The 113,103-nt window shown below is 42.6% G+C and overlaps 13 protein-coding genes across 14 annotated transcripts; 6 read left to right on the top strand and 7 right to left on the bottom strand.

The window, feature by feature from the left end:
• Nucleotides 1–4,198: 4,198 nt before the first annotated feature.
• On the bottom strand, nt 4,199–19,399 carry trpm6 (transient receptor potential cation channel, subfamily M, member 6). Of its 2 annotated transcripts, XM_070904822.1 has the most exons (41): nt 19,378–19,399; nt 19,162–19,241; nt 18,876–18,914; nt 18,053–18,242; nt 17,538–17,751; nt 16,957–17,081; nt 16,670–16,841; nt 16,391–16,565; nt 16,104–16,227; nt 15,946–16,018; nt 15,591–15,691; nt 15,345–15,478; nt 14,647–14,701; nt 14,318–14,452; nt 14,050–14,175; nt 13,505–13,776; nt 13,059–13,287; nt 12,619–12,771; nt 12,327–12,482; nt 12,027–12,155; nt 11,578–11,829; nt 11,307–11,481; nt 10,797–10,911; nt 10,521–10,717; nt 10,266–10,398; nt 9,341–9,779; nt 8,833–9,153; nt 8,478–8,748; nt 8,062–8,171; nt 7,831–7,921; nt 7,552–7,598; nt 7,369–7,433; nt 7,257–7,282; nt 7,096–7,146; nt 6,884–6,949; nt 6,449–6,747; nt 6,220–6,302; nt 5,938–6,143; nt 5,800–5,851; nt 5,585–5,697; nt 4,199–4,815 (listed from the first exon to the last, which is right to left on the bottom strand). In XM_070904822.1, the coding sequence occupies exons 1-41, from the start codon at nt 19,393–19,395 to the stop codon at nt 4,721–4,723; spliced, it is 5,907 nt and encodes a 1,968-aa protein (XP_070760923.1). In that variant the 5' UTR covers nt 19,396–19,399; the 3' UTR covers nt 4,199–4,720. The 2 variants fall into 2 exon arrangements, with proteins under 2 accessions (XP_070760923.1, XP_070760922.1); XM_070904821.1 differs by having other exon boundaries at nt 8,074–8,171; nt 8,478–9,153; nt 12,327–12,477; ... (1 more) ...; nt 14,647–14,694; nt 15,344–15,478.
• Nucleotides 19,400–22,114: 2,715 nt separating this feature from the next.
• LOC139283812 (uncharacterized) lies at nt 22,115–22,934 on the bottom strand. Its single transcript, XM_070903854.1, has 2 exons — nt 22,539–22,934; nt 22,115–22,282 (listed from the first exon to the last, which is right to left on the bottom strand). The coding sequence occupies exons 1-2, from the start codon at nt 22,932–22,934 to the stop codon at nt 22,115–22,117; spliced, it is 564 nt and encodes a 187-aa protein (XP_070759955.1).
• Nucleotides 22,935–24,052: 1,118 nt separating this feature from the next.
• carnmt1 (carnosine N-methyltransferase 1) lies at nt 24,053–28,489 on the bottom strand. Its single transcript, XM_070904750.1, has 8 exons — nt 28,353–28,489; nt 27,667–27,862; nt 26,983–27,149; nt 26,621–26,761; nt 26,145–26,323; nt 25,408–25,521; nt 25,007–25,110; nt 24,053–24,907 (listed from the first exon to the last, which is right to left on the bottom strand). Exons 1-8 carry the CDS (start codon nt 28,487–28,489, stop codon nt 24,713–24,715), a joined length of 1,233 nt encoding a protein of 410 aa, XP_070760851.1. The 3' UTR covers nt 24,053–24,712.
• Nucleotides 28,490–29,704: 1,215 nt separating this feature from the next.
• LOC139284068 (serpin A3-5-like) lies at nt 29,705–31,371 on the bottom strand. The gene is made up of 5 exons (XM_070904224.1): nt 30,738–31,371; nt 30,560–30,630; nt 30,242–30,435; nt 29,988–30,135; nt 29,705–29,899 (listed from the first exon to the last, which is right to left on the bottom strand). The coding sequence occupies exons 1-5, from the start codon at nt 31,369–31,371 to the stop codon at nt 29,705–29,707; spliced, it is 1,242 nt and encodes a 413-aa protein (XP_070760325.1).
• A 1,261-nt stretch (nt 31,372–32,632) lies between these two features.
• Nucleotides 32,633–33,801, bottom strand: LOC139284070 (dual specificity protein phosphatase 26-like). Its single transcript, XM_070904226.1, has 3 exons — nt 33,623–33,801; nt 32,932–33,143; nt 32,633–32,839 (listed from the first exon to the last, which is right to left on the bottom strand). The coding sequence occupies exons 1-3, from the start codon at nt 33,799–33,801 to the stop codon at nt 32,646–32,648; spliced, it is 585 nt and encodes a 194-aa protein (XP_070760327.1). The 3' UTR covers nt 32,633–32,645.
• Nucleotides 33,802–34,317: 516 nt separating this feature from the next.
• On the bottom strand, nt 34,318–38,563 carry bag4 (BCL2 associated athanogene 4). Its single transcript, XM_070904225.1, has 5 exons — nt 38,443–38,563; nt 37,734–37,853; nt 37,298–37,528; nt 36,808–37,077; nt 34,318–36,439 (listed from the first exon to the last, which is right to left on the bottom strand). The coding sequence occupies exons 1-5, from the start codon at nt 38,533–38,535 to the stop codon at nt 35,975–35,977; spliced, it is 1,179 nt and encodes a 392-aa protein (XP_070760326.1). The 5' UTR covers nt 38,536–38,563; the 3' UTR covers nt 34,318–35,974.
• A 681-nt stretch (nt 38,564–39,244) lies between these two features.
• On the top strand, nt 39,245–41,876 carry lsm1 (LSM1, U6 small nuclear RNA associated). The gene is made up of 4 exons (XM_070904228.1): nt 39,245–39,385; nt 39,534–39,602; nt 39,777–39,892; nt 41,293–41,876. Exons 1-4 carry the CDS (start codon nt 39,340–39,342, stop codon nt 41,461–41,463), a joined length of 402 nt encoding a protein of 133 aa, XP_070760329.1. The 5' UTR covers nt 39,245–39,339; the 3' UTR covers nt 41,464–41,876.
• A 1,868-nt stretch (nt 41,877–43,744) lies between these two features.
• On the top strand, nt 43,745–66,247 carry grk5l (G protein-coupled receptor kinase 5 like). Its single transcript, XM_070904384.1, has 16 exons — nt 43,745–44,134; nt 58,199–58,294; nt 58,387–58,499; nt 61,443–61,520; nt 61,931–62,028; nt 62,241–62,333; nt 63,727–63,790; nt 63,893–64,033; nt 64,142–64,332; nt 64,464–64,501; nt 64,667–64,756; nt 64,849–65,057; nt 65,149–65,286; nt 65,528–65,665; nt 65,796–65,927; nt 66,029–66,247. The coding sequence occupies exons 1-16, from the start codon at nt 44,083–44,085 to the stop codon at nt 66,110–66,112; spliced, it is 1,755 nt and encodes a 584-aa protein (XP_070760485.1). The 5' UTR covers nt 43,745–44,082; the 3' UTR covers nt 66,113–66,247.
• Nucleotides 66,248–71,523: 5,276 nt separating this feature from the next.
• star (steroidogenic acute regulatory protein) lies at nt 71,524–73,408 on the top strand. The gene is made up of 7 exons (XM_070904385.1): nt 71,524–71,587; nt 71,833–71,940; nt 72,133–72,263; nt 72,454–72,612; nt 72,753–72,937; nt 73,096–73,189; nt 73,289–73,408. Exons 1-7 carry the CDS (start codon nt 71,524–71,526, stop codon nt 73,406–73,408), a joined length of 861 nt encoding a protein of 286 aa, XP_070760486.1.
• A 4,006-nt stretch (nt 73,409–77,414) lies between these two features.
• Nucleotides 77,415–82,127, top strand: elmod3 (ELMO/CED-12 domain containing 3). Its single transcript, XM_070904949.1, has 12 exons — nt 77,415–77,541; nt 78,329–78,400; nt 78,484–78,558; nt 78,646–78,715; nt 79,053–79,115; nt 79,223–79,311; nt 79,730–79,853; nt 79,985–80,107; nt 80,372–80,502; nt 80,844–80,920; nt 81,041–81,168; nt 81,877–82,127. The coding sequence occupies exons 1-12, from the start codon at nt 77,440–77,442 to the stop codon at nt 82,125–82,127; spliced, it is 1,305 nt and encodes a 434-aa protein (XP_070761050.1). The 5' UTR covers nt 77,415–77,439.
• Nucleotides 82,128–90,749: 8,622 nt separating this feature from the next.
• aebp1b (AE binding protein 1b) lies at nt 90,750–102,859 on the top strand. The gene is made up of 22 exons (XM_070903641.1): nt 90,750–90,999; nt 92,151–92,324; nt 92,419–92,481; nt 93,359–93,727; nt 94,795–94,869; nt 95,411–95,476; nt 95,776–95,859; nt 97,045–97,116; nt 97,215–97,324; nt 97,696–97,835; nt 97,913–97,997; nt 98,098–98,242; nt 98,339–98,427; nt 98,776–98,899; nt 99,211–99,407; nt 99,570–99,746; nt 99,989–100,152; nt 100,323–100,729; nt 100,896–101,035; nt 101,476–101,575; nt 101,696–101,862; nt 101,953–102,859. The coding sequence occupies exons 1-22, from the start codon at nt 90,750–90,752 to the stop codon at nt 102,340–102,342; spliced, it is 3,588 nt and encodes a 1,195-aa protein (XP_070759742.1). The 3' UTR covers nt 102,343–102,859.
• pold2 (polymerase (DNA directed), delta 2, regulatory subunit) lies at nt 102,619–105,672 on the bottom strand. The gene is made up of 10 exons (XM_070903642.1): nt 105,447–105,672; nt 105,225–105,346; nt 105,000–105,123; nt 104,768–104,882; nt 104,490–104,688; nt 104,276–104,356; nt 103,804–103,961; nt 103,586–103,713; nt 103,389–103,490; nt 102,619–103,249 (listed from the first exon to the last, which is right to left on the bottom strand). Exons 1-10 carry the CDS (start codon nt 105,670–105,672, stop codon nt 103,089–103,091), a joined length of 1,416 nt encoding a protein of 471 aa, XP_070759743.1. The 3' UTR covers nt 102,619–103,088.
• Nucleotides 105,673–106,255: 583 nt separating this feature from the next.
• nono (non-POU domain containing, octamer-binding) lies at nt 106,256–107,827 on the top strand. Its single transcript, XM_070904393.1, has one exon. The coding sequence runs from the start codon at nt 106,356–106,358 to the stop codon at nt 107,673–107,675; it is 1,320 nt and encodes a 439-aa protein (XP_070760494.1). The 5' UTR covers nt 106,256–106,355; the 3' UTR covers nt 107,676–107,827.
• Nucleotides 107,828–113,103: the final 5,276 nt, after the last annotated feature.

The raw sequence follows: 113,103 nt of genomic DNA on the forward strand, positions 1-113,103 counted from the left end.
GAAATTGTTGACGTTGAAGAAGCTGGATGGGGGAGGGAACTGTGGATTTAGAGAAGCTATTGTAGATATTCTTCTAGTGCAGAGCGGATTCCAGTATTACTTCTTGTTCTGTTAAAATAAGTTAGTCCTAATTTAAATATACAGTACAGCAGTCCACCGTGGCTGACTTTACCTTGTCTATGTGTTTTTATTTTATTTGATAGTTTCTTGTGTACAGAATTTGTAAAGTTGAGACTTGTAAAAGAATATTGGGTAAAACCGGGAGTGGATTCGGGTTTTGTTGATATATAGAAGCCTTGTCTGGATTTTGTTCATATGTAAAGAAGGTACTGCATCCTTCTGATGAGAACTTATAGAAATGTAAAGAGAGCATATGAAGGATTTAAAAAGAAAATAATGGCTACTACTTTTCAAGGTGAAGATATATACATAAATATTCTATTTTGCAAGTAAAAGAATCTGGCAGATTTGCCGTCCTATCAATCATTTTCTTCTCGCTGCAATAATTACGTCCAACAAAAGCTGGACTGCTTTCGAACAATCAACCAGAAACAACCAATCAGAAACTAGGACCTCACAATAAACCCCACCTCTTTCCAAATTCCCTTCCCCCTGCCCCTTATTTCTTATGTATTAGGGCCTTGACATGAGATTTCAGCAGACTGAAGTGGATAGAAATCCCAATAAAGAAGTGAATACAAAAAAAAATCAAGACAAACTTGAATTTAACTCACAACTTGCCAATCTTCGAAAAACCTGTGCTGTATGCCCTCTTCCCTCCCATCACTATTTGCACAATCCAGTCCGTGGATGTCAATCACTCCAGGCTGTGAATATGAAGGACCCTTTTCTCTAAAGAGCAATAACTTTCACACTGCCTTTCTGATCTTACTCCTCTCCTTTCCTCCTCTTCCTACTTTCAGCTGTTCAAAACAGGGTAGCAGTTTTAACTAGAATGCACTATATTTGACTCTTGATCATTAATTATGTGTAACATCATCATCTCTATGGATGGCACTCATTCCACCACAGACTCTGCAGTGTTTTTAATGCGACACAATATGATCTGGGGTTACGACATTACATTGACAATTCAGACGGAAAGCTGTGATAGACAATCACATTTTTGCTTTTTGTTAGTTGTTACATAATTATTAGCACTTACAGATTGTCATTTTGTGTTTTATTGTGTTTTGTGCTTTTTTCTACATTAATGTTATGTTGATTAGCATTTGGCCACTGTGTTTTACTGGGCATGTATACCATCTGACCATGTTGCTGAAATCTTTTGGAAGTTACCACTGTCTTGTGTGGTGAAGGAACAATTAAAAAAAAAATTCATTGAGGACACACGTTATGGGTTAAGTTCTGCAGTCAGCCACTTGATGTAATATGCACATTACTTTTGTAAAGACATATATGATGACAAATCTCCAACTAAAGAGCTTCCTTTGAAATTTACCAAAATAAGTGACCCACTATAAAATAATAGCACAAAATGAATCAGCTGATGGTACTTTTACAGTTTGTTACTTAAATATTTGTTTGACAAAGTGTCAATTTTGCTGAGTGGAACTCTTTGATCTGAGACAGCACTTTTACCTCAACTTTGTTATTATTATGATCTAGTGTTATTCATGCACTAAAGGTGGAGGTCTGTGTTAGGTTGCTTGTTGTTTGCAAATGTTCATTTCACAGTGGCCAAATCTTCAACTTGCTGTAAGCGTGGACACAGACTAGTTGTGCATTCATTAACATTAAAAACACTGGAACCATTAGCCTTTTCACTCATACATATACATATTCTCCACATGGGGAACAAAACAATGTCCACAGCATGGGGAACAAACATCGATGTTAAACACGATTTGCTCACATGCATCTTTTCCACGCTGCGTCTCAGTGATCCACTCACAGGATCTTTCCTTCGACCCCTGACCCGACCCCAGATCAGAGGCCAGTGACTCTGAAGACAATCACTTGCTCATTAAGGCTTGATGCACTACACAGCATCTCTCAGGGAGCAGCTCTTTTTCTGACTTTGCATTAAAAGAGGGTTAAATATTTTTGCAAATTTACAAAAATTTAATGATAAAAGAATAACTTTTTAGGATAAAAAAAATGACATACGCCGCCAACGTATGCTGGCAATGGAATCTGCCCAGACAAGGCTTTGATAAGTGTGTGTCTGTGTGTATGTGTGTATAGAGCATGAATTCACTGTCCAAATCTCTTTAGAACCCAGACTATATGACGAGCATTGTTACGTAGCACATGAAGAAAAACAAAAAAAATATATACTGTATGTCAGTGTGCTCTTGTCACCACTGTACACTCATGTTTACTGCTTATTTTGCTGCTCTCGGGACAGTGAAGGAAGTCCACTAGTAAGCTGTGAATCAAGCGCCATCACAACACCCCTGGGACAGTGAATTCCAACTCTGAATATGAAGTTTTTGTGTGTGATGTTTTTATTTTCCCTTGTTAGACTGTGAATCAGAGGGGTGGGATGGGGTTATGAGAGGGGATGTGCTGGCAAGAACGAGTGGCAACACAACACTGTAAGTAAGATACTGTAGCAATAAGAACTGGAGGCATTTACTACTGTCATGTTTGCATTGTAAGATTATTTTTTATTTTATTACTATTTACTATTATTATTGTTCTTATTATGACTACTATTCTTCTATTACTATTAGCCTATTGTTGTTCTGTTCTATTTGCATGACGTTTCATTGCAATGAAACCTTTGGGGCTTATTTGTGTTTTCTCTTCTCATGATATTGTGAGTTTTGTGGGAGGGGTTATTGGCAGGGTGGGCGATGGGTTTAGGGCAAATTCCATGTCAATTCAGTCAGTTCAAAGCAACTTTTTTCACAAGCTGAAATAATTTTTAAATAAAATGCTCTTATTTATACACAACCAATTTAAAATTTGTTGTTCGATTTGAATATTTTTTTTTCTCAACCTTTGAATGTGTGAGTTGGTATAACCAGTCAGTGAACAGCCCTTTCTGAACTGGCCTTATTGAACCGGATCAGAGACCCTTAACCTGCAGCGGGAGGGAACGATGTGGGGAGGGTAATCTATTCTGAATGTTATGGAGTAGCCTGTTCAGTATGAGGGGCTGAACACATCATGCGCCTTTACCACTCCATCAACACAGACCGCCATCGCAGAGCGCACAATAATACTAGTCGTCATTCTACATGACAGCTTGGACAGATTGCGCGGACATTTTTAATACACTTGGTTTGAAATGCATTTCCTACACTTAGTCAAATACACTCCACCCCAAACCTCCTCCTCCCTTCCCTGAGAAAACCTGTGTGTGTGTGTGTGTGTGTGTATGTGAGAGAGAGAGACAGAGAAACAGAGAGAATGAGATGATGTTTGCTCTACCAATGCTTTGTAAACTTTCTTGATGCATTACACATGCGTGCAATTGGAGTAGCGTTGACAATTGTTAATTTATTGTTTAGAATGTCTTTGCATCCCAGCAAGAGCAAATAAAACAAAATGTAGCAATCTGTAACCGAAACCTAAAAGGTGCTTGGGCTACAGAACCTCTTCTACACAGGACTAACAAAACAAAACAAAAAATACAATAAAATGAGACTTTCTTTTTTTTTTTGTTTTCAAAGTGCCATAGCTAGTGAGGAGAGGAAGGATTGGCAGAGTGGGGCATAGATGCTTTACTGTATGAGTTTACTTGAGAAACCAATCAATAAAGGGGAACTCCAAGGAAAATGCGTATTTGATTACACTGACAAATCGTTTTTACATTTTACGCTTTTTTCATTTGGTGAGAGGGGACTCTGCTGGACTCTGAACTCTGACTCTGCTGTACATCTATGAGCTCTGCTGTAGATTTTTTATTTTCACATGAGAATGAAAGAGTGTGCGCGTGTGTGTGCATGCATTCATTTGCATTCAAGAGAGCCACAAACACTCACATTTTGATGGATCAAAATGGGTTGAAGTTCAGAGCTATGCAGGGCCCTTACTGAGTCCTCCTTTGAGATGTATATACAATGTGAAGGTCTGAAGTGATTTTTGTTAAATTCTATATTTTATCGCTTTTGTAGACATTTTGTTGTGGGAAGAAAAAAATAATAAAAGAAATTTTATGGGTGCATTTCTGCCTCGTTTTTCTGTCTCACACATACACATTGTTAGATTTTTTTATTTTAGCCAAACATGGAACAATTTTATCATTGGTACATTAATCCATAATGTATAAATGTGTGTAAATGTTAATTACAACAGTGATTGTCATTGTCTCAGAATCAAAACATAGATACGTAAGTACAAAAAAATAGTAATTTAGACTTTGGTGAAGCAGTATGTTATTACTGTATTTCCTATTATGATTTATGTGATACAGCTTAACGATATCAACCCTTTTTTATAAGAATAATCTGCAACACTCCCTTGCTCCTAACAGTGTTTACTTAATATATTGAAAAATATATTAGCATTCTTTGTACAAATTACAGTAATCAATGCTCTAGAGTCCAGTCACAGACTGCTCATGATAATAAATCAGTCTTCTATCTTCATGTTTCCACTGCCAAGAAATCAATGCTGACGCAGGATACCAAGACAGTATTTTGTGAGAGCATATGTGTGAGAGTGTGTGCGCTCAGGCACACATGTGTTGTTACACGTGTTGGTAAAAGTGCATGTGTCTTTTTTTCCCTACTTCCTGGGTCAAAGGTTATATCTCGCTTTCACCGTCCTCCTGTTCTTCTTTCCCCGACGTCGGCTCTTCCTCGCTGCTGTTCTCGCGGCTGTCCGAATACTTCCTTAAATCTGAACAACAGAAACATCAGTTAGCGACATGTCGCTCCAATAACACAGTCATTACCACAAGAAAGAGAATACTGACAGGCCTGGGAGGAAGTCCACACATCCGGCATGAATAATTTGGTTTGATTTGTTGAAGAAATCTTGGAGAGGACACAAGAAGAGGAAGAGGAAACACAACGCACCTTTGAAATATCAAAACAACTGTGTCTGAATGTTTGTGTTTGTGTGTTTGTTTGCCGGGCTTGTTTGTTTTTGAGCACAGTTTCTTTCCGAGCAGTTATCCTCTAGATGCCGGTATCGTGCCTACCCAGAGACGTTAATTAATAGCTAATCAAAGCTAATGTCTCAGCAGCACATTGCCAGCACAAAGACATGATTAATACGTAATCAAAGGCCGTTGAGCACAACGCACAAAGCAGGGCCCACCCCCATGCCTCAAACACTACTGTTGTTATAGAAATAAACGAACACTCGCGGCTTAATTAGCTGGCTGTTGGTGTGTGTTGTCTTCATTTGAAGTTGTTGGGGATTTATCTCAGAGCCAACGTTGGCCTCCTGAGTGACGACACAGAGGTGACATACGCATACATGCATAAACACACATGCACCAGAAAAAAAAACTAAATAATGACAAAAAAAGCCTATGTATACGCTAAGGAATGCAAATCACATGTTGGTTTAGACAAAAAACTGCATTCTTCAAGTATTTTAACAATGTTAACATGCACACATTCTCTCACACACACACACAGCAATACTCAACATTTCTGACCTGCTAGGCCCAGTCTGCGGCAGCAGGCACTGCAAGAGTGTTTTTCCAGGAAACCGTTGATGGCAGCGGCTCCAAGGTTATCAGGACCAAAAAGCATCTCACCCCTGTTACCACTGCAACAGGGTCAGAAAAAGGTTTTTGATCTGTTTTACTAATCTAACCTACTAATCTCTGTGAGACCATTTGAAGTTCCAAAATCAGTACCAGTACTGTACCTTTGTTCGTCTGCCATAATGACTGTTGGATCTGTCAGTGCCTCTCCCACTCCTGTCAAGAAAAGATCACATAAATAAAGAAAGAAAGACACGTAGGTAGATACAAACTCAACAACTCATGTGTGTAAAATAATCTACCTTGTATATCGAGCACCACAAGCTCTCTGCCTGAGTACTCATATGTCCAGTGGGAGAACGCTAGCAGCATTTCTTCCAGTGAGCAGCAGGGGGTGATCTCTTCTCCTGTGTTGTTGTTGTACTTCCTGAAGTTGCCAGGCATGTTCCTCTCGATAGTCAGCCACTGGCCATTCGAATGCCAGAGGACTAGCGATACATCTAGAAACCTGGTGGAGAGAAGAGACAATTAGCAACATGCACAGACACACACAGACAAATATTCAAGAGAAAACACACACACACCTTGGTGAATGGTGCATATCATCAGGTTTGACCTGGTTGAACGCTTGCATCATCTTCTGGGCTGCTCTCTGCTGCTGTATCTCCTTCAGGGATGTTAAAGCTCAATTGTGAATATATAACTAAATAGGTGCAATTTTGCTAATTGGCCATGTCATCGGCTCCTAGAAATGTCATCAACAACTATTCAGTGCCTCCCTGCCTATGTGCACTTTACAGTTGGTACACTTACCCTTAAACAAAGCTGCAGTGCCGTGCTACCATGGAAGTACCTCTGCCAGGCACGAACCACCTCTGGCCTGAAGGCTTTGACCACGTATACCAGACCAGGTCTGAGCACGTCCTGTTCTGCCCAGGTACAAAGCACCCTGCAGCCTCGCCGAAGACCCCCATCCAGAGAGCCCTCTTCACTGTAGAGGGGTTGCAGCATGGCAGACAGGCCTCGTGATGACCAGGAGGAGACTGTGCTGGATTCAGAGTCAGCATCAGAGGGCACTTCCTCTAGAGAGTAGATGCTTACGTCTTCACCTCCTGCAGAAAATGAGGAAATCAGTAAATGATGTGCATGGAAAGAGATGGAGAGAAATTCAAGAGATACAATTTGAAAAGTAAAACAACAGTAATAAACATGAAATAAGGTGACCGTGACACCAAACCCAAAAGTTACCCAGAATGGAAACGGGAGTGAAGGGAATGGTGTGAGCCAGTCTCATCAGATTGTTTCTCTCCATAGCTGTTAACACACAAACACAACATGGGAGCTAAAATACAAGTATTATAACTGCACAATGATGATTACAGGTGAAAAAAGCTTTTAGGATCAACCAAAAATGTTGATAACCACAATTAATCAAACTTTTCTGCATATGATCATAATACCTGAATAGTGTGGATACAAATTGTCAGTAGACGGGAATGAGGAGCTCTTTGCTGCAGCAAGCAAAACAAAGGGACATTTAAAAAACAAAACAAAAAAGTGAATCACAATAATGAATAAATTATAAACATATTTTAGAGGAAAACTGTATTTTCAGAAATACCTTCATGGGCAATCCCACTCTGTAAACTACAACACAAAAAATGAATTATTACAATTTTCAAGGGTGTAAAATTCATTGATATTATGAGGGGCCGAAAGAAAGGCAGACTTACGAAGACCAGCGGCTCGTGGATCTGGCCCAGCTGTTCCATGCTGAATGAGTGGGGCTCCACACATCCTGAAGGCCCATGCAAAGATAATCAGACCAATACATATTATACACTCAATATATCTCATATATCCTCAATATTTACACAATTTCTACAGTGTATTGCCCCGATTTGCTACAGATTTACCTGATGGGATAAAACCTGCTTCTGCAACAAATCCACTGGTTCAAAATCTGAAACAATAATATTTTCAATATTCAAATCTTTCAAACAAAACTTACACTGTAAGTAACTTATACATTGCACATTTTATTAGGTTACTGTTTCTTGTCTTGTTCTTTATACACTGGGAGTCCAACAGGCTCTTTATCATCATTCTCCTTCAGGTTAAATGGGATGACATATGTTTACAGTATTTCTAATTACAAATATGTGCTTAATTTAAATAGGACTGTAGGTCCTTACTGAGCTGACTGAGGCTGGTTGAAGCCGACCAACATGTAGGTTCTCCTCTCAATCTCCGGCACCTTCTCCAGCAGGCGTCAGACAAATGGGACTGCATGGTTAGGCAAAGAGTCACAGAAAATAAAACAAAACAATTAGCAGGATTTCAATTTTATGAGTCATGCAATATTCAGTGCATTACTGAACCATCCTGGAGAAAGTTAAATTAGCACAAATAAAGTACATCTCAACAGATCGCATTACAGGAGTTGGACTGCTCTCTTTTATCTTCACTGTCTTCCTGTTCTGGCTTTGGCCTCCGCTGTCTAAGACTTGAGTGAAGTCAGAGGACTTGGACCATTCTGCAGACACAAAAACACACATCATCTGTTAGTAAGTGTGGCTGCATGATAACAAACAAGTAAATTCAGAAAACAAAAGTAGACATAAAAGATGCCCAGATTTGTCTTAATTAGGATATAGTTTTTTTTTTTATGCAGGGACATGGAGAAGGAATGCTGTTCTGAATAATCCATGTCTTAGACTGGCATTCACTGTACGTTTAACATGAAGATTTATGAGCTAATCCATATTCTTTTGTTTTAAACCATCAACTTGTACTGGGTAATTATGTTTTCTAACCCCTGCATTACAAACTACAACAATACCTCTGCTCCTGCTGCATTGTAGCGATGTGACATCCCTTAAACTCCTCCCATCTGACAAACTCTCTTTGTTCATTGGTTCGTTAAGAGAAGGAAATGATCCCCTCATTGGACTGAGAGGTGCCCCAGAGAAAGTCATATTCTCCACGCTGGATGACAGAGACCTGCAGTAGCCGTAGGGACTGTCTCTGGATAGACACGCCCACCTGGGGGATTTCGCAGGTCTTCCCCATTGGCTGGAAGGTCTGGACCGAGAACTTGGTTGGCTATCATCCTGAGAAAAGGCAGGATTTACCAAACCCTCAGAGATGTCTCGAGGGTCGGACAGAAGGACTGCATTGCTAGAGGCTCTGGATACTTCTACGTTAGACGGCTGTTCCTGTACTCTATCCTCCTCTTGCTCCTCCTCTTCTTCCTCCTCTTCCATGGACGTTTCCTCCTGACTGGGATACAGGTATGGGTCACCTGTCCAGAGTTTATGATGAGGTGACTCCAAGCCTCTGGGAGAAAGAGGAGACCCACAGCGGGACGGTCCACAGGACTGACAGGGTGTCTGATCTCTGAAACCACTGAGATGAACTCCGCCTCCATAAAAGTGAGAGAGAGAAGCGTGGGTCGCAGGTCTAGAAACTGCCAGCCAATTCTCACTGGGATGGTCAACAGTAACAGACTGTGAATCCTAGGAGAAAAAAATATACGTTAAACAAACTAAAAAAAACTGTAGAAGTCATTAGTTATTATGTGGTAGTTTTATTGTTATAAAGCAGAGAAGGCTGCTTGGCTCCCTTTCCTCACTTTGTTTCACTTCCTACAAGTCCTTCAGCTATTATTATGAAATGACAGCATTAAAATAAAACAGTAAGTACCTCCTTTCGTCCTTCCTCTCCCTCCTCAGTGTGTCCTTGTCTTCCTCCCCTGCCCCCCCTGGCTCCGACATGGCACTCCTGTGATGCCAGTCTACTCGCCACCACAGTATAGCCCTTCAGCAAAGAAGGCGGCGTACTTTTACACGACTTGGCCATCATTCGCCGCATATTAACTACATCGCAGTCTGCTCCAATTCTGCGCGGGAGGGTCCAGCTGTGAGGGAGGATGTGCCGGGACGCTGTGATGGGTCGGCACTGAGCCAGACGTGCCTCCTCCTGATGTAAGCTGTCCGAAGCAGAGAGCAGGGTGAGGGTGTCCACGGCCCGTGCCGAAAGGTCCTGGAGTTGACCCAGCTGACAATCCAACTCTGACAGGCTGTCCTGAATGAAGCAGACCTTCTCTGAGACCTCCCCAACCATCAAGCACATCTCCTCAGCTCTAGTGGAACAAAAATAATAATAGCTGTGATCTCAAGACTGACACATCAACTTCAATACCTCATTATCTACTAGGGAAAATATGATGACAGAAGGAGCCGTTGTGGGTGTTAGAGTAGGAAGAATGTATTGGTTTTGGCATTGGACACAGATGTTTGACCTCCCATTTACTATAGAAACTATAACCAGTTTACTACACCACACCAAGAGCAACTTGTGCAGGGCAACAGAGAACATTTTATATATCTTTAGTTTTAGAGCCCCCAGTACTTCACTGTTTATGTAAGCATTTGAAATGTCTACAACACTGACATCATCCTGGACCCAAGTGAAATAAATCTAAAAGGCCAGTAAGTACCTAGCAATTGTGATTTAGCAGGAGAGGGAACAGGCCCTGGTGAAGTAGGAACACAAACTGAGAAGCATCCCTTCAATTCCACATCCTACTCTCCTGGTTTATACAAAGCAATTAGAAAGTCAATCCAACCTCTCAGCTGTGGCTCTGATCCTGTTAATCTGACTGCTGTGGAGACCTTCACTCTTCTCATGGAAGTAGGCCTGCACACATTTCTCCTCAAACTCATGGAGCTTCTTACGATCCTCATGGCCCAGGTAGAGCTCTGGAAAAGACAAAAGAAATGACTTTATTACTAGACACATGCTGTGAACAGACTTGCAAGACGTGGACAGATAACTGTTGAAATAATTTTCCATCCACACACATACACACTGCGGTACTCACTAAGTCCAGAGCCTCTCTCCTCCAGCTCAGCATCTCCACTACATCTCCTGTAGATGGCTCTCAAACCTAGAGTCATGTGGCTGAGGAGTATGAGGGGCGGAGGCAGCCATGGCCTGTCCTGATAGGTCATTATGTAGCGATATCGGTTGTACTTCCACAGCTTATTGGATGTTGATGCCATGTCAAAGTAGATGTTGCTGTTATTGAGAGGACAACATCCACTATAAATAAAAGTTGTACTGTAAAAAGTTTATTTACAAATTATTTTAGGCTTACTTGAAAAATGCAATGAGAATGTTGACCATGATGATATACTGGAAGAACATATAGACAGCCTGGAGGAATGCCGTGAGAAAAGAGGCAGGAGGACATTGATGACCGTCATCACATGCTGTTAACACACAAACACACACAGACCTTACACGAGTGGCAATCAATATCTTGTATATAATACACTGTAAAATGCCATGGGTCTTTTACATCTTGCAAATATGAGTTATAAGAACTCATTTGTTTATGTCACAAATACACAAATACTATACAAAGGTGAGCATCAAGTGAGCTGACTGACTTTACTCCAATTCCATGATTCACTTTGCTTTAACAAAGTGTTACATCACCTGACCTGTATGTGAGTCTTCTCATGTGGCAAGTTGACCTTGCTGCAATCTGACCTCTGACCTTAAGCACCTCCACTAAGAAACACCAAAGTCATCAAGGTTAAATTCTACTGCTTTAACTCAACGCTAGTTAATGAGTATCTAATATTTCAATTGAACCACTAACGATCTATCTCTGTTGCGTAGACCTCTCCATAGATCATCCAGTAGGGCTGGAAGACTACGTCTCGAGCTAGGCTCCAGGACGGCTCTTCATCTGGCGACAGGATGGCCTTCCTTGACACCCCGAAGCTCAGCAGCACTATTGCCATCATCACCACTATGAAGAACATGTTACTGGTCTGAGCAGACACAGAGAGAGGAGAGAGGGGTGACTAGAAAAAAAATGCTTCTCAACTTTCTTCCTTTCCAACAAGTAGTGTAAAGTCTCTACCCACCATCTTGGTGATCATGGTGAGGTAAGGCCCTGCATGCTGATTGACAGCCAGCAGATCCATCACCCTGACGAACCAGAAGATGATGTCCAGACAGTAACTGATGCGTCCTGCCATCCGGTAGGGATTAGCATGCCAACGCAGTGCCAGTCCGGCCAGGAAGAGGAGGATGGCTATGAAATCTGATACGTTCCAGTACTCTGAGAACCAAATCTTCAGCTTCTGGCTCAGCTTCCTCGGCTCGGACATTAGTACCTAATTAAGAGGTATATATTTGGATATTTTTTGTTATGTAGCATTAAGCTGTATCTTCAATATGACACTTTTTTAGTAATGCTTTCTGTAGAAAATGTATTACAAATGCATACATCAATGCACATAAATAGTTCAATAATTACAAAGGAGAGAAGTGAAATAAAGAAGAGAAGACGTCTCTCTACTGGCTCTCTCACCTCTCTGGTTTTCTCAACTGCAGTGGACAAGATGTACGCTATGACAAGCCACTCCTGAACACTGGGTTGATCCCCCATCTTGACCAGGACAACGTAGGAGAATAACATAAGAAAGGCCAAGTAGGACATCTTAAGTGGAAACAGAGAGAGGAAAAATATGGAGAGACATGGAGAGATGAACATCCATTGAATACCACACATGCTGCATCAAAGACAAGGAGGTACTCTCATCTCATGGGTTTTCAGAAAGAGAAATATTTCACATGTATCCACAAGTATAACAACATGCATAACACCTACTGTGTGAAACCAGAACTTGACAACAGGAGCTGTGTAGAATTCATAGATTCTTGTGATCCAGGACAGACACTGCACAGTCATAGAGGACACAGTTTCTGACACAGGACCAAGAGATTTGTCAGGAGAAGAAGGACCTCGCTCTGCATCCTGACTGGCCTATGAGAGGAGAGTAGAGCAGGATAGAAGAAGAGAATAGAAGACAAGTCAAGATAAGAGAAGTACGATATTAAGGCTATTAAGATTTCAATTCCAGTTTGAAAACAGTGCTGGAAGTTCACTACTGGCACTTTACCGTGTGATCAATTCCCTCATGGGCTGGTACTGACTTCACAGAGTCCAGTCCAAACAGCATTGCCTCATGGGACTGTGGTACATGACACATTTCAGCTTTGCTTTTAAACTCCAGTAGCAAGATAGCAGGGGGCAGAAGAAGGCTTAAAATTATCTGAAAGAAAGTGTGTCATGTAAGCTTGTACAACTATCCAGAAACATCAGGAAACCATACCTTCAAACATAAGCTTAATTAAGCAAAATGTCTTAAATTAACATTGAATCAAATGACTTGCACTGTGAAAGGGACACTAGGAGTGCTGAACCCACTGATAATGCTGTTCATTATGTTTATATATTCATTTGTCTTTTTATAGCGACACAAATGCATCATACACTAAGAGAAGAAAATCTATGTTACAACACATACAATCACAGACTTTACAAGTTTACAATGTTTACTTTCAGAAAGGAGTTTTTTCTCATGTTGAGCGGACCAGTCCAGAGATCTGTGAGGAGGGTCTGAGTGCAGGAGTGTGAGACGAATGGTCTATGACATGAGGAGACAGCCATCTGCAGACAGGTGAAGTGGCTCCATGCCTCCATCTCTGAAGTCAACAGCTTCATGGCCATCTGCTCGTTCTGACGAAATGCACAGTCTAACACGTCCACCGCCAGCTGACCGAACTCACTAAGACGCAGAGGCAGAGACTTGCATTCATATCAAGGTTTTCATAGAAACAATTGCATAGTAAGTCCATAATAATTCAAAATGTATATTTATAAACCAAACAAAAACCCACCAAAAAAATCAAAACACAGGGCCAAGTACAAACCTTTCTTAGGCTGCAATTGTCCCCATATGTTGACTAATGTCAACACACACAGAGTAACACATATACACTCACAGCGAGAATGTCTTGAATCTCTCTGCAATGTTGTCGTCCATACTACTCTGCCGTGCCTCAGAGGCCATGGACCTGTACAGCTTACAGGCCACCGTGGCCCGTGCCAGTGCTTCCTCGCCATGCTGCCATAGGAACAGTGCCATCGGCTGACGCTGATGAAGCACGGCCCACACGAACAGGTCGTTGAAGTTAAAAGGAACCAGCAGCAGAGGATCACCAAGGCCAGGGCTCAACGTGATCTCTCGACTGCTCCCGGGTGACACATCTTGCTCCTAGAGGGAAAAGTTAGAGGCGTGGACAAAAGAATCGACAACGGGATGGAAATAAAGAAGGAGAGATGCCACAAGGAAAAAAGAAAGTGAAAAAGGGGAGAAAAAAGGGCAAAAAAGACAATCGATACGTAGAATAACAAATAACAGTTTACAATGTAAAAATAAAATGCTTGTGCAAGGTTATTTTAAAGATGTTAGGGTTGCCTTAGAGATTACAGGACTAGCAATTTTTTGTCAGAATGCAATCCATACTGAATGAAATCCCCCACCAACCTTGGGTTTGTAGGGCTGAGCAGTTCTAAAGAAATGCAGGTCCTGGAGACTCCTGCTCCTCTTAGAGGTTGGTATTAATCCCCGCCTCTGTTTAGACAAGGAGGTGGCACTGTCCCGTCTACCCTCCTATACACACCAAAACAACGATGAGGAGAGTACATTATTTGTAAGAACGGTCAAGCCTAATTACGATGATAAACAAAAGGAAATAACTAAGTCAAAATGTTTTTTCTAGGACAAAAAAAGGGTTAAAAAATTCAATGCTAACTTTGTCCTGCAGGCGGCTGTAAGCAGCTCTGAAGTGTTTGCGTGTGTAGGTGCTGCGGTACGCTCCTCCTATGAGGTACTCTATCACCAGGCCCATGTCAATGAGAGAAAGACGGTAACCTATGGGAAGAGAAGTCTACTCACACACAGACACACACACACACAGATAAAGTAAATACACATACAGATATAGATGTAGATATGGCTGCTACAGTAAATAAAAAATATCAATATCCTGTGTAAAAGCCAATAATGTCTGAGTTAACAGTGTTGTCTGTAGTGTAATTTAATATTTATAAGATTATAGGTGTTCTCGTCCTCCCTAATCACCTGTTTTGCATCTTCAACAAGGTGATGGAGGAAACAGTTCGTCTGGCCCTGTGGTTGTGGAGAGAAATTTGGATTATTATTCAGAGAGAATAGACGAGTAAACAAAAAATGCCAACAACCAAATCAGATAAAAAATACATCTACTGGTTACTTTTTAACACAGTTGCATATTGCATATACAGTAGCTGCTCTGGGATCCTTAACTTGTTTCTTAGGGGGACTTATTATCCCAGAGTTATGAATAAGTAAACAGGCTTTAATACACAAAAGATAAAGAAAGGCAGTGTGGAGAAAGCCAAGTGTGAGTGTACTGATGACAAAGAGTCTTGTGATCTCAAAAGCATCCTAAAACAACAACTGGGAAAATAGTCTGAATGCAATTGACCAGGAAACACAAGAGTTTATTCTGCAAAACACTTACAGTGCATTATTGTGATTTCAATCAAAGCCACTGTTTTGGAATTTGTGCTTCTGTTTGTGTAGCAAAGTGCAAGCCAAGGGGAATCAAAGGAGGAAATAGTACAACAACACAAACAAAAGTACTGAGGGATAAAGTATTTTCTAAAAATATATCTTAATAATAGTCTTTTTTATTTATTTCAGTTGTAGTTGTATTTCTATTTTTGACCAATGAGACAAGTAAATAACAATAAGAGTGTTACACACACATCAGAAGTAGACTTAAATATATAATAACCGTGTTATAGAGCTCCTCCAGGCGATCCACAGTGAGGAAGCGGCTCATAGTCATGCCGTTGTCAATCAGCAGTTTGACAAAACTGACCCGGTCCATCACCAGAGCATCAAGCATGGCCTGCTCCAAGGAACCCACCTACATGCAGCTCACAATTATTATGATTAGACAACTATGAAGATTTTGGGAATGAATATTCCTCGTGTGCATTAGCGGCATATAATTACACTACAGCTTGAAGCAGCCTCACCTGCCAATGCTGTCCGTACACCAGGACATCTTTCTGTGCAATGTCAGCCCTGTCCCAAGCTAGAGCCATACTCAGCTGCTCTGCAGGACTGGCCTTGGTGCCTGTTCATCATACAGAACAAAAAAACGTTCCAAGACTACAACACACCTATGACATTTTGACTTGTCATAGCAGGAAAAGTCCAGGTCTAACATTAATGATTGTTGTTTCATTCAAGTGCACCAGTAAGTCTTGCCTGTGAGTCAATCAATCAATGAGGTTATCAATTAAACCTGTGGTTTTCCTGCTATGACATGTCAAAATGTGTGCAGTGAAAAATGTCTATTGCCACAACCAAGAGCAGAAAAATAAGTACCCTTGAGAGTAGTTGTCAAAATTGCCGCATCAGGTGCCATTTGGTCCTCTGACTCTGAGTCAAAGATGGTTATCTGTTGTTCAAAGACATATTGAAGTAGTGTGAGTGGTCCGTATGTTGATTACAACATACACATTCCCAAACGGTATTTTACTTACAGACTGTCTGTGATCCATACACTGGAGGAGGAGATTGTAGAGCTGAGAGGCTTCTGCTCTCTCTACTCCAAACACATCTCCAATCCTGACAAGGAAGTTCTCTTTAATGTCAGCATCCAACTGCCTAACAAACATAGTGAACATGTAAGTGTGACGTGTCTGCTCATTAAACAGTTGCTACATAAGGCATAAGAACACTATCAAACTAAACATGTAGTTTCATTTTACACAATTATGTAGATCCATTGGACCTACAACTCTCGACCCACTAAGGTAAGCATGCATACCTGTCAATAGCAGTCTGCTTGTGTAAGAAGGCGAGCAGGTCAGCAGCCCTGCCCGATCCCTCAAACACAAACACTGGCACAGGGGGCACATTGCTAACATAGTCCAACACTGTGGACACAATGGCAGGGCCTCCCTCTACCACCACACACACCACAGGCACTCCTTGGTTCAGTCCTTCAGTCAAGAAGGGGGGAGAGGGGGATACAACATGAGTTACATCAAACCCCTCTGCTTTTCTCACTTCCTGTATGTATTGCACAAACACACACACGACTCACGAGGGTGTATCTTCTGTAGCTGGATGTGTTTCTCCAGCCTCCTCCTGAGGCCTTGCTGGCAGCCATGTTTTCCCAGCGTTCCATCATCCACCAACAGAAAGTGGGAGTGGAAACCATTAAGACAGGCCCTCTTGCTCAAAGGGTTCCCCAGGGGCTGGTAGGGCCTGAACACCTGAACCACGATGAGTGAAAGTCACATCAATAGCAAACAATACACTTGGAAATGTTAGAAATATTTACACATATTCGGCATAAAACTGATTTAATGATGCAATTTTAGTATTCACATCTCTGCCTATAAGGTCCGTGTTGTTGTCGATGACTCCCCATGGTGTGATGCCGACTGTGTTTCTCTTCCTCAGGTCGTGGCCCCCAAATGTTTTCACTGCCTCGCCCACATACTTAGACACACCTAGAGAGTATGTAAAGAGCAGCTGAATGCACAATATATACAATTCAGCAGTATAAATAAATAATTCAGCGGACTAAAGGCAGGCATCAAACACACTGCATAACAATCAAATGAGTCTTTGTGCAACTGCAAACAAATGGACATAGCACTCCACTACGCCCCACAGATTAAACCCAGGGAAGAATAAATGGGCTGAAATCCTTACAAATGAACAGACCTACTTAACTTGAAATGAACAGGAGGTACTTTCACAACAGCATGATGTACAGAAATTGCTATTCAAAATTGAACCTTCTGGTAACTGAATGTCATACAGTCTCATCGTGCCTTCAAACTGCTGTGCTGGTGACGCAAGTGTATATCAAGATCCAGTGATGTTCAAGACTAATAAGAAATATTGATCCACACACACACACACACACACACACATGCAGATCTTCCATTTGTAACACCGACCTGTATTGATGCCATCAGTGAGTATCCATGCACCTGTGCTGAGGGCAGCAGTGATCAGCCCCTTACTGAAGGCCTGCTTGACTTTAGGGGGCAGGGTGAAGTTTTCTGAGCCTCCCTGGACAGTCAGCAGTAGTTTTGGTCTCTCCATCTGCCACTCTCTCAGCATCAGCTGGAGCAGCACCTCTGGCTTCGAGTCCACAGCCACACGAACATACTGGACAGGTAACACATGGAACTGTTAGGGGCTGAGAGACTCTTTGTGCTTTTCTCAGGTACTGCTAGTGTGACTGTTTTGTTACTGCCGTTTGAAGTAGATACTATCTTAAATCATAGCAAACCAAAGCTTGTTTATACCACCATCAAAAGCCAAATCCCTGCCTTGTTCACTCCCGGTCAAACATTTACCTTTATTTTTGGAATAATCAGTTGTAGAAAATGGGAGTTGTCAGAATTTGGTGTGATAGTTGAGCAACAACCAGAAACACATATACTGTACAGTTAGTAGACTCACAGACCTTGGCCCGGCAGACGCGTGTGGCAGTGTCCTGAAAGTCTATGGTCCCATAGGCATTGGTGGGACTGGCTTTGGTGTGTAGCTCTATGGACCAGTCTTCTTCCATGTCCTGTCCAGGACCAGAATAGAGGGATACAGGGGGAAGGGACTCTTGCCACCAGTGCTCCCCCATCAGGCGGCCACAACAACATCTGGCCAATGCAAAGATAATGTAATTGAGCATAAAAGGTGGAGGGAGGTGGCAGAAATTCAGAGTAACTGCCCGAGCACCCCAAAATCAAGGTAGGGTTGTTGAGTATAATTCACAGGCACCTGACAGGCCTCCACTTGGCCTATTTAAATGAGGCTACTACAATTCCTCCCCTTTTCCTGTCTCCCTCCCTTCCTCTTCACCTACCTTTGTCCTTGGGTCTACATCTCTATGTTTGGTTGTGTTTATCATTTCACAGGCCACAAAATTCACACATATCTCTCATTCATTCATACATCTCCTGCACTGTTGATACCAATAACCTCCATACCTTAAGTTTATGTCTTTTTTTATATAGGATAGCAACAATATAAAAGACCATGGCAATATTACTTTCCTTTGTGGTTTGTGACACATTAAATAATGAGTTAATTTCAAGTATGCAATGGCATTAAACCAAGCGAGACATGAGAATAACATAGAGAGAGCAAAAAGGGGAAATAGTGAAAGAAAGGGTGTGGGAAAAAGTAAAACAAAAATCCACACAATAAAAGACGGGTTTCATTGGAATAGGGGTTGGGGAATATGAGGGGAATATAAAGACAAACATAAACACACAATTCATAAATTATACCTGATCAAGTTTTGGCATACTTGACATACTGGAGTACATCTGTAAGAAACAGGAAATAACACATTATCAAAGAATCCACAGTCTCTATTCCTGGAAGGAAGGGCTGGGTGCCAAATAGTTGTGCTCTCAGAAAAATGTTGTTTCCAACCACTGCTGTTAATGCTAAACTGTGTACTAACAAACAACATGTACTACAAACCATCCTGTATTTCTTCTGAGAATCATAAAAACGTGTACTTTAAACACTTTTTTAGTAGCTCATCAATGCAATCAGATTCCAATTTACCTGTGTAGGTCCCGAGAGGAAGGGATAAACTTCACACAATCTCTCTTGAAGAAGGTTTCCTCAATCCAAGACTTTCGTGACTGGCATAAAAAGAGAAACTATTTACTTACAGTAAACAGATCCTGGAGCAGCAAAGCACTATATTTTCAACTGTACTGTCAAACTCATCCTCCAGCAAGAAAACACACTATTCCTGAAAGAAATCTAATCAGTGACCTTCTCAGTGAAGCTCATTGCAGTGCCGGCAGCAGCCTACGTGCTGAACCCACGGGGAACTAAGTGTAGGTCCCTCCCCGTCATAGAAACCTGAACTAGACTCTGACGGGATGTGAGATGTAACAGTCAACCTCTCATTCAGCTTCACGGCAGTCTTTTCTTCATGCTTCCCCTGGTCTGTCAAGGTCTGGCCTGCTCCTGTGCTCCGTTTCCCAGACAAATTTAACAATGGCCTCACTGAGCAGAGAATCGTGGGTAGGAAACATACACACATCCCCTTCCTGAGATTAGTGCACATGGCTGGAAGCTGCTGTGCTCCCTCCCTGGGTCAGACAGTGTAAATACTAAACAGGGTTATGAAGTGTAGCTGATGTAGCTCACAGTGTTTATACAATAAATAAACCTCTTTATACACAATAAACCTCACTAGTTCACCATGTGCTGCAGCAGCAACTTTAGAATTGCCACATGACTAACAACGAAACTGAAATGAACTAAAGCACTATTTTAATATCCTCTGCTCTGTATGGGGGATGTATACATATATTCATGGAGTTAGTTATGCAGATGTATGGCAAAAAAGTGGGTGCTCATATTCTTCCATAATTTGAGAGGTTGGCAAACATGTGAGGCAGTTCTGCATGAGACATCCCTTATTATCATCCATGGCAATTATTAAGACACTGACACTAACTATTGCAACAACATCATTAATCTCAATTTCCATCACGATTTTCACAAGAAACGCAATGTAACTTCTGTTGACTGTCCTGTCAACTTCACAGCACTAACATTGTTTTTTATATCTAAAACATAAAATATTTCCCCTGAAAACCTGTGGGAGTTGAAGTTTAAAGTTTCACAAACTATGAATACAGATTCAAAGTAGATGCATCCTAGCTTAATTTATACTCAGCTAGTAACGATGTTATGTTAGCTATGTAGTTAAGTCGCGTTAGTTAGTTAACGCTAAAATAAGGTCAGCATGAAGTCAGTAACGCCATTATCTCCAATTTAAGACCTTACGCTGTATAAATAATATGCTATTTGTCTTAAGTATATGGAGACGAGACTTTAATTCAAAGCCGAGTAAACTGGTTTTACTAACCGACATGACATTTAGCTAGGTTAACGTACATGTTTACGTTAGCTAACGTTGAAATCATCGAAACTTTGCTAACATTAGCTATTTGCTAACGACAGCTAATAAGTAGTGATAAATAAATAGCGTCATATGCTGTAATAGTCATAAATAACTGAGGTATTTCTTCACAGCCAATGGAAACAAGCTGGCCTTCAGTAGATATACGTATTAGTTAGACATAACTTACCATGGCGGTACACTTCAGTTAAAAACGTGTAACATGTATGAATCTGCATGTATCTTGAGTCAAAGCCCACCACTTCATCACTTCATTATTCCCCTGACAGGGGCCGACTGCCCTTTTATCAGCCGTCGGTCCAAAGGGCAGCGAGAGCCTTTCCAAGCAGCCTTGAGGAGTTCATGACCTCCTCCTTCAAACACATTCAGAACTGTTTCACCTCCTCATCTGTCAACAAATGGTGGAGGTGCTATTGTGTCCCCCACCCTGGTCCTAGTCCACAGGGAGGGAGATGTGGGAATGTTAATTGGCGAGAGTAAGCATGATAAAAATTGATATTCAATTAACTTGTCTTTTTCTCAGCAGCTGAGGGTCACAGCACCTGCAAATACACGGCAAATATGTAGTACCTGAGAGAAGCAGGGCTTTTAAGGCATTGAGAACTCCTGATCAACAGCTGGACCACATACATGTGCACATGCTGCACAGCAGAATATATTCAATCCAAGGACACATTTAAACATCTGACCTTCTGATTCATTCAGTTTTTCTGTTGATCAAATGGCACCTGAATACATTGAAAAAATAAAACTAAATCATTTTAAGTTACACAAAAATAAAATCACACAGGGGTATAGAAAACGGTTCTATTGACAATGAAAACAAGTGGCTTTGACAATCAGCTCAGATTGGCACTGAAGTGTATCAGTAACATGTAATAAAAGTTATAATACATCATACACTAGAGCCTTTAATAAGGTGTTTTAAAAGGTATAATTCCCATCAACATATACAGCTCATAAAATCTATAAACAACTTTGGGTTGAGTTAAACCAAACAACACGCTCTAAAAGATATTGTAGTGATTATAATATGACCTGCTTTATGTAGACTCAGCTTTTCACACCTAATTTCTTTGACATTATATAGTCATAAAATACTAAATTTGCACGTTAGAGATTCTGCACATAACAAAAAGCATCACTCACTGTTGTACACCAGAATGTGTGAAATAATTTTAACACAAAGCTGTTTTAAATACAGATATTCTTTTAAAAATAAAACTATCTACAATATGAGGATGGATGGGCAACCCATCAAAGAGGCTTACTAAAATGTCACCACACTTTTGGTCTCCACTGTAAGAACAGTATTGTTGCAGTGCATATCTCATTGTTGCTCGTCACTGAGATCTTACACCAGCACAAGGCTCACTTACTACAGCCTATATCACTCTGACAGGGCTACCATAGCAGTCTGCAACATCAGGTTGTTGCATCTCACCTGGATGCATTTCAAGCAACTCTAATATGCTTTAGATGTGTTTTGTCTGCTGAAAAGCATTACATTTTCTTTATCGCATTTGCCTGCTGTTGTCAGGACCGAGTAGAACAGCATCGCTGCATCCATCGCCTTCAGCTTTCCATGGCATCAGAAGAAGAGTCTTTGACTTTTGACTTGTCTTTCGTTTGGGAACGGCCATTGGCATCTAATAGCAGTGAGAGGTCAAGTTCAGGTAAGGGGACCCTCCAGTACTGGAAGGAGTTGTAAGCGCACTCTTCAGTGTTGGTGTTTTCATCAGCCTGAGAGTGATGAGAAAGAGAGGAGTAGTGAGGTCAGAAGAAATGTCCAAAAGCAGCTAATGGTAACATTTTAGACTGGTTGTCAAAGTTGAACCAAATCTGTGCAAAATCAGAGCCATATTTCACCGCTGAGAGATACAGAAAGCTCTACAGTGGGTAAAGGATGGCACCTAGTGGACATTTACTGCCATTACACCGATTCACTTTCTCTGAACAACGGAAATTACCGCTTTCTGCCATATTGTGATTAACTTACTTTATCATTAGCTTTAGGAAGAACAGTCTCTGAACCCGCGCAGTCCTCTCGAGGTCGTTTCTTGGAGCTCGTGGGTGTGCTGGAGCTGCGACGGTCCTGGAAACTTCCAGAAGGCTGCACCGTCAAAACATCTGCTGCATGCTTCCTACTGTCGCAGTGTGTGGCCTTGCGATAAAGAGCTGTTGCTGCTGCTTCTTCTTCTTGTTGTTCTGGGTCCTCGAAGTAGTACGGCCTCTTTCTGGAGCGATCGCCCAATAAAGCCAGCAGGGACGGCGGGCTCACACCCCCGGCCGGAGCCATGCTGCCCAGCTGCATGTCAACACTGCAGAGTGAGCGGTAGCATCTTTTGGAGGGAGAGTCGTGCAGCAGGGTGTCCTCGGCACGTCTCTTCGCCATGAATGTCAGCTCCGTCGGCGCGCTGGTGTACAGCAGTAAACCAAAAAAAAAAAAAAAACCACGTGGTACTTTCACACGGACACTAGCTGCGTTTCACCGTTAAGCGTGGATGTGTTCAGGTTCAGTCGCAAAACATTCAGCACCGGTAGTAAAATCACTAAAGGCAGTCCGAGTAACCAATCAGAGGAGAGCACCGCTGTCTATCCCCGCCCAGAGCCTCCACGCTTCCTGTGGCGGGTACGTTCATGTTGATCCGTGCTTTTACCTGCTGCTTCACCCAGATCAGATTACAGTAATCAGGGTTTTAGCCAGGATTTTAGAAATACTGAGGTCATTAGTCCAATTCCTCCCAGTGAAGCCCACCTTCAGAAAATGTCTATCTATAATGTTAATGATTCGGATTTTTGAATGATTAACTGTTTAACTATTGTTTCTGTAAATGTGATTCCTCCAACATGAATGTTATCTAAATGTTGTTTCAAAGCCTTCCCCATGCTGCCAGGAATACATTTCTGGTGGGGAAAATTTAAAAACACTGGAATTAGCCTATAAACTGTGGATGTATGGTACACCTGGTATACCTTTTACAAAACTGAACTTTGCCTACAACATTAAACATTTCATTTAAGTTAACATTCATGCATCATCCAGTAAATAATAACCCACAATGAAACTTAAGCATTTAAACAACTTCGGTTGTCATGCAATTATTCACATCGTATTTAATCTATAATTATATATTTTTCTAACTTAGATGTTTTTCACTGCAAACAAAAAGAAAAAGCACAGGCGTAATTAATGACATTAATAATGACTACTTAGTTTTGTGACTTTTGTTAATATTATTAGTTCAACCTGTGCTTTTCTTGCTGAGACAAGGTCAAAATGTCTGCAGTGAAATATATCCTTTACGCTTTAGTATAAACGAAGGTGTATGTCTTCTCTTTATCTACTAATTGATAAGCAAGCCTGATGAAGTACACACAAAACACATTTGCCTTTTCAGTACTGCTGAAAAATGCTGAAATAAATGAAAACACTTGCGTTTCAGTGCGGTCATGTCAAACTTGAAATTGTAAAACTCTGGAGATTCAGATTTCTTTAAATGTTTGGCTTTATTCCAAAGTGTGATTAGAAACCAGAAAAGTGGATGAAAGTCATCTCAAACTTTAAACAACTTATTCCTGAAAAGCTGAAACATGTTTTGATTACATTTTCAGTGTCGACTGATGATTTATGCGAATGGGTAGACATAGTTATTGGCACCATATTTGAAAAAAATAAATAGATTTCAAAAGCAAATGTTAACATCACACTGTCCTATCACTCACTCACTCACTCACACACACACACACTCTCTCTCTCTCTCTCTCTCAGGCAGTTAAAGTCAATGGAGATGATAATTAGTAAGACCGCAGTTAAAAGTAATCTTCATGGCTTGTAGCTGACCCACAAACCACTAAAACAAAATAGCAACTGACTCATCTCAAACCCACAGGTATCAAGAGATGTAGAGTATCTAGATCTTTTTCAGGTGTTATGCATAACTTAGTACTGCAGTATTTCATATTACATTCTACAATTTGAGCCATATTCAGGTGCTAAGCCCGTCCCACAAAAAAACAAAACAGAGCCTGCGAAGATGGGCACATTTCTCCATGAGATGCATCATAAAAAAATATGTACGACAAAAAAGAAAATGTATGTCCACTGATTCCATTTTCTTTTTCGTTTTGGCAGTCTAATCTTTGTTTAGTCCTCTAACTTCTCTGTTTTTGTCACGTCAGGCTGTCGGTTTCCTCTCGCCGTGGTGACTTAGCGGCAGGTGGAGAACTCTGTTGTTGGTCGTCGTCTTGACCGTTAAAGTACAGGTCTGCGGGTTTTCGTGCCACAAAGAAAACACAGTCATATATGTATCTCAACATAGAGCGGTCGTTCTCTGTGTAGGTGGTCTGAACTGACTCTTTCTCCACCTGCAGGAGAAATACAAATACTGTTTTACTACTGGAACAAGATTTCTGAAGACAAATGTGATGTGAAGCCGTGAACACAAATCATAGTCTGTGGCTTACCTCTATGTGGAAGCCAAAGTTAACGATCGCTGTCCTAATGTCTTCATAGCTAAGTTCAACCGAGAACTCATTGGCCATGTTCTCAAAGTGGTACAGCAGTGGACCTGAAGACACATTGAAGGTTTAACTTTGAAATAAGTTTACTGAGACCCGAAAAGATATAACTGTTTAACTGTCTTTAGGCTCAGCAGATCTGGGTCACTTAAAGAATCACCAAGAGTATGTTAGGGTGGAATTCTTCTTTTAATATTTTTTTATTTATTGCTGTGACAAATATCATTTCTCTAGTACTTGGGGGTCTACGGTGGTGTGTTTGTCTTTTATGTTATCTACTCATGGAAAGCATTTTGTTTGGCAGTAGAGTTTAAATAAATAAATGTCTTTAATAAAAGCAGACTCACCCAGGTTGATCCACACTCCACCAGGCTTCAGAATCTTCCAGATAGTCTCCACATACTCAATGACATTATGGGCTGTGTCAATAAAGAAGCAGGTAGCTACACAGTCCCAGGAATCTGACCAAAACAGAAAATATATTATCATATGATCCCTTCTAATTAATATTACTAAAGGTGCACAATTCACCAATGATCAATTATTCGTCATATGTGCTTTTTAGAGAAAATGTAATGATATAAATGAAAATCAGCTGTATTTGAATACAGTATATGACCTGTAACCCATTGTTGAAGCCTGGAGTAAGGACTCTGACATGCATTTGTATTGGTGAGCTATTATATATTAATTATAGTTTATGTCATCAATCAGAGAAATTATGTAAAATGTGTCTCCTTAATAACATAATCTCAGAGGGTTTCCGTGATTATTGCAGCCTGAAATGGCTACATTTGCAGGGGCTTTGATAAAAAATTGCATAACATTTTTTCGTTGTTATTTTGTGATGTGGCTATGTTTAAAATCTGCAACACCGCTGGAACAAGTACAATTATTTTGTGGAGCTTGCTGAGGGTAACATACAGTATGGGATTAAGCTCTGCATTTTAAATTTAAAAAAAAGGGGGGGAAAAATGTTAATTCTCTCAGTTGGCACATTTCTCTTCCAGGAGTTATGCAATTTGACTGCAAATTATTTCAGGGACACTATCAAAGGTGAAAGATCCACACAGCTTTTACTGACCTGAGTCACTGTAGACTTCCACAAAGTCCCCTGCTACCATGGAGAAGTCTGAACTTAGTGGTAAGCTCTGGGGGTTGACATCAGGGAATGTGATCGGTCGTGTTTGGTCGGAGGATTTCTTGTTGTTGCTAAACTGGTGGATCCAGGGGTACAGGGTCAGAGAGTTCACCTTTTCACACCTGAATGGAGCAGTCCAAATTTATGAGAACAAGTGGATGGATGGGAGTGGTATTCAGCAGAGTATGAGGTCAGAATTGTACAACTGAATACTGAATACGAATGATGTGTTCTGATTTTATTTGTGATCATTTGCACTGAGACATACTTGGATAGAAATACTAAAATAGAATTAAGACTGATAAACAGTTCCACCTCAAGCAAGCAGCGATATCCTGCATGCAGGTATGCATAGGAGGGTGAAAGTCCCTAAGTGTTGTGTAAGGCAGCTGGAGTGTTAGTGTCAGTCTGTGCTGTACCTATTGAGAACAAAGTTTGAAGAGAAGAGCATGAAGAAGCTCCATTCGTTGCCCTGGCAAATATAACCCAGCCGAGCGATCTCCCAGGCTAGACGGCCAAGCCCAGCACCCGGAACCAGCACGCTCACCTTAGACACATCACTGACATAATAAAATGTACAAAATGCACATATCACATGGAAAACATGGAGTAAGTCACATTATCACAATTATTGCAAGGTGTTCTGATACCATAGCACACGGAAAAGGTGTTTGCTTGTATCATTTAGTATCCACATTATGTCATTGTTTTCTTGGCATGCATGCAGGTGTCTGTGTGGTAGTGTGTGTGTGTGTGTGTGAGTGAGCACAATGTTTCCTACTATTGGTCACTTGGGAAGAGTCTTTGGATCTCTTGGATGATGGGCAGGTAGCAGGTGTCCCTCTCGGCCCGGCCCACCTCGCTCCAGTCTCTGACAAACTGTTTTATGGTGGACTTGAGCTTGTCCATGTCAAACGTAGTGGATGGGCGCGCCTTCCGCGGGTCTTCCTGGAAGTTGAATGAAAACATGACATCTTCACCTAAATTTCTGTTGACATTCCGACCCATGAGTGCTCAGTAGTCATTACTACATCATTACATGAGTACTCAGTACTCGTGGGTCAGACCACACCCACATACTAACATAGTATTTGGCATCCGTTGAGAACAACCATTAACAGTCATCCGCGACTTATGTGGGCCAGGGACGTAAAGTGGGGCTCAAACAGCCCCTTCCCTACTTCCTTCCCCCCCTGCTACCAGCAGCCTTGCTCAGACCACACCCATCTTCGGACTCACGATCCCGTTGACAAAATCTGTCCACAGACAGACGTATAAACACCTGGCAAAGTACTAAAAACCTCTCCTGTGGTAGTTCCCGCTACAGTATGTGTCTCCAGGACCACATTTTGCCATGATGACACACATACTCACAAGGTGAAAACAACACCAGCTGTCACGGCTGGTAGAAATGTATATGTATGCAGTCTTGAATCTGTTGGAACTAGTGTGAGTCAAGCCTTACCCTCTCGCCGTACTCAATGTTCTCAAACATGTGGAGGCTGTTGTGAATGATGGCCTGCAGCAACTCCTGGTTGTGGTCCGCACACTGGCTGATCTGGGCCAGGTTGGACAAAACATGTGGCAGCAAATTCTGGTGGTGCTGTGGTAGGCTCCGAAACTGACGCTCAGCACGCTTGACCTGTTCCTCGACATGGACCCTGACAAGAAGAGACACAAGTGAGAGTAATGGCACACACTTTTTCATGTCAGGTTTCCCCAGGGATGACACAAGTTACTCATCCGAGGAGCAATTTGTGGGTCTAACACTGGTCCATATGGTCCCTGTATTATTTACCCTCTTTATTGTCTTCCAGTGAGATTGCTACATCACTTAATTCCTCTCTTAGGTGTTAACTTGTGAGAAGTGTTGAGAGGGAGAAAGGGTGGATCATGGAGTACAAGTGGTGCGGTGACATGAGTGGAGCTAGAGTCAGAAAATTAGCAAATAAATGCCACAGGAAACTGGTTAAATACAAGCTGACTCAACTGTGGGAAACACTAAGAGATGCTCGAATGAAGATGGATTATCTAAGTTTTCCCTCCAAACCGAGTTATCTATCCATTTGTCGTTATTTGCTAGCAACATCGTCTATTGACACAAACTGCCGTTGCCGGACTCGTGCTTTATTTTAAGCATTGATGTTGTACCTGTAAAATCTAAAAGCATCGATTATTCTCCAGAAATGTTGTCTTTCCAGTCTGGCCTCCTCCTCGGGGCTGTATTTTATTCGCTCTTTGTTAAAATAGGGTCCTCCTTGCGCTCCCTCTCCTGCTGTTTCGGCCATGTCTGAAACAAATTTACAGCCGTCCAATCAAAACACGACAAATGTCTTCTTCGTGAGATTTATTAATTCCAGCAGACCAGACTCCACGAGGGGTATTGCTGCCACCCACAGTCGGATGATCAGACTGCAGTTAGCTGCTTTGATAGCAGACAATTAAATACATGAACAAAATAAGACAATCTACTCACAGCAGATTATTAGGGAGAGATAGAGAGAGATTTTATGAGAAGTTATGGCAGCTGTGTTACCAATACAGCGTTAGCGCTACACCCATTATAAACTAATGTGTCACAGCCATAATCATAACAACCTGAGCAGCCGTGGCTACAGTCACAATCACAGCGACAGCCACAGCCAAAGCTGTAGTCATAATCACAGCTGCTGTATGCAGACACTGCTGAGCTGGCCACAGCTGACGGCGAGCCCACTGGCGCTGTGGCCACAACCAGCGGCGGTCTACTGCACAATGCATAATACTATATCATAACACAGCTCAGCCTTTCTCTGTGGGTCAGAAGGAATGCGAAACGGTAAAGCTGCGTAGATTATTCTAATCACTAGGACAATCAGTTCAAGCAAATAAAGAGACACCCTTGACACTTAACTGTACTGTACCATTTTTGAATAGTTTCACAATCCAGCTGCACAGATATTGAGTCAGTGCCGTCAAACGTAAAGTCTTACTGAGTTGGTGTTCATCCTGTACTGAAATATGTGGATACTGGATGCCACCTGGGATTAAGTTCTGGCATTCCTCCAACAAAGGCTGAATGTAATATGTACACTGTTGTAATATATAATATGCAGTATTTGTAGTTATTGGGCTAAAACATACAAAACTGCCATGCCTTTTCAATCTTTCCCAATACAATAGCCATTGTAAAAAGTACATTAGTGCCCATCTTCTGATTGGTACAGAAAACTTACAGACAGGAGAGGATTAAAAATGCTCCATAGTCCCCGAATTTATTGTATTTGTTATAAAATATTATCTCTGTTATAGGGAATACCAAATGCTAATGAAAATACCTGTTGGTAATGTTTTGTCCCTGTATCTTTTTACCTTCAAAAACTAATATAAAAACAAACTTGTCAACATTTTAAAAGTGTTTGCTACACAATCGAAAAGCAAGAGACCACAGGACAAATGTTTCTCTGAGTATTTTATATGCGATGCAACAGCTGTGCTTCAGTAAACACAAAGTGTTTATTCCATCAGATGTTTGGGTTGATAATCTTGCCCATGAAGAGGACTTTTTCTGTGCTGCGTTCAGTGATGACGACCATGAATGGACGATTGAACTTCAAAACAGGGACGTAGCGAAGGGACATGAGCGTGATGCCAATGCCAGTAGCAGCTGCAGCGGTGGCTCCGGCCTCATCAACATCCAGGGTAGCTTGGTGCACAACCTACAGTACAATGGAGGCAGGATGAGATGAAAGGTGGATGGAATATAGGGAAGGAAATATGCTCACAAAATATGCTCTCTGTCCTTACCTCTGAGACTACCAGTTTCTGCCCCTCTGAAATGCCACTCAAATCTGCACGGTCGCCAAACATGTCTGTCATTCCCATTTCAGTCAACACATCAGTCAGCGAGTAGGAAGTCTTGATGGAGAACTTTGGAATATATACGTCATATGTCCTAAAAGAAATTTGGAAATAGACAAACATGCACCAGTTCACCATCTGACAGTAATGACTGATCTGACAGGACAAAGAATTTAAAGATGATTTAAGATCCTCCCAACCTGGACTTCATCCACTTCAGCCATTTGGTGACATGGCCCGGGCAAATGACATTCTCCAGTGTTGCCATCTCATCAGGCAACAACAGCAGCATGGAATAGGAGCTGTTGAAGGGGAGGTGGAGGACTGATGTGTTAATGCCCTGGTCGTAGTAAGTATCAAATGTATCCTCCATATTCATCATCTGGACTGGAACCTTGAAAATGAGAATTTAAACATTTAATCCGTTAATTGGGAAAGACACACAGTATGAAGGAGGCACAATGATGCATAATTATTGTAACTCAAATCCATTCTGAATGAATGAAGCAACTTTGAACCTTGGTGTTCTCATCCACCATGAACACGTCCTCCTTGGTGAGCTTAGGGTCAAATGGAGTGGCCCACTTTCCTGTTTGACGGGGATGAGCAGAAAATAAAACGCAATTTATGGTTGATACATAAAACTTAAAGGTGCAACAGACAATAAACCAGATCTCATCTCATGTAACCTTTTACCTTTGTAGTAGATGTAGCTGATGAGATACATGACTGTGCCTGGATCCAGGCTCTCGACCAGCTTGTCTATCTTCCCGTTGGTCTTCTCCTCCACATACTTATTGATGGTATTGGCGCTGTCTGTTTCTTTGGTGAAGTCAACATTGAACCCATCTGCAAAGTAGGACTGCTTCAAGGTCTCCAGGAACTCAGGCCGGGGCTTGAAGCGGTTGTCCACGAAGACAGCGGTCCCTTCACTGGTGTCTTCATTAGAGGTCTTGTTTGCCTTTTCGAGGAGCATCTGAAAGGCCTGGTCCACATCTGTCTGTGTCAGAAGGGAGTTGTTGAAACCCAGACCGCTGAAAAGCTGGTGGTGGGTCTCCCCCCGTGCTCCTACGGACAAGGCAGCCAAGGCAACAGACACACTAACAGGGGAGAAGAAGATATTCTTGCCCTCTGAGTTTGCATGGGCTGCTAACTTCCTGTACAGGCGGTAGGCGAACTCTTTGTTTGCTGAAGTCACCAGTGAGACGCTGTTGGCGCTGCTGTCGAGTGCAGTGTCTTGGTCTGTCGTATGATGACCTGCATGGTGATGGCCTCTCCCCACGCAGATCACTGCTGAGATGATCCAGATACCCAGTGCTGCGCGCATCATTGTGAACTAAGACAAAAGTTCAAAAGTGCAGCATTGTTTATTTGGGTTACACAGTGTTTGCTCATGCAGAGATGTGAACATGTTGTTTTAAAGGCCCTGAAAGCCTATTTTCTCAACCATCTTCTTACTATGAGTGGTGGGCTCCTACGTGAACACACTATTTTCTGCCACTGCAGGAACAGTTTTGGTTATTTTGCATACAGATTTCTGCATTTGTGCTCTTCTCACTGGTTTGAAGTGGGCAGGGCTGACTTAGAGAAGGTGATGTCACATATGTCTGTGCACCAATCAGGGTTTAGCAACATTTGGATCAGAATCTGAGGACAGTTGGTGGGCTGTTTGGTTACTGTCAATCACATCTAAATCCACACCCATGCAGGCCTCATGAAGCAAATTAGCTGAATTTTTGAGTGTTAAACTCATAAGATGTTTTTTCTATTTGATTGTTGCATTTTCAGTCATGAATATTTAATGTTATACAGAGGTGCCTGAAATTACAACAATATTCATTGAACCTCCGAGGAGGATACAAAAGAGTAAAACTAGTCATTTCTAACACTTGTAACACAGATTTGCCATTGTACAGAGTCACTTCTCAAACTCAAGATGTCAAACATTGTTTTTAACTGTTGGCAGAGTAGTTAAACTTGTATATGAACACTCATATTGCTCAACAATCTATCTGAGCTCTCTAAATCTTTTTAACCACTTACCTACTCACAGTATGTCTCATCCACCACTGACAGCAAAGCACAGGCTGAACAGAGGGAAATGTCCCCTTATAAGATCAGAGCAACTGAACTTTGGCTTTGTTTATTCTCTATCTCAACCTTTTATTTGCTCAGCCCCTGCATTTGTTCAGTGTAATGATTACTGTCTAACCATCAAACTGAGACTGTCTGCACAGGATAAATGCAAAAGCCACACTGCCATTGTTTTACTTCAGCAGCATGTATGAAAACACGTTAGTGATGATAAGTGTCTCTAGCCCATACTCCGTATCATACAGCAGGAATCCAATTCATGTTTTTGTATGTAAGGAGCATCAATGTGTAAATGGACTGCCAGACATTCACCAAAAGCTGCACCAGATTCATATTCTTTAATGTAAAACATTCAAATCCATTTAACATGTAGCAAATGAACAGAATACGAAATAGTTTTACCTTAATGACCATTAAAACATGATCCAGGACAGGATCAGTCCCTTTTCAAAAACAATATCGTAAAACATAGTTTTACAACAGTGGATCAGTAAGGCTTTCAGGCAAGGGTCAGTGTGGGCCAAAGAGCTGGCCATCCAGTTTGATGAGCTGTCGGAGGAAACCTCGATTAGGGATGACGCCCCGGTTATCTTTCACAACACAAATAGCCTCCACGAGGGTCAGGTTCTGCTTCAGCATCAGGTAAGCCAGCACCAGGGTGGCAGAGCGGCTCACTCCTACATGGCAATGCACCAATACTTTGCCTGAGAAGCAGAGAAACATTACATCGCAACATTAATTTGCAGCAAATGTAATTGCCTTTAAGCGAGTTATCACTTTCCACCCCTCCTCTCACCTCCTCTGCTGAGAGCCCTGTGGATAAAGTCTGCTGCTGCCTGGAAGTTGACGCTCATGTCAAAGCCACAGGAGTCATGAGCCTCTATGCCCATATAGGTGATCTTCATGCCCTCATAGATGTCTGGCTGTCCTCTGCGTTTGCTGTGAGCTGCGTTCAGGATGTGAGTGACTCGATGCTTGGATAGATCAGCCCGGTTCTCGGCACTGTGTCTGAAAAACACAACACTCTGTAGTCACTGACGGTGTCTGAAAATAGGTGGAATATACAGTAAAATGTTTTAAAAGGCGTTTCCTGGTGAACCATTTGCAGGAAACATATTTCATAGTGATGGGATTGACAATTAGTAGGCAATTTCAGCCACGTGAGTTAGAACTTAAGAAACCTGAGTCTTGCTTTCATGCCTAGCCATCAGTGGAAACTCTCACATAGCAGAGCTGTATTTTACGCAAGTTCCCAATGTGGAATGCAACTTGTGGGATCTTAAGTTGCTGCATTTAAATCTGATTTATGGTCAGTTCCTCTTTCACATGTGGACTAAATCCAATTTTAGAATTGGGTAATATCTGTAAAAAAGAAAAAAAAAAGAAAAAAGGGGACTCAGTCCACTCTCGCAGTCACAACATAAGAATGTTTGAGAATAACATACACAGGAAAGTTATAAGGTTTTTACTTAAGGAGAGTTACTTACTGGTCACCAATGTAAAGCCTTGGCCACACTTCATCTGCATGGCTGATGATGGCTTTGCCGGTAAACAAGAGTCTTTCCAACTCAAACACTGCTAAACCAGGTGAGCTCAGGTCAATTTCCACTTTCCGAGGAGGGGGTTTATCATTCCAGGACGCAGGGAGTTTGGATGTATAGGACATGGCCTTCTCTGTACGGGGGTTCAGGCAAGACTTCTGAGGCAGCTTTCCTAACTTATGAGGTAACTTCTAGTCCCTTAAAAGTAGACGGCACAAAAAGTCAAAAAAGGTAGCTGCAGTTTGTAGTTAGTTTACCAAAAAATGTTAAAAAACATGATTCCGTAGCAAGCTGTCTGGAACTGCCGTGTCAAACTGGGCAGAATGAATGAGTCGCCAGTTTCTTCACCTCAGATTTACTCTCCACCGAGTGTCCAAAGTGTTGTCAGGCCATATGACCCTCGAATTAAATCTAGCCTGTGTGCCTCAAGCCTTCAGGGGCCAGTGTTATGCTTTTGCATCAAAATAGCTGTCTATTTAAAGATCTGAATGCTGGCTGGTGGATATAGGGAGTGTGGACTTGTGCAGCAGGTTGCACTTTACAAAAAAAACAAAACAAGCAATATTTCATTCTTGAATTTTTATAAACAGGTGTTTCTACTTCTTTTCAAGAATAAAATGTGCTTATTTATCTGTATCCATATAGAGCTAAACGTTTCACCTTATCTAAACCTGCGCTGTTGACTGCATTTGTATTTGAATACAATATAAATAATAAACAATATAAAACAGTGAGAGAAAATAAAATCATTTGATCACAGGTTGAAAAATATACTGACATTTAATTATTTCTCTGCTATTTTCTCACTTGTAATAATTCCAATATGTATCAGGCAAAGATTCCCATCTTGTGTTGGAAACATGCATTACATCTGAAACTGTACAGTTGTGCTCCATCTAAACAGAAACCAGCACAGGAAAATGAACACATATAAAGGATGTTTTTTTTTTGTTTCCATGCAAAGCTTGTGATCTCATTTTTATTTTTATTTTTTTCTAATCATATAAAACCATCTCCTGAAATATGGCACTCTTTTTTTTCTAAATCAATACATCAAGAATGATTGAAAAAAAAAAAAAAGACTTGCTCTACACAAGAAAATGGATTGTGGATCTGGATTTGATATAACAAGGATTTTAGTGCTAGAGAAAACAGGAACACAGTCCAAATTCAACCAACACTTGATCCAAGTGCTGTGACCAACATTGTCCTTAAGCACAAAACATTGCTGAAATGTTGAAGTACATCCTTTACCCTTTACAGCTGATTGAACACTTCATCCAGAAAATACAATTCACTCGCTAAGTCATATTTTTTTTGTGTTCAAAAAGCAATAGAAAGAACATAATTGAACAGCTTTTCAAGTAATTCTTAAACTTTCCTGCTTGTCCGTTACAACACTAGTTCCTAGAGTGAAATACATGGCATTCATATGTAGGTCTGATTCTAGGTCCACATTAGGAAGCAATTTCATCCAAAAGATGGAATAATGGGGACAGAAATCTTTAGGGGACACTAATCTGCTACTTTCTAAGCCCAATTATGAGCTCGGAGATGTTGTGACTGTACTGAGTGCTTGTCTGACATTACAGTGCATGCGGGGCTGGGAGCACAATTGAGAAAGGAAAGCACTGCACCTATTCCAGCAGAGACATGGAGAGGTAAGTGACTATGGGCAACTAAATGTATGGCCTCTATCGGGGAGGGGAGATCCATATCATGATCATGCAAAATGGACTGTGAAATGTAATAATAGACAGCTAACAGAGTGCACGTGTTGTTAGATGTAGGATCAGACTAAAACCCACCCACAATCCTGAGGGACAGCATGACGATAATCTGAATGTGCATCACAGGTTAGAGACCACTAACGGTTGTTATGTGGCACTAAATCAATTCGTCTTCCAGTGACTCTGCCCTGCATTATGCTGGCAAAGGCATGACATAAAAGATGAGCTGAGCAAAAGTGTCAGGCTGTGTAGCCAGCACAGTCACTCACTGAGGCTGAAAGTCACTTATGATATGTACAACCATCAGTCTGCACTTCTAATACCACCATATTACTTATACCAGCATAATTAGGCTTCAAAAGGTTGATTCCATGTACCAGTAATTGCTCTATCTTGTTCTTGGGTCTGTGCCACTTCCTTCAGGCATTTTATATCATGTTGGTAGAAAACAGCCTAAAGATAACACAGCTCCGAGGAACAAGACTAGACCCTCATTGTGTCCATGGAAGATCTGGAAGAAGAAGAACAGCAAGACTTAGTGACCCACAAACCAATAAATAAGTCCGGTTCAGAAGGCTTTCTTCTCCAGCTGGTCCAGAATGGCCTGGATCCTCTGTACGGCCTCCTTCCGGGCTTGCCGGACGTTCTCCTGTCCCTGAGTCTCCACAGAGTCCAGCTCCAGCAGCTCTTTGGTCAGCAGTTCCTCCAGACACCGATAACTCTTGTCCGTCTTTCTGCCAACAAACTCATCAACATCTTCCTGAAGCAGTAGCACTCTGGCCATGACCTGTTGGACCTTAGCTAGGCCAGGGTTGTGGCTCAGGGGATGAGGTCCAGCCTGGCCTGGAGCTGGAGCTTGGACCGGGGCCGAGGGTGGAGGCTCACCTTGTGAAGGATTAGGCTCACCTCTCCCGGTTTTGTTGTACATCTGGGGAGGTGAGCTTATTTCGGCAGGCTTTCCATTGGGGGGGTTCAGGGATGGGGTTGGCCTGGGTTTAGGTCCCACTTGTGGGGCACGTTGGTGCTGTTGGTCCTCCATTAACACAAAACAAAAGATTGTATTTAAGATATTTGATAATCCTCAAATTTGACATTTTGGTTTTTGCAATCTAATTCTCCAAATCTGATTTCATGAAGCCACATTGTCCATAAAGGTGCTCTTGTAGGATAGAAGATATTAATCCAGATTTCTGTAATGTAATCCTTATTCTTATAGCATTGCCCCCAAAACAAGTTTGCATCTTGTCTGAAACTTATCCATGCCATTTTCTTACTTTTAATACTTTGTGTGTTTATTTCTGTCTTATATCAGCCTCTCCTTCCATTTACCTCACTTAATTAACAATACCAAAGCATCTTTTGGAAAATGAAAACCAGATTGAAATAGCTGCAGATTCATACCTTTGGTTGGTATGGTGGTGGAGCACCAGTTCCAGTCCCTGGCCATGCTGGAGGATGCGGAGGACGGACAGGATTTCCGTAGTGGTTTTGAGGAGGCTGCTGGCCTGGCTGCCATTGCTGCTGTGAGGGGGCATATGCACCAGAGTGCACCCACGCTTCAGCCTGGGAGCTTGGGTGGAGAGGCTGGCCAGTGGGGTATGGGGGGTTTGGAGGCATTGCATGACCACCTTCACTGTAGTGAGGGTACGGACCAGGGGGATATCCAGGACCCTGAGAGCAGAGGCAGGGCAGATATATGCAGTATTCCCAATCATCTTCACTTTCTATTGGGTGTGTAGGTAATTTTGGTTCAGAGAAAAAGACAAAGCAAATGATTTTTACAACTAATAGCACTCTGCGTGGTGAACCACAGTCAGAGACAATCAACTGTTACATCTGGCAACAACCATTTCCAACATTTGACCATGGCATGTGTGTTAACTGAACTCACCCCTTGACAGTGTGGACCTTGATAGTGATGATGTTGGTGCTGAGAGTGCGGCTGTCCAGACGGCCCGCTGCTCTGCTCTGCCGGACAGCCCTGGTTAGGATAAGGACCTGAAGTTGGTCTCTGAGGGTCAGCACAGTAGAAAGGGTTGGATGGGTGGAAACCACTTGTTGAATATTGATTCTGCGCTGGGCTGTAGACACCATGGCCATTTGGATAACCTCCAGGCATCATCTATACAGAAAGCACAAGAGGGGAGATTACTTACTATTAAGCATATATATCACAGTGATGTAAGCGTTTCGACACAGTGGCTGACTGTTAGAAAATGTGAGGGAAAGGTGAGAGCACTTAAGAGACTTAAGATAATGAGTAGATTTACTCCTACTGTACACCCTCAGATTTAGAGCACCATGTTATGTTGCATAATGAGCTGTACCTGTGGATTGTACTGTGGCTGAACATCTGATCCCGAGGGATAGGTATTTGCATAGTGTCCCGTGGAATGAGACTGGGGATACCAGTAGTGTGAAGGGTAGCCTGGATACTGAGGGGCGTCCTGTGAACACAGAATATCACATAGGAGAGTTATTTAAGAAGGAAATCTCTGCCCTTAAGTACCAGGATTGGTAACTGTTACTATTTATAATCTAAGCTGTCCTTGGTACAAGCTAACAAAGGACACTGTAAACCACATGCATTCTACATCACTGCCTATCCCAGAAAACACAATGACTGAGAAAATAGTGGCAGTTATGGCATTAATTGTTTGCTGAACCAGTTTTGCCCGAAGTAGACATGCTGTGCAGTTAGCTTAACCGAATACGGACCACGATGAATGTTTGAGGAAAGATACGTTGTTGCTAAAGCATGTACGTTTTGACACAACTGTAATACTATTAGCAGCGCTATCACGCCGAGATAACCGTGACAAACTCGGGCAACAGCTGAACTAGCAGTATAGCGGTAACTATTACGTAACACTTGCTAGCTCCGTTAGTCGTCCAGCTAGCATGAACAGAGCTCCGCAGGCTAGCGGGGTAACAATGTTTTTCTGTACAAACTCAGGTCGTTTTTTGATAATTAAAGACTCTCAAAGGCAGCAGACAACCCCTGGGGATGCGTCTACGCTGTGTCCAGTCACTTACCATTGTGTTATTCCAGTTCTCGTGATTATTTTCCGAGTTGCAAGTCGAGGGCCAGCCAGATTTCAGATTTGACTGCATTTGATGATGATGCATCAGCTAAGCGCGTTGCCCGGCAGCCGATCTGTCATCTGCCATTGCAAAAATAATAAACCAAGCCTTTAACAAGCCAGTAGTTGCTTATCTGAATTGTCCGTTGCTCCAAACTGCTAACAACAATGTAGCCGTTTTCCTACAGAAGTAGAGATCGCCTGATTGGAATCAGGAAATGATTGAATGACGCCGAGCTCGGGCAATCCTGTCCTGTGTCTTTAAGGACGGGCACCAGTAAAACTACAGAGGTCTCACTCCGCCGCTATTTTCTGACACCACGATCGTCATTACGGGGTGAAGGACGCTTGGATCTGCTTACTTTACCTTATGCTCACACTGCATAGAGATGAGAGATTATGCGGAAGGTCTACTGTTTGGATGAAAAATTTAATTTAATTTGGATAATGTTATGGCTGCACAAGTGTTGAGTTGTTCCGACTCTGTCAATGTCGCTTTGTATAAACGATCTGTGGTGTCACATGAGCGTCAGTAGACGCATTTAGCCAATAGGAAAAAGGTGATAAAAAATATAAATTGTTTTTCAATATTAACTTACATTTTAATCTTCAGAAACGATTCGTCTTTTGTGTTGCATTTATTTCAAGATGGGTTTTTAACTTTCCTAAAAAGTGAATGAACGGAAATGTAATTGTAATGCAGCGCTGAAAGGGTTAAACGTCTACAGGAAGTTTATCCCGGGCGTGTATAAAGACGCTTCCTGTGCTCTTCTTAAAAGAAACATATTTTGAAACATTCATGGCTTGACGTCAAATAAAGATACACGAAGCAAATAAACAGCAGCCCAAGATGAACTACGTACCAGGGACGGCAAGCCTCATTGACGACATCGACAGTAAGTTGGAGAGGAGGATCCACTCCCCTCGTAGATAGAGATGGTGTCGTAGAAAAACGGCTTCAAGATGTGGCATCGTGTTTGACACAAACTGGATCATATGCAACCGTTTGATATTAAACCTGCCTGTGTTGGTTGTGTCCTGCAGAGAAGCACCTGGTGCTGCTCCGAGATGGCAGAACACTGATCGGTTACCTCAGAAGCATTGATCAGTTTGGTATAACCCATTTACTTATCTCCCACTTGTTTTTACTCACATAGGGTTCAAAGCACAAGCTAATGTGTAATGACTGCATATGACAAATGGTCATACCGTTCCCACCGTCTGATGTTTTTATTGTATATAATACTGCACATTATCTCTCTAACCTGTTTCTCTTGTCCTCCCCAGCCAATTTAGTTTTTCATCAGACAGTTGAGCGCATCCATGTGGGGAAAAAATTTGGTGACATCCCCAGAGGAATATTCATTGTGAGAGGAGAGAATGTAGTGCTGCTTGGAGAGATAGTAAGTGGGAAGGTCCTCATTTTATTTGTGTGTGTGTGTGTGTGTGTGTGTGTGTGTGTGTGTTGGGATGATACATGTAGCTGAAATGATACACATTCAGATTCAACAACAGTAGATCAGTAGACAGTGAGTAACTGCTACACATTACGTTAATTTCATAGTAATGAGTCCCTGAGTGAAGGTTCACATAACCTTTTAGCCAAGGGTGCAAACACATTTAAAAGATGAGATTATTTATTTGTTTATTCTACACTTTTATTGCCTGTTCTACATATTTTAATGCTGCCAGGTTGTCAGCAAATGGGTGGACATTCCGCTTATGCTTATTTTTTTAGAACAGTGAGTTACTAGGTTACAAACAAAGTAAATGAGAACACAACAGATCTTCTGCTTTCTAATAAATCCTCCTACATGGCGGGTGAAAGCTGTCTGGAGCTCACAGAGCTATAAACTCTGAAAATGTATTGATCCGTCTGCCATTTTGATGCACTGTAAAATAAACAAAACAAAAACCCAGTCTAAGATCTAAAAACTGCAGATGTAACTTCTGCTCAGCCACTGAAATGGGCTCTTCTTCACAACATTAAAGAAGAGTAACTGAAACATTCATTATATTAGATTTCTGTCACCATCACGTGTCTTTAATGTATGAGATCGTGAAAACAGACACCTTATACACTTTACATAGGACCGTGCACACAGCACAAACATAACCCATGAACACAGACTCCATGTCTCACTCTATAAATATGACAGGAGGACAGCCTCTACAGCTGCCGGAGATGTACAGTAATCAAAGAAGAATGGATTTATAGAAGTTATGGTCGTCATACCACGTGATGATGTAATGACAGACTCGAGGCATCAGTACATCATTGTCAATCTCAGTGCTCCGGATGATGTTAAGATCTTTTGTGGTGGGAGAGGTTTGTGGTAGCCTGATAATTACACTGAGCTGCCATTTCAGTTTCATTTCATTATTAATTTATTACTCATCATTAATTTACGTCTGTTATTTCAGTCTGCACACAGGCTAGGTTTGTGGTGCCGTTTCAGACACATCCAGTGAGATATTAGATGAACAGGACAATATTTGCAATGCTGTGTTTGCACATGTATGTGTAAATGTTTTTTATAAGCTTTAATCTGAAGTTGTCATGGGAGGAAAGAGTGAACAGTTTTCTGCTTAAACAGGCTAGAAGCTTGAGTCGCTGCTAATGCCATTACTGTATCAAACAATGATACTAAATAAGGCTGATCAACAGTAAAGCACAAAACGGCTCATTGGAGCTCAGTGGGTGTACCACACACATTCAAGTTTGATTGAGCTGTGTATTAATATACATAATATTTGATATGTTTGTTACAAGCCAGTGACTGATGAAATGTTGTCTCTGTAGGATGTGGATAAGCCCTGCGACACACTCCTGCAGCAGGTCTCCATTGAAGAGATTCTGGAGGAGCAACGGTTGCAGCAGCAAGCCAAACAGGAGACGGAGAAAGTCAAAATGCAGGTCCTGAAGGACCGAGGCCTTTCTGTCCCCAAAGCTGATAACTTGGACGAATACTAATGCCGCCTTGATTCCAAGAGCCTCTTTCTCAGTTTATACATGACTGAGATGTTTTACGTTGAATTTGAGTTTGAGAGAGCATGAGAGTGTTTTGTTTTTTTTTGTTTTTTTTTTATGGGTACAAGGCTGCATCATGCTGGGCCTATATACTGTAGTGTACTGTGTGAAGTTAATTTGGAGGGGGAAAAAAATGTGATAGCTGCTCTCAGTTTTGCAAATCATGACAGCAAAATGGAAAACTCGCGTGTTATGTTCAAGATCACTCTGTTGGCAATTTAGCAATTATTTGACAGCAGCACTTTGTATTTTGTCACTGATATGGTCAGTCTTTTTTTTTATTTGGAGATATGTGGGCCTGCTATTGACAAAAAAACTACTTGCTATGCTCCATTAAAGAGTTTAGTTTTTCATTATGGAAGGTGTGCTTGTGTCATCACACTATCTGACCGCGTTGATTCTGTTTTACTTGCTCTGCTGTGTTTAATGCATTAAAATGCTGAAATATTTTTGGCCCCATAGCAGCAGCCAGTGCCCTTCTGGTCCTGTGTGATGGCGCCACAATCCCAACATGCAGACCACGTCGCACGCCTGCAATGTGACATCAAACGTGAGACTCGTGCATTTGTTATGCCATCTGTGATGAAAGGGCACGAGTGGGTAATTCAGTTTAAGCAGGCGGTATATCCGTGCATCGGGTTACGTTGTGTCCTGTTTATGAAGATAAGAGCGCGTCCGGAGAAATCGATCCTATCTGCCCTCATCGGTCAATGATAAGCTTGTTCATCATTTGGACTGATGCAGTGAGTTAATACAAAACAGCCGCTCGGCGGGCACCCTGTGTCCGCCTCAGTGCGCCCCTTCAGCCGGCTGCAGCAGGCCGGCTGGGTGGTATGAACTCTTCAACGAGTTAGCGTGGTACCACGTGAAATAGCCGAGATTCAATGTATGTTTTTTTTTTTTTTTTTTTACTGTGAAGACTGTACAGCAGTCTGCATGAGGGGGGAAAAAAATCGTTTCCAGAAAGATGTCAAGTTGTATGCAGTTATAAAAGTACGAATTCCGGTCAAATTTCAAAATAAAACTCTTCAAGGCCACAAAATCCATTGAAATAGTTACAGGGGCCCAAATGGATCAGGAGGGTAAACGTTGAGCAGGGGTTCTACATACGTACCTACATTGTTGGGGCTATACAAAAGAGGGCACAAGTAAAGTCTTTAGGGTTTCTAAAGGGGAATAAGATTTGGCTCAACAGTATTGAGTAAACTGGCCAAAGGTTCCTTCCCATACAAATGTAGCACAGCCACAATGAACATCTTTTGGGGGATAGTTTCATTCATTACATAACTATTGTCATGGAGATATTAGCTATAGGTTACCTGGCAGTGATGGAAGATATGAGCCTCCAACTCAAATATAAAAATGGTCACGTCAGATGACGGCGTTTAGACACTCGCTGGGATCTCAGGGTTTGGATTGAAGATGAGATTGAGATGTGAACCTCTGGACCTGAATATGGCCCTGACGCACATGTTGTAGAAATGAAAACTTGCAGCCATACGGACCAATTTACTTTGCAATCATGGGTCATGGCATCGTCTGTAAGTCTCATCAGTGTGCAGAGACACTAGAACTAGTGAGGTGTCCCCACCTGTGCCGGTTCCACTGTGACATGCTTCTGTGAAAATGGCCAATAAAATGCAGCTCATCATGTAGAAATTCTGCCACCAGAGGGCGACTTTACCTTTTCCCCCCCCACTCCATATCCACTACCACAGTAAGTGGCTAATGTTACCCTCATTTGTGTCATTGCAGTGGAGACAAAGTGAAGTTTCAACCAAGAGAAAGAAGAAAACGTTTGCGTGGCTTTACAGCGCGTATTTCAGCAGACATGCTTTTGTATCCTGTAACACAAAGTGTGACACCTGTGACCTCCCTCACTCCCTCTGCTCTGGCTGTCATTGGGTGGATCCAGGCTGGGAGTTTGCGCCACGGGGGGGCCACTGCCAGAGACAAACAAGTGGCGCCGGTAATGTGATTTTATTTTGCTGACAAATTAGCTTCACTTCTGGTGGAGTTGTGTCTGTCTCTGGCTTGACGCAGCTGTGACACGGAGGCCCAGCCCATTTTGATTACGCACCAACTGGGGAGGGGGGAGGGGGGGGGCGCGCTGATGTCCTCTCTGGTGCGCTCAACCAACCCCGGCTGTTGTAATGTAAAGCTGGTAGTATCCTGGTGTGCCGCTGTAAAGAATCCGCTAGAAGGACCCGGTTTGCACACATCGGTGCCCCCAACTTGGAAGAGTTTCTGCGTCGGAGAGATTCCGCAGCCACATTACGCATGGAATGGTTTTGGGGGGATTGGAGTAGAAATGCAGCGCCGCACTTCCAGCCCACAACAAGAACCATGCCCAGCTTACATTGCAAGCGAATCTGTGACATCCTGTTTTATCCCCTACGACTTTGATATGAGAGAAATTTGCTCGGACGCCGACGAGGAGTGAAGAAGACACACACACACACACACACACACACACAGAGAGAGAGAGAACAGAAGCCGAAGGACGCTGTTTTCGCTGCAGACGCTCGTGTACCGAAATTTGCATTTAGGATTTTTTTTTTGATGGAGCTGGAGAACATAGTAGCCAACACTGTACTGCTAAAAGCGAGAGAGGGTAAGTTGACACATACAGGAGTTAAGTGCAGAGAGTGAGCAGGCCTGGCTCTGTCACATTTTGCGCTCAATATGCAGAAAAGGTGGGAAATAATCGTAATGATGACGGCACTAGGTAGCCTGCGGACTGTACGGCTCAGTACGGCAGGTAAATCCTACAGATGCAACACAAAAGGAGTCTTGTGCAATATTACAGGCAGCATGAACACATGTCATTGGGAACGACTCATGTGGTGATCAATTTGAACCTAAAATCAATCTCGCGGATCATTTGATCCTCAGCGATTTTGACAGATCATACGCGCTTTCCCACATAGCCTGTATGTAGAGAGATGGGGGGGGGGGGGGGGGGGGGGTCTGCCTCCCTCCCACATCCGCTTTCGCTGTCTGTGCAAATGAATGCGCTCTTTCGCAACAGTATACATGCTGAGGCGCACAGTGAAACAGGGAATAACTCTTGTTCACAGAGGGGATAACTGAGTGTAGGCTGGCTGGCATTTGAACGGTGATCTGATGACGTGACTGGTGTTGAAATCTCTGTATGGGGCCTGCAGAGAGAGAGAGAGAGAGAGAGAGAGAGAGAGAGACTGACTGACTGGTTATCAACGTCCAGTGTCTGAGAAGGCCAGATGCAGTTTGACTACAAAGGTGCATAGTGTCATTAGTGGCTCTTCTTTTGAGGAAGACAGGGGCGTAGAGGCAGGAGGAAGGCCTGCAGGTAAACATCATGCAGTCTGACGCCATGCTTGTTTCTCTTAAAGTCTTCTGGAGGTCCCTGAACCTGATTTAGGAACCAGTGGGTTAAAAAAAACCCCCACCAGCATCATACATCCTTGGAGCTCTGTATTTGTGTCATACTTCTATTTATTCCATTTATTCCGAATAAATGATGTAATCTTTTTTCTAAGTAACTCAGTTCTGTGGTCTGTCTGACACACTCTTACAAGTGCACACACAAGTTTGGTTGCAGGCAGCACGTGGTTTCATGTGGCAACAGTCTCTGTGGAGTTGCGGGGTGACGCAGGAGAAGACTGTGCGCTTCTGGCAGCTCCTTCCATTTATCTCACAATGATGACATACTTAAAGGGGAGGGGGGGGGGGGGGTTACTCTGCGGTGAGGGCGGAGAGAGTTCCATGGGAATTAATGGAATAATAAAGTGAAACAGGGAGCTGACATGCTGTCACAACCCTCACGAAGGATGCTTTGGCCTGCGGGTCAATCTGGACGCTTGTTTTATGGGAGCAGAGCGCGGCTGGGCTGGGTGAATTAAGCTTCATGAATTAATAAGAGCCGCTAATGACCCATGACAGATCTTGCTTGTCGCAGCTGCTCCGTTGGTGCTCATCCAGTCCCTGCCCTGTTTGTGTGTGGGAGAGAAAAGGCCTTTCACAAATTTCACATTAAGGGATGAGATGGTCCTTTGAGTTAATAGCTGAGGCACGACTTTCTCGGCAGCTCGGTCAATGGCCCTACAGATGCAGCCATGTGAGAGGAGATCAACAGCTGAGTTAAGATGCGTTTCGCTGCACACTCTTAAACATGTCGCAGGTTGTCGTGAGTGTCCTTTTTAACTGCCTGAATCGTCACAGGTTTTGTCTTGCGTGGCCCGGCGCCAAAGACCGTGCAGATCCCTGTGAGCTGGTGCCAACTCTCCTGCTTCTGGCTCAAACGTATGGCAGAGTACAGTACGCACGGGGGCTCATCTGAGGTCACGTACCAGCAACAGTGAGAGAATGTGAATGGAGGGAATAAAGAGTGCTTATTCCTGTTTGTTTATGCGAGTGCGTCTGAGGCCAAGAGGCAGGGCATCCTCTGTCCAAACGCTCCCAGGGACGCACAGCAGGAAGGCCCAGTTTACACTTGCACTCTTTGCCGCGTTTCATGCCAGCATCCTCGCACCTCCAAAAATCAGTAAAACGAGAGCGAGTGGCAGTGAAGCGTAGAAATAAAAAGCTATTGATATATCTCCGGGCCAGGAGCGGCAAAACAGGCCCTGTGCCAACCTCACATTGCTCTTTGGCTCTTCTGTGTCAGTGATGGCTGATCTGGCAGTACTGGTCTAGGTTTGACTGCCAAGAGAAAACTAGTTTACGAGAACACCTAGATATGGGATGTCAGCAGATTAGATTAGATGCGGTAGAACTTTTGATGTTCATCACAGAGTGGAAAAACTCTTGTTTTATTTCCATTGACAAAAGAAACGCCTCTGATCATATTGAACCATATCCGACCGATATCTTACATAAAGCCAAATGGTATTATACACTATCTGTCAGATGCAGCCCATAAGCTATTTAATCAAATTGATCGTTACATAACAAACTGAGTGGGCTACTGCCATCCGAGCTCCATCTTCCTGTGGAGCTGCTCTCCGGTCTCTGCGGAAGATACTTTATGGATGATGAGTATGCGGTGAAATGAAATACCCCGATCTCCAGCGCGGCCATCTGAGTATCATCTGACAGCCACAGTGCTGTTAGCCATGTCCAATCAGCAGGAAACGCTGGTGTGCTGATCTTAAAAAATCTGCTGTCTGTATGATCTTTGTCAGCTGAGGATGCTGGATGGGGGGAGGGGGGGGGGGGCAGTCACACAGCAGATCAAAAAGAAGTTCTACAAAGTTGTTCAAGCCTGACATGGCTGTTTGTTTCAGTGACTTTCTGTTTGGCTTTGCCTTTTTTAGTGTTAGCTGACATATAGGTAGACTGAGTGAGCAGGTTTAATACCAGGGTCCACTGTACATATTTATGTGTGTGTTACCAGATGAGGGGTGTGGGGGTGAATTCCTTTGTTTAAATGTAACCTGAAGCCAGCCACTCTGACGAGAGCAACATCAGTGCAGTAGACCCTGAGCTTATTGTGTGTGTGTGCGCCTCTGTCTGCCTCCCCATTCACAACTCTTGCTGGCAGTAGTCGCAGATTCCAAGCCAGGCGAGCGAACGTCATTGGCTGTCAAAGTGAATGAGAGTAAGGGGGAAAAACTGCATTGCTGCATCCAGATGCCTTTCTTGAATTGCGGTAACAGAGCCTGGGTATTTAGTTTGGGCTACTCCACTGAATTCCACTCGCTCCGATGCCTGCTGGCGTTCACATTCGGCCTGTCGTGTTTTTGTAACTTCTGTTACATTTGGTGTAAAATTCATAACAGTGAAGTGCTTCATACAGTACAACCAGTATGTTAAAAATGATACATACATTGATATCTCCGTGGTGAAATGATCTGAGCAATGAAGGATTAGTTTATTTCCATGCAGGTAACTAGTGTGAAACATGATGATGATGATGATGATGGGAACATGGCAGCTGTTCTCTCCCTTTGTTTCACCTTTTTCTTCTCCCTCATCATTTTCACAGACAAAAGATTTACATAATGTAACTAGATTGAGAACCAGACTTGTTGAAAGAATGATTTTGGAAGACTGTTAAGACTGCAATCCTTTACAGTGATTCATCTTTTTCAGCCTGTCGAGGAATCTCTTTAATGAATTAAGGACCTTGTTTGACAGCCTGTACATGTAGCCCTATGCTGTAGATGACAATTACAGTATTAGTAATTTAGAGCTGCAACAATTAGTCATTTAATCAATTAATTGTTCAGAAGAGAATTCATCTTCTACTGTTCTGATCGTTGTTTAATTGTTTCCATCATTTTTTAATACTATTATAATATTTTATATTGTAAACTAAATCTCTTTGGGTTTTGGACTGTTGGTTGGACAAAACAAGACATTTGAAGACATCACCTTGGACTCTGAGAAACTTGGATGGGTGTTTTTTGTTTTTTTTTTACTATTTTTTGACATTTCATAGACTTAACAGTTAATTGAGAAAATAATTGTCAGATTAATAACAATGAAAATAATTGTTCCTTGCAGCTCTAATATAATTACAGTTCTCAAGTCATTTAATGGGCCTACTGGTGGTCAAAATCTAAATTTGGTAATACCATGCAGTTATCTGATGTCGGCCTAGAATTATATGGCTTTTAATAAATGTTGGACTCGTTTATGTGCTAAATTACGAATGGGAGAATCCATAGAGAAAAGCCTTACATGATTAGCACCTAAATGTGGCGGTATCCAGTCATTTGGGATCCTCCAAAGTGCAATAGGATTGTCAGAGGCCCAGATTCAGGATGCAACAAGCCCTGATTTGATACTGTTGTGTTTGAAACCAATCATTTTGTGTTTTATTGCCCCATTGCACTCTCAAGAGGGTGTTTTGATTAGTACAAACACTTGAGGCCAACTGATCAGTGACTACAAGAAGCTATGTGTGATACAAGATGTGATAACAGGCATGAGGTATGCATGTCTGTACAAACAATTTGTGTGGGCTTAGTGTCTTCATGCTCCTGCTGCAGAGGGGGGTTGGGGGGGGGGGGGGTTGTTGCCTCATCGTGTGATGCCACAGCAAGTCTCAGCAAGCCAGGGGAGCTAGTAAAATTCTAGTAAAATGAGATGATTAACCTGTTCGAATCTGCAACCGCACAACACAGGTCTTTGTTCCATCTGATCCTCCACATGTCAGCTAATGGTAATGTCAGCATGAATAATATACAGTAGACTCACGCACACACACACACACACACACACACACAAACGAGAACACTTGCCAGGAGTGGTCCTCCCTCAGGGCCCCTCTGAAAGGACGGGGCCATGACATAATGCCTTTCGACTTTTATTTGGTAGAGAGCTTTAATGGAGGGGAGAGTAAAAGGGAAACCAGACTGTTCCTCTTTGGGCTCTTTTGACAGGAAAGAAGCAAGAGATAGGAAAAGAAAAACTGTGAAGAAAGTCGCAAATAGCTGCAGGGCTGTTCGGAACTTATTCTTACACATCACATATTTATCACTTCTCTCAGAGGTGATTCACTTTGATTGTTAAAGCGGTAGATGTGTTTTTTTTTCATGTTTCCACTTCCCAGCATGCATGCTTCAGGAGCCGATGGAGGCCAGCACCTTGCATGGCAGCTCAGTCGCCATCGGTGTGTGACTGTGTAAGCGAATGGGTGAATGAGTCTTAGCTGTAAAGCGCTTTGGGAACTGTTAATGTTAAAAAAATGCTATATAAGTGAGATGATTTCCCATTTACCCCCAAGATACTGTGTTTACTGCCAGTCAGGGATACCGGTAATACTGTAAAGTCAGTGACCCAAAGTTGTTGGGTTACGTCCACCTCTTTGGTCCAGACTGAAATATTTCAACTAGTAGATGGATTCCCTTGAAATTCAGTACATTCATGGTCCCCATAGGATGAAGCTGAAGCTATCCTCTAGCGCCACCAGCAGGTTCACGTTTGTGGTTTTAAGTGAAATGTCCCGACAACTCTTGCCACGAACTTTGGTTCAGACAATTGTGGCACACACATTTGAGATTTTTCATTTCATTTTTCAGTTCATCAACTTTTATCAAAAGTAGTGTTTAGAGTAAACCAACAAATGTAAGCATGCTAAGAAGCTAAACTAAGACTCTAAACACCAGCATGTTAGCATTATCATTGTGGGTATGTTAGGCTCCTGATGTTGGCGAGTACAGCCTCACAGAGCTGCTATCATGGCTGTAGAGTCTTCGTCGTCTTTGTCGACACATTTAGGGCCGGTATATACATTCATATATTGTGTGTGTGTGTGTGTGTGTTTGTGTGTGTGTATATATTACAAGCACAGTTTGTGATAGAGTGAAAGTGTTATGGATTGTACATTTTATTTTGGTGGTTTACCATTTGGATGTTTCTAAATGGAAATATTCCAGCAAACTAAACTGGCAAACGAAAGAATACCCCAATTGTTTGTTATTCATGCAGGTAACTGTACAAGGTAATTATTTCATGCTGAGATATTTTCAGCACAGATTCAGTTGGAATTGAAACTTTTTAGGTTTATTGCGTGAATACTTCAGAATCAAAGGGCAAGGGTTTTTTCTTGGTTCCCCATCCTCTACCTGCAGTTATCCATGGAGAAATAAACCAAAGAAGAAGCACAGATACCCATTTCTCGATCGACAACGCGCCACAAGGCTCGCTGTGTTTTGAGTAGGAGTGTGACTCATTTTTTCTTGAGTGGAAAAAATTCAGCTCTCTGGCTCTTACTATCTCTATTGTTATTGCTGCCTCTGCCCACACATACAGTATACATAACTCAGCTGGATGCAACAAGTTCACGCCTGTTCTCCGGGGGTTGTCGAGTGGAATTCTGGGAAATATAGGAGATAATTATCTAAAGTAGAAGTAGACAAGGTGGGCTTAGGGAAAGTGGATGCAGAAAAAAAATGTGAATTTGAACCGCTCATCACTGAAGTACTCCAGGAATGCACTGAGCAGCCAAGCTGATGATATCTTTTTTTCCCCTTGTCAGACATACAGGTGACTACTTATGTAGCATTTTATTATGTTTCGATGCACGATATGGGCTGAGATGTGCTTCCTGTGCTATGCATTGCTGCCATGTCTCTTTAATGGAACATCCAATGAATATTTGATGTGCATTAATCGGGGAATAATCAATAGCATATCTCAAGAAGCTTCCTCCCTAATGTCTCCTACTGTATGAGGAACTAAATGCTAGGCTATGCACTTTTTCAACATATCCATGCAAACCTCCTCTGCACATACACAACATGGTCAGACATTATCAGGGGTTGAAGTGCAGAAAAATAGAGGAGTTCATGACATCTAATACCGTAAAAACTTTCTTGAGGCTTGCTGCGAGTTTTCAACGGTCTCTCAGCCGTTCATCTCAACAGACTCTCCAGTACCTTTTTTTTTTTCTCCTTTCTTTCGAGGGATGTTGCCATAACAGGGACAAAAGAACATGGAATGTCAACATAAGAGCAAGACGTGGAACAAACATCTTCATGAAGAGAGTGTGTTTGTTTGGGGACTAAAAGGAAATGGAGAGCAGCTAGAGAGAATAGACACAGCTTGAGAAGGGAAATGTAATCACTTTAAACCTATCTGCAGGATGGGTTTTTGTGCTGTGTGTGTGTGTGTGTGTGTGTGTGTGTGTGTTTGTGTGCGTGCGGACACACACCCATGTTCAATAATATCTATCCGCATACAGTGCACCGTGCGTTCCATCAGTTTGATAAGTTGGAGCTCTTGTTTTCATTGGAAGCACTTTCCTCGATGTTTGCGCACTTGTGATGTAACTGAGTTTCACTCTGAGTGAGAAGAAATGAAATCGTCCCTCACAGAGATTTAGGATTACATTGCCATAATGTTCGCCCTATGAAAACATTTATGGAGGTGAACAAACACACAGAGACCGCGTCAGAGTGTAGGAGCGTCCTGTTATGGCCAGCTTCATGTGGACTATGCTCTGTCCTCCTGGATCTTTATGGATGAGCAAACAGCATGTATCACCCAGCTTGCCTTGTGCTGTGTGTGTGTGTGTGTGTGTGTGTGGGGTTCTTTGATCGGACAGCCTGGCGTGTTATATAATTTCAGTCTATTGAATGCTTTCCCTCCCCTCACATTCCATATTTTATATATTTATAGAACAGGAAACGTGTGGCACATGACTTTTCCCAGACAGGAAATGTACCCTGCCTGGCCTACCCTGGCCTCGCATGCAAGTTTTCACACTTGAGTATCTTCCTGCACATGGTTGTTCACTTGTGAACACACTCACACACGTACACACTGACAGACACAGTTACACCAGCGACAACTGTCACAGCTCACCAGCTCTGAGGTCATGGACCGGTTTGACCACCTCGGTTTGTATTAACACATTGCTGCTGCCCTTGGGCTGGTTGCTATTTATAGTAGTAATGTTTACAAGGACATAAAGACAGGAAAAATAGTCACACTTGTGTATTTATTCTTAAAGCTTTGTGCAAATGTAGCACGTTACACACTGAATTCACGTCTAAATCAATCTTAAACGCATGAACATTAGCTTTCATGCTAAATAAATTGTCAAGGTCAAGTTAGATTCAGGTGTTGTTGTCAACGCAGCGCACTTGGTGTGTTGGGACACAGCTGTGCGCTAGCATCGATACTGCTGATAAGATCTCTCTTTTATTGTCTATGACTGATTTTGAGTTTATGACCCCTCATTAAGTGGTTTAACATGTGACCGCCCTCAGCAGCCAAAAGAATAGTCGAGTGTTGCCAGGTAAAAGGTGTACGTCACCGATGTTTGCTTTGAGCGCGTTAGCAGATGTTGCAGCCGGAGCATCCCGTTATTATTGCGATAATGAGGACTACGTGGACAGAGAGGCTTGTTCAGGATGGCAATAAGGCGGCTGGACAGAGGGACCGACATGACATCATGGTGGAACAGGGCGACAAAGAGCTTCTTCCTGCCATAGTCCTCCCCTTCTGCTCAGGTCTGGGCAGCGTTTCCCTCTGCTTCCTGTGGCACACAGGCCACACACACAAACACACACTTGCTACAGTTAAACTAAACCTGAGGGCTAACCCTAAAATGTCCTCCTTTCAATAACATGTTTTTCACTTGTAGAGATAAAAGTGGAGGATAATGCCACTACTAAATGAGACATCTAAATTTGCGATAGGGTTGAATCAATTCAAAGTGTTAACAAAAACTTAGGATTGGCTGGATTGTATTAGCTTGGACGGGTATATCTAATAAGCCTGTAAAATATATTATATGTTAGTGTTTAGTTAATTATCTTCCATCTTTATTTACCCATGCATCCCTGCTCAAACTGTATACATAGTAACATGCAAACATTTGCTCGTGACTTGCTGCACAACCCCCACAATCTGGCAAGGTGTGATTTATTTCCAAGCAACTCCATCTCTGTCTTTGTTTTGCAAGAGCTGATATCTTATATCTAGTAGTTGTTTGTCTCGATGTTTCTTCCGATAAAGTAAAACCGTGTGCTGTTATGATTTGCTCTGAAGAGAAGGAGGAAGAGGATGTTTTACAGTGCCAATGCAAACTTCTCTGCTTTGCTTGACAATATGCTTGTTGTGTATTTGTCCCTCATGTTTTGCATATGCAAGAACACCAGCCCCTTACCTGCAGCCCTGATGCAAATGAATTCCAATTGAACAGTTGGACGTTGTGGGAGAGAAGGAAGAGGGAGAACAAAGGCGCTTGTTTCATCGTCTGGTGCTGGTTGGCTTCACTGTGTCGGTACCTCGCTGACCACCGCGGTATGACTCAACCGCGAGGCCGACATTTAACAGATCAGTTAAAAGGAGGGAATGTGAGAAAGAGCGAGAGTTGGACAATCAGAAAGGGATAATCAGTTGTTTGTGAACAAATTTTAGGTTGGTGCAGGAAGGCGATGTGTGTCGCAGAAATCTATCGAAATCTCACTTTTCTGCACAGTGTAGGTGTAGACAATAGCACATATTCACAGCACTCTTCTCTGCCAGAGCTCTCACATCACATTCTGCTGCAGATGTTGTTGTTACATATATGCCAGATGCACAGCGCGAGCTTCAGGATGTGGTTTCAGCTGGTTGTCCACAGCAGATCTGACTGCACGTCTGTAGTGACAGTGTAAGTGGAGGTGTTTGAAACCTCAGAGACGTGTATGTGAGCTACAAACTGGTTAATGGCTTTGATTCTTTTGTGTGTCAGCACTCTGTGAACATAACCTCACAGCTAAGCAGGGACGTTTTTTGAATGTGTGGACGGATGGGGACTGCAGAAACTGCCCGAGTCGGTTAAATTGAGCATGAGGACATTACTAGAGAGAGGTCACAGTAGAAACACTGAGCGCGCACACACATCCACACACAGATGTTTGGGATGCCGGTAACCCCCTGGTGCCGCGCCAGACGGATGTCGTTCCCTCTCTGACCTTATTTTTGCTTCACTTGATATTCCTTGATGATGTCAGAGCTGCTAAGCAGAAACATAAATAAAGGGCGGCGACCACACTGCCCTCATGGAACAAATTAGACCGACAAGTTCCTGTGTGCAGCGTACCCACGGCGCAGTGCATATTTCTACTCATGTGTAAGTGACAGACCATGAGAGAGTGAGAACTGAAGGAAGAAATAACGGAGCGAGGGTTTATAGACGACATTTACGAGCATATTCATACTTTTAATAGCCCAGTTTTGTTAAACAGGAACCCAGAGTTTGTAATCTGGATATAAAACACGTGTAAGCAGAGGTTTTTTCCTGCAGCTTCATACCAACATTTTAAAGTCTCTTCGCTTCCTTTTATGTTGATATTTACAATCCTTTTGTAACACCCCCCCCCTCCCAGACCAAGTTTGTTGTAGAATATTTCCCCTTCAGCGAGCAGATATATAACAGCTGACGGACACCAACAGTAAAACCCAGAATTTGAACTCATTTGAACTGATTAAGGGTTGTGTTTGTTTTAAGACCGCAGACATCAGGGATGTGAAAAGACACTGACGCCAGACAGAAAATTACTTGTTACATCCAGATGGATGAGTCTCTTGTATCGAGAGGAATAATTTACGCACAATATTTGCATGTTTGTGGGAGCAGTTGGGAGTGTTTGCGTATGGATGTTCAGGTTTGCAATCAATCGGGACTCTGGTGTTACTCATATATCTTCCTGGAATAAGTCCAAAAGGAGTTTGTTACAGCTGGACAAATGAAATATGTTTTCATCTCCTCTAACTTTCCCACACCCTAACTCTTTTTTTCACACTGTGAAAGGATGACATTTAAGGTTTTATTTGCCATGATAAATATGTTATATTTGGAAAAATGAGGCCCTTTAATTGAGACCATCTTCACTGACTGGTTGCAATAGAGAAATCCGAGGTGTTGTGACATGAATAAATATGTTTCTGCAACACAAACATTTGTTTTTTCATTCTGCAGTTTCTCTAATCTTTGCTTTTTTTCAGTGAATTACTGCATACTTTCATCACCCCTATATGTGCAACCTGTCACAAGAGGCCATAAGTAGACATCACTTTGTTTCAGTGGTCAAAAAGCTAAAAAGGAAGGAAACCACTGATCTATAGAAATGTTCTGCTCTTTATCATAAAGCTGTAAACTTGCGACCTTAGCCAACCCTGAAACAAAGGGCGGTTGATGGGCCTGAAGCAGAGAATGAGGTCAGTCATTGGCCTGCAGTCGTGATGCTGTAGAGGTGATGGTGACAGAAAATCTGAAAAGAAAAAAAGATGCTGGATTACAGGAAAAGGAGAAAGAGCGGAAGGTGATTGCAGGAGAGACGAGTTACAAAAAGCAAGATGGGGGTGAAGAGGGAGAGAAAATGAAAAATAAATAGGTTTGGAGAGCAGTGAGAAGGAAAGAAAAAGGAGGAACTACATTATTTGTGGTTGTCTCAGCATTGTGTAGACGTTGAATGCCTGGGTGGAGCGCCGATGTTTGGCACAATTATTTGACATGCTGTTGACCCTTCACAGGAAATCTATGTCATTTGGTGGACACTTTTATCCACAAACGCCTTACAGTAGCATTCATTTATAGCATGGTGGCCCCCGTGGGGAATGACCTTCTCTGCTCACTGTACTGTTGTGCTTTTTGGCAGGCGTCATGTTTTTATTAAAAGAAAAGAGATTAAAATATTGGACCACACAGCAACACAGCAGAGTGCGCTGACGTTTTGTTGTGGAGCACAACTTTACATATTAACTGTTTTCAGAGAACAACTGGTGCTTCAATAAGGAAGTGTGCCTATGTTGATGAGGAGCAGGTGCTGGGAGTTAATGATTCTCTTAGGGGATATTTTGACTTGAGTTATTAATACATTCATGCTTTGTGTTTGTCCGTGGTGATAGGGCTACCATTCTGTGTCTGTCAGCTGTGGTGACGCAGGGTCCTTTATCTAAAAACATACCGGACGTTATAATAAGGGTTCCTACAAGCCTTACAACCCCTTTTTTGTGGATCAAAAGTGTGTCTGCTCTAATGTAATCTGCAATCGTTAGAAATGACAAGTTTACTGCCCACAGTAGTAACCTAGCATTACTTCCAAAGCCACAGAGCACACTAGCTGCATTAACTACAATATTATGTAAGTTTACTTAGGTTTTTTTTTTTTAGAGAAAGTCCCATTCAGGACTGGCACACCCACCGTGTGGGAGCCAAGCAGGTCCTGGATGATACTATATCAGAGGTTATGCTCACGTTAGCGCCTCTTTCTTTACCTTACTCCAGCGACTCCAACCAAACTCATTAGCTGAGAGGGGTTAGGTTTGCCAGGCTCATAGGTTGGGTTAGGGCTCATTTGTCTCTTGTAAAAGTGAATGTTTGAAAATACAAACAATAAAGCAGAAATCTGTTCTCTGTTTCTTGTCCAAGTATGTTTTTCTATAGTTAGCATCCGAACAGAGTTATGTTAGAACAAAATAACATTTTAATTCCATTTTTATTCATAATGCTGTACTATACCCGAGACCAGAGCGATGTTGCTCCTTGTAGAGGACATTTACGGCATTTATATGTAGCTTTCATCTCAGTATTTTACCATGATGTCATGTACAGTATGAAGCCATCAAGTGCATATTTAAGGCCCTTTTACATGTTTTACATTTTGAGTATTTAAATCTGCCTCCGTTGTCATTGTAAATTTTCTAGGTGCCTTGCTAGTATAGAAAGCTTTGCAGACGTACTGACAGTAACTGGGCGTTGGGGCTTAGTGCATGGTCAGTTGTCTCAGGTGTTGGCAAGGTCCGTGTTGAGAAAAATACAACAGCCAAAAATCTGTTGAAAACAAATGAATATTGTATGTATTTTTCAACATATGCCAAATGGAAATAGACCCAAGAACAAAACTTAGATTCAGGCTCATGAGACTGTTGCACAGTCATCATATTCGAAATGGTTACAATCCACCTGTTGGCCACAAGTTGGCTGATGGTCAGTGTTCTTTTTTAATGAAAATACGGCACCTCAATTCATCATTCATGAGAACAATAACTGTGATGCAGCAGTGTCACCACAACAATGATATCATAATGAGTAATAAAGGAGGCCTGTGTGATGTCTAATGTCACACCAAGACATGCAGATTTGAGTCTTCACATTGTTAAGTGTAATTAAAATTTCTTGAATTTAAGTCTAAGTGAGTGTGTCATATAATATCACAAAGGCAACACTGTGTATTTGATGTTAACAGATCATTTTCAGACAGCGGAGGAGGGAAGGATGCGGCAGTAATGCCGGGGGATTGATGGGAAAACTGCTAAAGCTTTCACTCAGAGGCTCCAGCATGACGTAGTGCCTCTCGCATTCCTGGGTTATTACTTAAAGATGTCTGCTTGTCATGGCTTCTCCTGCTCTCCTGCTCTCAATGTTGCCTCTCACATCGGGCGAGCCACTCGCAGCCAATTTCCACTGCACAGAGTGGTTAAAGGAAATCCCTGTCAGTTCATTTGAGCAGTCTTCGCATATTAAGAAAAAAATAAAACTGAGATGAACATGACGTAAGGCACGGCAAGCTGGAATGGATGGAAAACAGTGAAATAAGCTCTCGCAGTTGTGTTTAATCCCACCCGGTGGACAGTATTTAGAGAGGAAAAGGCAGAGGGGATTTTAACATGATTTATACAGGAAATGTGGAGGCAGCCAAATGTGAAAGGCAAGTTTAAGGCAAGATAAATTGGATTAATGTGACTTCACAGTTAAGTTTCCTTTAACAATCTAGTTACGTTGCTGCAGGAAGCTGATGCATGATTATTCAGAGAGGTGGAATCCAGTCTGGCAAAGTCCCGGGTTCTGATGGGAACTGAGCATGTCAGAGTAGGCTTTCTGTCTGTGTACACATACACACACACACACACACACACACACACACACACACACACACACACACACACACACACACACAGTCTGTTCCACTTTCAGAAAGTGAGGAAGAAAGTCAGTAGAGAGAGGAGAGATTTACGGAGGAAGTGAGACGTAATCTATGAATTATATATACACACTGAGACTATGATTTCATTCAGGGAAGAGCCCCCCCCCCCCACACACACACACACACACACACCACCACCACCACCCCCCACTCCTTTTAGCCATTAGGCCTTCATTTGCTCCTCACTGATGAAAATAAACTTTGACAAGTTCATGAAGTTCTTTCATTATAACATTTTCACCTCTTCGTTTTCTCTGTTGCCACAGGTGGAGGAGGGAAGAGGAAGGGGAGGAGCAAAAAATGGAAAGAGATCCTTCGCTTCCCCCATATAAGCCAGTGCACTGAGCTGGGAAACAGCATCGGTACGTGTTTGTGTGCTCACCTGTTTGTCTATTGGTGTTTCAAAAGACTGTGTTTTAAAGTGTGTGTGTGTGTGTGCGTTTTGTTTCTGCAGATAGGGACTATGTCAGCATCTGTGAGAAACAGCCTATCGGACGGCTTCTCTTCCGTCTTTACTGTGAGACCAGATTTAAACTGCAACGATGCATCCAGCTACTGGACGCAATGGTACACACACAAACACACACACACACACACACACACACACACACAGTATGTGCCACATTGAGTGGGCGGCTTTTAACCAGACGTTTGTCATTAGGAATCCTGGAATATCCCCAGAAAAATGAACAATCAACTCCCTCTTTCCCGTTAATAATTACCATCAAAGTGTCTGTGAACAAAGAATATAACTCCTAATAGACCGTTGCTAGGAATGGCAGGCCTGTGAAGCTTTGGATTTCCCCAGTTGCTGAACAGTGTTCATGGGCCTCTAATAAGAGAGATACTTGGTATCTGAAGGAGGGAGGTGTGTGGTGTCTTTTTTTAACCTGTCCAATACCAAAAATAAAGTGCAAGGAAGGAGCAAAAGTGCAAGGAATGGATTAAACAGTATGTTTATTTGCTCTAACGCATGTCTGGCGAACTAGCTTATTACCCAGAGAAGTAAACAGCGTTATTTCCAAAAGTATTGGTCATGTTAATGGTGTAGAGTGACAGTAGTGGCTCCGCCCTGCTTTTTATTTGGTATGGGTATGTTTCGACTTCATCAACTCCAGCCAAACTTGCATTAGATAGTGATACAATTGCCACAGCTCATGGATAATCCTCATCCTCAAATCCCTTTCCCTTCAGAGTAAAAGTGAAGCATACTGTTAACATTAACGATTAATATTAAACAGTCGTCGTCGGCTAGAAAATGACAAGCCTGGTTTAGTGTGCTTCAGGGTGAAATGGAGTAGTAAAACACATCCCCAATTAATAAACTGCCTTATGTACCATTCTGTAATGGGAAGCCTGACTGATAGGAACAGTAACGGGCGAGGGGCTGGGCGAACGGTCAACTCCTTCGATGTTCCCAGGTGTGACTATGTTAAAAATAGCGGGAAAAGCAGCACTCTTTCCTGGATGAATGCAGGTCTAGAAAACACACTCCACTTTGTCATTGCATTCACTTTCATTACAGCGTGGCCTGAAAGTACGCCGGTGCTGGGTCATGCAGCCAGAGGAGACAATTAAACTGAGTAGTGATTATTCAACCAGCCAGATCCCCCCTCGACCCGGCTTGTTGCCCCCCCCCCCCTCCAATCTCCCTTCTCTGCGTCTAGACGGAATACCTCCCACATGACACATTTAAGTCTTTATCTATGCCCAGAATATCTTTGCGGGCATGTGACAGAACAGAAAGGACAGCATTGTTTCCCACACCACCCTTTCCAATCCCAACACCCACATCCCCCCCCACCCCTTCTCTGCCCCCTTCAACCACCCAGCCTAAAAGTGTGTGTGTGTGTGTGTGTGTGTGTGTGTGTGTGTGTGTGTGTTGGATCCCCTCTGCTTCCAAAAGGCTAAAGGGGTGCCTCTTTTTCCCTTTGGCTGACCCCCCAGCAGCAAAGGGTGGGATTCAGACAGCTCATTTACTCTGTGTGTGTGTGTGTGTGTGTGTGTGTGTGTGTGTGTGTGTGTGTGTGTGAGTGTAATTTCTCTGGAGCCTCTGATAACAAAGCATCAGTTAATCAACACTTGGCAGCAATCACAAATCGCTCTTTCCCCTCTCTCTCTATGTCTTTCAGTCATACTCCTATATATTTACATATGTATTTACAGTATTTATCTATTGCTTCTTTGGCTTTGTTCTGAAGTGTCAGTGACGCTGTAGCTTTTTAAAGCCAGTTTTTCCTGAAGCTCCAGGCTTATGTGTGTGTGTGTGTGTGTACTGTATAGATATGTGACTGTGTGTGTGTGTGTGTGTGTGTGTGTTTTGTAGTGGAAAGCTGGTGACGCTGGTGTGACACACTGTGACACTCCAGGACCTCAAGGAATCCCGCCGTGTTTACTGTGTGGTTGCCAGGCAACACAGGACCATGTTGGAAAAAAGCCACTGATAGAAAGAGTAGGACCAGCGTGCAGCACAGGCGCCATGTTGCCCCCCCCCCCCCACCTTTTTTTTGAGAAGTTAAAAGTGCTGGCTACGAAATGCGTCAGAGCGCTTTTCACGTCGTTGCCTCGGCGAGATGTCCAATATGTCCAGCGTGTAGCGGCCAAACCTGTCAGTGTCAACGGCTTCGTATGTTCAAACACGGAGCCAAGAGCCGCATATGTTTATGTGGGAGTGACAGCGACACACAGAGATACAGAGAGAGAGAGGTGTGTGTCCTCGTCACCACTGAACAGCAGCTACTCCATCACACACATTAAACCACAAGTTAAGCATTTTTTTTCTCATCAAAGGCAGAGAGAGAATGTGACAGAAGTTTGGCTTTTTTTTCACACTCCGAAAGCAGGGAGAGACGGAAGAAAAAAGTTTAGGATTCAGTTTTAGTCCCTCTGGTCTAAGACCAGATCCTAAATCATTATCAGTTTTTTATTTTTAAGTAACGTGTCCTTCATCTCAGCCGACTTTCTCTGGTTGGATGAGAATAAAACACATTTTTTCTGTTTCAGTGTTTCTTTTGTTTTTTCTGTGCTTCACTCAATTTAACCCATTTTTTTAATTTGTGGCTCTTTACATAAAACTGACCATGAATTGTAAGTGATTACAAGAAGTTCAGAGGTCAAACAGTCCATTGGGGGAGGGGTCTTCCTTATGAATTGTAGACCTAAAAAGATAAAGTGTCATTGTAGGGGAGGATAAACACCAGCCAGAGAGATATTTCACAACCTGGCAACCCAAAAGTTCTTAATGTCTTAGATGATCTATAAAGCATTAGTAAATTATTTATTAACCATTAATAAGTCCTCTATTTATAACTTATAAAATCTTTATAATGGGTGACATATTAGAAAGTGGCACCCACAAATGAATAATGTCTTTACTACTACAAGAATACATGTGGGTCTTTATGCACATGCATAGATTAAGTCCATTCAGTGTTTTCATTTCATCTGTTGATATTGATAAAACTCTCGGCTCAGGTTATTGTTAATGATGTGATTCATTTTGTTGTTTAGGAGGACTATGAGGTGACACCTGATGAAAAAAGAAAAAGCAGAGGGGACCAGATCATCAAGACTTTTCTCTCAAAACAAGTAAGTGTCTTTATCTGACACGCTTATCAACCACTGAACCTTTTCTAATTCACATTTTGTTGTAAAAGTGAATTTAATATCCTTTTACAGTGATTGATGATTCAAACCTGTGGAAAACAAAACCTAAGCAGACAATAATGTTGAGTTACAGCTGAATGAAAGCCTCCTTAACACTCACAAGGGTGCTTACAGGGGTGTAGTAATTCAACGTACTCATTAAATGTATAAAATAAAAATAACAAGGTCACGTTTGCACAGTGTTTACGTACATAATGCACTGATACTGTGCCGGGCTCTACGAGGGGTTTATATGTTTCTCCTTAGTCTGATGCAGTGTGTGTAATAAAAAGTAATGCATTTGTGTTTGTGTGCGTGTATGTCACTGTGTGTGTTTACATGTGTTGATGTAGTCACCTCAGCGTGTAGACATAGCGGAGGTTTTTGCAGACCAGTGCAGAGAGAACCTCGAGCTCAGTCCATGTAAGGAGATCTTCAGCAACTGCCGCATGTGAGTCGCCACTCTGTCCTTATTCCCTCTCACCTGTCCGCTGGACTCTCACCTGTTTTCTCTCTGCCTTGACTCTCTATTTTTTTTTTTTTTTTACCTCGTGTTACGTTTGGAACAATCAGCACAGATATCGCGAACTGAATTCTAGCTTGCACCGTGTTCTCGGTTGTAACTGTGCTGACTGAGCCCTGCTGTGTTGTGTGTCGGACCAGGGCCGTCCATGACTACCTGAGTGGAGCGCCGTTCTCCGACTACCAGAACAGCATGTACTTTGACCGGTTCCTGCAATGGAAGGTGCTGGAGAGGTACGCAAATAGGTTGTTTTCAGCAGAGAGGCATATTAGTCAAGGCAATTAGTCAATTAACAAGGATTTTCCCATATAATTGAAACCACGTTAAGTGTTCTAACCTTGTGTGAATTTTTCAGTGTGATAAAGCATTTTACATCCCCTCTTCTTTTCAGTCCAACACAAATACAGTCAAATACAAATGAAGAGGGTTATAATACTTTATTAGGTACACCTGGACTTTCTAATGCAATTAAATACAACAGCTCTGCCATAAATTCTACCTTTTACAATGTTTATTATTGAGGTCATAGTTAAAGGTGGTGTTATGCTGGACTACATTATATTGAGAGGTGTTTCTAATGTTTTGTCCTCCCTGTTTAAATACATGTGGGGGCCAGAATATTAGAAACACCTCTCAATATAATGCTGTCCATTACAATACCGTCACTAATTATGCAAAAAAATCTACAAAAACAGAACATTACAGGGGTCATAGACTTTATTACAGAACAGTTGCATTGGTTTGCATTAGATTGTACAGGTGTACCTAATAATGTGGCCACCGAGTGCAATTGCCTTTAACAATGAGTTCCTCTGATATTTATTTCTCTATTTGGTGAGGTGGCTTTTAAGCTCAAACAGAAAATAGGTTACCCATAGTCAGTTCACACCATCTTGCAACCTGTCATACACTAGATTACCTTTTAACCACTGATGGAAGAAGTATTCAGGTACTTTACTTAAGTAAAAGTAGCAGTACAACAGTGTAAAAATACTCCATTACAAGTAAAAGTCCTGCATTCCAAATTATTTAAATAAAAGTACATAAATGATCCATCAGAAAGTATTCGTTGAATGTTGGGTAGTTTAATCAATATTAATGCATCATATCTTATAAGGTGATCATATGTTTTGTAATCAGCAAAGTAAATAGTAACTAAAACTGTCAAATAAATGTAGTGGAGTAAAAAGTACAATATTTTCCTCTGAAATGTAGTGAAGTAGAAATGAGAATAAGTGTACTTGATGTAAAACACATGTAATAACTCTGTCAGACGTAATTTTCCACATTATGATACCAGTTTGAAGAACAAAAGAAATTGGCAGGTGAAAAAATTTAACTTGGACAGAATGGCACTGCAGAGACACTTCAGTGAGTATGATCACTCTAGACAGGAGAAGATTGTATGCAGAGTGCATATCAAAGGCAGTTAGAAGTAAACAGCAGGCTTTCAGAGCAGCCTTGATTGTATCCGTGTCTGGAAAGTGAAATTGCGTCCAAGAGGCCCCACCCTCTGCACAGGAAACAGACTCAGGATGGTATTGAGTTCCGCAGATAATATCTCTGTCCTGATCGATACTATATGAGCGTCTATTAATGGATTTTGCTGTGTCTGTGTTCTGTCAGACAACCAATAACGAAAGACACGTTCAGGCAGTACCGAGTGCTGGGGAAGGGGGGATTCGGAGAGGTAGGAGATACGATGATAGTGATAAATAAAAAAATAAATGATGATGATGCTGATTTGAATAACAGTAATATGTGAGAGGCCATTTTGTTTTTTTCGTCTCAGGTGTGTGCCTGCCAGGTTAGAGCTACAGGGAAGATGTACGCCTGCAAGAAGCTGGAGAAGAAGAGGATAAAGAAGAGGAAAGGAGAGTCCATGGCTCTCAACGAGAAGCAGATTTTAGAGAAAGTCAACAGCAGATTTGTTGTGAGTAAACCCAAAAGAAGAGTATTTGCAGCACGGTGCGCTTGATGTTCCTCTGTTCCTTTGACTGAGCACTTTTACACCATTTAACATGTTCTTCTCTTCTTCCAGGTGAGCTTAGCGTACGCATACGAGACCAAAGACGCTCTGTGTCTGGTGCTGACCATCATGAACGGTGGAGACCTGAAGTTTCACATCTACAACATGGGCACGCCGGGCTTCGAGAAGGACAGGGTCCAGTTTTACTCTGCTCAAATCTGCTGCGGACTCGAGCATTTGCACAGGGAATCCATCGTCTACAGGTAACACTCTCAAAAGCATTTTGAGATGTAGTCCAGTTAAATGATCAAGTGTGAATCAATACATTTGTCCTTTAACACATTGTTGAATGTTGTTTTTTTAACAACACACTCACGTACTGTGTTATTTGTAGGGATTTGAAACCCGAGAATATCCTATTAGATGACAATGGTGAGTTTTGACACTCCATCATCTTAGATTTCTAGTTATTGCATTGCACAGCATGTTTGTTTTACTGCTGATATGCAAATTCAAACTGCATTAACGCTTCATAATCCACTGAACTTTGAATAAATTCAATGTATCACACTCATGCTCACCACTGTTATGCTGCAGGACACATCCGTGTTTCTGACCTGGGGCTGGCCATCAAAGTGCCTGAAGGAGAACTCATCAGAGGCAGGGTGGGGACTGTGGGCTACATGGGTGAGAAACACTGTAATCAACATTTCCATGAGTAAATTTACCTGAGTAATTACCAACTTTCAACCAAACGACCTGTTTCCCTTTCCCTCTAGCTCCGGAGGTGATAAACAATGAAAAGTACGCCATGAGTCCTGATTGGTGGGGGCTGGGCTGCCTCGTTTACGAGATGACCGCCGGGCGATCGCCCTTCCGTGCCCGCAAAGAACGAGTGAAACGGGAGGAGGTGGAGAGGAGGGTGCAGGAGGAAGAGGAGGAGTACAACGACAAGTTCACAGAGGACACCAAGGCCATCTGTAGAATGGTGAGCATCGATGGGGGAAAAAATGTCTGCGTGGAGTGACGGATGAATTGTTGAATAATATGATGATTCATCTCTGCTGCTGCTCGCCCAGCTGCTGACCAAAGACCCTAAGCAGAGGCTGGGGTGCCTGGCGGACGGAGAAGCGGGCGTCAAGGCCCACTCGTTCTTTAAAAACATCAACTTCAAGAGGCTGGAGGCTGGAATAGTGGAGCCTCCCTTTGTGCCTGATGTGAGTAATGTATACTACAGTACACACTGCATGCTTAAATCAGTCCCACTGCCAAAACATATTCTGAAACTCTCTTGGTAAAGACCTTTTGTTTTAATCCTTGGCCACTACAGAAGAAATATGTCTTTTCAAGATCAGCAAGTAAAATTCCATGATTATAAATGATCTGTTAAGATAAACTTGTCTCCTGCTTTTTCCTCTCTGAACCTCATCTTTTCTCGTGGTCATTGCCCTCTCCCAGCCTCGGGCAGTCTACTGTAAGGATGTTTTGGACATAGAGCAGTTCTCCACAGTCAAGGGAGTAAATTTGGACCAAACCGACAATGACTTCTACTCCAAATTTGCTACAGGCTGTGTTTCCATCCCATGGCAGAATGAGGTAAGTGTGTACACTTAACATGACATTTTTAAATGCTCGGTGCAGTTTGTGTAACTGCTGGAAGACCTCACCAAAGTTCACCAAATCTTTTCTCCTCTCCTCTCTTCTCCTCTCCTCTCCTCTCGTTCAGATGATAGAAACTGAGTGTTTCAGAGATCTGAATGTGTTTGGGCCTCAAGGGACAAGACCTCCAGATCTGGACTGGAATCAGCCGCCAGAGCCGCCCAGACGCAGCCTGCTGGACAGGATCTTCAGGAGACATGTAAGTGAACACACACACACACTCATGAACCCACACACACACACTGATAAATGCATACAAATACTCACATCTATTTCTCTCTCTCTTTCTCTCTGCTGCAGCACCCAGAGGTGTCTATTTCCCACAGCCGTGTGCAGTCTTCCAGTGTAAACTCTGTGGACTCCATGTCCAACTCTGCCCCCTAGTGGCACAGTGACAGTGTGGGAGCCACACACACACACAAAGGGAAGGAGCTCCGAGGGGCTTCCCCGCTGCTGATTGGTCCACAGCCGGGGCCTGAGCAGCCGGAGACAGCCTGTCTAAAAGCCTAGATGGTCAGCCCATGGGGAGGGTATGGGTGGGTTGGGGTGGGGGGCGACCAGGCCCTGAGACCCCGGGCATTAGTAGTGGGATGGTCAATGTTGCAGAGACGTTTGGAAATATTTGGACAAACTTTACTTACCCTCAGGACTGTTGGACTTGGAGAACAGAGCCACTGACGTTGATGAAAGCAGAAAAGGATAGAAAACAAGCTAATATTCAGGGGATCCACTGTATAATAAAGACCACCACAGGGAATAGAAGATGGGGTCTTGGTGAATTTTTTTTGTTTTTCCAGGAAAGGAATTTCTTTTTCACTCACTTTCAGTCCTTTTCTTTCTGGCCTGTATCTTGTACCAGTATCTCTCCATCTATCCGCACCCCTTCGAGAGTCATCGTCTGTACAACTCTTACTCTAACTTATTCTCTCTCTGTGTTTCCACCTCCCATACCTCAGATCACTCCGAAACATTCAGAACACATCACCTCAACAACCTCAACACATAATGTACATTGCCTTGCGTTCACTCAGGCCAAAGATTACAGTTTAGTTTTGTGATTCTGTTGTCATGTCGATTTATCGGTTTTTGAAGGTTTTCAGCCGCCGTTTAGAACCACAGGAGGATCCGAGTGTGCGATCCGTTTTGTACACTTTCTCTAAATATGAGCCTGCAGACATATCATATTGCTTAAAGCACACATACATACATACATACATACATACATACATACACAGTCAGATAGACAGACTAGACAGACAGAATCGTGAGAATCGTGTTGTGTTTTCATTGCATGGACAAATGTAAGTATGGACAGCTGTATCCCTTTTGCTTCTGCATACCTCATTCCACTGATGTTACCATCGTATGCCGTACAACACACAGACGTCTCCCTCGGTTTACAGTGTCACTTTATATTTGACATTATGTGGAGTTTGAAAAAAAACAAAACAAATGAATATGCTGTACAGAAACAGAAAATCTCTTCTTTTTGTTTTTTTTTTTTGCTCAATTTTCTGCACAGTCCCCATGGAGTGGAGAGGAACACATGCACTCAGCTCGACTTACAAGTTGCACAATTTGAAATAATGTCATGCTGTCTCTTCACCAAATGAAAATGTTTTTACCTCTGATCATTAAGGCACATTATTGTATTGATATTGTCATGCGCCGCTTGTTTTCTACGTCCCAAACTGAAGTGTTCTTGGTCTCCCTATGCCTTTCCCATTGAAAATATATTGCTGCATTGTTGTCACATGTACAGGTTTTTATATTTTGCCCCTTTACACTTACTTCTTAACATGCTCTTCAAAATGCCTCACGAATCTAAAGGGTCTTCCTCTTGTTTTGTGTCCAACCGTAATCAAAGACATCAACAGCTACGTGAAAAGGTTTAACTTATCTGAATTGTTGTTTAATCTGTCCAGTTCATTCATGTCAGGGCAGAGCAGGAGAGGAAGACACCGGAGGATCCCGCAAACACCACACAAAGAAGTGGCCTTCTCGCAGCAGCACAGCCAATTCAAAGGGAGGAAGAGCTCAATCTCCTCTGCTTGTTTTTAAGAATGTGGTATTTTTCCCTGTTTGAGGTAGCGAAAGATGGTCCATGCAGTAATTTCAATCGACCTTACCAATCTCACGCGAGCCTGTTTTTTTTTTTTTTTTCTCTGCGTACTTAATATGAAAGAAAAAAAAATCTGAATCAGACTGAAGTGCCTCCTTGTTAGCATGATCTCCCAGACAATGCCCACACAGACATCAGCACTTTGTCTATTCTCTGACTGTCATGCTCTGTTTGTTTCGCTGGAGAACGAGTCAACACAACACAAATACACGCAGACTCACGCAGTTTGTTGGAAGTGAAGAAGGGAAGAAGGAGCGAGTCGATGAGGGAATTCTCCTTCTTGATGTGATGTACAGCAAAGTGCTGAGTGCATGTGAAAGCCAAACCCACTGTGTCCTTCAAGTCCCAATAAACTCTGTGCTATAGTTTGAGTACTCCACAGTATGCCTGTCTCTTCATTTCCCCGTCTCCTCTGCCCATGTGGCCACAGAACATTTCCTTTTGCTTATTCAAATACATTCAAATGATTGGAGACATTATTTTCCTACTCACCATTTTGTTATAGTTCTTCATGTATGTACGGCAAAGCTCTTATCTTTATAGTTATACAATACTATATTGTAGTACTGCAATAACTGAACCATGTCTTTGTGCATCATAAGGTGAGAGTATTAGATAAGAACATCATGGGGATACCTGAAGGAGAAAAACTTGGCTATAAACCCGCAGCGGTAAATTATTACTATTATTTTACAGTTTTAGGAAAAAGCCGACTTCCATAGGTGAGAGCAATGTTGACGACTTTCACTATAACCTCCTACAGGTAACTGTAAGTGTGCTTTGAATCCATAACTGTGACTTTACAACTCTCTCACACCCATATCTATTCTGAAACAGTTTTTGGTTGCTGTAATCATTCCTTCACATACTGGCCATGAAGAGATCCCAAGGTAATGTAAGAGATGTGGGACTGTGGGACAAAATCCACAGTGTGAAATGTATAAAAAATATATTGCTAAATTCAGCCAAAGTTGATGGGCAAATAAAGAGGGTATTTTCCAAAGTTACAGTGTTTTTAGTACCAAATTCCCTCTTTGTATTAATTTCCCTCCACTAACAGCCCAGCAAGAAAACAGTGTGTGGAATCACACAGAGGGAATTTCATTCAGACACTTAAACTTTGGAGGATATTCACTTCCTTTGATTAACTCAGACTGCTGAAGCCTCATATTAGTTTCAGCTGAACTTCACTTCTTCACTTACACTGAAATGTCTTATTTCTTTTTGGCCAGTGTGGACAGGAGGAAAATATAAGAGAGACCTTAATAAGAGCGCTTATTATGAGAGCGACTGTCTCCAGGTTGTTCCAATGTATTAACAGAATGTCTGTACATCTAGTGCGAGAAGATTTTCATTACTTCATGCACCATGGATCTACAAAATAAGTTTTAATCTCTTCCTCACAATCCACATTATGAAGTTTTGCAAGTCCGTCATATTGCAAATGAATGCCATCAATGCTGGACTGGTGGAATTGTGGGATAAAACAGAGGTGCCTGCTTCAAGGAATCAGAATAAATGAGACGGCCGTAGTCTGAAACCAGATGTGATATTTACAAAGGACCTATGGACACAAACATCTTTTCCTGAATCCCTTTCAGTACTGAACAAACCTTTATATAAATGCAATACATGTGACATGCGAGTACAAGAAGAAAAACTCAAAAAGCCCAATCCCAGTGTCTTCATCAAATCCAACAAGCCTCTGAGGCTGGTACGACTATGATGCACATCATCATTTAGTAATGATCCCATTGTCTGGACATCAAAAGCTAAAGTGCTTACAGAAAGGCACTTTTCAGAGACACTTTTTATAGGAGAGCCTCTTTAACCTTCTTCAGGTTCTTACACCCTTGCCATTTAGAGAACTGCAGTTTGCCCCACGGCCGAGCCTCATTAAAACATAATGCTGCTCTTGTCAAATAGGGAGCCATTAGAAATAGGCATATGACCTACTTTGGCTCTTTGTCTCAGCGAAAAGAGAGACACTGGTGTCTGGTCTGTCCACCGTGGCTGAGTAATGGGTCAGATAGTACTAGGCCTGTGTGTTCCCATATTAAACGAGAGAACTCACCCCGCAGAAGGTCAGAGGGACTGATGGATAATTCCTGCCATCCAGCCAGAGGGACGCGAGGTTGCAGGTGAAGGCGACTTCAGTCTTTCTTTGGGATTTTCTACTCTGTTCCTGTTTTCTCTGTGAACATTCCTGTTCACTAATCAGATGGCCTGCTGCGCTCTTGACAGGTTTCCGTTCCTCTGGTCATGTGCATTGTTGACTCTGAGTGCACATTTGACGTGCAGCCTGCTGAGGCAATATTGCTGTTAGATAGTTTAGATTTTGCTTGGACGGAGTAAGCGAGGTTGTCAAAACACGTGAGCAGCTTGATAAAACGTGTTATTAACAGATCATGACGTGCCATTTGATGATTGACTAAGCCTTTCGGAAAAACTTCCAGAGTCCGATTCAATCTCAGTGAAAAAGCCGGAGCAGAGTCATGAGGCTGATGTTTGGATGTCGGTATTATGAAATGTGATGTGTTTGACAAGTCTAACCACCATGGAAAAACTGAGAGGGCTGCTTTCGAACAATACTAAACCCTGACTGGGTAGTTTGGTTTAACCATTACTTTTACAGAGTAGGTTGACTGAGCATATTGTACATGGTTTTCTGTATCACCTGTGTCTGTGTTTCATTTTGCAACGAAGAAAACGTAGCGGTTATTCAAATATGTAAAAAGAAAATGTGTTTAAGTAGAGTCTTCTTTACCTAAAAATGACTTCATAGTGTCCATCAACAGTCATGTTTCCAGTCAAAACGTCCTTGAATAAAACATGTTACCCCTGCTCTTTCAGAATAAACTGCCCAAAATGGAGAAAAATCCCACACTTATGTAATTGCCATAAAAAGCAACATGTTATTTAAAAATCCTGTTTATTAGAAATTCTCACAAGATTAACATAAATCATTGAGTATCAAGGTGATAAAACAATTTTTTTGAGCAGTTAAAGAGGGTCCACAGTCTCCAGCAACCCAAACAGAATATTAGGGTTAATGGCTGGTTATTTCCACTCAGTGATAATGACGCTAGAGATATGCTTCTAGCTCATACCATCAATCATACCAGGGAAGAAACAAGCCAAACTGAATGGAAATATTTTGCCCTCAGTGTTTAGACTGTAATGGACCATGAAGGGATGGATGAGTCACTCAGGTTCTCTCCCACTGACCTCTCTTTTGTGCACTATCATCATTGAAGAGAGGCTGCTCTCTCCTATGTCACCCACTGGCATGGGAATGTGTGTGTGTGTGTGTGTGAGCAAAGCAGTGGGCCTGGGCACTGGACGTTATCTGACACAGTGTTTGTGAGAGTCTGAGACATGCTCGTCGTGTTCACCAGGCAACCTTGGCGACATGGCCATTGGAGTGAGATGGTGTGTGTGTGTTTATCTATGTGGTGATAGCACGGCGGCCTTGTGGGCAGTGCTCTTATATATACAGCACTTTCAAACGTCCACCAACAGAAATCCTAAATCCTCTCTACAGCACTCTCAGCCGTTCATCCACTTCTTTCAAGAACATTTACAGCTCAGCCAGATATTGAATCTTTGTGATCCACTTGCTTTTCCAGTTTTTTTGAACTCTTAAAGCTGCAAGAAACTCCTGTAACAGAAAATGCTACCTGCAACCTTCAAACTGTGTGCTGGCATCTCCTACCGGCATATGAGGAACATGACAGGTGAGTGAGAGAATCCTGTTTGGACTGACCGTCAGCACTCTGGCCGTGGCCTAGTTTTCTCTCTGTTTTACTTTATCCTCAAAAACATACATTTTCCCAGTGGAGTTCTGCATGGAGCTGTAAGTGTCTGAATAAATCAAAGAAGAAAGAAGACAGCTATTTTTTTTTTCCTTTCTTTTGATATACTGTATGTATAATCAATTTAGAATTGCAGTAAGTGTGTTCTTTTTGCCTCTGTCTCCCAGGTTTGAGGAAGAATGCCATGGTGGCCATTCACCATGAGCTGAACAGATTGGCTGGTCCGGGCCCCAGTAACTGGATCAGCCAAGTCCGCAGACGAAGCTCCCTCCTCAGTGAGTTGTTACATGTGATCATTTTAGCCAGTGTAATGCCTCACAGATAGAAATACTGGTGACGCAGACAGGCTGAAACTGCATATTATAAGAGCTTTTGGCTATGAAGTAAACATGTCAGTGTTCTGCTTGTGAATTATTTATCCTAAAAGTACAGAAACATAATAGTGGAAGCTGACACTTTGACACTAGGCTCTCGGATTGAAGAGGAGGAGGGGTACAGCGAGGAGGAGATGTCTTATGTGAAGCAAGGCGAGGATGCACTACAGAAGGCCATCAGCATCCTCGGCGAACAGGACGGCTGGACCACCGAAATTGTGGCTGTGAGTATTGAGCCAGGACACACAGAATGGAATAATATGTAACTGAACTAGTCATAAACTCAAAGGTTGTGGCTGCTGCCTCCTCATACAGGTGTGAGGAGGTGTGGGTCTCAGGATTTACTGATCCTCTGTATATGTTGTCACATGTGAAGGAAAAGATTTCCAGTACTTATTTAACACCCCTCTTCAGGCCAATGGAGACAAAGTCCTGAGTAAGATGTTGCCTGACATTGGGAAGGTGTTCAAGCTGGAAGTGATGTTGGAGCAACGTCCTGACAATCTTTACGAAGAGCTGGTGGGAAATATGGAGCAAATGGGGGAGTGGAACCCTAACGTCAAGCAGGTGAAGGTAAGAGAGGCTGGAATATGACCAGGGATCCCACTTAGATTCTGCAACTTAAAATTACACATTTCAGAAAGAGACATGTACAAATACAAGCATATCTATCCAAGAGCATTGATTGAGAATTTCTTAATGGGATCCCACAGATCCTTCAAAAGATCGGCCAGGAAACAATGGTTACCCATGAGGTATCTGCAGAGACACCCGGCAACGTGGTGGGACCAAGGGACTTTGTCAGCGTCCGCTGTGCCAAGCGCCGGGGCTCCGCCTGCTTCCTGGCTGGAATGTCCACTCAGCACCCGAAAATGCCTGAGCAGAGGGGTGTGGTCAGGTGAGTCACAGGAGGGGGAAATAGTTGACTTGTTGTGTGTGCGTGCATTTATATAAGAAGTAAATGGATGGATACAGAGCAATCAGTGTGCAATGCATGTATGGATATACCTAATGCCATTTAAACTGATGTTGTACATTGATCATTACATTTTTCAGAGCGGAGAATGGACCTACCTGTATAGTTATGAAGCCCTGTGCTGAGGACCCAAACAAGACCAAGTTCACCTGGTTACTGAATATAGATCTAAAGGTGTGTGACTGCAATGCCTGTCTCTTTTCCACAGAAACACAAACTGATTTGCATTGAAATTTGTTCAAGAACTAATGTTGTCTCTGTCTTTGTCGGCAGGGCTGGATCCCAAAGACAATCATAAACAAAGTGCTCTCTCAGACGCAGGTGGACTTTGCCAAGCACCTCAGGCAAAGGATGGCTAATAATGTTTCTATGGAGATGGCTCACGCCTGCTGACACAAGATGCCCCCTGAGCTGAGCTTTGGCAGAGTGCGCTCAACAGTGGCAGAGGAGCAACCCCTGCTCATTAAAAAATCATATAAATCTGCTTATAACTGCTGAAGAAATGAGAAAATTCAGAGAGCATCAAGGAGATCCGATGGAGATGATGCTTGTCTGAGATCTTAGGAAATTTTGAGCACAGACGTTGGTTTCAATTGGCAAATGTGTGTGTTTTTCTTGCCCCTCTTAATAGAAAATCTGTCATGAGATTTCGCATCACTGATACCAATCTTACGCATTGTGTGCCTTGATTGTTTCCGACATATTCATCACTCCACTCCACCTTGGCAGACACACTGAGTCAGTGTGAGCAGTAAAACGTGTAACAAACTGCACATTGTTTCCTTCTGATAACACCCCAGTTATTGTCCCTCTCTCTGCTGTGAAATTGCACTTTTATTTCAGTGTTTTATTTATTGATATTGCGCAGATGACTGCCAAGTGAATAAGTGATTGCAACGTCATTGATATTTATGTCTTAATGCTTTTATTGTGCTGTTGAAGAAGAAGAAAAGCAGTTTGGAGAATGATCACTCCGTACTTTCCTGATGCATAGAACCTAAATAAAAGCTCATAAAACACTTCAATGGTCATGCTTAACTTTAAAGATAAGGACTAAAGTCACACGGACTTAAAAAATAAGCACGAAACTGAACCGAAAACCTAAACTCATCTTGGAAACTACACAGCAATTGCACAATTATTCCGCTTTGACAGGGAGCAGATGGATGAATTTAAAGGTTCTTTTTTGAACCCGTGAAAAGTGTAGTTCATAAAAACTGTCTTCCTGCTCCTTGATGGGTTTTCAGACTGACAGTTTGCCAGAATGAGCAGGTGTTTGGCCATTCACACATGTGAGGAGCCCAGCAGCGAACGGTTCGGTGCGAGCCAGCAGCACATTCCCCAAGATCAAGTAATGGTGGATCTCATCCCAAACAGGAAATCTGTCCTCCATTATTGCCAGTTGTGTAATATTTTTTCCTATTTTGTGTAGTCTGAATCGATCCAAAATGTTTTGTAACAGCTCATTTTCTTGGCTGTAGTGCAGACTACAGGGGCCAGGATTCTCACTCTCTGTCTCACATGATTAAGTTGGCAGCAAGATATTCAGGAGCACTACTTCAGAATTATTTAATCACAACCACTATTATACCAGCAAGCCCCGAAAGAAGTTTCTGAGGTGAAATAGGAAGTGAGCCGACTGTAACCTGCGAAGTGTGGTAGAGTGGTGTTTTTCACTTTTTCCCATTAACTTTTTTTAAGGCCTGAGACAAATCCTGACTCCAGTGCGTAGTCTAAATTAAACAAACTTCAGCAGAATACCTCCAAGGGGTGGCTCATGTGACGCAAAACAAACATTTCTTTCCTTGAAAGAATGTTCCAGAGGGTAATAATTGACATCTGCTTGAAATCCCTCAAAATCTGAACATAAGCAGATGTGAGGAGAGTTGTAGCCACTTGGAGATCTTGTTCCATTATTTGTGTGAAGGAAGGAGTGGAGATATTCTGGGGTAGGAGAGGGAAAATTATCCAGTGAAGATTAGTTGTCTAACAAGACCAGGAAGACAAAATAAGCTATCTGGCAGTCATATCGAATCCCTGGCACTGATGACAGCCTTGATTAAATCTTTTTTTATTTTTTCAATCCAATACATCTATGTGTCCTTGACCGAAATTCTACTCTAAACATCAGTTTTTTTTTTCTGTCCGGGAGAAATGAAGGCAGATTCTTGCGCTTTAGGGAACGCCCAACACTGTCAAAGTTTTCTGGAGAGGTTAAGGCAAATAAAAAAATCTTCACATTATAGGCTTTTTCACAAATACTATATTCATAATTTGGCTCATAGAAAATGTGAAAATTCTCACTGTACTCTGAGCGAAGAAGAGTATCTGTGCTGAAAGGAGGTGTAGATAGAAAAGGAGGTCACAGGCTCCCTGCTCTAGGAGCCTACAGTATCTGTGTGTGAGCGAGAGCAATGACGTAATGAATCTACAGTCCGACAGGAAACCACAATTCCCAGGATGCACTTGAAATTACCGTGGCCACTGGACGGGGGAAGGGAAGCTGAGATTGGAGGGAGAAACAGTCAGAAACTGAGGTACTTTTGAAATGCTTCATGTCGCATAATATAGTCGGACAGGCCGTAGCATGCAGTGTTTTGTAGCGTTTTTAATATGCCTTAATGACAAAAGCAGAATAATCCGTTTGGCGCTGTCGGATTTGGGCACAGACTCCATCCCCGTTACAGTTCAATAGAGCTACAGCTAGCCCGTTAGTTAGCCTGACAGCTGGCTTTTCTTGTGTTAGCTAGGGCTCAACTACTTGATTGCACTTGATATTCATGACACAAATCGTTTTGCAATTTTTCTGCGGATTTTGGCTGGTTTGCATGCAGTATATGCAGGCGTTGAGTTGTCGGTTTGAGAAGAAGCTGTAGCTGCGTCTTTGTGCCTGCGGGGTTGCTAGCTGACATATTGCTAGCTTGTCGGTTGCTACAGATAATGTTGGCTAGCTGACGGTAGGCTGCTGCTGTAGCTGTCAGAGCGGCGATATGTTACGCTCCTCAACTGACATCATCTGACAAAGACGGACCTTTTCGATAAGTGTGATGGTTTTATCATGTCACCGTGCTTGTACTCTGCAGTGTTTTACTTTGACTATCTAGTGTAACGAATTTTAGGCATTTTTATTTCTTGCTGTGATTCGGACAGAGGTGGAGGAAGTATTCAGATCCTTTACTTGAGTAAAAGTACTAATAACGCACAGTAAAAATAGTCCAAGTCATGCATTGAAAATGTTAAGCTAATCAACCCAAAAAAAAAAACCTACCACTGTGAGTTTCATAATATTGTATTATTGAATTATTATGCATGTCATGTTTGATTAGCATTGTTGGAGCTAATGTTTACATACTGTTGAGTAGTTTGTGTAACTTCCCCCCCCGGGGATCAATAAAGTATTTCTGATTTTGATTAGTCTTTTAACAATGCCAAATTAAAATACATCAGATCATTATACGTTATTTATGTAAAGTAACTAGCTGTAAATTAAATATGGTGGAGTAAAAAGTGAATTGTAGTGTAGTAGAAGTGTAAAGTAGCATGGCTCAAGTAAAGTACAACTTCCTCACATTTGTTGGCAAAGCAGCTAATAGTTTATTCACATTGTTAAACTCATATTATGTCCCACAGTTGTTATGTTGTATGCATCAGTGTGTGTTGCTCATTGTCGGACGTTTATTAACTTTATGTAAAATCATTCTTTTTGTTTCAGTTTTAAGATATTGTGTTCATATGACAGACCCTCCTCAGGACACAAGAACTCTATCCATGACCCACATCTCACTGGACACCTGCACTTCTTACCTTGGACGTGTGCTGCTGTTTCATGTGAGGCTGAAGACATAATGCAACTTTGGTGCAAGTAAATCAAACTGCAGCCGTACTGGTAGCTCTAGGTGCGTACTGGATTTGTCTTCAGTGCCAAAGTAATGAAGTGTCTTGGACGGGGAGAGCCCAGCCCTGAAGAGAAATGTCATTATCCAGCTTCTGTGTACCTCTGATGGGGCTGAGGAGTGAACCCACTGGCCAAGCAGATCTGTGGAGGAGAGGAAGGAGGCAGGTTTCCAGGAAACTTGTCTATTGATGGATTGCCATTTCCTCTTGTCAGCTCTTGTAGACTGATACCTGCACATTCCCCTCAGTGTACACACTCAAGGTTAGACTTTGGAGTAGCTAATAAAACCTGGCTGCTGTCAAAACCACACAATCATCGCTAGTACACAGAAAAAGAGAGTATGATGTGCTCAACATGGATTTCTTCTGCCAGTGACAGTTTGGTGAAATCGTACTGGTGACTGTTGACGTTGAGTTCTCTATGTATACGAGGAGAAAAGGAGAAAAGCATAGATATTTGCAGTCACTACAGATGTGCACTACAGAAACCATGGTGGTCCTTGAATCAGCTCCTCAGACCATCTCAGTCCATGACGACAGAAGCCTTTAGAGGCCAGGATCAGGAACACGCTCGCCAGCCAACACACTCATATGCAATGGAAGAAGACATTGATGTCACATGCCACACTGAGGTAATATTATTTCACCTTTGGTCTTAAGGTTTTAACCGTTTAAGCTAATTCCAGTGTTTGGGTTTACAACTTAACACCATTAAAACTATAGCAACACCTGCTGTGTTGCTTTACAAAATGGAAGAAGTAGGTGCTGTCTTACCACTGTTGCCATATTGATGTAGTCACCCTCTGGGATAAATGTTCCTTTCCTGTTCCACACTGTTGTATAATGTTAAACAATTAAGAGCTCATTTGTATAAGCAGGTCTGTCACATGTGTTTAACTTAAGGCCTAAGGTCAACAGTTCTCCCACTGCTTTAGCTGTAATCTCTGGTCTGGCTTGCTTTGCATGTTGCCATGGCGGCAGCTGACAGGGCATTTCCCTTATCCCCAGCTTGGTTTTCTAGCCGTAACATTACTTCTTGCTCCCTGGCCTCTATCCTTGTGTATTGCTTCTTTTGTAAACAGTTGGATAAGTGTGTCCCCTGCCTCGCTCGATGCAACTTAACAGGGCAGGGACAGTTTTCCTCAAAGGAAGTGCACCCTTAAAGCGTCCGAATAAGACAAAAGAAATGAACTGTTTGCAAGTGTGCACCTTCTGAGACATCTGTGATTTTACTTAGTTTGTTTTACTTTGTATTTTTCACAAGTTAGCTTTAGATGTCATTGATGCCAGAACTTCCAAGAATGTGGAACATAATCAAGCATGCAATGATTGCCTGTCTTAAAAGCAGTGAAAGAAGCGCTATTTCTACATTGTGTACTTGTCTAAAGCATCTGCTCTATGTTGCTGCCCTCCTGTTAGGGCCTGAATGGTTTGTCCCGTGAATGTAAACCATTAGAGGATATCACCAATGGACACTCCAACCATAAGCCTGTGAGTGCTTCTCATTGTAATTTGTTTTTCATTGCATGCCTTTTTATTTAGCAACTGCCTGTTCAAACTTTTTTTCCTCTCAGGTCATGAACGGACTGATAATTAGTCATAATATCAAAGACCACACCAACGGCAGCGCACCACTCAGATCCCTGCCGGTAATTATATTTCATTCTTAGTATCTCACTTCAACCAACATGGCCCTCCTTGAATGTAATGTAATCCGTTATTTGGTAATTGTCCAGATTTCAGCACTGAAGCAGAATGGTCTTCTGCAGACCCTGGCAGCTGGAGGGGACCAGCCTAAGCCTGAAGGTAACACTTGCATACTCTCACTCAACCTCTCTTTCGTCTCACATCATCTTCCCACAGGAATTTGTGAGTGTATCCTAGATACCAGGCAGTCGTTGCGGGTAAAACCTCCCTCAGGAGTGCAGGTTGCCTGCTTGGAGGAAGCGCAGGGTCTCAGTGGCACTCTGAGTGATGCAGGTCTGTTAGACAGGAAGGATTTATGACTGAGAATAAACTGGATGGTTGTTGGCCATGAGTATACTCTCACCCCCTATCAGGGCTTCTGGTGAAGTTTGTGTGTGTGACGCAGTTGGGTGTATTTTTGTTTTTTATTAACTTATTTGTTTAATTATCTCAACAGTGGAAAATGTGGAGTTGGAAAAGGCCAGAGAGGAGTGGGAGGCTCTGGAGAACGTCCAACCAGGTCAGATGCATTTTGTTTTTTCCCCTTTTGGCATCAAGATGACGATGACTTTGTTGAATTGTATGTCTGTAAGTTGCTGTTCTAACGTTTTATGTAATACCCCCCAGCTCTCACTGAGGACTCGAACCCAACCCCACTCATCTCCTTCAATGAAGCCCTGCAGTTCTTCCAGACCACAGACCTCGGGGACTTGCTGGTAAAGAACGCCGCTTACCAAAAATGCTCAGATGTAACCTGATATTTCAATAATGGCCAACTCTCAAATAATAGCAAGAGGAGCGGTTTGTTGCAACAAATCAAGGCTGGAAAACAAATCTACCTGCACTATAATGCTCATATGGTAAATTCGGCATAGTGTACATTTCCATTACATTATTTCTATCAGTGAAGCAACATTGCCATGAAACAGATGCAGGAAGTTGAGTTTGGATTAACAGCAGACATCAGCAAAAGGGAGTTAACACAGCAAAGAACAGAAAATCAGGAACAATTGAAATTTTACATGAAGGCACAGGTCTCAAATAAAGAATTTTATTATTTAGTTTAATATGAATTTTATTGGTAGCTCTAATGATCATTTTAAAACGGCATTGTATTTTTGTCCCCATCTATAGAAGAACATCCAGCCAACCATTCGCAGGACAGGTCTGGCCGCGATCACACACTTCCTCTTCGGGCCTCCGCGGCTGCACAGGGAACTCCTGGAAGAGAGGGATCTGGTCTTTGCCATCGCACAGTGTGAGTGTGTGTTTGCTGGGTCTGTAATCATCCTGCCAGGTGTAAAACTCATGAGTGTTTCTAATAAAGCACTGATTTTCACTGTTGCTTATTTGTGTGTGTGTGTGTGTGTGTGTGTGTGTTTTCTATAGGCCATGTGGACAACAGCCAAACAGTCCACATGCGTGTCCTCCAGACCATTTATAAGAGGCTGATTGGCAGCAGGCTGGACTGTCCTCGCTACGGGGCGCATTGGGAAAACATCGGCTTTCAGGGTGAGACACCTTTTACAGTCCTTCACTATAAAAAACAGTGGTTCAAGTCTGTGGATGTTCATATTAAATTCATCTTGGTAGTGAACTACTGCTCTTTCATTTCACATTCATGTAAAGGCTTTTAATTGTAAAGAAATTTGAAGGTTCATTAGCAAAGGTCAATGCAATACATCATTTCTACAGTATTAAATGTTTCGCGCTCAGTATTTTAGAAAAGAAGGAAACACTATGACTTTTTTTGTTGGTTGGTTTTCTGTACTGCAGGTACAGACCCAGCCACTGACCTACGTGGCACTGGTTTCCTGGGACTGATGCATACTCTGTACTTTGTTATGGACCCAGAGACTCTACCGCTGGCTAGAGACATCTACAAGTTGTCACAACACCCTACACAGGTATCGGGTCATAAAAGATCAAATTTGTGCATGCCTGCATGTGTTTTATTTATTGGAGATATGTCTTTATGTTTAAGTTCATTTTGGACAACTGATTCAGAAATCAGATTTCATTAATCCTTCAGAGGGACACTGAAGCTCCTCCCACTCCGGGCGCACTGCTGTGTAGCTGACCCTGACCTTTGTCCTCCCTGCAGAGGGAACTAGCTCGAAAATGAGAATTTCCCCTCAGGGATCAATAAAGTCGGCTACAAGACGAGTGTGTTTCAGGACGTGCTCTTGTAGCCTTTGTAAGTATTCCTTGTGGACCTACATTTCTCTGTTTATTTTCTCTGGTTTAGAACTTTCCATTCAGTGTGATGTCAATCAACATGACCCGCATCGCTCTGCAAGTACTCAGAGAGGAAGCCTTGTCCAAGTGAGTGACTGCTCCTAAGTTTTTCTTTTACAGCGTCTTCTGTAGTGTGTTTGTGGCCTGATCTATTTGTCACACAGTATCTCTTCACCCCAATGCTCCTCTCTGTCATCGGCCATACAGGGAGTGCAATCGTCGTCAGCAAGTGGTTGGTGTGCTGAATGAGTTCTACGTTGCCACATATCTTCACCTGTACCAACTGTGGAAGACCCAACAGAAGACCATCGCTGATTCTGGCTTTGTACTAAAAGGTAAAGAAAAGGGCGGAGTGTTTCTACTATTACTAGGCACGTAAGAAGTTACGGGCACTGCACTAGTTCAATTGTAATGAGAAGGTCTATCATTTTGTTGCAGATGCTTTGTATTGGGGTTAGAAAGAAGTGAGCCTACCAGACCCCTGTAGCCCGCTCCTCATCTTTGTTTGAGGCTAGCAGGTCGAGGCTACATTAGCTGCTACTAGCATAACAAACACAAATCTCCAACCAAAATGGTCAGCGGCTAAATTGCATTGTGGGTAATGTAGCCGCCAGGTTTTGACAATGCAGAAGAATGCCTGGAATAAAAAAAGATGATATATCTGGTTCTGCTGCATTGATTTAGATTCTTCTTTATATTATTTTCAACTGTCCATCTTGAGTCAAAGCTAGACATGTTTTTGTCCTGCCTTTTCTCAACCAATTGTACGATTAATCAGGCTGAAAGGTAAATGAGAAGATAGATGCCAATCTCATCTGTCTGTTAAATATGAAGCTACAGCTATATGCTAATCTAAGCTAACCAGTGGCAATCTCTCAGCAATAAAGTGAACAAGGGTATTTTTCAAAATGTGGAACTCTTCCTTTAAGACACGAGTCACAGGTCTATGAGTAGAAATCAACACTCAGATTTCAGAAACACAGTTAAACACAGATTGTCATGCCGGCATGAGTCCCACAGTTCTGTGTTTTCTAACCCTTCAGAGGTGGAGCTGTTTGCCAAAAAGAACCCCAAACAGATGCTGCGCCGACTAGAGGTCTTCCTGAAAGAGAGGCGAGCAGGTGGAATCCCACGTGGGACGTCGCCAGACCCTCAGGCCCAACAGCCCTCTCCCAGCCTGGGGGAACGAGGCGCCAGAGCCGGGACGGGACAGGGAAGCAAGGGAAAGGAGATGCACTTCACAGGAGTGTGTGATCTACCGCCAGACATGGAGGGAGAGGCCAGACTCATCTAAGCTAGACTCTGTGTGTGTGAGTGAGTGAGTGTGTGTGTGTGTGCGTGCGTGCGTGTGTGCGAGCAATCCTGTTTGTGAGTATATCTATTACGGTATGTGCGCGTGGCTTACTCTCAGAGAGCTAGTACCCCACCAGACCCTGATCTAGGACCTGCTATCTGAACCCATTCAAACACTTCCACTCCTTCCGCTGATGCTGGGGTGCTGCACTTTGATCAGATTAAGCTTGGGGGTCTTTCAGAGTTATATTGATATTGATTTTTTTATTAATGATTAATTTATTTTTTTTAAACAGAGAACATAGAACAGTCAAATTATAAAGAGCTGATGCAGGTCAGAAACACAAAATGTCTCAAAAACAGCAAGAAAGTGAATGTTTGCACTTTTCTGTGGATTTAGTAGCCAAATCAATAGCTGCCAAATTCTTGTGGTTAAACTCTACCTGCCTAGAAGTCCAAAACGTACACACTTGTGTCCCGAGGATCTCTCAGTCAGGGTATGTTAGCATTGCAGGGGCGGAGGTGGGGGGGCATGGCATGGAGTGGCTTTTTAACAGGCTTGGCGTTCTCTCGCGCTCCAAGATGCAGCTCCATCACATGAGCACGCTAACGGCTCATAATGCAAGCTAAGGGCAGCATTGTCAGGCATATTGTTAAACGCTCTGTTAACTTTATGGTGATGAGAGAGAAATGACCCAGTTTCAATCTCTGCTACAGAGCAAACAGACGCAGGTTTTCTCATCTCAGCACGAGTGGAGAGCGGCAGATAGAAAACCCTGAAGAGGTTACAGAACCTTTTGAGCGCGGTGCAGAAATTGCTAGTAGATGCTGTTCTCAAATATTTTACACAGTATACTTGGAATTCAGCTTGCTTTGAAGGTCTGATCACTTTGCATTCGCTATTAGAGCGTGAATGAAATATACGTCATGTGAAAGATGTACAAGAATGGACACTCCAGTCCAGATGTGTGGAGGTATAGCCAGCTGTTGGTGTACTCATGGTGTCGGTTGCCTGGAGTCTGATAGACTAGGTCCAGAGCTCCCACTTGGGGGGATATATTTTAAATAATTTAAAAAAAAAATAGCTATTTTAATCTTTTCTGAAGGGACAGCTGCCATAACTTCACAGTTATGTATACAAGCACTTCAGAACTTTGTTATTAAACTGGTGGCTGGGTGACCGTGAGAAGGATTTTTAACACAGTTATATTCCGCCACAACGTCTGAAAATCTTCTGACTTGTCAACTTTTTCGCGGTTAAAGCCAAGGAGACACTTCATAACAGAGTCCCGGAGTCCCGGCTAAAGTCGAAGGTCTGGTATGAGCTTTCTCTACATTCCGTTATAAAGCATGTGATTGTAATTTTTTTTTTTTTTGACCGGTTCAAAATTTATTCCAGTGTGTGCGTGTGCGTGTGTACGTGTGCGTGTGTGGAATGAAATGAATGAGCTGATATTGATGAAGGGTGCCTCTCCTAGGAGATGTATGGTACAGTATGCAATCCCAGCTCTTACTCAATGATAATCAAAACGATAGTGCTGTGTGACGATAGAAATCGTTCCTTACTTCAGGGTTTGTGCGCTTGTGCAAGCGAATGTGTGTGTATGTGTATGTATGTGTATGTATGTGTATGTATGTGTATGTGTGTATGCGTGTATGTGTGTGTGTGTGTGTGTGTGTGTGTGTGTGTGTGTGTGTGTGTTGTATGACAGGAACTGACTACAGATGGGGTGCTTTCCTCTGCACACAATAAGCCAGCTTTACTAAGTACTTGATCCATCAAGCTGCAAAGACGGTACGTTTGTCGTTTTAAAAATGGTACATTTCTGAGGACAAGATTTGTCCTGAAAGAACACATTCTTTGGTTGCTTTTTTAAAAAACAGATGTTGGTTCTGGACACAGCTGGTTTCGGCGGCTCTGTGGCCTGAAATGGGTAGAGCTCCTCAGCAAAGCTGGTTCCTGCTTTGTGCTAATGTGAAACCGTCTCCCATCGTTGTAGTCTCAATCTGTAGCATGTTCAGGTAGCACTAGTACTGTAGCATCCTATAGCCTCCTCCTCTTCGTAAAGCTTGTTGATGTCATGTCTCAGTTACAGTCCGTAGTGTCAAAGAGTGCGCAAACTGTTACTACTATAGCACATTTATTTCGTATTTGCATTAAGTCTCCTTCAATAGACAGACATTTAGGTGGCGCAGCGTATGTTTTGGAGAGATGTGGGATAGGCTTGACATGTTATTGAGCTCAACCTTGTCTTCTAAGAAGGTAACAGTAAAAACGGTGCCTACATCCAGTGGAGCCATGTGGGGTTAGGGTGCTGGTTGGTCCTCGCTCCCCTTTTCTTTTTTTTTTTGTCTTTTATTTGAGCCACCGTGCCACAGTAGACTTCCTCCATTCATGTGACGCATTAAACAGAGTTGATGTGACCCCTAAAACGTGCAGGCCTAATGGATATATACATAACAACACACAGGCATGTAAATTTTCTATGTCAACATCTACTCTAGATAGTTGTACTTTGCCATCTCCGTTCTCCACCATACAACTTCAAAAATGAGCTGATGTAGTTTAGCCGGTTGTTTGCAAGTGTTTTGATTGAACAGGAACTTTTGCACTGTTGTAGATATTTGATAGTATGTGTGACGTATGCAAGAGGAAACAGGCCATCTTCAATAGCCATAATGTTCATTATCGCCCACCTCATGAAACAGGCTTCGTGGAGTCAGATTCCCCCTCCTCGCTCTAACAAAAAATTGCACCACGGATATGATCTCACATTTAGTTTTATTAAATTTTAAACTGAGGAGCAGTACAGTGTATGTAAATCAGGAAGTTTGTATATAGAGAATTAATGATTGTAACTGTATGATTGTCTGTAGGGCATTATACTGAAACACATTGCTTACCTCAAGACTTGAGACAAATCTCTCCTTTCTCTCTCCTGATGTTTGTTTGGCCTCTCAGTCAGACTCTATCTTTTTATGTTTCCTTGTACCTAGGCCTTTCTCTCATACCAATTGGACATGTTATATATAATGTATATTCAACACCTGAAGCACTACGTAATAGCAAACTAACACAAAAGCTGGTCAATGTTATGTGTATTCTATTTAAAGACACATTTATAGACACTATATAGGCCCACACTCGCTCTGATGCACATCTGCAGATTAAAAAAAAAAAAAATCCTTTTTAAAACGATCTATAATTGGCTGATGTTTACCATGTTTGAAATAAGCTGGTTTTGTTGTGGCTTCAGTGATAGTACAGTATACTTTTGCTGTGTTTAAGTGTTTGATGTCCAGAAAACACTCAGAAACAATCCAGTCTTTACAGCTACAGTCACAAACAAACAGTTCAATATATGATTGTAAAGATATAGGCTTGATTAGCAGTCATAATACGGTGTATGCTTTGACCTTGGTATATATTCAGTATCCAAACAAGGCCTGATTTATCCTCTCATGTTACCAAAAGTTATATTTTCAGCAGTTGTAATAGATCATATTCTTATGCGTTGATCATCGTTTGGAATCTCCTCAGTTGTGAAACCAGAACCAAGAGGAGGAGAAAGAAAAAAGAAAAAAAAAAAACGGGTTCTTGCAGGATGTCGGATGCTCTGAGAGGTGTGGTGTGAAGTTCTGCTTTCTACAGCAGCAGCTCGGCAAATACAATCACTTCTCTCAAGATCCTGCGCTTTATATGAAGGTGTTTTACTGTTGCCGTCGTCGTCGTCATGTCCCTCAGAGCATTTTATGACTGTACCTTGATTGTAGAAGCCCTATTTTATACTGAGAGTTATTTCAGAATACAGTATGTGCTGTTGTACATTAAATGTATTGTATGGAGAAAGCTAAATAAATGCTGTTTAAAAACAAATGTATTTTCTCTGTGGAATCACTGAACCCTTTGTCACTTTTTATGGTATACATATACACATTTTCATAATATTTTCCCAATTGGTATGCAGCAGATCAGTGTACCTTGCTGTATTATACTAACAGGAAATGACACAAAACCTCCGCAGATGGACGTCAAACTGCGAGAATGGAGAATGGCGCAGTCAAGTAAACTCACCAAAGAGAAAGCTAAATTATTTAATACTTATTTTTTGCTTTCAAAGATCTTCCTAGACTTTTCTCACCACCATACACATTTGTAAGGCGGCAACTAACAATTATACAGATCTACAGATTAATCGATGATTGCAGTCATCGATTAATCTGTAGATTTTTTTTTCAATTAGATTTTGAATAGTTTAGGCTTTTAAAATGTCCAAAAAGGAAAAAGCCATCAAAAGTTCTGAGAGCCCAGTCAGAGAGACAGAAAAGCAGCTCATCTCAAGAAGCTGAAACCAGTAAATATAGTTCCATTTCTGCTTGATTGAACAACTAAACTTATTGTTTATCAAAATTGTTTCATTTTATTTCAATGATCAACTTATGTTTCCACTCTTATTTGTTGAACTTGTTTCAGCATTGAGCAGCTCTTCTCTTTTCTTTGTGGGGCAGTAGTGCTCATCAACAGCAGAAATCAAGAGTTTTAGTATGAATACTGACATTTCTGAGCACTTGAAAATAGCATAGAATTACTGTGTAGTTTGGAATTGGGACACAGTTATGGTTTGTAGTGGGCCTTCAGCTTTTCTGTAGCTTTTCTGCAATTCAGCCACTAGAGTGCACAGTTTGACAGATCCGCAACTAAGAGGACTAAAGCTATGAGAGGACATATAACAGTCTACAGGTGCTACATTATTCACAGGCTTTTTTATGTATTGTTATACTGCAAAATACCCTCATGTACACAAATAATTAGCAAACTCTAGTCTGTGGCAGAAGCTAATGTTTGATTTTCATTTTACAATACACGTAAACAGTTAACATAGCTAACTGTGAAATTTAAACCTAATCTTTGTTATTCTCCCTTTGGTTGTTTAGTTATAAGTGAACCTCAGAAGTTCCTCTGGTGCTTCATCATTAGGGCGGAGCACCAATATTGGCAGCCTGTGTAGACACTGTTGAACGTCTTAGCCACAGTCCAAGACTTTTCAGTCTGCACTTCATCTTTCATCAGGGAAACAAATTAGACGTCACTGAAGCACTATTAAACATAACTTCTAGTGAATTCACTTCCCTTGTGTCGCCGCAACACAGGGCCACTGCGGTGCAATGTTGAAATATTTGCCACCGATCAGAAAGTCCTGGGTCAATAAAGTTGGGTTGCCTCCAAAGGAATCTTGGTGCTGCATGCTTCTACATCTGTGCTTAATCAGACTCGTGGCTCCAGTCCCACGGTGCCAGATGACTTGGCTGTGGTGGACCTGCTGAATCACAGCACACACAGGATGGAAAAAATATTTCAGCCAACCTTTTATCACTAATCCGAGTCAAACTCACAGTTCCATAAGCCATTTTTCATATTTGCTAATAGTTTGCCGCGCTGTCTGTGCTTGTGTTAGCGTCCTGTGACATGCACGTGGTTTCAGTGGACAGCAAAGGACAAATACGAGACACAACTTCAATTATATCACTAAGGGGCCCGTTAAAGGGTTAATAATCTGATACACAGACCTCAGCTATGTGTCTGATATCCTGCTGGAGTGTTTAGGTGTCCACATGCCCAGTGTGAGAATGAAGAGAAAAGGGCAGGATGGAGTTTTATGAATCTTGTTTCCATTTGTACCTAGTGAGCCTGCTGGAATACAGCACTTTTCTCTCACTCTCACTCTCCCTCGCCTTCCCTCCCCCCACTCTCTTCCTCTCTCTCTCTCTCTGATGTCATTGTTTCCTGCCCAGTAGATGCTGACGCTCAGTGCTCAGGGCTGCCTGCACAGACCCTAAACTTACGTATACTGCTCTGCTGATGGCCAGTGTGAACAGTTGTATGTAGGTTAATTTAAGGCCTCAAGTGTCCATCTTTGCTTGATGATTGTCATCCATGGTGTCTTTTCTGTGTGTGACAGCAAAAACATTATGCTCAAGCTTGGAAGAAAGTCACCACCACACACTCTGACATACTGTCTGAACAGTAACCGCCCTGTGAGTGACACGAAAAGTCAATAGCTTGTACCCATGTCTTGGATTGGTATTTTTTGTATTGAGGTGTAACCTGCACACTCCCATTCTGTGTGTACAATGATGGAAGACATATTCAGATCCTTTACTTAAGTGTGAGTAGGAAAAACACAATAAACCTTCAGCAAAATGTAAGAATCTTAATACTAGTAACTTTTGAAGTAAGAAATAACATATTCAACACAAGAATGTGTTATTTATCATTTAAAAAGTTACATAGCCCGGCTTTAATGTAGCTGGTCTAAGTGGAGCTAATATTTGCTAGTTTATACCGGTTTAGGTAGTTTAATCTCTAACAGTGTATCGTATTTTTACAAGCGAGTAACTTTAATATTTGCCTGTGAAATGTGGTGAAGCAGAAGTATGAATGGCATAAAATACTCAAGTAAAGTAGGCTTACAAGTACCTCAACATTTTACAGTATTTGAGGAAATGCACCAAAAATATGTTCCTGCACTGCTTGTGTGTAACATAAAGACTCAATCCTTTGGCTGAAACAACTCAAAAAGAGATATTTCTGCTCTGGCTTTCCTCTAATCCATGTCTTATGAGTAAATAACTGAAGTGATTCACATGTTGTTTTTCGTGCTTTCATTTGGCTTTTATTACTGAAGACATTCCCCGTACAGATCTCTGTCTGTATTGTGAAATAGTTTTGGTTAGAAAAAAGGAAAAGGCATTTTCCAGCTAGCTCCCCTGTGCGTGTCTGTATCCTTGCCAGTTGAAAAGGCCTCAGCTTGACCTTACTGTAGTCTGAATTATCTGCTGCATTCTCCTCAGCCTTAGTCATATCCTCCATAGATACGATTGGATGTTGAAATACTTACTAAAAATCAAATCCTCCACGACTTAATGCAATTCAGTTCCACTGTCCTCGCAGTGCTAATAATTCAGTGTTCAATGAACTTAATTATTTTAGCAGGTGTGTGTGTGTGTGTTTTCTGTGTCTGTCTGTCTTGTCTGAAAATTTGAAACCCATTTGGAGGAAATCATTCATTACGACTGCGCTAATGACTTAATCGGACTGTACAGTGTTTTGATTACACTGCTGAATACATTAGGCATCTGCATAATAAACCTGAAAGCCATGAAAGAAGGCAGGTGACAATGGAGTTTTTTGGAAAACTTGAGCTGAGGTCAATGCATTTTGTAGGAATGTCTGCTTAAGCAGGGTAACACGACGCCTGTTTCCTCTGACATATTTTGCACTCCATGTTAACTTTCTTCTTCTTTACTTTAATGGTAATGCTCATGAATGTGTTTAGAATTTAAAATGTGATAAAGCACAATCTGATCTTTGGTCATTTCACTAAAAATATTGTCATGTCTGTCTAACTTCTTCACCTGGAGTTACATTTCAGGCTCAAGATGGATCTATTATATTCCTCACTGAGTATAAACAGCTCTGGATTACCAGGGAGGACTAGAAGATGTACCTTGAGTAGACTGGTGGCGAAATATACTACAGATCAGCATTTGAAAGCCCTGACAGGCTCTCCAAACAGTGGACTGAGGAGGAGGAGGAGGAGGAGGAGGATGGGGGGATGGCAAAGAAAACACCAAATCTTTAAAGGTTATAATTCTGTCATCTGCTCAAACAATTCTCCCGTTCTGTGTGTGTGTGTGTGTGTGTGTGTGTGTGTGTGTGTGTGTGTGTGTGTGTGTGTGTGTGCGCTCCTCTGTGGCCCCCTTGCCTACCATAACAGAATGACAGAGCACCGTGGAGAGAGAAAGAAAAAGATCCACTAAACACAAGTCCTGGACTGAAAGAGAATTTATGTTCTACTCCTGCCTGTTTTCATTATCTCTTGAATTCCTTTCTCTGATGATGATTAGCGGCGTTTGGTTTTGTTAACACACATACGCACAAAATCCCTATCCTACCCCCTTTCTCCTCCTCCTCCTCCTCCTCTTCCTCCTCCTCCTCCTCTTGTTGTGGAATTCAGTGTCCTAGGAGTCATTCCTCTGTTATACATCTCCGCCGAGGAATTCAACAGGAGCTGCAGACGAAAAAGGAGCTGGCTTCTTTCTCTAACCCAGGAGGTTCCCCGTAGTCTGAGGCCTCACCTGCCCTCCCTCAACCTCCTGCCCCCATCTCCTGTCTGAGGCCTGCACCTGTTGTGACTCGTCAGCCAGGTGAAGGGGATCCTCTGGCCTTAAGCTGTTTGTTCAGCTGACCGTAGCTGCGGGGCAATTAGGAACCCAGTCTATTCATTTGACTGGATTGCTGTGTTTCTCCGTATCTCTCTCTCTGTCTCTGCTCTATAACCCACCTCCCTTCCCTCCCTGCCTTTCCCTACCCCCCTCCCACTCCATCTCTGTCGAGCCCAGTCTGAGCCTGCTTGACACTGTGGCTGTGGGTACGTGTGGAGCTGCAGAAATTTTCCTGCAGGAGTAAAAGTGTGGATCACATAACAAGGACGCAGGGGAAGAAAGGGTGGAAAAGAATTCTTCTGGTGGACAGACAAGATCGGGTTGAGCACCGGACGGCTGAGACAGAAGAGTAAAAACCTCCAAAGCAAAGGATTCTGCAGTCGGAAGAGCAGTAGGTATGAAAAGCCAGACTGTGGTTGTGTCTGTGGCTCTGCTGGCCCTGTGCTGCCTGCTGATCCCCAGAGGAGGGGAGAGCGCTGGGGGGATAGTTTCTCTCCGGCAGACCGAAGGGGAGAGGCAGACTGGGGATCAGCTGCGAGACGAGTCCCGGGATGACCCAGAAAATGAGCAAGGGCTTGCAGTGGACCCACACCCACTGGGAAGCAGCAATAAGGACAAGAGAAACACAGAGGAGGCTGCACAGGCAGGTGAGTGGAGAAATGTCTACTTTTTACAATAAGAATACAGATAAGTTTCACAGACTGTGACACAAAGCTGTTCATGTATGGTCTGAGCTCCAACACGACATGGAAGAGCAAACACAGACACAAACACTCAGCCGTTCAGCCTCTGACAGCTCCAACAGGCATGACAAAGTCCAGGTGCCCACCTGTCCACTGCTGCTTCTCCACAGCAGGGAATGAACAGGTCAGAAGGATTTATTTGGCTCACAGTAAACAAGAGAAGACGACACTGAGTCAAGCATCTTGCGGGCAGATTTTTTATGACACTGACCTTTTCCACCGCCTCTGCTGCCGTGACCCTGCATGATCATTGCTGACTCTGGTGCACAGTCACACAGCAAGAACGGATATGGAAGACTGTTTGTGATAAAACAGTCTTCTTTTCTGGGGCTTTCTAACTAAGCTTCAAATGTAATACACATCAGTCCACACTAGCTCTTTAATGAGTCTCACTGATGGGTTTAGTGGTAAGATGTAGCCGAGGCGATAGTGATACATTTATTGAGTATCTGGACGGATTTTGTGGCATTAAAACTGAATTGTGGTTAATGGAGCTACAGCTAATGGAAAGAGAGAGAAGTGTTTTCCATGAAAGTGCCTCAGAACTTCAGACAACCTCAGAGGGAAATACTGATGGACCTCAAACAACCACTGAAATGCTTCTGGCTGTCTGGATTTTTCCCTGGCAGCATTATGTTTTGACATTGCAGGAAAGAAATAATTGCGTAATTTCAGTCTAATGTCGCTCATAAATGATACAAACAAAACTAAGAACCAGAATTACGTAAGCTTTGAATGTCACTCAATATGAATATGCTTTCATTGCTTCATGATTTGGCATCTGACTGGTCTTGGCAGATTTTGCTAAGAAATTGTTGTTTTTTTATCGCTTGAAAAATGTGTACTGACAGCTGAAGAGGGTTCATTTTAAATTCAGTTCAGGAGACTGATTGGGCTGGTGATAGGGGACTCATGCGGGAGAGAATTTAGAAAAAACATGATCATTTACGCATGGATATTTATTCTGGTCGTGAGTGTTATGTGCTTATTTTGATTCTGACCAAAAGTCGACTTTGGAAAAACTCCCTCCTCTCTTCTTTCCCTCGTCTTTCCAGTTATTTCTGGCAGGGTGAGGAGAGCACCAGACGAGGGCAAAAAGAAGAAGAAGGACAAGAAGAAGAACAAAGAGCCAAAGGATCCCAACGCCACCAAAAAGCCCAAAACTGACAAGAAGGGGAAGAAGAAGGACAGGCAGACTACGACCACAACTCTACCACCAACCACAACAGGTGAGGACAGAACAGAGCAGTCGGCCAAGTTTGAACTTGAATGACTTGGACTTGGATGAATGTATTTGACCTTGTGTCTGTCTGCTGCCTCCAGCGGCCCCGACTGAACCGCCCACTGAGCCTGAGCCATACACAGATTATCCCTATCCTGATGTTGGTGAGTGACACACATTTAGGGGCTGTACAGACATGAATGCAACACCCCCCTCCTTGGTTAATACCTTGGTTGGTACAACTCTTTCCACCATTACTAACTATATAAAAAAGAAGAATTAAAAAGGGAGCTCCACCCATTTTTAACATCAAATAATGTTTACAGTACTACCACATACGAGAAAAAAGTTGTATAAAGCCTTTTGTGTCTTCAGAGGGAGCAGCAAGTCTGATTAATTGTTGGGGCTGAAGACAACAAGTTTGAAAATGAAAAAAACATTTGTGGGGGTGGAGTTAGAGAGAAGTGAGGCCTCTGTAGCCCGAGCCTCATCTCAGCTTCAGGCCAGCGGCTAGAGGCTACATTAACCCCCCTCCCCCATACTAATTTGTGTACAGTCCCTTAGGAATTGTAGGCATTGTATGGGAGGTAACTCCTGACCCTTCTGTGCTCACACCACCACTATCCCATCTACAGAAAACTATCTATTGAAATAACAATTCAGTAATTGAAATTAGTTTTGTAAAACTAACAAACTAAAACAAACTACTAAACTACTATTATACAAAACTACTATTATTCAGCTGTCATAATCATACTTTCCTGAAAATCTGTCTGGAAAGGAAATATTGTTCCAACAAGAACAGGAAAAAACAACATTTTATTCTGCTTGCTTCAGGCTGCCTCCAACAACAGCTGCTGTATCACATTTCTAAGAAAGTGTTATTTGTTAGTAGTTCTGCATATTTCAGTCGCATCCTGTTTCAAAACAAAAGCAACGTAGAATAAAAGTCTCTTTAAATATAAACTAGAGAACCATACACAATATGTTCTCATCTGAGCCCACCATCAGCCAGCCAGTCTCCCTCTGTTCCTCTGTCAGACAACGAATACTGGAAACCGGACGACGACTACTGGGAGGCCGAGCCCACACCATCCAGGCCTCAGCCCGAGACTCGGAGCACAGATCTTCCATACGACTACTGGAAGCCGGAGGAGGAGGAGGAGGAGGAGGTCCTAGCTGCTCCAGTAACAGACGGCTACGATGACTACTGGAAACCAGAGGAGAAAGAGCCGTCCACTCCAGCGCCTGACATCTACGACGACTACTGGACCCCCGACGACAAAGAGCCATACGCTCCCGTGACCGACAACTATGACAGCTACTGGAAAGAGGAAGACCCGACGCCACCTGCCCCTGAGGTTGATGGGAAGGCTGGGACAGATGACACCGATTACTGGGACGCCACATGTATGTCCGACTCTCTGTTTCTCCCAGCTTTGTTGTGATTGAGGAAGTTTGTTGAGTAACAGTTTATCAAACATTAATAGGATGAGATGAAACTGTAATGATCCCTTGGGATCACTGGGATTCATTGCTTTTTAGATAACTAGATCACAAGTTTAAGAAATGAATTAAGTTGAGCCAACAGCTATTAAATTATATTGTTGTTTATCTTAATTTCCAATTGCATTCATTTTTCATTCCTACATGCAGCACATTGCCTCATCACCACTGCTTTTACTGTGCTGCTAACAGCCACACACAGTGGATGGTCAGATGGACGTTCATCGGCTCCACAACTAAAGAGAACTTTTTCTCACTTTGTAAAGAGTCACAGAAAAGGCTGAAGTCATCAAGACTCACTTGCTGTCGTTGGAGCCAGAGACTGGCTCGGTTTGTTGCCACAATGGAAACGTTTAGGTCAAATACTGGTGAGCAAGGTGTTATTCAGAATATAAATTGGCATTTTCACAGAGAAAATAATTCAGTGTTTAAGTCCTGACATGATGGGGACACTTCGACTTGTGCTAGGATATCACGGTTTTATTTCAAGTTTCACGTGTCTGTTGCAACAGAGGAACATTCATCGACATCCATTGGCTGATATTTAATACAACATCTTGATCATCACAATAATCACAACACATTGTTTTACCATTTTCATATAAAGCTGAATGACTAATACCTGGTCCAATCATCCTGTAATTTACAGATTTCATGTTGAAAGCCTTTAGGATCGTTGCTATCTGTTCCAGCCGCCGTCCACCTGAAGTCAGCAGTGACTGAACTAGTTTTTCCACAGGATCAGATGTTGGAAACAGTGTGTCGTGTGGCTCTGTGACACTCATCTGGACCGGACTGACATGTTCTCATTACTCTGTGTTTCCAGCATACTGTACCGTCCCTCTGCTCTACCAACATTTCCACTGATTCACCCACAAGTCGCCCGTCCTGCCTTTTCTGTCACTTTCTAAATGATCCCTCTGTCTGACCTTAAAAATTCTTTATTATGTGTTACTTTTCCGCTCCTGCAGTTGAAGCGCCAGATAATCTTCCATTCCCTGATGGTGAAGAGGTCAGCCCTGAAATCAAAGTGGAAACTTTACCAGGTAAAAACACGTTAGAAATCCAATTAACATCCATCAGTCAATATGCCAAATTTTCAATTAGGCAGTTAAAAGAATTCTCTCTAGACTTGTGATGCACATGAAACGTTGTTTCCATCTGTGCCTTTGAGCTGGGAGCAGATTAGAAATCCTGAGCAATTCAACACATGGAAATAATGTCTGTGAGCTAACCTGCCCTACTTTTCAAACAGGAGTGGGTGGCTTTGCTTGGTTCCACAGACAAACATTCCTCGGTTTTGTTGTGGATGAGAAAAAAAAGCCCTGTCATCAGATGTTTCTCTGTTATGATCCTTGTAAATGTAAATTAAAGATTTACCAACTCAATTACATGGTAGGCGTCGCTGTGGCATCCAAATAGGGAACAGTTGTTGTGGTTGAATAAATCAGGGCTGTACTAACCTGTAAAACTTTGCAGATTAAACCATGTAATCTCATAAAATCTCAGTTGTAATGTGGCGGTGCCTCTGAGTGACTGAACGAGTTGTCTGACTTGATGTTTGCTTTGGGGTTTTTTTTAATGCAGAGGAGCCGTCACCCACTCCTCCATATGAGGGGACGTGGTATGATGACTACGACGAATACGGAATGAGTATGCACACGCACACACACACACACACACTCAACTGAAACATATCCACACACAAATGTTTTATATTAGATCCAGTAGTTAAACTGCAGTGGGACTTCCTGCCAACAAAGCAGACAGCAAGGAAAATGGATAAACAGGTCAATAACTTTCCAGATTTATAACTGATCCTTTGTGACCTTTTCACTGTGTATTGTTCCTGGTGGCTTGCAAAAACCCAGACAGACATGCATGTACACTGCTGCGCATGGGGCTGGTGTATTCATAGGTATTTCTATAAAATTAACCTTGATCTTCCTCAGGGAGGAAAGAAGACGAGACAGACGACAAATGGATGGAGAAGGAGAGAGAGAGAGCAGAGAAAGAAAGAGCGAGGGAAGAAAGAGGTAAGAAAACGCAGATGTGGACCTTTTTTTTTCTTTTCTTTTCTTGCATAACACCATTCTGCAATCATGTCAGAGCACATACGACACTGTACTGCCAAAGCAAAGAGCGTGGCCTGTGACCCTATGTTCAAAAGTACTAGCAGATAACAGCAGTAAGGTGTTTACTCCCTTGGATCACGTTTCTGCTATAAGAGAATGCAGATGTGAGTTCCCACCATGCTCATGTCAGCGGGCCTTTGGTACGCGCTTTAACTTGCACAGCAGGGACAAGAGTTCATCCTTCCAGAACAAAATGGAGATAATCCCAAAAAAAAAAAGTTGAGAAGTCTCTCGTGAGCTGGACTGAAGCTAAGAGAGTGAGAGTGGGAGATCAGCTGAGACTGATCCTCACGCAGCGGATTAGTGGGAGTGATAAAGAAAAGAGACAACAAGGGAGAGTTAGCAGGCCGTGGGTGTTGTAACGCAGAGCTCTAAAGTATTCACATCACGTTCAGCTCTTTTTCGCCACGTGTCCACTGTGTGTAGTGAGGTTAGCATGTGGTTAAGGCGAACCTGCTGTTCTATGATATATAACACCGTCAGGGCCGGTGTCAATAGCACACTTCCTGTGAGGACGGTTCCCTGCTGTCTGGGTTTAAGGTGAAAAGCATTTTTAGCGAACTGGGCATAAGTTAAGAGGTTTCTGAGGCTGGGAGCACTCATGTGTAACACAGAGGCTCAAAAGCAGATGTGCATCAGTGTGTACCAACGGGTGCATGTGTTTGTCCACTTGTGCCTCGAGCTTACAACATGTTTCACATTCCCAGTAAGACTTATGGCAGCCATACTACCAGCAAGGAACTACAGTATGCCAATGTGGCACACAGTTCAGCGCGTTAGGATATGAACAATGATCATGATAGGTGGCATTCAGCGGTCTTCTTCAATAGTAAAGCCTCTGGGTCAGGATGATACGAGTTTGATCAGAGCACACTTGGACTGGGAGGGAAATCACAACATCTGGGGGGGGGGGGGGTTACCGCACTCCAGCCCTCCAGGTTCTCTTGGGTTTTTTTTTGGCATCTAAAATGTTCAAAACAATGATGAGTTCCTAGATCATTTCTGGGCAGAGAGAAAGAGAGCAAATATTCAGCCAAGACAGCACAATTTATTTGGCATTACGACTGTTTTTCTGACCCCTGCCAGAGAGAGCGCGGAAGCTGAAGGAGGCAGAGGAGCGGGCCAGGAACAGACCACGTGTCTTCAAAGAGCCAAAGAGTAAGTCAACGTCAAATGTTCAAAACATCGGGCGAGCTTTGCTAATATAATGAACATGTCATTTGATTTTCTCTGTTGTGTGCCTGTGTACGTGGCAGAGTGTCCTCCCCTCGGGATGGAGTCCCATAAGATCGAGCCAGACCAGCTTTCAGCCTCCTCTATGCTTCAGTATAGATTTGCACCTCAGAGGGCGCGCCTCAACATGCAGGTACACGACAATCACAGCAGGACTGCTGTGTACAGCTATCACTTACATACTGCCAGGCCTTGAAATAAACACCAGCTACCAGACACATGTTAGAAAATAGTTATTGTTGAGTCTGCCACTTCTGTGCTTCAGTTTATATATTTGGCAGTCTTTACAGTCTAATTCTTTTGGCAGCTAAGTCATTAAATCTGCAGATAAATGTTTCTGCTTGCCACTGCTGATTCTCAATGTGCAGAGTATTAGAGTTAAATGACTTGCCTGTCAGTGCATTGTAAGCTGATACTTGCTTTGAATTTGCACACAAGTAAATGTGTGAGCTCAAAACTGTCACAGGACCCAGCAGCATGTGTTCTGGCCTCTGTGGTTCCCAGGGCTCAGACGATGAAGACAACATGAGAGGTGGAGCCTGGTGTGCAAACTCAGAGGACAGGATCCACTGGTTTGAGATAGATGCTCGCAGGGAGACGGAGTTCACAGGGGTTATAACACAAGGACGAGACTCCGCCAATGAGTAAGACACAAAGACGAAGACACTGTATCTTCCATTTCTAATGTCAACCATGTTGACCACGTATTGTCTCGTTTCAGGAGTGACTACGTGTCGTCCTACTTCCTGGCTTTCAGCAATGACAGCAGAGAATGGACCACCATCCACGATGGATATGCTGACTGGGTGAGTTCACCTAGAATGATGTCACCTCCTCGGGCACCATGTATGACGTCTCCCTCCTCTCTCCCTGACTCTACTTTTCTCCCTCTTCTCTTTCATCCAGTTGTTCTTTGGGAACAGTGATAAGGACACTCCAGTGATGAACCAGCTGGCAGAGCCTGTGCTGGCCCGCTACATCCGAGTCATCCCTCAGAGCTGGAACGGCTCTCTGTGTATGAGGCTGGAGGTCCTAGGCTGCCCCCTGCCTGGTGAGCCTCAAACACGTTGAACGCACTTGCACACTTGCGCACACACACTAAAACACACAAAGTTCATATTAAATGCTGTTCATTTTTGTTTCACAGATCCAGTTGATGCTCAGTACAGGCAGAATGAAGTGACTCCAGTAGATTACTTGAAGTTCAAACATCACAGCTACTCAGAGATGGTTGCAGTGAGTATCCTCACATACTGTGCGACCCACACTGCACGTCCGCTGGCTGGTTGAATTCCACAGGAAATCTTCAGTTATTTTCCCAAAGACTGAAACAAAATAACTTCCCAGGAAAAATTGAAACATTGAACCAGGAGGACAACATGACCTTCCCACGCTAACGCAATGCTCATCATGAACACTGCCCACAATTTTCACAACTTAGACGAACACTGTTGATGACCTATTGTTAATTGAATCTGTGAAAAAGGTCTGATGTAGATCGTTTGAATAGTAACCTAAAAGTTGTCTCATAAATAATGTGTAAATATACTGACATGCAATACTTCCATCTCCTATCCTGTTCAGCTCATGAAGTCGGTGAATGACGAGTGTCCCAACATCACCAGCATCTACAGCCTGGGCCGCAGCTCCAAGGGACTGGAAATCATGGCCATGGTCATCTCTGGCAACCCCGCTGAGCACGAAATAGGTGGGAATGTCTTTGTGCAGATAGAACAGTTTTCTAACAGTTAAATATACTGCTATGCATTTGGCTATGCACTATCGATGCCAAAATATAATCCTTAAAGCGTGTTTTCATTCCAAGCAAATACAAAGCCAGCTGTTTTCACTCAAACATTGCAAGAGTCTGAAATTGTGGTTGGTTGAAATGAAAACCTGAGGAGCTTTGGGCCTCGATGGCACCACCTATGATTCCTGTAAATCCTAATAAACACCAGGTGGAAGTCAGCAGATTATGGTTAAGGGACAAACTACAGTCGTGTGCGATTGTCTCTGCAGGTGAGCCGGAGTTGCGCTTCACGGCAGGTCTCCACGGAAATGAGGCAGTGGGTCGGGAGATGCTCCTGCTTCTCATGCAGTACCTGTGCAAAGAGTACAAAGACAGAAACCCCAGAGCCCAGCAGCTGGTAGAGGGAATACGCATCCACCTGGTGCCCTCGCTCAACCCTGACGGACATGTGATAGCTTTCGAAGCGGTCAGTCATTGTGATCATTAAAAGTCCTATGTTTCTACTTAACTGGCAGACAAAAAGGAAAACAAACAGAGAAAACAAGCAGGAAATGCAAGATATTCATGCTGTGGTGTGTTAGTGGTCTGGGGTGAATTGGCTTCATGTTATCCAAATACTCCCCCGCAGGGATCAGAGCTGAGCGGATGGACCACCGGACACTTCACTGAGGACGGCTTTGACATATTCCAGAACTTCCCCGACCTGAATAACATCCTGTGGGATGCTGAAGATAAGGGCATGGTGCCCAAACTCACCCCCAATCACCATGTACCCATACCAGACAACATAGAGACCAACAGCTCGGTAAGACAGCTAATCAGAAATACTGAGGACAGAAGATTAGGTTAAACAAATACACTTTTTGTAGGTTTCCCTCCTCATATGCAAGTGTTGCTTTTTCACTATAAAATGGATGTAAGAGACCTTTGTACTCTTATAAAGGTGATTGTGGTCTACTCAGTAAACAAAAATGAGGATATAATGTGCTTACATGGGTTTTCCCTCCACTGTGTGTGTGATCCTGATCCTTCCTGTTTTCGTTCCAGATTGCTGTGGAAACCAGGGCCATAATCTCCTGGATGAAAAGCCATCCATTTGTGTTGGGTGCAAACTTCCAGGGTGGGGAGACAATTGTGGCCTATCCTTATGACAGCTTACGTCTCAACAAGCCTGCCGAGAGCCAGAAACCCCACAGCCGCAAGAAGAGACAGTATGCCTCCTCCTTCTCTCCTTTTCCCGCTGTGTTCTGTTGTTGCTTCCCTGCTTTACACACATTTCCTAAACTCTCATCTTCCTTCCTCCTCTCTCCTGCATAGCTCTCCATGAACCACTCACAGTCATAATCATGTTTAATAGTTCAACTAGAATTGTTTCTCACAGGTATGAGGAAGAAGGCTTTGATGTGACAGAGTGGGGAAGGGGCTACCAAGAGGAGCCAGAGGAAGAGTGGAGAGGAAGGGGATACGCAGAGCCAGAGGAGGAGTGGAGGGGCCACGGCTATGACCACGAACGTTACGAACATGGCTACGACCACAGTTACAACCAAGGTTATGGCCACAGAGAGGAGGAAGAGGATGATAGAGGAAGAAGCGCCGGCTACCAGTACGCTGAGCCAGAGGATGAGCCTCGGGTGATTCCAGACGAGTCCCTCTTCAGGTGGCTGGCGGTCTCCTACGCCTCTACACACCTGACCATGACACACAACTACCGTGGCTCCTGTCACGGAGACACAGCGACAGGGGGGCACGGCCTCGTGAACCGAGCCAAATGGAAGCCAATCACAGGAAGTGAGTAGAGGCCAGTAGGTTTATCACGTCCTGCAGGTATTTTAACTTTCTGCATGCATTTATATGTATTTTACACACCCTGGTGGACAATATGTGCGGTGCAGGCTCTGAGGTCAATGTGTGTGTGTGTGTGTGTGTGTGTGTGTGTGTGTCCACACCTCTCTAGGTATGAATGATTTCAGCTACCTGCACACCAACTGTTTTGAGTTGTCCATATTCCTGGGATGTGATAAGTTCCCTCATCAGAGTGAGTTGGCGTATGAGTGGGAGAAGAACAGAGAAGCAATGCTCATCTTCATGGAGCAGGTCAGTCACACACACACACACACTCACACACACTCACTCACTCTCACACAGCATGTGCCACACAGCATACTGACCACTTTAGTCTCTGTACTCAGGGTTATTTTATGTTTAGTGCTAACATGCTAAACTAAGGTGGTGCACATGACGAGCATGGCTGTAGACTCTTGAGTCTTGTTTAAGGTGTTCTTACAGGGTGTTTGTTCTATGAGGGGAAAGACGTCAGCAGCAAAGTTAAATTGGACTGGCCTCCTGAGTGATATCAGTCATATCAGCATAACTGTGGGCTACTCTAATTCGTCCCTTTCAAAAAGCAGTTCAAAAATGTACCTAAGTGAATGTAGACTTGCTGATTTTAGATTGTCCTCAAAAAAACAGCTATATCAAAATGGCACTCGATCATGGTAACGCAAAACTATTCCCTTCTTCCCTTCTCTATCTAGGTGCATCGTGGCATCAGGGGCATTGTGAAGGACCAGCAGGGGAACGCCATTGCAAATGCCACTGTGTCTGTAGAAGGGATAAACCATGATGTCACTACAGGTCTGGTGAAAGACTTCCTCTCTTCCCCTTCTTGAGTCTCATCATACGTTTTAACTAAGGAGCCTTGAACATCCTCTGTGCCTAAAAACAAAATGTCTGTCTCACTCTTTATCATTGCAGCACCAACAGGGGACTACTGGCGGCTGCTGAACCCGGGGGAGTACCGTGTGACGGCTCGAGCTGAGGGCTTCTCCCCAGTCACCAAACTCTGCGTGGTGGGTTACCAGTCAGGAGCAACCGCCTGCAGCTTCAACCTGGCCAAGTCCAACTGGGACCGCATTAAACAGGTAAGGCACTGCCATCTTGACCCGAACACACCCTCAATACATGTGTATCTAGTACTTAATAATAAAGTGTCTTTCTTAATTTCTCTGCAGATCATGGCCCTCCATGGCAACAAGCCAATTCGACTCAGCTACAGCAACAACAGACTACAGTACCCTGCGGTTGTTAATGGCAACAGGCGTGTGGTTGATGGCAACAATGAGTATTCACAGAATTCCCGACTCAGCGCTGAGAGGCAGAGGAGGCTCAGGATAGCTCGCATACGTCGCCTTCGGCAACAAAGATTATTAAAATTAAGATCAATGACGACGACGGCGACGACGACGCTACCCCCGACAACAACCACAATTCCCACAACGCCAGAGACCACCACATCCTGGTATGACTCGTGGGTCATAGGGGAGGGACAGTCCTCGACGCCTGGTGGTTTCACAGACTCCATCCTGGATTATAACTATGAGTACAAGATTGATGACTATTAAACTAAACACACACGATTCAGTAAAACATGCAAACATCCTCTCCTTCTTGTAGTTCTCATTGTTTACTGTACTTCAAGCAGGTTGATAAAGAATCAAACGATGAGTCCTGTCTTTGTATGACATATAAGCAAAGAGAATGTGCAGAATATTAACTATATTAATTGTATAAAGATAGTGCATCTATTACTTAACAAAACACCTCTTCATAGAAATTGACCCTGTTAATTAATGGTATGTCAGTTCCCACTTTCTGACTTGTTATTCAGTCTTTTTTATGAATTTTTAATGTGGGTACAAACAAAACATTTTTTTTTTTACTTCACCAGAGTTGAATTATTTACAGTCTTTATTCATGGCAGAAATATTTTTTACAGTATGAACAGTAACTAACGGTTTAAAAAGTATTTGTTTGAAGTCAGCAACAGAGCGTCAGAGGAGGGCAAAAGTCTTCTGTCATGTTTCCTCACACACAGCTGGGGTAGAGTTATTTTTCAAATAAAGGCTTGTTAATACACAACGCTTGTCTTGTCTTTTTTTTTTTTTTTTAGTATCTTTGTGAACACTGATTTCTGGTTAACAGCAGTTCATTGACCTTTGTGACACTGGACAGCATCAGTGTAGCAAGGGCTGTAATTCTTGGCCCAATGTTGATGCGATTAGTCTGTGGTCAGGAGACATTAGTCAGAGTATGCATCAACAGTGTCCGAGAAGTGTCAGTATGTTGTACTATATGTGGAGATGGACCCTCAGTGGCTGACGTTCATCTCACTGTCCTCGTCATCTTCAGCAGAGAAGGCAGAGAAGCTGACTGGCTCACACTCAAGAGTACGTAAATTGACCAGGCATGCCGTTTGGGTGCTGCTGAACTCTGGAATAGTAACCAAAAGGACTTCTTGGCCATCAAGACCTGGCAGAAAGAGAAGAAGAAATATATTGGCACATTAGTAAGGAGGAAAACAGACAAGAATCGTGTAAATATTTTGTCCATTTGGATTCTTAAGAAAGACCATAGTGATCATCCAACAACGTTTTCATCACACACTGACCTTTGATGAGCTTGGACTCAAAGGTCGGGGCGTTGCCACTGAAATAAACATGGGGACACTCCTCCAAAATGAAAGGGTCTTTTTGGTAAAATGGGTAACAACCTGACAGAAAATGTACAGAAAAACAGTGTGAATAATTTGAACTGATATCAGCCAGACGGTTTGTGTGTTATTCGGCATCAACTTGTCTGACTAACCTAGAGTATCAGGGGCCGTAGGGGCCAGGTGTCTGAGTCGTAGCGTTTCCTCCAGTATTTCCAGGTGAGAGTCCAAGCTGCTGTACTTCTGAATGTCACATACATTCTGGCCAGATGTGCCCAGGAACCTTGGTGGAAACACACACATAAACACAGGGCCTTAAACATCCGCAGATTAGTGCACGGTACAGACAGTGACTGTGCATGGTATTGCTTACTTCACTCCATCAATGTTCGCTAGGTATGGGTTGGAGACCAACTGTAGCGTAGGGTACGCTGAAGACAGGGGGAACATACAGCGGTGGAGAGGCTGCTGTGGGAGGGTGTAGTTGGTGGGGTCATACTGGCCCGGCATTACATCCACTGGAAGTGAGGCCTAGAGCAGCAGGAGGCAGCGACACAGTGACACTATCAGTATCTACATTATCACTTTTCTTAGTTCAGAATTATTTTCCTTACACCGAGCCATCTTTGGTCACAGATATTAATCATTTCTAATTCTTATGATGAGGGAACTTTCTTAGTATACAAAAGAATCTAACAATTATATTACTTTCATTATCAATTATTCAGTCAATCAATTGGTTTTTCATTTCATCAATGAATCCTTTAGTCTATAAAATGTCAGAAAAGGGTATGAAAAATTAAAAAAAAATAATTAAAAAAATTAAAATGGGGAGGCAGACTCACCACTAGCTGAAGCAGCAGCTCATCTAGCAGACGAATGGCCTCCACGCTGCCAGCCTGAGTCTTCTTGGTGAGGTACTTGGCCTTGACACACAGAGAGGGTAAAACAGGTATTTGAATGTTTCTAAGTGAGCCAGTTCGTGTTTTCTGAAAGAGTAAAACCAATGTGAGTTGTATGTAAATTACTGTCTGTCAAGTTTAAACCTGTTCCAGTTACCTTCGTTGATGATTCCTTGTCCTGGGTGCTTTGGCTCAGAAGGTTTCCAGCCAGTAGGACCCTGGAAATTGTCGCTGCCCCGCTCTGCTCCCCCTGGTCACCGAGCTGACCGGTTACCATGTCAACCAGCAACTGTAGCCCCAGCATGCTGTCAGCATGGCTGCTGCCGAGACCAAGTCCTGAGGCCAGGAGCACAAACCTGGATGACAACAGACAATGGCATTAGAATCTATTCATCACAAAAGGCTGGGATTTAAGCTGTGTATGTATGCGTTTACCTGTCAGAGCTGAGCGCAGGTCTTGGTGTCTGCAGAGGAAGGTCGGCCATGCAAAACTCCTCAACTGTGAACTTCCCATCATTCCTCTCGGCCCCATATATTGCAATAACACTACCTGAAGGAGAAAGAGAGGAGATGTCATGACAAGCAAGAGACACTGCTGTATTTGACTGATGCAACACTGTGATCCTTTGGTGATGTGATAGTGACAGCCTTCAAGAAGAATCCTGACCTGTGACACACTTGTCTCTGTCAATTTTGCCCTCCAGCTTGATTCTTTGTAGCTCATCCTCCAGAATCAGCTCATCTGTTTCACTGATGAATTTGGCTCGTGCAGGCTGGGGCAGCAGGTTGTGCTGAAGGAGAGAGAAAGACAAGGGACATGATACATGACACCTGCCAGCAGCTGATTTCATTTTGTCTGGGGTCAGCTGGAGAATTTAGCATGACTGCCGACCTCATCGCTGATCTCTCTCAGAATAGATGGCTGCAATTCCATACGCTTGAACAAGGTTCCCACAATGCAACACTGCTCCCCTGTCTGAAGATCACACATCTTCCTGATGAGCACTTCTGATCCTGTCAGAGACAGGAAAAGACAAACAGATTAGAAAACACATGGGAATATAAATCAGATGCTTTAGAGTCCCAGATGTAGGTAAAAGTGTCCTGAGCTTACCCCACTTCTGCTGGGCTCTCTCTGAGAGCAAGGGCCTCATCTGCATGAGTCGTGCTGCGTAAATATGAGCATACTGGCGACTGAAACTCCTCTCCCCGAGTCTGTAGCGCTCGGAGCAGGGACTGTAGGCCAGCGACATCCTCTCAAACACCGGCCCCTGGTCCTCGGAGGCAGGGCGGCAGAGCAGAGAGGAGCCCTCATTCTGGGCGCTCAGGTCGGAGAACATGACTGTCCTGAAGCAGAATCGTTTATAATGTGGTTTAACAGGCTAGCAACTCAAGCGTTAATGGCAGCTAGTAACGTATTGACGTCTGAGCTCTTCCAAAAATCTGACGTTTTGGAGAATATCGCTAATGTCACAGGTCTCACGACCTTACCTTAGAATACGAAATGTCAAGCTTCAGTTGTTAGCCGTTTTAAATCAGGTATTCCGTTATATTTTCAGATATCACCGATATTGTTCCTTGTCAGCAAGCAAAAGAAACTATTCCCGCGAAATCAACCGCTCAACGTCACTAGTTTTTTCACGGCGAGCGCGTATTCTCGCGAGAAACGGTGCACAGAGCAAGAAAAAAATAGGATGTTAGAGTAACACAAAAACCTAACGCACCACAGACTTTAACGAAAATGACCTGTATCAACTTTAAGAGACAATGGGGCATACCATATAGAATATATGACCCATTTTACAAAAGCTGGTACTTGACGTTTTTGTTTTTCTCGCACTGTCGCAAAGAGTTGACGTCACGTATTTATAAACACAAGTCGCACAGGAATTAGGTCACAATAGCGTAGCGGCAGCACGCAGCCTCGCCATTTTCGCAGCTCTTTGTGCGCCACTGTCTGCTAAGAGTTTGCGTCTTGTTGTCGAGCGATTCGTCGACTCGGGTTTTAATTCTTTTGCAAAAAATGCAAGGAAACAGAGGCCCCCAGCAAAACCACGGCCCCAACCGCCCGGGAGATCAGAAAAAACCCGGAGGTACAAACACCAACGGCCAGCAGCCGGAGCACAGCGAGCAGACCAAGCCCAATGAGGCCTTAACCCTGGACCTGCAGAGCTTCAGGAAGCCCGGGGAGAAAACCTTCACCCAGCGCAGCAGGCTGTTTGTAGGAAACCTACCGACCGGAGTTACCGAGGAGGATCTCGAGAAGCTCTTCGACAAGTATGGCAAGGCCAATGAGATCTTCATCAACAAGGAAAGAGGCTTCGGCTTCATCCGGCTGGAGACCAGGATCATAGCAGAGATCGCCAGAGCCGAGCTGGATGATACTCCGTTCAGAGGCAGGCCCATACGAGTGAGGTTTGCAACACACGGTGCTGCTTTAACTGTGAAAAACTTGCCAGATTTTGTGTCCAATGAGCTGCTGGAGGAGGCCTTTGCTGTGTTTGGTCAGATAGAAAGAGCTGTGGTCATAGTGGATGACCGAGGGAGGCCCACGGGGAAGGGAATAGTGGAGTACACCTCAAAGCCAGCTGCAAGAAAGGCTTTGGATAAGTGTGGTGATGGTGCCTATCTGCTCACAGCTTTTCCTCGACCTATTACAGTGGAACCTATGGACCAGTTTGATGAAGAGGAGGGACTGTCAGAAAAGCTCATAAACAAAAACCAGCAGTATCACAAGGAGCGTGAGCAGCCACCGCGATTTGCTCAGCCGGGCTCCTTTGAATACGAATACGCCATGCGCTGGAAGGCCTTGATGGAGATGGAGAAGCAGCAGTACGAAATGGTGGACCGCAACATGAAGGAGGCTCAGGAGAAGCTGGAGGCTGAGATGGAGGCGGCCAGACACGAACATCAGGTGATGCTGATGAGGCAGGACCTGCTGAGGCGGCAGGAGGAGCTGCGGAGGATGGAAGAGCTCCACAGTCAGGAGGTGCAGAAGAGGAAACAGGCTGAGCTCCGGCAGGAGGAGGAACGCCGGAGGAGAGAGGAGGAGATGAGGATGCGCAATGAGGAGATGATGAAGAGGCAGCAGGAGGGCTTCAGAGGCAACTTCCCTGAAAACAGGGAGCAAGACATGAGGATGCATATGAGCAACCACGGGATGAACAGAAATTCACTGGGTGGAAGTTCTGGTCCTGCCGGTACTCCCGGCATGGCTGCTGACAACGCTCCAATGATGCCGGGGCCAGGAAACAACAACATGCCTGGAGGAGGCCAGGGTGGCTTCCCCAGAGGCCTCCCCGGGCCTGGAGACTATGGACCTAACAAGCAGCGCAGATTTTGAATCACATGTCTTTTTTTCCCCCTTTTCATACTCACTGTATTTTAAAGTTCAGGTTGTCAGCGTTACTTTTTGAACTTTGAAAACGGTTGCATGTATTTTCTTTTTTTACTCTTTATTTGTACGTTTGATATATGTTTTAGTACTAAAATGTCTTCAAATGAGCCATGTGTTTTACTTTATTTTTCACCTTTTTAATGTATTTTTCATAGGGATAGACAATGTTTTTGTCCTGGACATGTTGACTTTTCTGGAATAAATTCATGATTCCCTAAGAACTTTGTTGGACATTTAAGATTTCTCAATGTCTTTCAAAGCAAAATGTGTCGGCAAAATTGACTAAATCGAGACATTTTTATCTTCATCATGGTAGGGCAGGTTTCACTCTGGGTCCTGGTTCAGTGGGCAGTCACGGCTGTCAACTGGGTTTCTGGAATTCACTGAATAGAGTATTGATTTAAGTAACAATGTGTCACCGATGAATCAATGAGCATATAATGTCACAACAACATAATCTCCACTGAGTCAGGCAGAATATGGTGCAAAAAGTCATTAAAGTAAAGAAAGAGCTGTACCAACTGTTGTAGCTGCAACTGCAGCTTTGTTAAACCTGCCGTTATACATCTGTGAAAAGGGTCAGCTGGCCATACGGTGACCTCCAGTCAGCGAGCATAACAAACAATAGGTCCCTTTCATATTGCAGGAAAAGCACAGTTGTAATTAATATTCATCCCATAACATTTTAATCATTAAACATCACTGCGATGGCAACATAAAGTGTGTGCTGTCTAAAAGGCTTGTAATGCTCACTGCTTTTTATTAGCGGCTGCCTCCCTTGCCAATTCACCACCTACTGAACTACATGAGTTGTGAGTCATCCAGCAAGTAGCCAAAGAGGAATCTGAGGGAGATCACTGAAAGAAGAATAAAGCACAGTCCAAAGTGTCAGCCGCCCGTAAAGTATGTGACGCACTACTGTTTGAGTTTGATTAAGAAATCCAGTATTTAGCAACTTGTCAAGATGAAACCCAAATAGAAACACCATGCAGAGACAGTCTGGTTTGTCATCAAGAGCTGTGTGTATGGACTGAAACTGTTTAGGCTTGCATAACAGCCAAACAGTTGCAGAAGGGCCGGGTTATATCATCATACTTTGTGTTGTTGTGGAGGATGATCAGCAGTTTTACGTGTATGTTGTATGTTTTTTGGTGGACCAACTGCTCAATAAAAACTAAACATCAGGTTTAAGAATAAAGTCAGGTAATTGACTGTTAAATTAGAGATTTAAGTCAAGTAGCTTATAGTCTCCTGCTAAACATCTTAAATGTCAAAACATCCAGCTGTTGGATAAAACAGAGTATCTGACAGTAATTGCAGATGTTTGAGGATCCTCTTATCTCCATCATGCGCAGGTTTTATATCCTCTCATACAGTTTTCAGCTGATAGCCAAGACCTTTCCCAGGAAACTACCCGTATCGGAGTCCAAAAAGTCAAGATCAGCTTGCTCCGCCATCTGGCCAGCACAATGAGAGCTCCTTAAGTAATGAGCGATAAGGACTTGGATCATAAAGAGGGGAAAGTGTGTTATCTTGACGTGAGATCAGCAAGGTCTCAGAGAAAAAGTAGTTTAAGATAGGTTCGTCTTCAACACACTGTACCTTGGAGGATAGATGGCAAGATATTTTCTACAGCTCTCTCTGTGTAAGACTTCTTTTTATATCAATCATGAAACGGAGGCTTTTGAGCCTGTCACCAAATTTTTTTATTCATAATTAAATATGCATAATACTAAAAACCTTACATTAACAGTATTGCTGATTACCAAAATATTTTATCTTTCTGTAATGGTTAATCCACCAGTATGTGCAAGCCAAGCTCTTTAATCAAAATGATATCTTTAATGCTAAAATATAATTATTGTTGTTATCCATGAATTCTCAAATTTACTGTTTTACAAAAAAGCAGAAAAAAATAGTAAAGCACGTCATTATGTTTTGATTGAGATGCCAAATTACAGTTATTTACTTGCATTCCTGAACAGAAAAATTTGTTTTGTGGTTGCAAGAATGCAAGCTGTTATCAGGGCCAAAGGAGGTCATACAAAATATTAAGATCTTTGGTTAATATATGTGAATAAGGACTATTTAGTTGTTCCGGTTTGTTATTTGCCTAATAAATAACAATACAATTTTTAGTTTGAAACAAGTTTTTGACAGATTTCTAAAATATTTGTGTTTTCTCATTTTTATGACAGGTGGTCTAATAAATTTGTTAAGCACTATATATATATATATATATATATATATATATATATATATACACTATATTGCCAAAAGTATTCACTCACCCATCCAAATAATTGAAATCAGGTGTTCCAATCACTTCCATGGCCACAGGTGTATAAAATCATGCACCAAGGCATGCAGACTGTTTCTACAAACATTTGTGAAAGAATGGGTCGCTCTCAGGAGCTCAGTGAATTCCAGCGTGGTACTGTGATAGGATGCCACCTGTGCAACAAGTCCAGTCGTGAAATTTCCTCGCTCCTAAATATTCCACAGTCAACTGTCAGTGGTATTATAACAAAGTGGAAGCGATTGGGAACGACAGCAACTCAGCCACAAAGTGGTAGGCCACGTAAAATGACGGAGAGGGGGCAGCGGATGCTGAGGCGCATAGTGCGCAGAGGTCGCCAACTTTCTGCAGAGTCAATCGCTACAGACCTCTAAACTTCATGTGGCCTTCAGATTAGCTCAAGAACAGTGCGTAGAGAGCTTCATGGAATGGGTTTCCATGGCCGAGCAGCTGCATCCAAGCCATACATCACCAAGTGCAATGCAAAGCGTCGGATGCAGTGGTCAAGTGCCAAGTGTAAAGTTTGGTGGAGGGGGGATTATGGTGTGGGGTTGTTTTTCAGGAGCTGGGCTTGGCCCCTTAGTTCCAGTGAAAGGAACTCTGAATGCTTCAGCATACCAAGAGATTTTGGACAATTCCATGCTCCCAACTTTGTGGGAACAGTTTGGGGATGGCCCCTTCCTGTTCCAACATGACTGTGCACCAGTGCACAAAGCAAGGTCCATAAAGACATGGATGAGAGAGTTTGGTGTGGATGAACTTGACTGGCCTGCACAGTCCTGACCTCAACCCGATAGAACACCTTTGGGATGAATTAGAGCGGAGACTGAGAGCCAGGCCTTCTCATCCAACATCAGTGTGTGACCTCACAAATGCGCTTCTGGAAGAACGGTCAAAAATCCCCATAAACACACTCCTAAACCTTGTGGAAAGCCTTCCCAGAAGAGTTGAAGCTGTTATAGCTGCAAAGGGTGGACCGACGTCATATTAAACCCTATGGATTAAGAATGGGATGTCACTTAAGTTCATATGCGAGTCAAGGCAGTTGAGCCAATACTTTTGGCAATATAGTGTGTGTGTGTGTGTGTGTGTGTGTATGTATGTGTGTATATATATATATATATATATATATATATATATATATATTATTCATACAAATACGCACTAAAGCAAAAGTAAAATATGTTTTTACTAACAAAGAAGTATTATGAGCAGTGGGTGCCAACATAAATGAAAAGCCAAAATACTTATTGTGAAGTGTTTCCCTTTCAGTGTTAAAATACACACACAAAACTAACTGTAATGTGTATTGTAATAAATAAACAACAGTTTCTTTTCATTTAAAAACGTAAATATCAAATTTTAGATGTCAGATAAATTTAGTGCAGTGAAAGTATAAAGTTTCCAAAAAAATTAAATATGTATATTTAGTATTTTAGTACTTGAGTAAGCGTTGGATCTTTCATGTCTGTCATCCATTTATTCATTTATTAAGTCTCACACCTTTAACCTCCTTTGCTCTTGGGTGGCGCTTTTATCTAAGACCATTTTATGTTAAAATGATTTAGCAACATGAGTTTAAATTATCAAATTATATTTGCTGATTTAATACTATCTACTACTATTAATACTATCTACGATCTATCCCTCAATCTACTTTGATTTAGATTTCATTTCAAAATGACGACGGAAACAACAATAGAAATACCTGTATAATACAATGCAATCAGATACGAGTAATAGAACAATAAATAAATAAAAAATAAAAAAAAACATTAAATCAATATTTCTCTGACAGTCTCAATATAGTCAGTCAGAAATATAACATGATCAAGGGTAAACATAAAGGTAGTAAATACTACCTTTGTGAAAAGGTTTCTTTAAAATGTTACAATTTTGTTGTCAGAGAACTATTGGTTTAATGCTATGTTGTTGTTGTCACATTTTATGCATTAATTCATTGTTCCTGCTAATGTCGTCCAACACCAGAATTTTCTTTGTCAGATAATTCAGGTATGTAAGAAAAGATTTCCCTCATACGTTACTTTTTTATTTTTATTCCTATAAAGGAATGATGGTATGATGGTGCAAGGATTAAAAAAGGTGTAACAACATTTGTATATTGTATGCTAAAATTGATTTAAAAATGGATTTATACTGTCACCCTCGTGTTGTTCTGGTGCCCAAATTGTTTGCAAAAAACATGCACTAGGTGCAGATTGTAAAGGAACAGGTGCCAGACCTTTGCATAAATATTAGCTGTTATTTTAAGATGTTGCTCATTCTTGAATATTTAATACTTGTGTGTGTATATATGTATATATATATATTATAAGTATCAAATAAAAAAAAGAAAAATGCTTTGTAGTCAGGCCTTGTTACACTGTTACACTGAAGTCCAAACGCACACAGTCAAATTCAGCCTGCGCCCTTCAGTTTGTTGGATTTTTCAGGATGTCATTTCTGTCAGAAATAAAGAAAGAAATGCAGAAAAAGAAATGAAGATGCTGATTGAATTTTTTGCAAATGACTGTAAAAAAACATTTATGAATGGGCAGAGTCCCTTCATATGTAGAGATAGAGAGGTATACAGTGTTCTGGCACCCAGTCTTTATGAGTACCTCTCAAGGTAATACAAAGATGATAAAACAAAGCAGGAATAATATAATAAAGAAATAAATAAGAATAGTGATTCATTTATTCACAGAAGAGCAAGTTAAAACACTGTAAATAGAAACAGGTACTTTTCAGATGAATGTAACTTGATCATTTCAGCGCTGCACAGCCACTGCTATGGTGCAAATCTATAAGCAGTAGATAAGTAGATACTAATGCTGATAAATCACATGATGTTACCTTTTGATTTGAATGCACCGCACCATGACTTATCAGCAAATGACAGAACAAAGAACATCACCATATCTGCCCCATTTCGCCTTGTCTTTTTCAGCATCTCTGTTTATCATAAATTGAAATGCTTATGCACCTTTGCCCTAAAAGCTCTGATGCCCCTGTGGCATGATCGTCGAGCCTTGGCTGTTATCTCAGTCATGACCTTGACATGTGATAACGACA

This window comes from Enoplosus armatus, chromosome 4 (genome assembly GCF_043641665.1).
Source record: "Enoplosus armatus isolate fEnoArm2 chromosome 4, fEnoArm2.hap1, whole genome shotgun sequence".
NCBI classification, from domain to species: domain Eukaryota; kingdom Metazoa; phylum Chordata; class Actinopteri; order Centrarchiformes; family Enoplosidae; genus Enoplosus; species Enoplosus armatus.

Excerpts from the sequence above, each read along its gene's own strand:
- trpm6 (XM_070904821.1), bottom strand. Across the intron at positions 18,915-19,161 it reads TCCTCTCGGGACCTACACAG|ATGTACTCCAGTATGTCAAG; the intron begins GTAAATTGGAAT and ends TGTTTCTTACAG. Across the intron at positions 9,154-9,340 it reads GAGAGGAAGGACGAAAGGAG|GATTCACAGTCTGTTACTGT; the intron begins GTACTTACTGTT and ends TTTTTCTCCTAG.
- LOC139283812 (XM_070903854.1), bottom strand. The coding sequence starts at position 22,934 with ATGGCGAAGAGACGTGCCGAGGACACCCTGCTGCACGACTCTCCCTCC. Across the intron at positions 22,283-22,538 it reads TTCCTAAAGCTAATGATAAA|GCTGATGAAAACACCAACAC; the intron begins GTAAGTTAATCA and ends CATCACTCTCAG.
- carnmt1 (XM_070904750.1), bottom strand. The coding sequence starts at position 28,489 with ATGGCCGAAACAGCAGGAGAGGGAGCGCAAGGAGGACCCTATTTTAAC. Across the intron at positions 26,762-26,982 it reads CTCTTCCCAAGTGACCAATA|TGATGTGTCTAAGGTGAGCG; the intron begins GTAGGAAACATT and ends TTATTATGTCAG. Across the intron at positions 25,522-26,144 it reads GGAAGTCTACAGTGACTCAG|ATTCCTGGGACTGTGTAGCT; the intron begins GTCAGTAAAAGC and ends TGTTTTGGTCAG.
- LOC139284068 (XM_070904224.1), bottom strand. The coding sequence starts at position 31,371 with ATGATGCGCGCAGCACTGGGTATCTGGATCATCTCAGCAGTGATCTGC. Across the intron at positions 30,436-30,559 it reads TGGTGGATGAGAACACCAAG|GTTCCAGTCCAGATGATGAA; the intron begins GTTCAAAGTTGC and ends CTCATTTTCAAG. Across the intron at positions 30,136-30,241 it reads CTGAAGTGGATGAAGTCCAG|GACATATGACGTATATATTC; the intron begins GTTGGGAGGATC and ends AATTTCTTTTAG.
- LOC139284070 (XM_070904226.1), bottom strand. The coding sequence starts at position 33,801 with ATGTCCTATACATCCAAACTCCCTGCGTCCTGGAATGATAAACCCCCT. Across the intron at positions 33,144-33,622 it reads AGGCTTTACATTGGTGACCA|ACACAGTGCCGAGAACCGGG; the intron begins GTAAGTAACTCT and ends TGTGTTTTTCAG. Across the intron at positions 32,840-32,931 it reads CAGGGCTCTCAGCAGAGGAG|GCAAAGTATTGGTGCATTGC; the intron begins GTGAGAGGAGGG and ends TCTGCTTCTCAG.
- bag4 (XM_070904225.1), bottom strand. The coding sequence starts at position 38,535 with ATGCATCATCATCAAATGCAGTCAAATCTGAAATCTGGCTGGCCCTCG. Across the intron at positions 37,854-38,442 it reads AGAACTGGAATAACACAATG|GACGCCCCTCAGTATCCAGG; the intron begins GTAAGTGACTGG and ends CTGTGTTCACAG. Across the intron at positions 37,078-37,297 it reads AAGGTCCACACTGTCAAGGG|GGTCCTGGATATCCCCCTGG; the intron begins GTGAGTTCAGTT and ends CTCTGCTCTCAG.
- lsm1 (XM_070904228.1), top strand. The coding sequence starts at position 39,340 with ATGAACTACGTACCAGGGACGGCAAGCCTCATTGACGACATCGACA. Across the intron at positions 39,386-39,533 it reads CCTCATTGACGACATCGACA|AGAAGCACCTGGTGCTGCTC; the intron begins GTAAGTTGGAGA and ends TGTGTCCTGCAG. Across the intron at positions 39,603-39,776 it reads CAGAAGCATTGATCAGTTTG|CCAATTTAGTTTTTCATCAG; the intron begins GTATAACCCATT and ends TGTCCTCCCCAG.
- grk5l (XM_070904384.1), top strand. The coding sequence starts at position 44,083 with ATGGAGCTGGAGAACATAGTAGCCAACACTGTACTGCTAAAAGCGAGA. Across the intron at positions 65,058-65,148 it reads CCAAGGCCATCTGTAGAATG|CTGCTGACCAAAGACCCTAA; the intron begins GTGAGCATCGAT and ends CTGCTCGCCCAG. Across the intron at positions 65,287-65,527 it reads AGCCTCCCTTTGTGCCTGAT|CCTCGGGCAGTCTACTGTAA; the intron begins GTGAGTAATGTA and ends GCCCTCTCCCAG.
- star (XM_070904385.1), top strand. The coding sequence starts at position 71,524 with ATGCTACCTGCAACCTTCAAACTGTGTGCTGGCATCTCCTACCGGCAT. Across the intron at positions 71,941-72,132 it reads CAGACGAAGCTCCCTCCTCA|GCTCTCGGATTGAAGAGGAG; the intron begins GTGAGTTGTTAC and ends CTTTGACACTAG. Across the intron at positions 73,190-73,288 it reads TACTGAATATAGATCTAAAG|GGCTGGATCCCAAAGACAAT; the intron begins GTGTGTGACTGC and ends CTTTGTCGGCAG.
- elmod3 (XM_070904949.1), top strand. The coding sequence starts at position 77,440 with ATGACGACAGAAGCCTTTAGAGGCCAGGATCAGGAACACGCTCGCCAG. Across the intron at positions 80,503-80,843 it reads TGTCACAACACCCTACACAG|AACTTTCCATTCAGTGTGAT; the intron begins GTATCGGGTCAT and ends TCTCTGGTTTAG. Across the intron at positions 80,921-81,040 it reads AGAGAGGAAGCCTTGTCCAA|GGAGTGCAATCGTCGTCAGC; the intron begins GTGAGTGACTGC and ends TCGGCCATACAG.
- aebp1b (XM_070903641.1), top strand. The coding sequence starts at position 90,750 with ATGAAAAGCCAGACTGTGGTTGTGTCTGTGGCTCTGCTGGCCCTGTGC. Across the intron at positions 95,477-95,775 it reads CTACGACGAATACGGAATGA|GGAGGAAAGAAGACGAGACA; the intron begins GTATGCACACGC and ends GATCTTCCTCAG. Across the intron at positions 97,325-97,695 it reads GGGCGCGCCTCAACATGCAG|GGCTCAGACGATGAAGACAA; the intron begins GTACACGACAAT and ends TGTGGTTCCCAG.
- pold2 (XM_070903642.1), bottom strand. The coding sequence starts at position 105,672 with ATGTTCTCCGACCTGAGCGCCCAGAATGAGGGCTCCTCTCTGCTCTGC. Across the intron at positions 104,883-104,999 it reads CAGAGACAAGTGTGTCACAG|GTAGTGTTATTGCAATATAT; the intron begins GTCAGGATTCTT and ends TTTCTCCTTCAG. Across the intron at positions 104,689-104,767 it reads CCTGCGCTCAGCTCTGACAG|GTTTGTGCTCCTGGCCTCAG; the intron begins GTAAACGCATAC and ends GTTGTCATCCAG.
- nono (XM_070904393.1), top strand. The coding sequence starts at position 106,356 with ATGCAAGGAAACAGAGGCCCCCAGCAAAACCACGGCCCCAACCGCCCG.